Genomic DNA, 144179 nt, shown 5'->3' on the forward strand with positions numbered 1-144179 from the left:
CTGTTCCCTCAAGAAATGGAACTTGATAGGAATATGCTTAGTCTTTGAATGCATGACTGGATTTTTGGAGATGTTGATGGAACTTGTGTTGTCACACATTATTGGAATGGGATCAGTCAGCTCTACTTGAATATCTTTCAAAGTTTGCTTCATCCACAAAATCTGTGTACAATAGATAGCAACAGAAATATACTTTGCTTCAATAGTTGACAAAGAAATGGAGGCTTGTTTCTTGCTGACCCACGACACCAAGCATTTTCCCAGGAAGAAAGTTGCACCAGAAGTACTCTTCCTGTCATCAAGGCTTCTAGCCCAATCTGCATCTGTGTAGGCCTTCAACTTGAATTATTTGCTCTTAGCATACCACAGTCCATACTTTGTTGTTCCTTGAAGATATTTGAAAATCCTCTTGACAACAACAACATGACTCTCACGCGGGAAAGCCTGAAATATGGCCACAAGCCCCACTGCTTGCATGATGTCTAGCCTTGAAGTTGTCAGATAAAATAATCTTCCTATCATTGATCTGTATTCAGTTTGATTTACCAGTGGTGTTCCATCTTCCTTGCACAACTTGCAGCCTGTAGTCATAGGTGTGCTTACTGGTTTGTAATCTTCCAGCCCAAATTTCTTCAGAGTTTCCTTGAGATATTTGGATTGAGATATAAACACTCCTTGTGGAGATTGAGAAATTTGTAAACCCAGGAAGAAGGAAAAATCTCTAATCATGGACATTTCAAATTTTGTTTGCATACATTTTTCAAATTGATGCCCCAATTGTTCCATATCGTTGCCAAATATTATATCATCCACATACACAACTACTATCAGTAGATGGTCACCTTCAGACTTTACATATAGGTTACTATCAATTGTGCCTTTCTTAAACCCTTGTTGTTGAAGGTATTTATCCAACCTTTTGTACCAAGCTCTAGGAGTCTGTTTTATTCCATACATGGCCTTCTTCAATTTGCATATGAACCCTTCATTTGAGGTGAGTATAAATCCTTCTGGCTACTCAATGTAAACTTCTTCTTCTAAATATCCATTGAGAAATGCAGACTTCACATCCATCTAATATACCTTGATATTCTTATGGGTGGCAAGAGAAAGAAAGATCTTGATAGCTTCCAGTCGTGCTACTGGTGCAAAGGTTTCTTCGAAATCTACCCCTTTTATTTGGGCATACCCTTTGCAAACCAATCGAGCTTTGTTCCTGATTACTTGACCCTGTTCATTTAGTTTTTTTTGAAAACCCATTTGGTTCCAATAACATTTTTCTTTCTAGGCCTTGGAACAAGCTCCCAAGTGTCATTCTTTTCAATTTGATCAAGTTCTTCATTCATATATTTCACCCAGAACTTGTCTTCACTTGCTTGACAGAGGTTCTTGGGTTCTATCTATGATAATAGAGCCAGATTCGCATAACTTGTACTGCCAACAAGTTTCCTTCTGGTTTGGACACCATGTATTTGATCTCCAAGTATCTGAATCTCAGGATGTTCCTTTTGTACATACTTGGAGGGTGTCTTTGGCCTCGAATTTATGCTTGCTTCCTCACCTTCACTATCTAAATTTGTTTCCTCCAGATCCGCGGACCTCATATCTAAACTTTCTTCATCATCTAAGTTCATATTTCTTTTAGAGGACTCAGGTTGTGAACCTACTTCATCTACTATTACGTCAATGCAATCCTCAATATTATTTATCCGCTTGTTATAACACTTATATCCTTTTGTTCAACTAGAGTACCCGAGAAATATCCCTTCGTTAGCGCGTCAATCAAACTTTCTAGGATTCATATCATTCTTTTTGATGAAGCATTTGCTTCCAAACACCTTAAGGTGTTTAACTAATGTTTTTCTTCCCTTCCATAACTCATAGGGATTTTTATTACTATTAGGCCTGAGTTGAGTTCTGTATGATAGATACAGTGATGCCTGTGTTGCTTCTCCCTAGAAGTTGTGAGACACACCTGTCTCATCCAGCATTTTTCTATCCATTTCATGGATTGTTTTTTTTTCTTCCTTTCTACTACCATTTTGTTGTGGAATTCTAGCCACTCAGTACTGCCTCCTGATGTCGTGCTCTTCACATAATTCCTCAAATTCTCTTGAGCTGTACTCTCCTCCTCTGTCAGATCTTAAGAATTTTGTCTTTGAGTATTTCTCATTTTCTACTTGAGGTTTAAACTTCTTGAAATGCTTGCATGCTTCCGATTTTTATTTTAAGAGAACAATCTAAGTGGCCCTCATGAAATCACCAATGAGTAGCATGAAATACCTTTCTCCTTTTGAGGTTTTTTCTATAGTTGGGACAAAAATGTCTGTGTCAATGAGCTCCAAAGGTCTAGATCATGAGAAATATTTTGACTTTAAATGAGTCCTAGTTTGCTTGCCAAACTGACATGACTTGCAGATTGAATTATCGGGCCTTGACAGTCTTGGTAATCCTCTCATGGCTCCCATCTTACTAACCTTTATCACACTGTCAAAAATCATATTCCCAAGCCTCTTGTGCCACAACCATGTTTCATTCATTTTTCTTAAATAGTAGTTAACCTTAGAATCATCAAATACATATACATTATTGTGGGTTCTGATTACTTTTCCCACCAGCTTTTCATTCTTCATATCGCGGATCTCACAATCTTTAGATCGAAAGGTTACATCATAGCCATTATAACACATTTGACCAACACTAAGGAGATTGTGCTTCAAACCTTCCACATAAAATACATTTTGTTCTTCTGTTATTTTATCAAGACTAGCGATGCCTTTACCCTTGATTCTAGCTGGAGCATTGTTTCCGAAGGTGACATTGTTTCCTTTGTCCTTTTCTTTCAGCGACATCAATTTTCTTTTGTCCCTGGTCATATGTTTGGAACAACCACTATCCACATACCATTTTTTTCTTGATTATGAGTTGATAAGGCGAGTCCACACTACATGCTCTTTTTAATCTTTCATTTCCATCTCCCCTTATCCTTTTGGATAGCTGACTATCTAATATTTTGGGACTTAGAAAGGTATTCAAACCTACATCTACACTCATTGGCTTTGTGCCCAAAATTATTACATTTGAATCATTCTACTTCACTTATCAAGGGAGAGAATATATTTCAATTTCTAAGAGAAGTGTTTTGAGATCTAGAAATCCGATACGTATTATATATGGGATTTTCATCTCTTTCAATTTTCATCCTTCTACAATCAGAAAATTTATGTCCAACGATATGCAACTTATAACAGTGACCATAAAATAAATAGGCATGCCTATTGTTGGAATTATTATGAGATTGTGCAGGAAAATACCTTGGTGGTATGGGAGATTGATTCATTTTCCATTGACGATCTCCTCTTTGCCCTGCTGCTCTTTTGTTTTCATTAATTATTTCATGATGCTTCTTCCCATGGCTCTGTGGTTCTTCGAATCTTGCGGACCTGAAGTTTATCTTCCTCATAGACGATTCTTGTGCCTTTGAGTATCCCAAACCAATTTTGATTCCTGAGGGCCTTTGACTACTCAAGATTTGATCTAGTCTCCTTGTCACTTCAACAAATTTTTCATTTAAACCCTTCTCGGTCTTTGTTCTCTCAATATTTGTTCACAGAGAGACAACCTTTGCTTCAAGACTAAGACAATTCTCTTCCCATTCTTGGATCAAATATTGAAGAACCTCTTCTTTTCATTTAGCCTCCTCTAGTTTAACTTTCAAAGACAGAATATCATCTTTGCATGTATGTGAGATCGTTTCCCTTTTTAAGTTGAGAAACTCCTATTTTAAATTTGTTCTCCTCTTCTAGCCTCTCACAGGTTCCTTGTTTTTCTTCTACTAGAGGGACTAAACTATATTTTCTCTTGATATCTTCCTGATGATTTTATTTTTGATAAGAAAACTCCTCATTGTCAGAGTTATACATACCTTCCTCTGCACGCTGTAATTGTTCCTTTAGTTGCTTATTATTTTTCCTTGCTTTCTCTGACTCGTGAAGGGAACTAGTGAGTTCCCCTTCAAGGTCCACTACTTCTTCTTCTTCTTCAGATTCCATAATACCTTGTTTCTTAGAGTCTGTTTCGAAAGTCATAAGAAGATACTTATCTAAATCATTCTCCGATGAGTTTTCATTGTCTGACTCTGGTGCTGAGCTATCCTCTTTGGAGTAGAACCCTTTTTCCTTATAGAGATTTCTCTTCTGATATGTCTGAGATTTGTTTCAAAATTTCAGATCCTCTTCCTTTTCAGCCTTTTCTTCATAAGGGCGTTTGAATGAGAAATGTCCAACTCTTCCACAATCAAAAAACTTAAAGGGCAACCTCCCTTTATATTTTCCTGAGCCACGTTTCAGTTTCCTGGCTAGTTGAGCTAGATCCTAATCATATTCACAACCAAAGAAGTCTTGATGATATTTATGCTCCTTGGCCTTTTTTGATACTTTGAATGTTGCTTCCTTAGGTTCATAATTTTGTTATGAACTTTAAATTCATAACAATTAATTAAAATATCAAAATATTAAAATATTATTTAAATAAATACATTATTAGTTATAATCAATTAATTAACAGATAATTATCTGAATGAAGAGACATTAGTCCCCAAAGGACATGTCTCTCTGATTAGGCATGGCCAGTCAACTCCTATTTAAGGAGCATTGCCTCAACCTTGTAAAACATCATTCAATTTATAAACACACACACACACACACACACACATATATATATATAAATATTACATTCAAAATTTATCTGGTGTTTTATTATCAGTGGAACAACGATTTAGAATTTAATTCTAACAATGGTATTAGAGGTAGCTTTACACTGGTGACACCCACAACATCTTGTTGGTCGTTAGGCCCTACGGGCCTCCCATCCGTGGCCTGTTCTATGGTTTTGCTGCTGCATACATTGGAACAATAGTGCATTATGCTCTGTGGCGGCAAGGCGACTGCTCTCCAAACAGTCGTGTGGTTTCGTGTGGTCAGCGCATCGTGGAGGAGCAGTCTTGAAGACTGCAGTTCTGAATCAGCATGGACGTCTAAGTGGATGAATCAACGTTGGTGAATCAACAAGGATGTTTGCATGGGTGAATCATCATGGGTAAATTAGCAAGGACGTCTGCAAGTTGCCACCGTGGAAGACACTGCGATCAAGGTTCATTGTTAAACGAATCTCATGGCCACCGTATTTCTGTGCAGAGGATACGGGTCACATCAGGGTCAATAGACGTGATAGAGGGTGACATCCACTCATTTAAAAAAAAACAATTCGTATGACATTTAAAAACTTTATAATATAAGAAGTAAAGTTTAATTAATTAATTAATTAAAAAAATTATTATTATTAATATTTTAAAAAAACTATTATTATTTTAAAAAAAAAGGGAAAAAAAAAACTATTATTATTTAAAAAAAATTAAAAAATGGGTCTTCAAGAAAAAAACGAAATAAAATGGCAGCAAACAACAATGATGATATGAAAAAGGTTCAATAGGACATCAAAAAGCTGAATAAACGCCTAGATAATTTCGAGAAGTCAGTTAGTAAGCAGGACCAGATGGCCAACGATATCTCTTACTTAAAAAACTTGATGAGTCAGTGCTTCGAAGAGACCGATCCACCTTCAGCTACACAGAGTCCCAAGACTCCAGAAGCTGAGACTTCTCTAGAGCATGAGTTCTTGAGGTGTGAGAAGCAACAAATACCCCAAATTCACTTCGAAGGAAGCCAATATTATACTCAATCTTCCAGAAGGAACCATCTTAAAATCAAAAATGAATTACCTAAGTATGATGGTAAGAACTTTAAAGGCGCCGTCGTATGGGTAAATAAGATGGATGCAATTTTTTTAGCAAACCCTCCGCTCGACGAACAAGAAAAAGTCATGACTGCATCCAACTACTTAGAAGCAGAAGTGTACAATTGGTTTTTGTGGTGGTTGTCTAAATGCAAGGATTGCTCGTTCAATTGGCAAAACTTAAAAAATGCTCTGTTAAAAAGGCTTCATGACGAGGAGGAGGATGATGTCTACGAGAGATTTTTTCACCTGAAGCAAAATGGCTCAGTAGTGAATACACTCACGAATGGGAAGTATTAGCAATAAGGTAGAGAGGGTTTTCAGATGAGGAGCTGCTAAAAATGTATCATTGTGGCCTTAAAGATTACATTCGCGAAGAATTAAAATTAAATAAACCCAAAACTATTGAGGAGGCCAAACATGCAGCCATAATTATCGAGAGAAAATATAAACTTCACAAAGTACCATATCCTAATAAAGATAAGATTACCAAATATTCCAAGGGGAAGGCAAGTAAAACCTCGTCAAAAAATAAAAGTACATTCCACCACGATTACGAAGTGAAGGAAAAAAACAATCTAATGTTGAAAGGAAAAAGGATGGAAAATGTTGGAAGTGTGGAGACAAGTATTACGAAAGACACAAATGTGCAACACAAAATTGTACAACTGTGAAGTTGAACAAGAAGAGGAATTTTTAGAAGACAACTCTGACGAAGAGGACAATGAAGAAAATGCAAACCATAGTCTAGAGTCAGAAGACGATATGCCACGAATTTCCATAACGACCATCATAGGGATAGCTCAACCATAGACACTGAAGCTTAAAGGTCACATCAAGAAGCAAAGTGTTATTGTTCTGGTGGACTCAGGAAGTACGCACAACTTTGTAGATGTCAATGTTGCAAAAAGACTGAACATCTTTGCTTACCCGGTAGCAAACTTAAAAGTTATGGTAGCAGATGGAAAACGTATAGATGGAGTGGGCAAGTGACATAAAGTTAAGTTGCAATTAAGCGACTATGAAATGGAGTCAAGTTTTTATACGGTTCCCCTAGGAGGAGTAGATGTTGTTTTGGTTGTAAAATGGTTAAGAACACTAGGCACATATTCAGAAAATCACATAAAATAGTTCATTAGATTCAAATGGGATGGAAGGAAATATTTGTTGGAAATAATACTGAGAGGGGGGGGTGAATTAGTATTATCAAATCAAACACTTTTTCATTTTCATACTCAGATATATATATATATATATATATATATATATACGCTACTTCAGTTACGGAAACTTGCGTATACACGCAACTGTGTCTAAAGCAACTAGCATATATTCAGTAAACTTATGATTCAGTTAATCCATTAAATGATGATATTTAATCAGTGCATTAGAACTTCATTAACCATAAGAATAGTAATATATATACTCTACTTCAGTTATGGAAACTTGCGTATACACGCAACTGTGTCTAAAGCAACTAGCATATATTCAGTAAATTTATGATTCAGTTAATCCATTAAATGATGATATTTAATCAGTGCATTAGAACTTCATTAACCATAAGAACAGTAAACAGGTGCAGTAAAAAAGAACAGATCATCACACATATGAACACAAGATATAAGGTGGAAACCCAGTGTGGGTGAAAACCACCTGTTGCAATTCGTCTCTATCTTCTTTTAATAAGAATCTTCTTTTTACAATATTTCTGTACTGGTGCAGTCTTATGCCAGTATGCAGGCTTCTACCTGCAGAAGGCTACAACCTTCTCTCGTTCTCCAGCTTCTTCTGGAAGGGAGCTACAACCCCCTTAGCTCTTGCACTAGCTGATGTACTAGTACGTAGATGCTTACCTACAGAAGGCTACAACCTTCTCTTTTCTTCGAGGGACCACGTTCCATTAATTTTTAGACTAGATCCATCAATAGCATCAATCAAACATCAAATATATTTGCATTAACCAAACTCCTTTCAACCAAAACTGAATCACACAATCACTTTTCTGAATGTCGTAACCAGGATGCAATAACAGTACCAGAACCCAGAACACTACAATAGTAGACAGAAGTAGCTAAAACATATTTTATGAAATGTACGCTACTTCAATATGTAGAACCTGCATGCATACGCTGATATATTAAGGCAAACCTACATATACGCTATTTTGAATTATAGAACCAGCGTGTATACGCTCCTTTTCTATGCTGAACCTGTGTACAAATCTATAAAAGATAATTTACTCTTTTCAAATATTCAGACATCAGTGATACCCAGATTATCAGATTTTCAACTCAAGTCATGCGCCAAATAAAACAGATCAAAATCACACAAAGATACTTCTCTTCAAGCCTTAAGATCTTGACCCATCAATAGAACTTATCCTTCTTCTAGCGCTCACGTTCCTCCTTGATTCAAATCCAGCTATGCACCGTAACCCAATGACCATAATTCTAGATCTTCCTCTTCATAAGATATTCAATACTTGAGTGCATTTGCCTAATGATCTCCTTCCCCTTTTATAGTCTTATGCCTTACTCAATACCATGGTCCAAAACCACTTAGAACCAATACTTGGGACCCAATACCTGGGTTCAACACTTCGGACGAGATACCATGGTCCAAAACCATAGGTCCAAATAACAAGGACTAAATACCATGGATTAACAGCTTTTCCTTGCGTGAAAGTGCATGCATATGCATAAGCGCCTTTTGATTAGCTATCCCGCGTGTATACGCGGCTTGGTTAAGTGGAACCTGCGTATATCTTTTTTTCTTCATTCTGAGAGCCTAAATTGTGATTTTTCATCTGAGTGAGTTGCCATCAAGGACAACACCTGTGTCATAGTGCCAAACTTGTGACATAATGCCAACAATCTCCCCCTTTGGACTTGATGGCAACCCCAAGTCACTCAAAGTCATTCTCCCCCTTTTCATCAAGGGAAAAGGGTTATGCTCCCGCTGAGTACATGCTGAAATATCTGCTCTGCTGTGCTGTCCATGCCCCCCCTGATTGTAAAAAGAACATGACTCTATACATCATGAATGACCTTCCTATCACGAAAGAATCATACATCCATCTCCTAACCAAGTGGGGATGTACCAAGATTGACTCATCCACCCAACCAAGTGTGGATACATCAACAATTTACACATGATAAAACAAGAACATTACATCATCCATCCCAAGCATAGTGAGGAAACCAAAATTGGTCGTTACATGACCTTGATAATAAAAGAAATACATAGAGACTAAGATATCTAAGACAAGACTATGATAGTCATCAACAACTATCATCAGCAGCATCTGTCAATCGTCATCCAGACCAACAACCATGATCTCCCTCTGCAACTGTTCCACCAAGATCTTCTAAGATAATGCCAACAATGCATTATTAGAAGTATATGCTCCCCCTGAACCTGTTCCAGTGGGTCTCTGTCAGACCCATATCATACTCTTTTCATCCTGAGTCTGGCCCACTGATTGTCTTCAAACCAACATATACGCGACTGTATCCACAAAAACAGGCGTATGTATGCGGATGCTCTTCATGAAACTCGCGTACAACCACTTTTCTCTGACACAGATAAGTGTCAACAACAAGATGATGCATCAACTACTCCCAGCTTATGTTTGAGGTATTCAAATGTCTCCTTGGGCAGTGGTTTGGTGAATATATCAGCACCCTGTTCCTTGGAGGGAACATACTCCAATTTGACCTTTTGTTCAAGCACTTGTTCCAGGAGAAAATGATATTTGATGGGTATGTGCTTGGTCTTTGAATGCATGAATGGATTCTATGAAATACTGATTGCACTTGTATTATCACATAAAATGGAGATAGGTGGAGTACAAGTGATTTGAAAGCCTTGCAAAGTTTGCATCATCCAAAGGAGTTGTGTGCAACAAGATGCAACAGCCACATATTCTGCTTCAGCTATAGATAATGCAATTGAACTTTGTTTCTTGCTGAACCAAGATACTAATCTGGAACCCATAAAGAATGCACCACCACTAGTGCTTTTTCTGTCATCTACGCTTCTAGCCCAAGCTGCATCTGTATATGCATGAAGTGTGAGATCTGTATCTCTAAGATACCATAATCCATAGTTTTGTGTTCCTTGAAGATATTTGAAGATCCTTTTAACTTCTTGAAGGTGTGCTTCCTTTGGATTTGATTGGAATCTTCCAACTATTCCCACTGCATGCATGATGTATGGTCGGGTACCTGTAAGATAGAGCAGACTACCAATCATGGATCTATAGGTTGGTTGATGTACTACTGCTGATTCATCATTTGCGCTGAGGTTGCATCCTGTTACCATAGGGGTACATACTGGTTTTGAATCTTCCATGCCATATTTATTCAAAATTTGCTTGAGGTACTTGGTTTGTGATAGAAAGATACCGTCTTTGTTTTGTTGGACTTGTAAACCAAGAAAATATGTGAGCTCGCCAAGCAAGGACATTTCAAATTCTTTCTGCATCACCAAAGCAAAGTTTTGACTCATGGCTTCTTTGTTGCTACCAAAGATGATATCATCAACATACACAACAATTATTAGAAGGTTATCATTGTCAATTTTTATATATAGATTGCTATCTATTGATCCTTTTGAAAAACCTTGCTGATGGAGGTATTTGTCCAGACGATAATACCAAGCCCTTGGAGCCTGTTTAATACCATAGAGTGCCTTCCTAAGTCTGCACACAAGTTTTGGATCATTTCCAAGGATGAAGCCCTCTGGTTGCTCAATATACACTTCTTCTTCTAAGTCTCCATTTAGAAAGGAAGATTTCACATCCATTTGATATACTTTGAACTTCTAAAAGCTAGAAAGAGAAAGGAACATTCTTATTGCTTCAAGTCTAGCAACTGGTGCAAAAGTTTCTTCAAAGTCTATACCTTCTTGTTGAGCATACCCTTTACAAACAATTATGGCCTTTTTTCCACTGGAAAAATCAGTAACTTTCATTTATATTTGAAAATTACATAAGTAGATGCCGAGGCATTGCTGTATTGTTCATACAAAAATCCCTTTTTCAAGGTATAGTTCTGTAGGAGTATGCAAATTAAAAAAGTTTTGTGTTCTTCGTCAGGCTGTACAAACTGTCCAATGTCCATTAGAGGACTCTGTTATATAACATAGTATCCGTGTTCTAGATGTTTCTATTATCAAAAATAAAAAACAAAAATGCCCTTGTCAATCATCAATTGGGACTGTTGTCCCTTTGTTCCCTTTGTTCTATGAATGGCCTGTGGTAATATTGGTACTCCTCTGCTCCATTCTGTTCTGTTATAATCCCCTCGCCTCTGGGAAGTAGCGTGGCCTCTTTGGATAATTTGTCAGCATCGCTGTTATGTTCTCTGTAAATATGAAAACATGTGCAGATATTAAAAGCAGCTTTGAGGATGAGAGTATCGTGTAATAAATTGCTGAGAGTTTGTGAATGACATGTAGTAATGTTGTTAATCCAGTTAACAACCACCAATGAGTCCCCATATATATTGATGCTTGTATGATGATGCGATAATGCAAAATGCAATAGATTGTGGACAGCAGATAGCTCAGCAAAGTTATTCGATCCGATTCCAAAACCAATTTTGGCAAGGTAACGGTGATGTTCAGTTAAGTGCAGAATGAAACCCCCGCCACATCCTTCCTGGTTTGCTGCTCCGTCAAAAAAAGCCCACGGGACAGATCTGTCAATATCTGGCAAAGGTTGAATGGTTCGCGGTCTCGGGGGAGGGGGATCAGGTAATTCGTGATATGCTGCAATGATGGAGGCCTCAACCCGAGCCCAAATTATCACTCTGTCATCGAATATAGCCCGATTCCTCGCGAGCCATATGTGCCAGGTAGCTACAGGGGGGAGATTTTGTAGTTTTGTGCCCGGATGACGGTGTGTCCAGATATCCCATGCACTCACAATGTCATGCCCAATCCAGTCGACAGCGATACCCAGCAGATTGCAGATGTTATTCCATAGATTGATGATGACAGGGCAAATGAGAAATAGATGATCCAGTGTCTCTGTTGAATTTTTACAGAATACGCACCAAGAGGGACCAAATATGGCTCTGCGAGTGAGATATTCCCCAGTGGGAACAGTGCCTTTGAGAGCGCACCAAAAGAAAAGTTTAGACCGGGGAGAGGCCTTTAGTTTCCATATGGCTTGCCACCATGACTGCAACTGGTCTGGTATTCTGTGCGATATAAGAACAGTATATCCAAGTTTAGGAGCGTATACACCATGTTCAGCAGCGCACCATATGAGCTCATCCGGGCCTTGCTTGATACGGATATGTGAATCAGTTAATGCCTCAGTGTAACGATCCCACTCCTGATGCCAATGTAAAGGAAGGTTCAATTGCTGGGCGGATTTCCAAGCCTGTGAAAATATATCAGTGCGCTGCTGGTCTGCAATATGAGCAAAATGACGGATGTCCCGAGTCTGAAGGTGAAGGATAAGATCTGGAGTAAGGATGTGTCGCCCCCCACAGTTAATCCAGGGGTCTATGCCAATGCGACCTGTCAAGCCATCATTTATGCGCCAAGCAAGATTGTTCCGTATGAGTGGCAGAGATTGAATCAGAGCCTTCCAAACCGATGAGCATCCCGAAGTTGACCAAGTTGGTAGACGGGCCCAATCCAATAAATTTAGGGGCCAGATGTATTTATGATAAACTACCTGTGACCAGAGATTTTGTCCTGTAAGCAGAATCCACCCCATCTTGGCGGCAAGTGCTTTTGCAAATTCAGGTAGTTCCTTTAGACCCCAGCCACCCCATTTTTTTGGCAGAGAGATTTTCTTCCATCCAACCCAAGCAAAAATTCTTTTATCCTGTCTCCCATTCCATAGGTATCTATTGCAGAGCTGTTGTAGACGTCCCAGGATGTTCCTAGGAATCTAGGCTAATGCCATCCAGAATACAGGGGTAGCTTCTAATACAGACTTTATGAGCACAAGTCTCCCAGCCCTGGAGAGATATCTGAAGCTCCAACTAGTAAGTCTTTTCTCCAATTTGGCAACCAACCAGACCCAGTCAGCAATCCTTTGACAAGTCGGTTTAAGGTTGAATCCCAGATATTTGAGACCTCGATCCAGGGGGTGAATCGAGTATGGGAAAGCATGTAGGCCGATCTGGGTCTCCTGAGCAGATGTGCGAGCATATGTAATGGTAGATTTCAGCTGATTAGGTACCATTCCCGTGGCAGAGGAAAACAGTTGCAGGATCTTTAAGAAAGATCGAGAGTCACGCACACTGCCATTTAGAAGAATAAGAACATCATCTACAAAAAGTAGATGAGAGAGAAAACAGTGATCCGAGATGCGGAGTCCCCTAATGTCTCCAGAACGCATAGCAGATTCCAAGAGACGGCTGAGGCCTTCCATGACCAGTAAGAAGAGGAGAGGTGATAGAGGGCATCCCTGTCTTAGACCCCTTTCAGAGTGAAAGAAGTCAGAGGCCGAACCATTGATAAGAATGCTGAAAGATGGTGTGGTAATGCAGGCCATGATCCAGGTAATGTAGGCATGTGGGAAACCCAGATGAATGAGAATCATTTTGAGATATAACCAGCTGACACGGTCAAATGCTTTGGATAGGTCGATTTTGAGAAGGATGGCTTTTAAGTTCTTTGACCAGATGGAATGGAGGGCTTCTTGTGCTAGTCCAATGGCCTCATGGATCTGTCTAGATTCTAGAAAAGCAAATTGCTGCGGGCCAATGGAACGAGAGAGGATCGGTCTAAGACGATTTGCAATGGTCTTCGAAATAATTTTATAGAGGCAGTTACATAAATAAATGGGTCTGTAGTCATCAAAAGATGCAGGGGAGTCAGATTTGGGGATAAGAGCGATAAATGTAGAGTTGATGGCATGGTATATAGATCCAGATGTCCTACTTTCTTCAACCACCTGAAGCAAGTCCTGTCCCAGAATGTCGAAGAAGGCAATGAAGAATTCGATAGTCCATCCGTCCGGCCCTGGACTCTTGTCTTTCTTGAACCATTTTAGAACTCCTTCTAGCTCCTCAGCAGTGACCGGGTCAGTAAGGGTCTCCACATCTTCATCTTCCACAAATCTCGGGAAGTGATTAGCTATATTAATAATATCAAGCTTTCTTCACGCGGACGCCTGTAGAGGTTCCTGAAATGTGATATGCCCAGCTGTGCCAGTTTATTAAAATTGTCCGCGATGTCTCCATCCGGGGTGGGTAATTTCCAGATAGTATTAGATACCTTCCTGCATTTTGCATAGTTGTGGAAAAACTTTGAGTTGTCATCCCCAGCTTGAATCCATAAGGCTCGGCTCCTTAATCTAATGGATTCCTCTCTCTCATTGAGGATCTTGGCTTTTTGATTTTCTAGTTCAATAAGCCTAGATTTGTCCGTAGCAGTCAAGAAGCCCTGTCCTCTGTCATCTGTTAATGAACTTAAGTCCGCTTCAATCTGGGATAGCACAGCTGTTTCCCGAACAAATTTCTCCCTTGCCCACTTAATAGAACAATGCTTAATTTCTGATAGGTTCCTACAGAAACCTTTGGCAAGGGGAACAGATTCATTGATGGGATGAGAGGCCCAAAAATCTTTTATCATCTGAATGTATACTGGATCCTTCAGCCAAGTAGGATTGAATTTAAAGGGTGCCTTGGGTTTCTTAAAAGGTCCCAGAATCTCCAGGTATATCGAATTGTGATCCGATATCCCCCCCGAGCCAACCCATTGCCTGTATAGGTGCAGTTGTTGCAGAAGAGGACCTTTTAACAGAAATCTATCAAGTCTTCTTGCAAGCGCAGCATCCCCTACCCTTCGATTCCGCCAAGTAGGTAGCAGTCGCTACACAGGTATATCCGAGAAATCTGATTGTTCCAGGAGATTTGTCATATAATCAGTGATAGCGTCAATTTGAGCCTCAGTACCCCATGATTCCCTGTAACCCAGAGAAAAGTTGAGATCTCCTCCTATAATAACATGGTCCTCATTTAGTAAGGGCATCTGAAGTGTATTCTGCCAGAATGTTTCTCTCTGGGAGCATGGGGCATAAATATTGACAATTCTTAGATCCTTACCAAGTTCCGCCGAGAAGAAATCCAGGCCAATGAAACCAGCACCTCCCCAGGTTGAGATGGGCTTGATGGAACGAGGATTTATCCCGATGGCGATGCCTCTAGATCGACCCACAGCATCATTAGCAAAGAAGTTCCATCCAGGGACCAAAGATTGCATAACACCAATAATTTGATCTATGGAACAAAGTGTTTCTTGAAGCATGATAATGTCAATCGGCTCAGTGGCAATGAGCCTCTTCATGGCTAGTTTTTTGGAGGAACTAGCCATACCTCTGCAGTTATATGAAAGGCACTTCATGGGGGAACACCTCTCAGGGTGTGTCCTGCTCTAAGGACCCCGTCAATGGTTGCTTGCCGACCCGAGACCACCTCAGCCCCGGCTTGTTTGATGGCTTTAGAAAGGTGAGATTTTCGCCCTCTGGGATTCAATGATGTCCCCTCAGGAATGATAATGCCTAGCCCCGAGTGTCCGACAGCCTGATCCTTTGTTGTGTTCCGAGACCTAAGGAAATACGGATGGGGAGGGGAGGATGGGCTCGGGGAGGTAAAGGATCCAAGAGATGTAGAGATAATAGGGTCGGAGAAAGTGAGAGGTTGAGATAGAGAGCAGGGGATCATGGGGATATGTGCAGATGAACCCGAGTCATGAAATGCATTTGAAGCTGAATGCAAAGTAAAAGAAACAGAATTCATACCCGCTTCTGCCGCCGAGCGCGCCCTTGTTTTTGGTGTGGAGGATCTCCGGAGATCAGTGTCGCTCGCAGGTGGAGATGTCGATAGGGCCGGACCAGCAGACGACGGACGAGATATGATGGGGGAAGCAGTCCTCGTTGATGCCGGGGTGCCTTTCACTGATTCTGCAGCTTTCTTATTGAGGGGGCAATCCTTTGCGAGGTGCCCCACTTTGTGGCAACGCCTGCACCGATATGGTACGCCTTCATAATCCAACAGTTGAACACGAATACACCTGCCCCATTGAAGCGTGATCTGTTCCTCGAGTCCCTCTCGAGTGTCCAAATGAACCAAAATCCGAGCCAGTGTACGATGCCCAGATTCCACATAGGTGCGATCATAGTCCAAGTATGTCCCTAGGGCATTCCCAACCCTAATGAAAACTTCCTCGTCCCAGAATGGAATTGGAAGGCCAGGGAGTCTCACCCAGATTGGACCGGCACCTAGCTGTTCTCGATCTGGATCAAAGAGAGGGTTCCATCGCTTGAGAAGAACAGGGGCCATTTCGATGTGCCAATATCGACCCAGAACAAGTTCTGTTTGGCTGACCTTGGAGAATTTAAGAGAGAACCATCCTCTGGGGAGGACATGGACTTCTGGTAGATCAAAAAGTACTCCACCCCAGATCTCCTTAACCCAAAGATTAAGTCTCTGTCTCGAGTATGATCGACCCCTGACGTGCCCAACCAACACAGTGTTTGCAATATCCATATATTCTCCAAGCGGTTTTGCTTCGTCAAATTTGATGGAGATATCTCTTGCCGTCGATCTAATGCACTTAACCTTCTTAGATCCAGAGCGAGGGGCCGAAGGATGATCAACCAGAGGGTTTGTGATGCCCTCCCGGGGAGACGGGTTAGTGGGAATGGAGGATACCGCCGGCGTCTCAAAGCATCCCGATGGGCGAATACCAGAGGCCGATGCGAATGTAGCAGGTGTAGAGATCGGCGGAGGGGGGATCACCGATGGAATAGTGGACAGAGGATCAAATGAAGGTAATGGCGGAGTGTTTGAGGCCAGAAATTGTAGTGCCCCAGGCGAGAGCGGAGGGACCTCAAACGGCGGAGATACAGGAGGGTGAACGACAGTAGAGAGAGGTGCAGATGCAGGTGTAGATTGATGCGGCTGGGCAGATGAGGAAGCGGAATGGGGGTTTTGTGAGCGAGAGATAAAATGCGGAGTCCAAAATATGACGTTCTCTGGTGTGGGATCCGCCGAATAATCAACCTCTTCATACTCCCAACGATCCATAACTGAATAATGTCAGTGACAGAAAGGGACAGGCGAGAAATTCGATAGTGTAGCTGTAGCAATGGCGAAAGCTGAGTCCGTGACCGTAACCGTCCAGGAGCTATCGAGTAGCTGTCGGTGCTTCCGCCCTGTGGAACCGTCTGTGCAGATGCCCTACGAACCCTAGAATATGCCTGTAAACCCTAGCCTTGTCCCTTGCGCGTGCCCATCTTCTCTCTTTCCTCCACCTACTATGCTATGCTATGTTCTTTTCACAAACAATTATGGCCTTGTTTCTAATAACATCTCCATTTTCATTTAGCTTGTTTTTGAATATCCATTTGGTCCCTATGACATTCTTATCGTTAGGTCTAGGAACCAATTCCAAAGTGTTATTCTTTTCAATCTGCTCAAGTTCTTCATTCATGACCTTGACCCAGCATTCATCTTTACATGCTTCACTTACATTTCGTGGTTCGACAGAGGAGACAAATGCTAGATAGCTTGAAGCTTCTGTAATAGTTCTTCTTGTTTGAACACTTGCCTCTTTCTGCCCCAAAATTTGAGTCTCTAGATGATTCTTCTGTACGTACCTCGATGGAGTATTTTCTTCAACCCTTATCTGTTCTTCTGGTGCCTCATAGGTTTCTTCTTCATCATTAGTCTAATTTGAAGTTGAAGGATAGTCCTATTCATCTTCAAAATCTTCAGTTTTTATCTGCTTTGGATTGTCGCCTGCTTCATCAACCACCACATCAATACTTTCAACAATTTTCCCAAGTCTTTTATTGTAGCACTTATATCCTTTACTTCGGGAAGAGTAACCAAGGAGAATGCCTTCATCTGTTCTAGGTTCAAACTTGCCAAGATTTTCATCAGTCCTTTTGATGTAACATTTGCTTCCAAAAACTTTGAATTATTTTACCGTAGGAGTCTTACCATACCAAAGTTCATGAGGAGTTTGAGTGTTGTTTACCCGGATGTTTGTTTTGTTGAGAATAGTAATGACAGCAAATGCAGCTTCACCCCAGAAGGTTGCAGGAGTTCCAGACTCATCAAGCATAGCACGAGCCATTTGTTGAACCGTTTTGTTCATCCTTTCCACTACTCCATTTTGCTGAGGAGTCCTTGTAGTAGAGAATTCCCTTCTTATTCCATGTTCTTCACAAAAGTTGAAAAATTCATCCGAGGTAAATTCCCCTCCTCGATCAGACCTGAGGCATTTGATTCTGTGATCTGATTCATTTTCAACCAAGGCTTTGAATGCTTTGAACTTTTCGAAAGCTTCGTCTTTATGCTTCAGAAGTCCTATCCAACACATTCTGGAAAAGTCATCAATGAACAATATAAATTATTCTTCTCCTCGAGGTGACTTTTTCCTTGATGGACCACATAAATCAGTATGGACAAGTTCAAGTGGCTTAGTAGCTGATCCTTCCTTCTCAGGGAAATGAGTTCTGGTTTGCTTACCAAACTGACATGATTTTCATATTGTATTGTCTGGAATTCTGATGTCAGGGAGATCACGAACGCCTGATATTTTCATGCTTTCCTTATCTGAGGGAAGCTTAGATGCCCCAATCTTCTGTGCCATAGCCAATGTTCATCATTTTTGCTTAGATAGCATTGTTGTTGTCCTCCCTTGAGTATGTATAAATTATTTGGCGTTCTTATGCCTTTGATAAATGTTTCTCCTGTATCAAGCTCACGTACAATACATCCATTTGATCGAAATATTACCTCATTTCCTTGATCACACATTTGACTAACACTTAATAGATTATGCTTTAAGCCATCAACATACATAACATTTCCAGCTTTGACCTTTTCTTTCAAAAGAATAGAACCTTTACCTTTTATGAGTGCAGGGGTGTCATTTCCAAATGAGACCTTCCTTTCCTTTTCTAAAGCACTATATGACTAAAGTTTTTCTTTATCGCTTGTCATATGTTTCAAACATCCACTGTCGATGTACCACTCATTTTCCTATCCTTCCGCATATAAGGCTATACCACATCTTTCTGGTTTCGGTTCTTTCCTTCTCCATGTTTTGGGACCCAATGAAGGTTGCTCCTTCTGAGATGTTTGCCAAAACTTACTCCTGCATTCAGAATCTTCATGATCGAAGTTGTTATAAATAGAATTCTATTTCATTTTCAAGAGCAGAAAATTTATTGTAGGTCCTCTTCATGATCCCAATCACGCTCCTTTGATTTTGTGCTTCTCGAGTCATGATGGTCTTGTAGGCAACACATTGAGAAACTTTGTGTCCAAAGTTATGACATGAAAAATATTGGCCATTAAAAAAATTCCTGCGATTATCAAATCTACCGTCCAGGTGATTTTAGTTTCCATTGACATTCATTCTTGAGGCAAATTGAGAATGATTTACCTGCAGTTGGTTGTAGCTTCTGTTCATCCTTGAAGTAGATTGACCCCGATTTACTTGGTGATTCGCTTTAAGCCTTTGTTGACGATTGTCGACCTGTTCACTTCTCCTTGCTGCATCAAGATAACTTTTGGAGGTGGATGGCTTTTGTGCTTGAGATGCTTCTTCAGTATATCCAAGCCCTATCTTGATTAGAGGAGAACGCTGCACTTTGATAACCTCATCTAAAGTTTCTGATCCTTTAGCAAATCTAATATTAAGAGCTTTTGTTTTCTCAATATCTTTTCTAAGTCCCACAATTTCACATTCTAACTTTTCATTGTGTTTTTCCCTTTCAGCAAGTTGGAATGTCAGAGTATCTATGATCATGCTATTTTCTTCTAAACAAATTTTAAGTTTATAAATTTATTCATAGAGATCATCTTCATCTATAGCATCCAAGAAATCATCATCTTCAAAAGCCATCAAGAGTCTATAATCATTACCATGTTCATCTTCATCACTATTTGAAAGTCCATCGTTGTCTTCATGTGTATAATAGCTCTTCCTACTTACATTTTGTTTTCTGTTCCATTTAACTGGTTCCTTACCTTTATCAAGCTTATCTTTATGAGAACATTTGGCTACATAGTGACCAACTCTCCCACAAGCAAAGCATTTGAAAGGTAGCTTACCTCTGAATCTTCCTGAGCCCCGTTGAAGGTTCTTGACAAAGTTTGATTCTTCCTCTCCTTCTAACGTATGTCCTGACTCATTGTATTCTCCTTTTGAAGTTTTGAATGTGGCTTCTCTAATGTCTGATGGACCCCCTTTTCTCATTTCGAAAGCAGTTAGGATTCCGTGTAGCTGTGACATGGTAATACTCTGAAGATTCTACTTTTCTTCTATGGCAGAAACTTTTGATTCAAACTTAGAAGACAAAGATCTTAAAACCTTTTCAACTAAAGTAACTTCTTTTATCTCTTCACCCAAGTTTTTCATGCGATTAACAATCTCATCTATACGTAAGAAATAATTAGCCACACTTTCATCATTGTGCATTCTGAGAGTTTCATATTGAATTCTGAGAGATTGTAGTTTTGCACATTTTACCTTATCGTCTCCTTCATAGCTTAGAATGATCTTGTCCCATATTTCTTTGGCGGTTTTGAGTTGCATAACCTTGATGAATTCTGATTGAGATAGACTCCCCAATAAAGTATTGATAGCCTTTGCATTTGTTTCATAGTGCTTTTTACCGGTTGTATCTGTAGGAGTTGCTAATGGGAATGTGTATCCTCCTTCCACGATATCCCAAACTTCTGCACCAAGAGATTGAATATAGGCTGTGGTTCTTACCTTCCAATAGACGAAGTTACTCCCATCAAATATTGGTGGCCGGATGGATGCCTCCATTTCGTAGTTGCTCATGATGATAGATCTCCCTTCAAGCGATCAAGCTTCTTCTGAAGGACCTACTCTGATACCAATTGTTGGAAATAATACTGAGAGGGGGGGTGAATCAGTATTATCAAATCAAACACTTTTCATTTTCATACTCAGATATATATACATACATATATATATATATACATATATATATATATATATATATATATATATATATATATATATATATATCTATATATATATATATATATATATATATATATATATATATATGCGCTACTTCAGTTATGGAAACCCGCGTATACACGCAACTGTGTCTAAAGCAACTAGTGTATATTTAGTAAACTTATGATTTAATTAATCCATTAAATGATGATCTTTAATCAGTGCATCAGAACTTCATTAACCATAAGAACAGTAAACAGGTGCAGTAAAAAAGAACAGATCATCACACATATGAACACAAGATATAAGGTGGAAACCTAATGTGGGTGAAAACCACCTGCTGCAATTCGTCTCTATCTTCTTTTAATAAGAATCTTCTTTTTACAATATTTTTGTACTGGTGCAATCTTATACCAGTATGCAAGCTTCTACCTGCAGAAGGCTACAACCTTCTCTCGTTCTCCATCTTCTTCTGGAAGGGAGCTACAACCCCCTTAGCTCTTGCACTAGCTGATGTACTAGTACGTAGGTGCTGACCTACAGAAGGCTACAACCTTCTCTTTTCTTCCAGGGACCACGTTTCATAAATTTTCAAACTGGATCCATCAATAGCATCAATCAAACATCAAATATATCTGCATTAACCAAACTCCTTTCAACCAAAACTGAATCACACAATCACTTTTCTGAATGTTGTAACTAGGATGCAGTAATAATACCAGAACCCAACCAGAACCCAGAACACTGCAACAGTAGACAGAAGTAGCTAAAATATATTTTATGAAATGTATGCTACTTCAATATGTAGAACCTGTGTGCATACGCTGCTATATTAAGGCAAACCTGTGTATACACTATTTTGAATTACCGAACTAGCATGTATACGCACCTTTGCTATGCTGAACCTGCGTACAGATCTATAAAAGATAATTTACCCTTTTCAAATATTCAAATATCAGTCATACCCAGATTATCAGATTTTCAAATCAAGTCATGCGCCAAATAAAACAGATCAAAATCACACAAAGATACTTCTCTTCAAGCCTTAAGATCTTGACCCATCAATAGAACTTATCCTTCTTCTAGCGCTCAGGTTCCTCCTTGATTAAGATCCATCTATGCACCATAACCCAATGACCAGTATTCTATATCTTGCTCTTCATAAGATATTCAATACTTGAGTGCATTTGCCTAATGATCTCCTTCCCCTTTTATAGTCTTAGGCCTTACTCAATACCATGGTCCAAAACCACTTAGAACCAATACTTGGGAGCCAATACCTGGGTTCAACACTTCGGACGAGATACCATGGTCCAAAACCATAGGTCCAAATATCAAGGACTGAATACCATGGATGTAAAACAAGTTTTCCCACATGTACATGCTTTTCCTTGCATGAAAGTGTGTGCATACGCATACACGCCTTTTGATCAGCTATCCCACGTGTATACGCGACTTGGTTAAGTGGAACCTGCGTATATCTTTTTTTCTTCATTCTGAGAGCCTGAATTGTGATTTGTCATCTGAGTGAGTTGCCATCAAGGACAACACCTGTGTCATAGTGCCAAACCTGTGACATAATGCCAACGATATTAGTTGTTTGGGTTTCAGGCACCACCAACACAAGTCATCTCCGCTCAATAGATGAAGAAGCTTATTTGCAAGGGGGCACCAACATTTTTTCCACAATGTTAGCACTTGGAATTATTATCGACAGAAGGGACTCATCAATCATCAGAGATTTCATTCTTGATCCAGAGGTACGAGAAGGTTTTCCAAGATCTACCAATGAAGTTACCCCCGAAAAGGAAAATTGAGCACATTATCGAAGTAAAACCAGACTCAACACCAGTTAGTGTTAAGCCATATCATTATCCCCATCACCACAAGACGGAAATAGAACACTTAATACAAGACCTGTTGAAGCATGGAATCATTACGAAGAGTAGAAGTCCATACGCTGCACCCGTAGTATTAGTCAGAAAGAAGGACATATCTTTCTGATTATGTATAGATTACAGAGGCTTAAACAAAATCACTATTTAACATAAGTTTCTGATTTTGTTCATTGATGAAATGCTAGATCAATTACATGGTGCAGAATATTTTTCCAAGTTAGATCTAAGATCAGGCTACTACCAAATACGAGTAAGGTTAGATGACATCAAAAATACAACATTCAGGACTCATGAAGGACATTACGAGTTCAAGTTCATGCCATTTGGATTAACAAATGCACCAACCACCTTCCAAGCAACCATGAATGAGCTCTTTCACCCTTATCTTCAAAAGTTTGTATTAGTTTTCTTCGATGATATTCTAGTCTATAGTAAGAAGTGGAAAGAACATCTCAAACATCTGGAAAAAGTGTTATCCATTTTGTAAAAGGACCAGTTTCACGCTAAGCTATCAAAATGTACGTTGGGCAAAAGGAAGTTGAATACCTAGGACATATTATATCGAGGAAAGGAGTCCAAGTGGATCCCAACAAAATCAAGGCAATAAAATAATGGCCCAAACCCAAGAACATATCTAAGCTAAGGGGATTTTTAGGTTTAACAGGGTATTACAGAAGATTTATAAAAAACTATGCACATCTGACAACACCCCTGACCAATTTGTTAAAGAAAAATGCTTTTAAGTGGAATGACCAAGCAGACAGGTGTTTTGAGAAATTGAAGGAAGTAATGTCAACCACACCAGTACTAGCAACTCCTGACTTTTCAAAACCATTCATAGTAGAATGTGATGCTTCTGGTTTCGGAATTGGAGTTGTATTAATGCAGGACAACCACCCTATAACATTTGAGAGAAGGAATCTTAATAAACGAGAAGGCTTAAAATCAACATACCAAAAGGAGATGCTCGCCATCATACACGCTTTGACGAATTGGCGCCAATATTTTTCTTGGAAGTAAATTTTGAATCTGAACCAACCACAACAGTCTTCAGTTCTTACTTCAGCAAAATACATTATCAACAGAACAACAAAAGTGGATGGAGAATTTGTCAGCTTTCAATTTAGAAATATTACACAAGATGGGAAAGGAGAATGTCATAGATGATGCACTCTCATGTAAGGATGATGACCACACAACATGTGCTTCCATGGTAGTTGTTCCGGAATGGTTGGATGAAATACGAGCCGAATATGCCAAGGATAAGGATTGTGACTCCATGATTAACAATATCAGTCAGTGTACCAACTTTGAGTGGAAAAATGACATCTTATGGTACAAGGGTACAATTTACCTAACACCCCCATCTAAATTTAAGGTGAAAATACTAAAGGAGTCTCACAATTTGCCAGCAGCCGGATATGCTAGATTCTACAAGACTTACTACAACATCCAACGACCATTCTATTGGAAGGGTATGAGCAAGGAAATTCATAAATATGTTGCAGAATGTGATATTTTCTAAAGAAACAAGAGCAAAAGTGTTCCAACTCTAGGATTGCTACATCCACTACACATTCCAAATCAGAAGTGGGAGGAGATTTCGATGGATTTTGTTGAAGGACTACCTGCATCTGACAGAAAGGATAAAATATTTGTAGTAGTCGACATGCTTAATAAATATGCCCACTTTATGGCTATTAAAAAGACTAACAACTAAACAAATTGTTGATGCGTTTTGTAGAAATATTTACAAACTACATGGGTTTCCTAAGGTCATCATCAGTGATAGGGATGTAAGGTTTAAAGGGAAATTTTGGAAGGAATTCTGCCATCAAGCAGGAATATCCCTCAACATGATTTTGGCTTATCATCCCCAAACATATGGGCAAACCGAAATCATTAATAAATGCTTGGAAACATATCTTCGTTGTTTCGTTACAGACAAACAAAACAGATGGACACAGTGGCTACACCTAGCAGGATGATGGTATAATACCGTGTACCACACGTCAGCTAAGATGACACCCGTCCAAGACTTATATGGTTATGAGCCACCCAGGTGGAAGGACTTTGCACTCCTTGATTCTAGGGTACCCGCAATTAAAGACCACCTAGGAGAAAGTCAAAAGATCATCAACTTACTAAAGGAAAATCTAACCATGGCTCGTAATAGAATGAAACAACAAGTCAACCAACACCATTCTGAAAGAGAGTTCAAGGAGGGAGATTGGGTCTTTTTTAGACTCCAACCTTATAAGAAACTTTCACTAAAACAACAAGGGAAGAATAATTGGTCACCTAAATATTATGGACTGTAGAAGATAATAAAAAAGATAAGTAGTGTAGATTATGGGTTAAAGTTACCGGACAACTACCGAATCCATAATACCTTTCACATATCAATTCTCAAAAGAGTATTAGGGAAAAACCAAATAGCACAAACAGAAATACCAGAGGCCGATGAAGAAGGAAGAATAGTCCTTGAACCTGAAGGTATACTCGCTACCCGATAAATGGTTTTACGATCTAAGACAATTAAGGAATACCTCATCAAATGGAAGAGGTTACCAAAGGAAGATTCATCTTGAGAATCAGAACGTTTCTTGCATCAACACCCAAGCCTACCTATTCTTTGAGGACAAAGCATCTTAAGGGGAAGGAAATGTTATGAACTTTAAATTCATAACAATTAATTAAAATATTAAAATATTATTTAAATAAATTCATTATTAGTAATCAATTAATTAACATATAATTATTTGAATGAAGATACATTAGTCCCCAAAGGACATGTCTCTCTGATTAGGCATGGCCAGTCAACTCCTATTTAAGGAGCACCACCTCAGCCTTGTAAAACATCATTCAATATATATATATATATATATATATATATATATATATATATATATATAGATATATATATATATATATATATATATATATATATATATATATATATATATATATATATATATATATATATATTACATTCGGAATTTATCTGGTGTTTTATTATGAGTCAAACAACGATTTAGAATTTAATTCTAACAACTTTTCTATTCCTACTCTCATGTCATAGGTTGTGAAAGTACCATGCAGTTGGTCCATCTTGAGATCCTTCAAATTAGACCTTTCTTCAATAGATGAGACTTTGGCATTATATCTCATGGGCAGAGATTTTAATATTTTCTAAACAATCATCTCTTCCTTGACCTCTTCACCAAGTCCTCTAATCATATTAGCTACTTCATTAACTCTAAGTTATTTTTTATGCTTTCTTTTTCACTCATTATCAAACTCTTAACCTCATTCTAAAAATTTGAAGTTTCACCTGCTTGACTTTGTCATATCCTTCATGACTCTGATTAATCTTTACCCACACTTCCTTGGCAGACTTGCAGTGCATAAATTTTACAAGTTTTAATTGACTAAGGCCAAAGAGAATGGAATTCTTGGATTTAACGTTGTTCCCATATAATTTTTTACCATCTGCATCAGTGAGAGGAATATCATGGACATTGTAGTATACTAGTACTGAATTCCAAACATCTACTCCCAGGGACATAAGATACACTTCCATTCTTACTTTCCAAAAGGAATAGTTTGTCCCATCAAAGACTAGTATTATACTTGAGTAATCCTCTTAACTCTCTTTCCTAGACACAATTCCTTATATATCTACCTTCCATCGATTAGCCTATTGCTGAAGGAACCTTGGCTTTGATACCAATTGTTGTAATAAGGAATTGCTGGTGGCGGGGGGGGTGAATCAGTAATTATGAGATTCTTTTTCTTTTTTCTATTATGATTATAGTCCCTTCTTATATTTTTTTACTTGTGAGCGCATTCATTCACAAAATCAATGAACAATAATTTTACACATACATGTTCATACAAAAATCACATGAGAAACACACACATTTGACACAATGTTTTTCACGTGGAAACCCAGAAGGAAAAAAGCACAATTTTTTTTGTTTGTTTATGATGTAAATTAAGCACCCACTTAATTACATATGTTTGTTTGTGAGCACCCACTCACATGAGGCATCGACCCCCTTCGGTAAGCAAGCACCAGCTTTCGAAGAGGCACCAAACTCTTCAGAGTGCAGGCACCAACCTGCTCTTGCCACTATTCTACTATTTCATACAATTTCCAAACTCAAAACATAGGCATACAAATTACAAGTAAAATACCAAAATGGTTGGTTGTAGATTCAACTTCTGCACTTTGTGTTTCATTCTCTCATGCAACAGTTCTTTACTTGCTGCTCACAGCATCTCCTCAACACTCTTCCTTCTCTCTCAAGGGCTCTCTGCTACCTGCTCTTCATCACTACCCTCAATATACTAAACGCAACACACCCGCTATCTCCATGTGCTACTCGGTGCTTAGACCTCTCTATCTCCATGGACGCCTCTCACTTCTCAGCACTTCGGTAATATTCTCAATTCCCCATTTCGCTCAATTACAAACGATCGTTTTGTTTCTCAGAGGAACTTTGTGCAAGGTAAAATTTGATGATTGTACTCTAACTATCCAAATGTAGTTCGACATGGCTTTCTCTTCCGTTGTTGCGTCTCCTGGTAGTTTCCTGTCATAGTATTAAATCGGCAATGGACCATGGATCTTTTTATTGAACAACTATGTAAATATCCATGTTGAGAAATTAATTCTAAAATGACTTGCACACTCCTCGGAGAGTCCCATTATTAGTTATTTCTCAACAGAGATTGACAAAACTCAGGGATGACTACTTTGACTTCACTTATTTCTCCCAGTCGTGCACACGAAGCAGGTGCTTTCTTTCTTCATTCCACATAATCGTCTATACCAAATGATGTCCTTGATTCCATGTTAATGAGTCTTCTGCATGTTTATCCTATTTCAACGATTAACTCCCCTGATTATGTATTCAATTCTATTGCTTCTGACCCATACATCCTTTAACTCATTGTACTACATCATAACACGCCATATCGTAACTTACACCAACATAACGTTACGATACTGCACCTCTCTGATATCCTTGGCCACCTTTGCATTTAGCTCCTTTTGCAGCCATTTTCTCATAGAATTGTACCTATGACTGATGGCTTAGTAATATATCAGAGCCCCCCAATATCATAACTTACACTATTGAAATCTTACAATATTTTGTTGTCTAATATCCTTGGCTCCTTTTTCATTTAGCTCCCTGTGTGTTTCCTTCTCAAGGGACTGAGAGTTGTGACCAGGGCTTAGCTCTATATCGAAGCCCCTCAATATTGTAACTCTCTCAAAAATGTTATATTTCTATCCAATATCTTATTCTCTGGTATTCTTACATCACCATCCACTGTCCTTTCTCAGGCCCACTTACATGTTGGCATGTGTTCATCTGGAGGAGAGAGAAAGTGTTACAATCATTCTTGACTACGCATTAATTCCTTTGTTAACTCACTCGACAATCCTCGACACTTTTTAGCACTATCAGCCTAGCTGGATATTGTAACTTCTAAAAGTTCCTCTCTTAATAAGTTTCGATATTCTAATATCCGATATGCCACCTGCTCTGATATCCTAATATCTGATACTCTGATTTCCCGATGTTCCAATGCTCCGATGTGTTGATATCTAGGGTTTTGATATTGTGTCGCTATGGGCTCCTATCTTTGATATTTCATCCTTCTTTAGGCTTCAAGTCCCCAAACTTCGACAAACCATACATTTTGATCTAGGAGTCCACTTTTAGACTTCTGCATACTGTTGGAAATCTCTTCCAGATAAATTTTGAATGGAGAAGGTCTGATGTAGGCTTTGAGAACATCGTCTACCTCTGAAATGGATGCAAACTCTCTGCCAAATTTTTCTCCTTGACTCTTCTTCTTGTGCTTGGAATGTTGAGCTCCCAACCACCATAGTCATCATTTTATGGCTTTTCTAGTAAGCCTGCTAATATGATGATTCTATGTTATGAAACCAGCTCACAAAATAGAAGAAAAGATAGAGCAACAACTTCAAAATCAACCTATTCAAGGGGGAAACCTCCTTTACATTACACAAATGAACAAATCTTGGATGATAGAAATGACAAGACCTCCTTTCTACATATAGGAATCTAAGGGGTCACAATATAATCAAAGCCGACATAACAATAATAATGTAAGGGCACAATAATAACAATATGGAGACAACATGGGCACAAGAATAACAATAAGGGGCTACAATGACAATAATAATAAGGGAATACACTAGTATTATAGGGACCTAACATGCCCCTCTCCTTTAGAAAAGTGTTGTCCTCAACACTTGAATAGTTCTTGATGCTTTTGTATAAAATTCTCATCCTCCCATGTGGAATCTTCAGCAGGTAAGTTCTTCCACTTGATGAGATACTCTGAAATTGATCGATAGCTATCGATTTCTTGTTTCTGTGACTGCTTCATGTTCCAATATGATTTTTCCTTCCTCATCAAGTTCTGGCAATATTGTTTGAACTCGGAGCTTGTCTCCCATAACCTTCTTTAAGCATGAAACATGGAAAACTGGGTGCACTCGAGAAGCTGTAGGAAGCTCCAATTTGTATGCCATAGTACCAATATTTTGCAACACCTTGTACGGTCCATAATACTTTGGTGATAATTTATTATCCTTCTTATCTTGCTTGAGGGACATTTGTTTGTATGGTTGTAGATGTAGAAATACGCAGTCACCTACATCAAAACTACTTTCATTGTGATGTTGATCTGCCTGTTGTTTCATTATATTCTGTGCCAAAGTGAAGTTATCCTTTAAGAGTTGGAGAACTTGTTGTTGATGCTTGATGTGATCTTCCACTGCTTGAACCTTATAATTTTTTCTTAAATATGATGTGATGGACGGTGGATGATATCCATAAAGTGCCATTAATGGGGTCATTTTTGCTGCAGTATGGAAGGAAGTGTTATACCACCATTCATCCATAGGCAACCATTTGACCCATTGTGTTTATTTATCAGATACAAAGCAACGAAGATATCCTTCCAAACATTTGTTCACTATCTTAGTTTTCCCATCAGATTGAGGATGATAAGATGAGTTATGAGCTGACTGAGTACCCAAACAAGAAAATAATTTTGTCCAAAATTTCCAGTGAAAATGGGATCTCTGTCGCTTACAGTAATCTTTGGGTTTCCATGTACCTTTTGAATTGTTTCCATAAATGCAGTAGCAACTGTATTGGCTCTAAAGGTATGAGATAATGCACAAAAGTGTGCATACTTGGTAAGTCTATCAACTACCACCATGATGAAGCTCTTTCCTTCGTACTTGGGTAAACCTGTGATAAAATCCATTGAAACCTCCTCCCAACGTTGACTTGGAATGGATAAAGGTTGTAATAGACCTGGGATCTTAATTGTTTCAACTTTATTTTTTTGGAAAACCAAACATTCCGCCACAAACTTTTGAATATCATATTTAATGCCATCCTAAAAAAATTCCTTCTTAACCTGTGGTAAGTTTTTAAAAATCATGAGTTCCCTCCTAAGGGAGAGGTGTGCAATTCCATAAGAATATTTTGTTTGAGTTGGGAATTCTTACAGAGGTATAAGTGATCTTTGTACCATAATGAACCATTTTTCTAGCTAAATGTATCAGATGTACTGGGTATTGTTGTAACTTTTGAATGAGTGCCCGCACTTCTTCATTAGTCTTCCGTTCATCCCTTGCTTCGTTTATCCAATTTGGTTGGATAATAGAAATGGCGTTAAGAAATGCTTCCACATCCTCATCCTTTCTTGAGAGTGCATCTGCAACAACATTTTGCTTCCATTTTTTGTCGATGATTTCAAAGTCATAACCCAACATCTTTATGACCCATTTTTTCTGCTCTTCTGAAGATAATCTTTGTTCTAAAAATTATTAAAGACTATAATGATATGTTTTTACCTTGAAGTGTCTTCCCATTAGGCAAGGTCGCCATTTCTTAAGTGCATGCAGTATTGCCAACATTTCCTTCTCATAAATAACTTTATGTAAATACTTTCCTTTGATTGGATGACTTTCGAAAGAAATGGGTCTTTCTTCTTGCATTAAAACAACACCATTTCCATTTCTCGAGGCATCACATTCCACAATAAAGGTTTTTGTGAAGTTTGGCATAGCTAAGACTGATGCTTGGCACATTGCCTCCTTAAAATGTTCAAAGTCTTTCGTTGCTTCTGGAGTCCAAGAAAATGCATCTTTCTTTAGTAATATTGTTAGAGGTGCTTCTATTCTCCAATAATTCTTAACAAATTTGTGATAATACCCTGTCAACCTGAGAAATCATCGCATATGCTTTATGGATGTGTGGATTTTCCATTCCTTAATGGATTTAATTTTGCTAGGGTCTACCTTAACACCTTCATGAGATACAATATGACCCAAATATTACACTTCTTGTACTCCAAAGAAAAATCTGGAGGTCTTTTCATATAATTGTTTCTCCTCCAAGAGTTTGAGCACTCTATCAACAAGTTGAATATGATCCTTCCAGAACTTGTTGTAGATTAGTGTAGCATCAAAAAATACTAACACAAATTTTCTAAGGAAGGGTTTGAAAATGGAATTTCCTCAAACCTTGAAATGTAGAAGGTGCATTGGTAAGGCCAAAAGGCATGACCAAAAATTCATAATGACCCTCATGAGTTCTAAATGTTGTTTTCAGAATGTTTTCAGTCTTCATTCTAATTTGATGATATCCTAAACGAAGGTCCAACTTGGTGAAGTAAATTTCTCCATGTAGTTCATTCAATAATTCATCAATGACAGGAATGGGAAATTTATCTTTAATAGTGAGCTTGTTGATCTCCCTATAATCTGGACACATGCACCATGATCCATCCTTCTTGTGTGCCAAATCTACTAGAGCAGAGAACAAACTTTGACTAGGTTGAATTATACCAGCCTCTAGCATTTCTGCAACCATACATTCAATTTCACTCTTTTTGGCATAAATATATCTGTAAGGCCTGATGTTTGGAGGAACACTTCCTGGAATCAAATGAATAACATGATCATGATCACGAATAGGTGGGAGGCCTTTGGGAGTCTCAAATACCTTGGAATTATTGTCCAAGGCTTTTTGGAGATCTGGAGAAATAGATGATTTCGACGTGGGAACCTCTAACGAACATAATTGTGAAATTAAGCCACGTTGTTATTTCTTTAGAAGCTTCGTCATGCTATTAGAGTTGATTATCTTTCCTGGTTTCCTTGCAATACCACTTAATTCAACTTCCTTTCCTTTTAAATATATATATATATATATATATATATATATATATATATATATATATATATATATATATATAATAAAAAATAAAAATAAAAATAAAATAATATAAATAAAATAAATAAATAAATAAAAATAAAATAAAATAAAATAAAAATAAAAATAAAAGTAAATAAATAATAAATAAATAAATAAAATAAAAAAATAAAAATAAAAAATAAAAATAAAAATTCAAGAAAATTTCTTGAAAATTAAAAGCTATCATACCCAAAGATTGTAGCCATTGGACTCCTAGTACAACATCAGCACCACCCATTGGAATGGAAAGCATTGGAATATTCAACACATATTCTCCCATGGATAGCTTGATATTATGGCACTTTCTAAAGCAATTTATGGTTCTTCCATTTGCAACCATCACTTGACACTCAGGTGTTGGATATAGGAAGCAATTCAATTCCTTTGCTATCCTATAATGAATAAAATTATGGGTACTGCCCAAATCAATCAACACTATTACCTTTTTCTTCTTGATATGTCCTTCTATCTTGATAGTTTGAGGAGTGGTTATTTTGGCCAATGCATTACAAGATATGGTTAGATTTATTTCTTCTTTCTCTAGGCTTTGTTCCTGGTGTGTATCCTCTTCTTTTGATGTTTCTTGTTCCTTTTCTTCTTCCTCTTCATAATCTATGTAAAATAATTTCTTCTCAGCACACTTATGACCTTTAGTGTATTTCCTATCACAACTGTAACAAAGCCCTTTTGATATTTTTTCTTCCAATTGTTGTGGTGTCAACCTTGTATGTTGTGGAAGGCTAGGAGCAATAGCACTTCCATATTTATAGTTGTGATTGGTAGGCTTCCTTATTGCCATAATTTTGCTTTCAATTTTTCTTGCCAACCTAAATGCCTTCTCCAATGAATTAGGTTCCTAAAGGCGAACCTCATGTTGGATGTTATCCTTTAATGTACCTATGAACACATAAATCCTATGCTCCTCTGGAATATATTTTACCCTTATATTCAATTTTTGGAATTCCTCAATGTGCTCCACCATTGAACCTTTTGTTTGAGATTTATCAATTTGCTAAAAAGGTGTTGCTTTTTGTATACTCATAATGTGCTATCTTTTCTTCCATAAAAATTGCCCAAGTGACAATTTTTTTATGAGATAAAAGCCATAGATACCATACAAATTGATTGGGTTCCAAATATAAAGTCACAATGCATACCTTTTGTGTGTTTTGCACATTATGGAGATCAAAATATCGCTCCATCTATAGTATCCATGTTACGGGATCCTTGCCATCAAACTTCCTCATATCTATCTTTGGAACATGGTGGGTCTTCAATACAATGTTAGAGTCTATGAAATCATGACTAACATTTCTTTCTTTCTCATCATGAGTTTCCTCCACTATCTTTTCGCCATTAAGAAGCATTTCTTGTAGCAACTTTTCCAAACCTCCTTTCAAACCTTCCATGTCTTTCTTCAAATCTTCAATGTTTACTTCTAAACTATCCATCTTAGCTTCCACGCCATTATTTAAACCATCCATGTTAGCTTACATGCCTTTCTTTAAACCATCCATCTTAGCTTTTGTTACTTTTTGTGAGAGTGAAATTTGTTGCACTTGGTCTCATAATTTTGATATATCATGTTGCATTTCTTCCTCTTCTTCATGAGTCATGCTAGAACTTTCAGGTTTCTTACTAGGTGTTTCCATTTTATTTATTCGGGGCATCAATTAATGATAATTATGCTTCATTGTGCCCTTTTAATTCCTTCAAACTAATTTTTCAAGCCAAACTTATGCAAAATTTTAAAAAGACTACACACCTTTTTATGGCTTTATAGGAGCTCGATATTGAATCTGTTGTATCTCTGTAATTTCGGATCTCTAGGTCTAAATTTTTTTCTTGTGGTAGCCCTCTGCGTCCTCATTCTAACCCCACAAGTCGGATCACAATTGGATTCTCTAAGGAATATTTATTCCAAATCTCCCACGATGACCTGATTATAGATTTGTTCAGTAGATCGAACTTGTACGAAGTACCATGTGTCACTATTTCGACCTTCGGACCTGAAACTGATACACAAAAAACTAAAGTTCTTCCTTATTCTGTACCTTTTTACGAAATTTCAATCCGATGCTCAAAAAGAAAGTTATGGCGATTTTCCCCAGGTCACTTATTTCAGATATGATTCGGGAGCCTGCAAAAACCCTAACTTCCTTGGATCATATCTCCGAAAATATAGAGAGACAAGATTTGAAATTAAGATCTGAGGTTCACCAAGATTTCTTCTCAAATATTTTTTAATTTTACCTTCTAAAACGTCGTCGAAAAGAATTTATAGTGAAAATTCCACAATGACCTGTTTGAAGCAGTGAAAACCCTAGAATCCAAAGCTCTGATTCCAATTGTTATGCAACCAGCTCACAAAATAGAAGAAAAGATAAAGAAACGACTTCAAAATCAGCCTCTTCGAGGGGGAAACCTCCTTTACATTACAAAAATGAACAATTATTGGATGATACAACTGACAATACCTCCTTTCTATATATAAGAGTCTAAGGGGGCACAATATAGTCAAAGTAGACATAACAATAATAATATAAGGGCACAAAAATAATAATAGTGGGCTTCTATGGGGCACAATAATAACAATCTGGGGACAACATGGGCACAACAATAAAAATAACGGGCTACAATGATAATAATAATAAGGGAATACACTAGTATTGTAGGGACCTAACATTATCTACATGAAGCTTTCAGCTACCATGGGATTCCATCTGATCCATCACAATAGTCATCATTTTATAGATTTTCCAGTAAGCCTTCTACTATGATGATTTTCTACAAAGAACTTCATCAACCATGGCATTCCTCCTGAACAACATAGTAGTCATTATCTTATGGATTTTCCAACAAGCCCACTACTGTGATGATTCTCTACATAAAGCCTGCAGCTACCATAGGAGAGCTCTTGAGCCATTACAACATGCATCTAATGTGACAAGCATTCATGCCAGTCTAGTTGATATCAATGCTAATACGAACACAACCACCACAAATTGTCAAACAATCTTGGCAACAACAAGGTAAAAATACACCTCAGCGGCAACAAAAGAATAACTTGACTCGGAAACAATAACCTACTCCAAAATTAGACAAGAGAATTTTATAATCAAAGAATGAGTTACTAGAAGCTTTGTCTCTTCTAAAGGAAAAAATATTAGATGGAAATGAGACCATATTCACAAGAACCAACTGTCCCCATCCATGAAATTTCTTCTATGGATATTTTTATTTCTGTCAAAAAATTGGCCACAAGACTATGAACTACGGATCATATATCAAAAGGAATGAAATAAGAAGTCAAAAAAGAAATTAAATCAAAAACATATTTGTAAATGCAAGAACAAACATAAGCAATAACAACAATTCATTTGCCTTGCTTTATGATGTCAATGAATATTAATATTTCCACAACTTTGGACATAAATATTATGAATTTCAACTTAGAAACTTCATATCACAACCTCAAAGTAATCATAGGATAGAGAAACCCCATGTTGTGGAAAAGGAAAAAAGGAAGAGAAGAAAACCAATAAGTGTGGTTTTGTTCTTTATGCTCAAAACCAAAACCATTAGTGGTATGTTGACAATGGTTTCTCCAAGCATATGATCAGAGATAAGAGAAAGTTCATGTCTCTATATGAAGACAAATCTGAAAATGTTACCTTTGTAAATGATGCACTAGGGAAAATAATGGGAAAAGGTACAATAAGCTTGAATTATGGTAGAGGAAAGGCATGAGATGTATGGTTTGTGGATGGATTGAAACATAAATTATTGAGTATGAGTCAAATCTTCGATAAAGGATATGATGTCATCTTTAGGGCTTGGGAACGTGAAATACATTTAGCTACAATAGGAAGGATATTGGTCAAGTGAATTTGAGCAACAAACAATGAATATGTTCTAAAGGAAGACAATGAAGAATGGCATTTGATCAAACATGATTACTCATTGTGGCTTAGAAGGATAAGACATCAAAACTTTGATCATATCATAAGAATCAACAAAAAGGGAGCTATAAGGGATCTTCCCAAAAGTACCAAGCCACAAAATCCTATCTGGAAGTCATGTCAAATGGGGAAACAAGAATGTGTTCCTTTCAAGACTAAAGATCAGCTACCAACTAGTAAGCCACTTCAACTAGTACACATGGACTTATGTGGACCTTCTAGAACAAAAGCACCTAGAGGTGAGTGTTACTTCATGTTAGTGATTGATGATTTTTCCAGACAATATGGGTAGCCCTCTTAAGAGATAAATTAGATCCACTTAATAAATTCAAGGTCTTCGAAGTGCTAGCAGAGAACCAAATAGGCTACAAGATAAAGTGCATACAATCAGATAGAGGAGGAGAGTTTACATCAAATGAATTTGAATATTTTTGTGATGAATATGGAATAAAATGTTGAAGAAAGTGTAACTAGGTTTGGAATTTTCAAATGTAATTTTGATCTTTGTACTTGTTAAGAAAAAGAAATATTATTTTTTGTGAATTATAAGAATGAGTTTCTTGCTCATTTATTCGGAAAGTCAAAGAGTCAATGTCATTATCTTCTTGAGCCTAAATGTAATGTAAATGAGTCAACCTAGTGTCTAGATCAAAGACCTCCAAGACAAGCACCATCCCCTTGAAGAAGCAGCAAGAAAAATGAATTAATAAGAATATAAATGTCAACCTACAAATGAATTAACTAGAACAATCATGTCGGCTCAATAAAAGACAACTGTTCACACTATCATGTCAGCTCAAATGCATAAGTTGACCACTATATATATGTGGCTAGGGTCTATGCAAAAGAACAAGAACAGAACTCACATTCCTCTAAAGTTTCGGAAGGCAACTACAGTAAGGGTTTCGTATGACATAGGAAGGAAATTTCAAATTCTGTCCATAATGCAAATTGGGTATATTTCGGGTGGATACCACTGCCACGATACCCTAGTTGCAGTCGTTGTCTTGGCATACTTACACTCTCAGAATAGTATATTGGTACCATTACAATCTCGGCTTAGTTGAGATGAAGAGGACTTTGATGATCCTACAATAGCACTCTCTATCTCGCAGTGACATGTTTTGAGTATAATTCCACAGTGTCATGCATTAACTTGACATGTAATCTAGACGCAGTCATGAATTCAGTCTTTGTCATGCATATGTTGAAGACATAGTTACACAGTCTTGATCATGTAAAATTTCTCGGTGAAACTCTCATGAATACACACATATGGACCTCGTTGTTATGATGGTGATCATGATGAAGGTGCATAGATGATCTTTGTAAAGGCACAATTGCAATCTCAATGAACAGTCAAGGTGCAGCAATAATGATCTCGGTAAGCAGTAATGATGAAGATGATCTCAGCAGTAAGAAGAGGATTAGTGTCTTGGTCTTGAAGTGGCTTGATAGATCAAGGGTATGGTCTTGGTGTTTGTCAATGATAATCTCTATAAGAAGAATTATGTGCAAGTTTTCATCTCCAAGAGGGAGAGGTTTTGGCCTTGGCGGAATGCCACTTCTTGTGTTCCTGTCTCTTTATTTTGGTAGCAGTTTGATGAAGTAAATACACACACTCATAATAATAAGAAGATCAATATAAGATAAATAGTAAAAGCATTTCACAAATTGTTATTAAGTATAGAAGAATCTACCTAATGCTAATTGCCATAGATTCTTCAACATGGTATCAGAGGTATGGTTGCAGTCTAAGGAAGGGAATACAAGAGACACTTAAGGATCAACTTCAAGAAGGACATCAGAACAAGTTGAAGGAATTGAAAGATCAGTCTTCAACAAGAAGTATACAACATCAAGACAATTCAATATCAATCTCAATTAAAGTAAAGTCTCAATGAGCACAACGAAGTATGATATCTCAGCATTCTTGTGATTACAATACAATCATTGTCTCGACCTCCTCATAATCGCAGTCCTCAACATGCTCATGATGAAGAGATACTAACAAGTCTTGGTATCTTTGTCCCATTAATCTCTCGGCATAAGAATGATGGCTTCAAAGACCCTATAGCACCACTCAGTTTCAATGGAAAGAATCATGGTAATCCCACAGTAGGGAACAATCTCATACACATCTCAATAAAATCACAGTGATGAATTCGGTGACAAGTTCGGGCTCACAACACAATGCACAATTTGAATGAACAACACTCAAGACATCATTGTCTCGGTGCAGTGTTACAGCGATATACTTGTCACAACTCTGAATCTTGTAGCATGATGCTCATATCAGAGCATGAACTTGTTGATGCTAAAGTTTAATAAGGTCCACTTGTGTGATGGCAGTATCTCGAGCATTGCAACAATGTGTTCAGTATAGAAGGAGTCAAAATTCATGATGCCAAAAGGTCTCCAAAGAAGTTTTGGTAAAAGGATACTAATGGTTCATGATCCAAGTAAGTATCTTTCAGTTTTTTTTTGGTTTAATAAATTTGTTGTGCAAGGAAATGGAAATACTCCTCATTAAAAAGGTCCTTACATAAAATAAGGAGGATTGTAATAATCCTCATATAAAAAAGAAATCATTGATGCCTATGGAACGGTCTATGAACGTTAAGAATTGTTTGAATCCGTCAAGAGATTCATAGCATTCATATGATATCACTCAAAATTCCTCTCATACTTAAATAGCATAAGAGGAATCATAAAGAGAGATATATGAAATGCTAGATATACTCTCAGAAAGTAAAGTAAATAAGGTCACTTAGACCTACACAATAGTAAAGGTATCAAAGAATGGAGGAACAACTTCATAAGGATCTAGGAAAGATGATGAGAAGGTAGTCATCATTGATGAGCAAGGTAACAAATATCAATAAAAAAATAAGGTTACCTCACCCAACAATTTGTCGTCTCTATGCTAGATAGAGAAATACAAGTTGTAGTCTATGGTATTAAAGGATAAACCATGTGTAGAAAGGAAAAGCAAGGTTGGTCCTCAAGCAAAGGAAAAAAATAAGTATATTGAAGATTCTATGCTATAGAAATATTTTGGAAGCTCATATTGTTGAAAGATGTAGGAAGCTAAAGAAAATGGCCAAGGAAAGAGGGAGTATCAAATCTCTCCTATGAGTAAGATAGTATCCCTCACAAAAGGGTCCTATCATAAGCTCCTAAATCTTGTGTTATAAGATATGACAATGATAATAAGATGCATCATGGCATCATGGAAGAATTAGAAACAAGATATCATGACATCACCATGGGAATCATGAAGGACAAAATGCATGGCAGACAAACATGTAGGGTATATAGCTCTTGGGAACCTTAGTGGACATTGAAGAAAAGAAAGGAGTCATATAAGGCTCATCATACATCAAGTCAAAAAGGAAGCATTTGCCATTTCGGGATATACAAGATCCTCAAAAATTCTATGATGAAATCCTCATCGTAGGGTTCATTAATCTAGAGAGGAAGCAAGTGTTTCAACAAGAACTCCAACTTATGGAATCCATGAGATAATGGTGTGATGACATGAAGAAGATCAAGGGATTGAATATCTCTTGAATCAAGGAAGCTGTTGGAAGAAGCCTAGATGACCTAAAGGTAAAATGAGGTATGTATGTGTGTATTTAAATTTATAATGTCATGTCGTATGGTTGCAGGTAATATAGATCATCACTTCTATCTTAAGAAGCATGATCAAGAGAAAATAATATACTCCTCTGAAAAGATGCAGAAAGGCATAACTCACATTAGATGAAATAAACATAATATGTCCTTATATAAAGTATGAGGTGGTTGACTACAATTAAGAAACTTGGATCCTGGGAATGGAATGTGTGAGGAAATAAGAGATTGATATGAAACCCTGATGAAGGTGATCAATATCCAAAAAGACCAAGAAGACTTGACTAGGAAATCTCCTGGAGAGATATGAAGACTTTGATAATGAAGACCCTTGACAACGAATATCTTTGGGAGGTGTGTCAACATGTATGCAGGATATTGATACCTACAGGAAGATGCCATGATGAAGATCCATCTTGTAAGGTATGATTTGATTTAATATGATGTTTTGATTTCTTGAGTAATATCTTGTTGAGTTCATGTAGGGCTACTAGAAAAAGACTTGTAAGAATAAGTACAACCAACATTCATGCGATGCATGGAAACTCCTGAAAGAAGCATGGAGAGAAAATAAGTAGCCATATGAATAAAGTTCCAGATGTATGCCAAGAAGGCCACTTTCCATGAAGAAATGATTGATCGATGGTTGTTTCCCTACAAGGAACAAGCTCAACTAAATTTCATGACATCAAAGAGAGAAGTTAGTCAAGCAGTTGAAGAACCCATGAAGAAGAAGTTGTTGAGGTATAAAAGAGTCCCTAGCTAAGAGGGAGCTCTGATAGGTCCTTGATTAAGAGGGAGTTTTAATTAGATCACCCCTGATTACAAATGAGTGACAATTGTGTTTTTTCATGTCATGTGTCATGCTCTAGACCAGGACTAACAGTCGTAAGTCTAGATGAAGGCCATGAATGGAAATGTAGACACATGATAGACACATCATTCTTGTCTTCACCGGGGAAGAAACAATGGAGGGTTGGGCAATCATCTAGCATCTAATACTCTTTGAGGATGTGTAGGGAATCCAAGAAAAGATTAGGAAAGAGTTTCGATATTCTTTGAGGGTTGGGAACCCAAGATAAGAATAGTCCTAGAAGGTCAAACTCAGTGAAAACCCGGGTGGGTATGTACCTTGAGAGACAATGATGAAGGTGTCTATAAATCATTGGTCTCGCCAGCATTGTAGTTCATGGTCTCATAGAGAGATGGAGTTGTTAGTAAAGGCCTTGCACTATGACAATGTTGATTGATATGATGTTATATATATGGGATTACCAATCTAATTCTTCTTATGAGAAATTATTCATATTGAGAATAACCAAGTACCATTGTAAATACCTCCCTAGTTAAGAGGGAGTGTTGAAGAAAGTGTAACTAGGTTCGGAATTTACAAATGTAATTTTGATCTTTGTACTTGTCAAGAAAAAGAAATATTATTTTTTGTGAATTATAAGAATGAGTTTCTTGCTCATTTCTTAGGAAAGTCAAAGAGTCAATGTCATGCTCTTCTTGAGCCTATATGTAATGTAAATGAGTCAACCTAGTGTCTAGATCAAAGCCCTCCAAGACAAGCACCATCCCCTTGAAGAAGGCAGCAAGCAAAATGAATTAATAAGAACAATCATGTCGGCCTGCAAATGAATTAACTAGCACAGTCATGTCAGCTCAATAAAAGACACAACCGTTCACACTATCATGTCAGCTCAAATGCATAGGTTGACCACTATATATATGTGGCTAGGGTCTACACAAAAGGATAGGAACAGAACTTGCATTCCTCTGAAGTTTCGAATGGAAGCTACAGGAAGGGTTTCATATGCCACAGGAAGGTAATGTCGAAGTCTGTCCATAATACAGGTTGGGTATATTTCGGGTGAATACCACCGCCTCAGCACCCTAGTTGCAGTCACTATCTCGGCATACTTACACTCTCAGAATACTATCTCGGTACTATTACAGTCTCAGCTTAATTCGATGAAGAGGACTTCAATGATTCTACAGTAGCACTCTCTATCTCGTAGTGACATGTTTTGAGTATAATACCACAGTGTCATGCATTAACTTGATATTAATCTGGACGCAATCATGAATTTAGTCTCTGTCATGGATATGTTGAAGACATAGTTACAAAGTCTTGATCATGTAAAAGTTCTCAGTGCAACCCTCATGAATACACACATATGGACCTCGTTGTTATGATGGTGATCGTGATGAAGGTGCAGAGATGATCTTAAAAAGGCACAATGATGATCTCAATGAGCAGTGAAGGTGCAACAATAATGATCTTGGTAAAGCAGTAATGATGATGATGATATCAGCTGTAAGAAGAGGATTGGTGTCTTGGTCTTGGAGTGGCTTGATAGGTCAAGGGTCATGGTCTTGGTGTTCGTCAATGAGAATCTATATAAGAAGAATTTTGTGAGGGTTTTCCTCTCCAAGAGGAAGAGGTTTTGGCCCTGGCAGAATGCCACTTATTTTGTTCTTGTCTCTTTGTTTTGGTAGAAATTTGATGAAGAAAACACACACACTCATAATAAGAATAAGATTAATATAAGATAAATAGTAAAAGCATTTCACAAATTTTTATCAAGTATAGAAGAATCTACCTAATTCTAATTGCCCTAGATTCTTCAACATAAAGAGACAATATACCATTTCATACACCCCCCAGTAGAATGGATTAGTTGAAAGGTAGAACATATCAATGCAACAAATGGCTAGGGATATGATCCAAGAAAGAAATATACCACAAACCTATTGGGAAGAAGACATTCACACAATGGTCCACATACTAAATAAATCACATCTCAGGTTTAATTGTGACAAAACATCCTATGAGTTATGGCATGGAAATCCAACATCAATCAAAGACTTCAAAGTGTTTGGTAGTAAATATTAGATTAAAAACAATGATGAGAAATTGGGCAAGTTTGATTCTAGGGCATATAAAAGAATATTCTTAGGGTATTCAACTAAAAGAAAAGGGTACAGGTTCTATAAAAAATATTGCACAAGATAGATGTGAAATTTGATGAGAAACTATGTTCCAAAAGAAAAAAAACATGATTTATCACTCCCTCTGATCAACCAATCAGTGAAGAAGAGGAAGAACAATTTGAAGATGTTGAGGAAGTAAAAATCCCATTCGAAAGCACCTTTGAGGTTTGTACAAAATAACCATCCTAAAAATCAAATCATTGGTAACAATAATGCAAGGGTCCAAACAAGACGAAAACTTGTTGATACATTAGATCAAGCTTAGATTTCCATGTTATCCATTATTAAAACCAAGACTTAAATGGAAGAAAGCAAAGATGAACACTGGATAGATGCAATGAATGAAGAATTGGACCAAATAGAAAAGAATGAGACTTAGGAGTTGACACAAAGACCAGCAAAAAAAATATCATAGGCACAAAGTGGGGCTTCAAAAACAAACTAAATTAACAAGGGTGGATCATCATAAATCAAGCAAGGTTGGTATGCAAGGGCTATGCACAAGTAGAAGGAAAATAATTTGACGAAACCTTTACTCCAGTGGCAATATTAGAAGCAATCAAGATGTTTCTTACCTTTGTCTATCTCAAAGAATTCAAAGTATATCAAACTGATGTCAATTTTTCATTTCTTAATGGAGAGTTTGAAGAAGAAATATATATAAAACAACCCGAGGTATTCCAACCATTAGATAATCCTAATGATGTATGTAGATTAAAAAAATCACTCTATTGTCTCAAATAAGAACCATGAGCATGGTACTCTCATTTGGACAAATATCTTCAAAAATAAGGCTTCAAGAGAGGAACAACTAAAAACAACTTGTACATAAAATCAAATGATGAAGAACTCATGATTGTAGTTGTATATCTTGATGACATAATATTTAGAAGAAAAAAAAACTCCCTAGTCCAATGGTTTGCTAATGGAATGAAGTATGAGTTTGAAATGAAAATGGTTGGAGAACTTTCTTTCTTCCTTGGTCTGCAAATTATACAAAAATCAAAAGGTATGTGCATCTCTCAACGGAATACTTGAAATAACTATTGAAAAAATTTAGAATGGAGGATTGTACTCTTGTCACCACTCCCATGGTTGTTGGATGAAAGCTAAGAAAGGATGATGAATCATCATAAGTTGATCAAAAGTTGTATAGATATACGATTGGCAAACTATTATACCTAACAGCTTCAAGACTGGACATAATGCTAGCAGTTGGGTTAGTATCAAGATATCAATTAACTCCAAAACAAAGCCATCTCTTAGCCAAAAAAAGAATATTCAGATATATAAAAGGAACAATGGACTATAGACTATGGTATCCAAAAGGAACATACTTTTTACTGATAGATTATAGAGATGTAGATTGGGCTAGTTCCATATATCTTAGAAAAAGTACAAGTGATGAAGCATTTTTCTCAGGAGAATCATTGGTCACTTAGCTCAGAAAGAAGCAAACCTCAGTCTCGTTATCTACTACCAAAGTTGAATACATTATAGCAGCAATTTGTTGCACACAAGTACTATGGATGAAAAAAACTCTTCAAGACATGAAGGTAACATATATTGAACTAGTCCCTATCTAGTTTTATAATGCAAGTGCAATAAGCATATCAAGGAATATATTCCTTCACTCTAAAACTAATCAAATTCCCATCGAGTATCATTTCCTTAGAGAGAAGATTGTTGAGTAGATTGTAAAGATGGAGTATATACCAAATAAAGAATAAATAATTAATATATTCACCAATCCTTTGGCAAAGGAGGCCTTTGAATATCTAAGGAAAAAATTGGGAATAGTACCTTCTCATTCTCTTCACTAATTTAATGTCAAAAAATACATCTAAATATTGTTGAATGACTAGAAAAGTCAAGGATAATCTAAGGGGGAGCTTCTATAATCACATAAACAACAACATACTAAGATTGCATCTGAAAGGATTACACATCATTTCTTTGAGATTGCACTAGTTGATCTTCAGAATGATAATTAAGCTCGGGCTTATAGAAAGATTAAGCTTCATGTAGAGGATGTTCAGGGAAGGAATTTCCTTACTAATTTTTGGGGAATGGATTTCACCACTGATCAGCTTGGATCCTTGTCTGCAAGTGGAAGACTTTTATTGAATCTCACGTAAATTTTTAGACAACAGATAAATATGGTTTTCATTTGTTCTGCACTAGATTCACAAAGAGGACGCCTAATCAAGTTAATCAAACATGTTATGCCCAAAATCATCAACTAAGGTAGATTCATAAGAAAATGAGAGAGATCATGGTACCATCAAGCTACTTCATGTGATTTGAAAGAGCTAATGGTGAAATTTATGCTTGAGATGATTAGGAAAGGAGATTGAAAAATCTACTTCCTCAATTTATCCTCTGCAAAATGCAATCATTACGAAGTTAAGTAGTTGTAAGTTACAAGAAGAAAAAAAGGACAAGGGAACACACACACACACACACACACACACACATACGTAAATATATGAATATAAATGAATATTAGTGACTACAAAATACATTAAATATAGGGGGAACTACACCTATAATACTAAATTGAACCAAGGAAGCAACATGAATGAACATAAACAGGAGAGACGGTACCTCCACACAAAACAATAAAATAAAAAACAAAGACAGACATTATGGTGGTGAATCTAATGTGAAATAAATACATTACGATATTGAGCATACGAGACTGATACTAGCAAAAGAAACATGTGTGCACAATAATGAAAACTAATGATAAGAATGTTTCATGGAATAATTTGGCATTAACAATGTAACAACCCTGGTTAAAAAATCATGTAAAAATATATAAGACCATGGTTGATGGGACACATATTCCAAGTTGAATGGTGGGCAAGACATCCTAGTGGGTGTTCATTTCAGTTATTATGGCTAAAGGAAATTGGCAAAGGCAATGGAAAAGACTTTGGAAAGGAAAAATGGCATTTTTGGCACATTTATTTATGAAAATAATGGAAATTAGGAGAAAATGAAGGTGAAAGGTCACAGGTTGCATGTGAGGAGGAAATTGAAGGAAAATAATGGAAATTGAAGAAAATAGAGGCCTCATTGATAAAAGGCTTATGAGGATTAGTTCGAAATATTTTGCTCATTTTTGGATCTCTCTAATTATTCTCTCTCTCTCTCTCTCTCATATTCTTGGACACTTAGAGTTTTCTTGGAGCACTCTTGGAGGAGTGTGGCATACTTGGAATGAGCAAGCAAGGAAGAGCATGATCAAGTAGCTACAACAGGATTCTTGGCAGGTATCGATTTGCATGTGTGTTTTCTTTACTAGATTTGGCATGCATGGTATTTCATGTGGTTCTTTCTATTATGGAATGGGTTTTGCCAGGTGTGACAGTATTTTCAGCCTAGCCTTGACATTTCTGGATAGTCATAGTTTGATGGGGTTCTCATGTTTTGGTTAAGCTGGATTGTCAAATGGATTCGAAGCTGAGTGAGGTGGATCTCTGAATGATAGAACACATGGCCTAGTGGTCCCTAAACCAGATTGTGGATCACGGTAAAGCCACTCGTCTAGTAACCCCTGAGCCAAAGTGTGGGTTGCAGTAAATCCAAGATTATGTTGCCTCAGTGGGCCTAGGAATCCTTTCCAGTGAATGGCAGGATATATGGTAAATCCAAGAGGTGGATTGATCTCCGTTGGGCTTAGTAATCCCGAATTTGGATATGCAGTAAAGCCTGGAGAGTGGGTCTCGGTTTAGGGCATAGTGATCCAGTGTGGATTACAGTAAAGCCTGAGAGACTAGGAGACAAGAAAATTCCGCGCAATGTAGGTGGAGAAATCTGGTGGCATCCATGCTTATTTGTCTTAGTGATCAGGTGGATATAATGGTAAATCTTGTTATTACATGTTCATTGTGTTGGCCTAATGATCTGGGATGGATTATGGTAAAGATTGGTTTCTATTGATGAGGGTGAGGTGGTTTAGCCTCGGGATGCCCTGGTTGGTTCTTTTGGTTTGAGTCCCACATTCATGCTTGGAATATGGCAAGGGGTGAATGGAAAAAAAGATATTTGGCTCAGCCATTCTATGGTCGGGTGGAATGTGGTAGTCCCATCTTCGGTTGGATTATGCATTCATTAATAAAGAGGTTCTTTCCTTCATATCTTATGTATAAATGTATTGTTTTATATGTGGATTTTATGGCTGATGTATCCTTGATATTTCCATTGTTATTATGTTGGTTATAAGAATGTATTATGACAGTGATGATGTATGGATTTCCTTATGTTTTGATTGGAAAACGAATGAACAATGTATCTATGACCTAATAGATGATAATGCAATAAATGATGTAAGGGAACAATGCTTCATAGTGATTCTCATATAAGTATGAGACCCTATGCTTAAATATGTTGTTTACACTTGTAGATTACATATTTGGATATGTTTAACAAAACATCTGTCATGGCTATTAGGGGTCTAGTTAAGGGATTGTTCAAATATTTGCATTTTCCTCATTGTTTCCTTGTTATGTTTCTGTTTTGAAGGTGTCATTCAATTCTAGGTAGTGACCTGGGCTCTGGACTTGAAAAATTGGCTCAAATCTCGGGGACGTTAGCACAAAACTAAGCAAAATAGTCCCTTGACACTGGCATGCCTTTTCATGAGAGCTTCTAGAGCCTCCTCAATGCTGTCAAGCTCATAGCATGGGAGTGTCCAAAGGTTAAGAGGTCTAAAACCTGAGTAGGACTCAGGGGCTGGTTAGCAGAAAGGTTGGGATGGTTCTTAGGAGTCCTATTGTTGATATTGAAGGTCTGTATGGTGTGTTTCCATCGGTTCCACTTCCTTAGCGTGACTTAGGGGGTTGAATCATATCATAGTAACTTCTCGTCACATGTTTACCCTGGTTGGTCGGTTACTTGGGTAGATGTGAGAGGAGGGTGTTATAGAGTGGTATCAGAGCATGGTTCACCCCTCGAACTGGATGGGTAGTGTGTTGGTCATGCATTCATGTCAATTACATATGTCTTGCTTATGCTTGTAGTCCATGTGCTTGTTGCATTTGCATGGTGTTGATCATGGCGGTAGTGATGTTGCCATGTGAAGGTTGGTGGTGTTGTTGTGGAATGTGTCGTCATGAGTGTATGGTTGTATATGCATTTATTATGCATGTCAGTGTCTATATGTTGTTATGCATACATTTTCATGGTGAAGGTCGTTGTGCATGAGGTCATTGTATGCAATTAGGTCATCATGATGATATTGGTATGTTATGATGCTAATGTGTTGGTTGAGATAGAGCAAGAGATGCAGATTACCAAAGTGAAGTTGTAGCACTAAACTTTGGGGTAAGAAAAGATCATCATACAGGTTTGGATGTTGGGTATGCAAGTATGTTAGTTAATGGATTGTTATATGCATTAGGGGTGTATACATTAGGTTTATGTACATGTTTATTGATGTTATGGTTACATACATGATAGATGATAGTTGATTAGTGTAGTCATATGCTCATTTGTCGAATAGTCATTAAAGATAGTAATATGTGGTTGTATGCATTTCTCTTGTCGTTTTATGTTAGATAACTTGATGATTATCTTATATGTTGTTGAAGAGTATGTTATAGGTTAACTTCTTGTTGTTATATGATATTTAGATGATGATTGGGTGATATGTTGTTGATGAACATGATATATAACTTGTTGTTGTTATATGCTAGTGTTGGGCCACTAATTTGTCATTATTAATATCACTTTTTAACGTCTATTTCATCCATTTCTACCATTATTTATCACGTCATTTATCATAATTTATCATATAATTCCATTTTATAATTATTTATGCCCTTATGGATAAATAATATTTTTCTCTTTTATTTTTAATAAATTGATGATTATTATGCATGATTTTACCAATGATGGTTTATTAATAGATTTGTTATAACATCACTCACGATTTTAGCCTCCAAGATCTTTTCAAGATTGCAAATTTGATCTCCAACTCATCATTAAATATTCCAACTCAGAAATTCAATGGAATAAGAAGTAATAGTTTTGCACTAGACGTTTCAGACAAATGAAGGAGAATCTAGAAAATCCGAAACATGGGTTTTGTCCATAACGAACCGGAATAGTTTTTTCATGACCAGTTTTCCAAAATTCGGTTTGTATTGAGAGAAACAGAAGATTCTTCAAAGATTATTTTCTCAGATTTACTATTGCAACCGTTTTCCAAATTCTTCCAATTGTAATACCAGATTCGACTTGTTCCAACTGAATCATGATGGGAAGATATTTCAGATCTGATCTTGTTTATTAATATTATGTAATCAATCCAAAATTGTAAAGGAAATAATTTTGTAATCAACTTTGTTGTAATTTACCTTTGCTCTCTATGTATTTTAATGAAAAAAGAGATCAAAGAGAGGGGGAGAATAGGAGGGGAATTAGAGGATAATTAGGGGGATAATGGAAGGATAATTAGGAGATAGGAGATGGATAATTGTTAGATAGCATGTAGGAGAAGATATAAGAGATGAGAGATGAGAGGATGAACAATTGTTGAATTTGAGGCAAATCTAAGAGCTTCATTATGCTGTAATTATTTCTCTCGTATGTTTTAATGAAGGAAGTTATCCATTGAGTTCTACATCTATTATTTGTAATCTGATCTGAGTTACTTCTCAAGGTGGAACTGAGTCTTAGGCAGCTGGGCCCACTAGCTTGGACGAGATGCTTCCTTGAACATGTAAATTAATATAGTTTAGTTGTGTGCTTGTTTCTTTGAATTTCAATCATTGTTCTTTAAAGTAAATTTCCATCTTAATCAAGTAATTTGTTAAGTTGCTGCATTTTCTAGATTTGTTATTTCCTGCAACTTCTAGATTTAATTTGATTTGTTACTCTAGATTAACATTTGAATTTTGTTGAGTGCAATAGCTTAAATTTCCATTTCAGCAATGTGTGGTTTAATTTAGTATTGATTCAAGTCGTGTGATTAGAATAATTTTTTTTCCTGCCATTTACTTTCTTCTTTTTCATTTTAGTTTTATTATTCAAGTCTTACATTTTATTTCTTATTGAATGAGCTTGATAGTATAAAACACAATCATATAGAACCAGTGTTAGCTATTGGTATTGTTATGCATATATTTTTTCAATTTCCTTGAAATAAAAATACGCTCTTCGGGTTGATAATTAATGTCTAGGTGATTAGTTGCTTTATTTATTTATTAAGCAATTAAATTTACCCAACATTTTGCCATCGTTGCCGGGGAGGCAGCCAAATTTCACTACCACACTAATATCTAGTTGTAGATGCATACCTGACTTCGTGAGAGTTGGATATTGAAGACGGAAGGTAAGAACCTACATGTGCATCCTGGGGAACCGGCGATGGGTCTACCCTTAGTAGTCAGGCTTAGGTCATATAGCATGCACTGATAGAAGTAGGAATTTTAGAGGTAGAATTTTGAAAACAAATCTCATAATTCCATTCAAGTGGTGATGTAAGCACCACCCATTTCACTACCACACTAATATCTAGTTGTAGATGCATACCTGACTTTGTGAGAGTTGGATATTGAAGACGGAAGGTAAGAACCTACATGTGCATCCTGGGGAACCGGTGATGGGTCTACCCTTAGTAGTCAGGCTTAGGTCATATAGCATGCACTGATAGAAGTAGGAATTTTAGAGGTAGAATTTTGAAAACAAATCTCATAATTCCATTCAAGTGGTGATGTAAGCACCACCCATTTCACTAACCAATTGACAGGAACATTTGAAGAGGAGCCTCAAAGCAACACATGAAGAACATCTTCTATTTTGGTAACAAATGGCTCACATTACTACTTTTGAATTCCCTATCGAAGATCTAGGAGTGACACAAATGCACATCATTCCCCCATCTACTCTATCAAATTTTCATGGTTTGGCAAAAGAAGATCCAGACACACTCTTATTTAAGTTTGAAATACTTTGTAGAGGATATGATTATTGTATGAATGATCAAAGGTTGAAAGTGTTTCCTCTTACTCTAAAAGGAGTAGCTCTTCGTTGGTTCATGAGCCTTGGTGGGAACTACATCCAAACATGGGAGGACATGAAGAATGTATTCTTGAAGAAGTACCAAGACTATTGCAAGGCTAGTGAAAATATTTTCAGTATGATACAAGGGGAAGATGAAAGCTTGGAGGACTATGTAGAGCAATTTCAATGCAACCTTAAAAAATCAAAACATAAGCATTTGGAAAAAGAGATCTTAAAAACACTCCTACTCAATGGAATCGAAGATGAATTTTTAGAACTCTTAAATCTAATGGGAAAAGATGATGTTTTTAAGTTATCATATGATGATGTTTGTAAATTATGCATAAGGTATTCAAGAGGAATCTCCAAGGCTGGTAAGAATTCTAGAGAAGTTTCTTCTTTCTTTTCCAAATCTACTACAAGAACAGGAGACATAAGAGCTGAAATCAATGTTTTATTTGAAAATTTTAAATATGATTTTATTAGCTCTCTAAATTCACAATTGCATGTTTTGCAGGTTGAGAAAAATCAGGTAGAATTTGATGAAGTTTTTTGCCCTCATTGCCAAAAGGAGCATCCCATAGATAGTTGTTCTTTCTTATCTAGGATGGAAGCATCATATCAAATAGATGGAGAAGCTGCTACAATTTCACAACCATGGAAATCGTGGCCTACATGTATGGTTCAAAACACTTCCTCTCCATTTTCTTACTTGCATAATCCATTATGGAATACTCCTGTGTTAGGGCAGCCATGTCAATCTCAATATAACCCCCTCCTCCCCCCCCCCCCCCCCCACCCCAATCTTGTCTACAAGTTTGGCATGATTCATCTTATGATTGCATGACTACTATCCCTCATCTTGTAGCACAAACAAATCTTCCATATTCTTCACCAGCTCTTCCACAACATCTTGCTTGCCTATCAAAATCATCCACACAACCCAATCAACTACATCATCAAAATTCTCCATGCCCTACACAATTTCCTGCTCAACTCATTCCACACCCTCACAGTAATAAACTAGTACAACATGCTTACAGTGTTGAACTGCAAAATTTACCTACCCTTCACACCCATTCTATCTCACATGCACCGTTGCAGAAAACTTATATTGAGATTGAGAATGTTTCAAATCCAAAAGTTGTAGAAGTTATAGAAGAAAATGAGGTTTCTTCTAATCTGCATCAACAAACTGTTTAAAAAACTCAAGAACTTCATGATATGACAGCTATGGGAAATCAATAAAGTAAACGATATATTGAAGATTGGTTTTACTCCATCATTTGTTTGCAGCATCACTCCATTCTTCAATAATTTTTGACACCATCTTTCAAGGGAAGTTGGATGCTCATACCCTATTATTTATCAACATGCATTTTTCAAATTTGGGTATGCACATACTTGAAGCCTTATTTCGAAAATGGCTCCACTAGAAGTACTCTTATATGTAAGCATATTCATTTTTCAAATCAGAGTAGGTTAGTGTAGAAAATAAAATAAATAAGAACATAAATAAATACATTTTTTATTATTATGTAAAAATAGTTGTTTTTGTTGCAACATGTTGTGGAAATCAACATCGGTGATAAATATTTTAATTTATTTGTGTATTTAGATGTATTATATTGAAAATAAAATTTCTACAAACACTCATATTCATTTTTATCACCAATTTGGAAAAATTGTTTGAATATCATATTTTTTTGCTTGCGGGCTTGATGAAAGTTCTGAAAACACAGTCGGGACAGTCATGTTTTGAGGGACCAAAAGGGAATATTTTTAAAACCTGTTTCTATAATAAGTAGCCCTTTATGTCTACTTTCCAACCCAATTCGAATCACTCCATTTGGATTTGAAACGAAGAATTTATAACCAAAACATTGACAGGGTGTCTAGTAGGCAGCTCAGGAACAGAGTTGGGACAGTCAGTTTTTGGAGGCCTAAATGACTATATTTTTAAAACCCGTTTCTATGGTATATTCCTCTATGACTCTAGTTTACAAATAAATTTTAATCACTTGATTCCGATATCGTATGAGAAAGTTATGACTCAAATATTGACTGTCTATCATAAATCAGCACTCTTAAAACTTTGTTTTTCGAGCTGTTCATTAAAGTATTTGACCCATCAATTCTTCTTGTCTTCAAAACTTGTTTCTATTGGAGATAAATAAATGAATCTACTTTCATTTCCAATTTGAATCAGCTCAATCTGTCATCAAACGAAAAAGGTATGCTTAAAATATCCACTGTTGGTCTAAGCTGGGAAATCGAAAATGACTTTGTTATGCAGGTCATCCTAAGTAAATTTGACAGATCATCTCATGAAATTTTAAAAATCTATTTCTATTGGTGATATACCTTTGAAGTAGCTCTCATTTGGCTTTGGAATCACTCAAATCGGACGAAAAACAAAGGAGTTATGATTAAAACATTGCTGGTTAATATGGTCGACCACTGCTCTCCCATAGGTGACAAATAAATGTTGGGTAAAATTAATTGCTTGATAAATAAACAAAACAACTAATCACCTAGACATTAATTATCAACCTGAGCAGTGCCTTTTTATTTCAAGGCAATCGGAAAAATATATGCATAACAATACCAATAGCTAACACTGGTTCTATATGATTGTGTTCTATACTATCAAGCTCATTCAACAAGAAATAAAATGTAAGACTTGAATAAAAAAACTAAAATGAAAAATAAGAAAGTAAATGACAGGAAAAACAATTATGCTAATCACACGATTTGAATCAATACTAAATTAAACCACACATTGTTGAAATGGAAATTTAAGCTATTGCACTCAACATAATTCAAATGCTAATCTAGAGAAACAAATCAAATGAAATCTAGAAGTTGCAGGAAATAAAAAATATGGAAAATGCAGCAACTTAACAAATTACTTGATTAAGATGGAAATTTACTTTAAAGAACAATGATTGAAATTTAAAGAAACAAGAACACAACTAAACTACATTAATTTACATGTTCAAGGCAACACCTCGTCCAAGGTAGTGGGCCCAGCTGCCCAAGACTCAGTTCCACCTTGAGAAGTAACTTAGATCAGATTACAAATAATAGATGTAGAACTCAATGGATAATTTCCTTCATTAAAACATATGAGAGAAATAATTACAGCATAATGAAGCTCTTATCTTTGCCTCAAATTCAACAATTGTTCATCCTCTCATCTCTCATCTCTTATCTCTTCTCCTACATCCTATCTAACAATTGTCCATCTCCTATCTCCTAATTATCCTTCCATTATCCCCCCAATTATCCTCTACTTCTCCTCCTATTCCCCCCCTCTCTTTGATCTCTATTTTCATTTAAATACACAGAGAGCAAAGGTAAGTTACAACAAAGCTGATTACAAAATCATTTCCATTACAATTTTGGATTGATTACATAATACTAATAAACAAGATCAGATTTGAAATATCTTCCCATCATGATTCAATTGGAACAAGTCAAATCTGGTATTGCAATTGGAAGAATTTGGAAAACAACTGCAACAGCAAATCTGAGAAAATCGTCTTCGAAGAACCTTCCATTTCTCTTAATACAGACCGAATTTTGGAAAACTACTCATGAAAAAACTAATTCGGTCTGTTCTGGACAAAACCCATGTTTTGGATTTTCTAGATTCTCCTTCATTTATCTGAAACGTCCAATGCAAAACTATCACTTCTTATTTGAGTGAATTTCTGAGTTGGAATATTTAATTATGAGTTGGAGATCAAATTTGCAATCTGGAAAAGATCTTGGAGGCTAAAATCGTGAGTGATGTTCCAACAAATCTATTAATAAACCATCATTGGTAAAATCATGCATAATAATCATCAATTTATTAAAAATAAAAGAGAAAATTAGTATTTATCCATAAAAGCATAAATAATTATAAAATAGAATTATATGATAAATTATGATAAATGACGTGATAAAGAATGGTAGAAATGGATGAAATGGACGTTAAAAAATGATATTAATAATGGCAAATTAGTGGCCCAACAACTAGTAACTTGATGATTAGGGTTATTACATTAAGATATTGATGTTCTATGTATCATACTAATTTGGATTAGTCTATGAAAATGGTTAGGGTTATGAAATTCAGGTATGAGTTACTATGTTGTGATATTACGTCATATTAATCTAGACTGACTGTCCAAATGTGGTTGTTATTATGTATGAATGATAATTGTTATGAGTTTATGATGTGAACATGTTAGTTAATTATTGTTATGGATATCATGATCTTATTTGTGCTTGAGTTGATGTGTTATACAGTTATATCATGCTAACTAGATTGATTGTGCAAAAAAGATAGCTTCTCTTGGGATACATTAAGGTATGAGTTTGCTTATGTCATATATTTGGTGCTTGACTGTTTGATTTTGTCGTCTAGTTCATTAATTTAACATGGTATGTTTGTAAGTTGGTTGGATGTTTGATGGATTTCATAATATGAGTATGTATTCAAATGATCTCGTTTTAATATGATTGTACTAACACATATGTGTTGAGATAGTTGATATGTACTTGAGTGTCGTAGGTGACATTTGTAGCATTGTGTCTAATTACTATGAGTTGATTATGGATTATTACATGATAGTTAGTCTTGGTAAAGGTTGATTTCAAATTAATAGATATTTTGTCTTGATATTTGGAACATGTGTAAACAATGCAAGAAACATGCTTGGTATTAGCATGAAAAGGTAATAGTTGATGTGTTTATATAACTAACAGTTGGGTGATGTGATAGTGCATAGTAAGACTTCATTGTAGCAAAGTAAAAAGGTAAAAGAAAGGAATTGGGCAAGAATTTCTTTGGTTGTGTTTGGAAACCCTACTTCCAAACGAATGAGTGTTATGCACACATGAAGTCTTATTAACCCTAATTTGTCTGAAATTATGTGGATATGTGTTATATTCATGAACATGTATTTGATAGGTATAAAAACTAGTTTCCAATTATGGATGAATTCGTCAATGGAATTGGAGTCCCTTGAGAGATGGAATAGATGTATTCAGCTACAAGGCAATGTGCTTGGCATAACAAGGTAAGCTAACTGGTATATTGTCATATTTATTTATGCATTGACAATTATGTGTTTATGGTAGTGCGATGCAGGGAGTTGCATGGCAAGAGAGATTGTCATGAAATACTTAAGAAGGCTCAGATCGAGATTTCCTTTGGAATCACTAGGAACCATGGGGATTAAGTCATGGTGTATGTTGTTAGTCTTGTGCATTTTGTCTCTTGTGATTTGTTGCATTTGATTACAACTTGTTTATTTCTGGTGCATAGCTATGCCACTTTGGTTTTGGTGTCGTTTTGTTGTTTCTTTTCCATGGTTTTCTTCTTGTTTGCTTCTCGATCTTGCCTTTATTGTTTTGAGAGTCTTGGGAATTGGTTGGGGAAGGAGGAATTTAATGGGGCTCGGAGAGAGCTGTGTGGTACCCAACAGGTGATGTAAGACATGGATGAAGCTCGGTGCATGTATCATGGAAGTTGAAGGCAAAAGTATGACAACTAGTTGGATTGGTCGAGTCCATTGGTGTAAATGGACGACAGTAGGACACTGATGGGAAAGGTAATCAAGAAAGGTAAGTTGAATGGATTTGAGGTGTCATATGCCTTGTCTATGTTGGGAGTTGTTGTTCTCGATGTTGCACATGTGTTGCATTAATAAAGGAAGTTCTCTTAACCTTGACCTTGATATCTAGTAATTATGTTGTGATCATGATTGCTTTATGCTAATGTTTATATGCATATAAATATGTATGTACTTTGTTATCTGACATGGTCATTAGGGATCATGATTGTTTTATGTTGATGTTTATATGTATATATTTCATGATCTGATAAGGTCATCATGGATCATGATTATTTTTATGCTAATGTTTATGTATATGTATCTATCTATCTATGTATATATGTCACTGTCCGACAGGGTTGTCAGGGATCATTCTGGTGGAGGAATGATTGCTTATGCAGATGAATGGCATGAAGAGGTTCCTGGTTTATGATAAATCAAGTGGGAAGAGTAGTCAACAAATATATGAGGTCGGTATCACATGGATATGAATTGATATTGTATGATTGTATTATGCCTATGTTTGTGTTATGATAGGTAATGCTAAAGGATACATCAGTGGAATGAAAACCATGTTCTTTGCAGCATGCTAGGATAAGCATGGATGGCAGAGAGACACTGGAAGAAAGGTTTTTTGGTAGAGACAGTATGGTTTTGGATGTGTGGTACTACTTTTGTGCATATGTTGTATATGTTGTAAATGTTGCATCTATGATTATGTGTGCATGCAGTGTTGTGTATATATAGTGTGTGTACATGTTTATGCAATGTTATGTACAGGATGGTATAGATAGTGTTGCATATGCAGTGTTGGGCATAAATGGTGTTATGTACATGTTGTATATGTAGTGTTGTGTACAGATGATGCTATGTACATGTTGGATATGCAATGCTATGTACATGTGGTGTTGCGAGTATGTTGGACATGTGGTGCTATGTACATATGGTGTTGTGTGCATGATTGTACAAGTGGTGTTGTGAGCATGTGGCGTTATGTACATGTTATACATATGTTGTTGTGTGCAGGTGGTGTTGTGCACATGTCGTGCATATGGTATTGTATACTTGTTGTGTCATGTACATGTCGTGCATGTGGTGTTGTGTACATCTAGCATTGTATAGACATTGTAGGTGGTACAATGTACATGCGGTGTCATGTACATGTTGAACATGTGGTGTCGTGTACATGTGATGTTGTGTACACATTATGCAGGTGGTGTTGTGTATAGGTGGTACTGTGTACATGTATGTCGTGTGTGGTTGTATGTTGTGTGTGGTTGTATGTGTGTGATGAACACTATGTGTATGTGCACATGGTTGAGGAGAAGGAACTAGGTGTTTGTCGAGTGTGGAAATTGATCTAGGTGTGTACGGATTAAGGACAAAGGTAGAAGCTAAGGGTTGATTAAAGGATAAGTATCGATATTTTATTTCAGTTTTATTATGAATGTGATTTATGATGATTACATGTGATCTATGATTCTTTTTTATGATGGTTACATGTGACTTATGATTTTGATTTATGATGGTTGTGTTTCAAGCTAACCTGATGTGATGTGTTTATACATGATGATTTGGTCAATTATGCTAGTTTGACTTGTTGTGACAAGAATTAAATAGGATTTCAAGTGTACCTTATTGACGAGCTACCAATGAGGTATGAATTGAAGTTATTTTAATTTATTTTAATCTAATGGAATTTATGTGCTTGGTACAGGAAGCATGGAAATGTGCATTTGGGTTGTTGAAATCAACTGCAAACATTAGCAACAACAACAAAAGGAATTGGAACATGCATCAGTATGTTGGTAAAGCACTTCAAGAATAGGGCCATTGTGGGACACTTGTACCCAATAGTGTCCACTGATTTCCATGAGCATGCTATGACCGGTATGATGGTTTGAGGTAGGTATATGCCTTGGTTGTTTGACTTTATGATGCGAGGAAGCCTTGCCAAGGGATGGATCTCCCGAGATATGGGATGCTGGGGAACTTGGAAGGTGAGTGACTGTACGGAAGGGTGACCGGATTGTCGGAGGGACTATGTATCAGAGAAGAGAAGGTCAGAGATATATTTGTTTTGGTCATTAGCATTATCAGATGGAATCAAATGCACATTGGGAGTTTGCCCTGGAACAATGAGTTGGTAATTGTTCACTGAAAGGAAAAGTGGCACGAGATTATAACGCTAGACATTCGATGCAGGGTTCACTTTGACAGTAGATTCCAGACTTCCTGGAAAGGAGGTGAATCATGGTATTACTTTGAGGGTGGAGGTTTAAGCCTCTGGATTCCCTTGTTATGAATGCAGGCATCGTGTCCTTTTATTTGCTAGTTGAGCAAATGTGCATATGTCTGTATGTGTATATCATTGTAAATATTGTATCGAGTTGGATTTATAAAGCTCCATAGACAGTATGATTATTTGTTGGGTGAAGCAAATGTGTATGTGTGTATATGTGGTTGTTATTGTAAATAACGTAATGAGTTGTGTTATAAAGCTCCAGTAAATGGTATGTTTGTCATGTTTTAGCATATGGTCATTATAAATACTACAACGAGTTGTGTTATAAAGCTCCATGGGCAGTATATTTGTTTTCAACAGCCTTGTTGGTTATAGGTGTCATTGAACACTAAGGAGAGTGTTCCCCCAAGGGGAAGGGTTCCATAACATCCCTGGTTAAAAACTCATGTAAAAATATATAAGACCACAGTTGATGGGACACATGTTCCAAGATGAATGGTGGGCAAGACATCCTAGTGGGTGTTCATTTCAGTTTTTATCGCTAAAGGAAATGGCAAAGGCTTTGGAAAGGCAAAATGACATTTTTGGCACATTTATTTATGAAAATAATGGAAATTAAGAGAAAATGAAGGTGAAAGGTCACAGGTTTCATGTGAATATGAAATTGAAGGAAAATAATGGAAATTGAAGAAAATAGAGGCCTCATTGATAAAAAGGGTCATGAGGATCAGTAGGCAAGTTTTTGCTTAGTTTTGGAACTCTCTCGTTATTCTCTTTCTCTCTCTCATATTCTTGGACTCTTAGAGTTTTCTTGGAGCACTTTTAAAGGAGTGTGGCATACATGGAAGGAGAAAGCAAGGAAGAGCAGGATCAAGTAGCTACAGTAGTATTTTTTGTAGGTATCGATTTTCATGTGTGTTAACCTTGCAATATTTGGCATGCATGGTATTGCATGTGGTTCTTGTTGTTATGGCACGGGTTTTTCCAGGTGTGATAGTGTTTTCAGCCTAACCTTGTCATTTTGGATAGCCATGGTGTGATGGGGCTCTCATGTTTTGGTTGAGATGGATTTGAAGATGAGTGAGGTGGATCTCTAAACAATAGAACACATGGCCTAGTGGTCCCTGAACCAAACTATGGATCATGGTAAAGCCACTACTCTACTGACCGCTGAGCCAGACTGTGGGTTATGGTAAAGCCAGGATTGTGTTGCTTTGGTGGGCCTAAGAAACATTCTCGATGAATGGCAGGATATACAGTAAAGCCAAGAGGTGGATTGGTCTCTGTTGGTCCTAGTAATCCTGGGTTGGGATATGCGTAAATCCTGGAGAGTGGGTCTCAGTTTAGGGCCTAGCGATCATGCGTGGATTGTGGTAATCCTGAGAGACTAGGAGAAAGGAAAATTCCTCACGGTGTAGGTGGAGAAATATAGTGGCATCCATGCTTGTTTGGCCAAGTGATCAGGTGGAGATCATGGCAAATCCTATTATTACATGTTCATTATGTTGGCCTAGTGATCTAGGATGGATTACAGTAAAGCTTGGTTTCTATTGATGAGGGTGAGGTGGTTTAGCCTCGGGATTCCTGGTTGGTTCTTTTGGTTTGAGTCCCACATTCATGCTTGGAATATGGCATGGGGGTGAATGGCTGAAGAGAGATTTGGCTCAACCATTCTATGGTTAGGTGGAACGTGGTAGTCCCATCTTAGGTTGGATTATGCATTCATTAATAAAGAGGTTCTTTCCTTGATATCTTACGTATAAATGTACTAGTTTATATGTGGATTTTATGGTTGATGTAACCTTGATATTTATGTGGTTATTATGCTAGTTATAAGCATGTATTATGACAGTGATGATGTATGTCTTTCCTCATGTTTTGATTGGTAAATGAATGAACAATGTATATATGACCTAATAGATGATAATGCATCAAATGATGTAACTGAATAATGCTTCATAGCGATTATCAGATAAGTATGATACCCCTATGCTTAAATCTGTTGTTTACACATGTAGATTACATATTTGTGATATGTTTGACAAAATGTTTGCCATGGCTAGTAGGGTTCCAATTAAGGGCTTGTTCAAGTATTGACATTTGCATCATTTTTTCATTTTTATCTTTTTGTTCTAAAGGTGTCATTCAATTCTAGGTAGTGACCTAGGCTCTGGGCCTGAAAAAGTGGCTCAAGTCCTGAGGACACTGGCACAGCACTCAGAAAAATAATCCTTAGACGTTGGCATGCATTGTCATGAGAGAGTCAAGAGCCACCTGGATGTTGTCAGGCCCATAGCATGGGAGTTTCCGGAGTTCAAGAGGTCTAAAACCTTAGTAAGACTCAGGGGCTCATTAGCATAATGGTTGGGATGGTTCCTAGCAGTCATATTGTTGATGTTGAAGGTCTGTATGGTGTTTTTCCATCGGTTCATGTTCCTTAACATGACTTAGGAGGTTGAATCATATCATAGTAACTTCTTGTCACATGTTTACCCTGGTTGGCTGGTTACTTGGGTAGATGTGGAAGGAGGGTGTTACAGAGTGGTATCAGAACATGGTTCACCCGTCGGACTAGATGGGTGGTGTGTTGGTCATGCATTCATGTCGGCTTCATATGTGTTTCTTATGGTTTTATTCCATGTTCTTGTTTCATTTGCATGATGTTAATCATGGCAGTAGTGATGTCGCCATGTGAAGGTTGGTGGTGTTGTTGTGGAATGTGTCGTCATGAGTGTATGGTTATCTATGCCTTTGTTATGCATGTTAGTGTCTATATGTTGTTATGCATACATTATCATGGTGAAGGTTGTTGTGCATGAGGTCATTGTATGTAATTAGGTCATCGTGATGATATTGGTATGTTATGATGCTAATGTGTTGGCTTGGATAGAGCAAGAGATGCAGATCATCAAAGTGAAGTTGCAGCACTAGACTTTGGGGTAAGAGAAGATCATCATACAGGTTTGTATGTTGAACATGCAAGTATGTTAGTCAATAGATTGTTATATTCATTAGGGTTATATACATTAGGTTTATGTACATGTCTATTGATTTTATTGTTACATACATGATAGATGCTAGTTGATTACTGTAATCATATGTTCATATATCAAATAGTCATAAATGATAGTAGTTTGTGGTTGTATGCATTCATCTTGTTGTTTTGTGTTAGATAACTTGATGATTATGTTATATGTTGTTGAAGAGTATTTTATAGTTTAACTTGTTGTTGTTATATGATAGTTAGCTGATGATTAGGTTATATGTTGTTGATGGTCATAATATATAACTTGTTGTTGTTATATGCTAGTAACTTGATGATTAGGGTTATTACATTAATATATTGATGTTATATGTATCATACTAATTTGGATTGGTCTCTGCAAATGTTTAGGGTTGTGACATTCATGTATGAGTTCATTATTATGTCATACTAATCTAGACTAACTATGCAGATGTGATTATTATGTATGAATGATAATTGTTATGAGTTTATGATGTGAACATGTTAGTTATTGTCATGGATATCATGATTTTATTTTTGCTTGAGGTTACGTGTTTTACAGTTATATCTTGCTATCTAGATTGATTGTGTAGAAAAGATAGCCTCCCCTGAGATACATTAAGGTATGATTCTGCTTATGTTGTATATTTGGTGCTTGACTGTTTTATTATGTCATCTAGTTGATTAATTTAACATGGTATGTTTGTAAGTTGGTTGGATGTTTGATGAATTGCATAAGATGAGTATGTGTTCAAATGATCTTGTTTTAAGATGATTGTACTAACACATATGTATTGAGATAGTTGATATGTACTTAAGTGTAGTAGGTGACATTTGTAGCATTCTGTTTAATGAAAATGAGTTTGTTAGCACCTAAATTTGCCTTAGGCTGAGGGAAGGAAAAATTCAGGGTAACCACAAACCACGCTCAGTCTGGTAGCTAGCTCTACCAGAACAGGAGAGGGCTCTCTCTGGGTCACACTCAGGAAAATAAACAATAGGGTCTGAGATGACTCAGAAATGAATATTGATTCTAGGCTAGGTAAATAAATATGACAGAGGTATTTTGAAAAATGACTGAGTTTTCTGAGATGTGTGGGGGCCAAGGAACAGCATGAGCAAAGAATTTAACTCAAAGACGCAGATTATTTCGTGAGGCAAGACAAGCGGAAAGTCTAGCAATTAGATTCGAAATAGTATGGAGTGGAGAGATTGTTTAAGAGTGTGAAAAGGGCATAAATACATGAATCCTTTTCAACAGAAGAAAACATAGAACGTGAAAACTATCCCAAGGCAGAGCAGTACACTGAATTCTACCTTTTTACTTAGAAATCTTTCACTGGAAATGAATATGAATGAAAATATGAAACATAATGAAATACATATGAAACATAAAGAAGATACATTTGCTAAACTCACGCCATAGGAATCTCATGAACCAGAGCTGCAATCTTTCATTAATTCTCTGTCAAAATATACAGTGAGTGACTGGGTGTCTCTCCCACAGTTTCCCAGAAATTCCAACCCTTTGCAAATAGTGTTGCATACAATAAATAGACTATGCCATTGGGAAATAGAACGAACCATAGTTGGGGAGTTTTTCAAATGATTACAAACTGGAAATGGAAAGCCAACCATTAGTTACAGATGCAGTGTTACAGAAATGACAAATGGCTTGGGTGACTGCTCGCCTTCCTTTGCCACTTGGATAGGAGCCCACCTTTAGTGAAAATACTTTTTAAACATTTCCTTAGTTGCCGAGAAAAATATAGTGTAAATAAGCGGGCCCACTTGGAGAAAGTCGCGAATCGAAATGTCGCGGAGCGGAAGTGATTTTGGCCTTCTGGGTCCTTGTGCGCCGCGCCCAAATCTATATGCGTCACGCCACTTTGGAGGCGATTTTGAGGTACCTATAGGAGTCCAAATTGTGCCCAAGTGTGCTTGTTGGAAACCCATGCCTGTCTACTTTCTAGCTCAAGTGGAATTTCTGAATTTGGTTCTCATTTGCCCCTCCAAAACTTCATTCTCCCAAGACTGCTTCCTGTGTGTCAAATAGGGGCAGAGAGGTCATTTCTTTTAGTGTTTTTGACCTCCTGGGGACTCAAAACTTGCCCAAACTTCTTGTCCATGCACAAAAAGTCATTATTTTTCATGCTGAATCCAAAATGCAAACCATTTATGATTTGGAGCTCCCAATCCTAAGCGATGTGCCAGTGGCGTAGCGCACAGGGAGAAAAACCCTGTTTTTTGCACAAAAATTTCCAAAAACACCAAAAATGCCCCGAATTTCTTGAAATTTGGGTTGGAGCTTCCTTATCAAGTGTTATGCTGGGCCAAAGAGGCTTCATCCAATATCTAAAGTCGATCGAGCTCCCTTTTCCTCTTTTGCTTCTTGATTGCCTTCCTTAATTTCGCCTTCAAATTCCTGATTCGGACCTTGCACACTTTGTTTCGTGCCATGTAGTGGAAAGCCATGTGTCTCAGCAATGCATGGTCCTTGTCGGCCTTGTCTAGTAGCCTCTCCAAGTGCATGTTAACTCTCTCGAGATTGGCCTCCCGATCCTCATTAATCTCTTGCTCCAATGACGTGAGCTCAACTCTTCTCCTTTGTGCAGCTTGGCGATGATCACGAATGTTTTGTAGCTTCATGATCGCTTGCTGATCCTCCAGATGTTTGTTCCTCTGCTCCAGATATTTCATGTTCCATTTGGCTCTTTCCAAATCAAGGGACAATGCTTGAATATCTGCTTTCTGCTCCTGGATGATCTCTTTAAGCTGTGCACTTGTCGGTTCTGTGTCTGTATCATCATCATGAAGGAGAACGAATTTGGTCTCTCGTTCACCTGATGGCTCACCTGAAGGCCTCTCATCCTGCATTGGCTCCTTGCCTTTGTCCTGTTCCTGTGATGCTGATGGAGGAAGTGAGGCCCCTTCCACCCGGGTGGAGATAACACTCGCTTTGCCGCTGCAAACAAACGTCTGGTGCCTTTCTGATATGTGATGAATACTGGCATAGTAGTGGTCTTATGGTGCTCATACTAATGAGAAGGACCACCTATCTCATGTTCAACCTCTGATAATACCTGTGAAGTGCTGAAGAGGTCACGGGAGATGAAGTCCTCCCAAGCAATGCCCTGCAATCCCAGCTGATGATCCACCAAAATCTTAATAAGAGCAAAATGATAAACATTGTTAAGTTGCTGCTGATGGGTCTTGTGCTGCATGAAGGTGTTCATCCTCTCTATGTTCCTGCAAATGAAATATGGGATGTTCATCATCCTTACCCTGGTAAAATGCATGAGTAACCTGATGTGATAGGCATATAGACGAGAGAACCTCCCCTCACAGCTGAAGTACTTCATGATCAACTTCATGAGTGGAGCATATTCATCTTTCAAATATCGGAATGGAAAGACTCTTGTGAGTTTCCTCAAGAAAGTGGCCTTAATGTAAGGCTCATAATGCTGCCAATCAACCTTCTGTTTCTTGTGCCATGGTTCTCCAACATTCGGTATGTCCCTTGCTAATGAGACAGTTTCAGGTGTCAGTGTGAAGGTGACACCGGCCAAGATAGAGTGAACTCCATGTAGGTGAAGCACAAAAATACGGGCAAACTCATGATGAACTCGAACATTAGCCACTCTTTGACAAAACTCAAAACATGATAGATGCTGGAAACATGACATAGCAAGAGGGCATGCCTGCAATTCTGTGAGGGTGGTTGGCTCATCCCTAACATGTTTTCCAGTTTTATGATGTCTCCGGGGAGCCTGTTCTTCTGAGGATGAATCACTTTGAGTTTCCACCTCATACTCCGATGAATGCTCAGATGCCATGACTACTGTATATGGATTGTGCTTGGACTGCCCTTTGATGATGGTAGTGAAACTATGTGTTGTTATGAACTCTGCCACCAAGGGGAACAATTCAAAAAGGGAGTGTTAGGAAGGGGAATAATATGATGGGAATAGGGGTTATGGGGGGGAATTTTGTTTAGGGATATGTAGGAGGGTTTGGGGATTTTATAGGGTATGGTTTTGGGGTTTACATTGACCAATGAGTAGAGGGATAGGGAATATGGGTTTAGTAATGTTTTAGGGTAGGGAAAATAGGGAAAAATGGGATGGGGGGAAGGGACCAATGGAAAGGAGTGAAAAAATGAGAGGTGAGAGAGGAGCCTTGGCATCAATACCACAAGTTTGCAACCCTAGCAACAATGGATTTGATGTTTTCTAGTGGTAGGTTTTAGGCGTTTTTATTGCAACTCTAAACGACCATGAACCATCACTACATTCCATAAAATTTGATGAGAAAGCCAAGATATAGAGCCTACCTGTCAATTTGAAGGGTTTCAAAATGATTGGTTGCAAGTTTGGCACAAATTCGGGCCTCTGTGGGTGTGCGTCGCGCAACAAACCCAGTGCGCCGCGCTCGGTATATGTGTCGCGCTCGTGTTAACTTTACACTGCGGGGTCACGCTCTGTATGCCGCACTCCCTATGTGCGCCTCGCTCCTCTGTGTGTGCGTTGCGCTCCTGAAAATGACTCCAAACTCACTCCAAACACGTGCTTGCACTCTCACACTCACTTTTCAATGTTTCTCTCTTCCTTGGTGTTCACAATGACTTTGTTTCTTGTGGAAACTTGTATATAAAGGCTTTGAAGTCATGGGTTTGATTTTTGCTTCTCCAAAACCCATTTTGCTAATGTTTTGTTTTGACACTTTTCACTGATTTAATGCAACACTGAATTTCACTTTTCCCTTTGAATTTTTAGCTAAAATGATGAAATTTTTTGGCACTTTTGCAAGGGTCGCACGACATGGCATTTGGCCAAGGAAACCATGACTGCACCTGAAGAAATCAACTGGAGACTTTTTTGAAAATTATCACAAATGACACACTGTTTGACTTTTCTTCAAAACAGAGTTTTGAAGAACAGTCGTAATCTGTCAACATGACGATGAAAATCTCTGAATCATAACTTTGTAAGGGCCTCCCTCTGGCCTGCATGGCTTTATTGGACATGTTTGAAGACCAATTTATCTAATCCCTAGACCTAATGAGTGAAAATGACTCTCGTCCATTAAAAGATCAAACATTGACTGTCATGGACTTTAGTGAACATTGATGAAAAGACCTAAGCCAGCAGGTGCCAGACATGAGGGGAAATGACTGACATGACCTTTCCGATAGATTATGGCTTGCCCCTAGCGGAATGCAGCTGAGTGAATGGAGCGAGACACCTAAAAATGAAATGCAGAAAGAGTTTTGATCTCTAACGGAGGACTGACAAGACTGACTCTAACATTGGCTCCAATGGGGATGGTAGCTCCTTGGAGGTGCCAAGAACGGCAGATCCTTGGGAGAGCAAATAGTGCCTTCATCCATTGGGCTATGGAGTCATCATTACGACAAACGACATGCAACTCTTGACTCATTTATTGACTGAAACTTGACTCAAACTGACTCAATGCAAACTGACATGACTAAAAAAACTTGACTCTAACAAGTTAACTCAAAATACTAAGAACTGAACTTAAAACTTAAAGCTTGGTGGTAGTACATGACCACCTGCATTTCTTACAAGACTATATATCATCAAACTATATCAAATTGCCAATGTAACCAATCAAGAAGATGGCTTCTTGACTGATTCTTCTGATCAGATCTTCTAGTCAACAATTGATACTGGTAACTGGGCATCCAAAAACACAGTTGACCATGATCTCCTTCATCACTGAATACTGCAAAATACTCACCTTCACTGCTGACTGCAACAGATTTTCCATTGGATCCTGAAAAAAATGAAGATTGACCTCCTGCTGGAAAAACAAGGTATCTTTCTCTCTTGCTTCTGATCTTTCTTCGTAATGTACTTCAGTAAAAGTATGTTCCTGGTCTTCAAAAACTTCTGAAAAAGTAGATGAGCAGATTTCCTCTTCAAACAACACTTCAAAACATGAGACATATGAGGAAGAATCTGAAAGAGAATCCCGAATGATCTGATCTTCTGAAGTCTGAATATATGGTAGGTCATCTTCATGTGATATGACAGCCAGATTCTCATTACATTCATCAATCATGAGAAAAGAAACTTCAGATGTTTCGTGAAACTCAAGCATGACATTTCTATCATCTACCAACGATTCATCCAGAGAAACATTTTCAATTACTTGAACAAAGCTCTCACCTTGTTTTTCATGAGAGGACTGGATTACCTCTTTATGAAGACTGTGTTTTGATGACATGAGAACATTTGGATTCATAACTCTTTTTTCTTCATTCCAGGTGATTTTAATAGCAGAATTCTCTTTCATGGGAATTAGTACAAGGTTTTCTTGGTCATCACAATCTAAATTTGAAACTTGACCCCTGCATGTTGTCTTCTTCTATGGACAGATCTGAAACAACACTTTTTCTTTCATCATTTTCAGCCATATAGACCTCTTCAACCTGCTGATCTATGAAGCTGCTTACAGGATTGTCATCCTTTTTAGAAGAGGAAGAAGTTCTGCCCTCACATTCTTGACCATGTGCACACTGCAGATCTGTGTTAACTTGAGCTGTAACATGACCGTGCAAGAGTTGATCTCTCTCGTCTTTTGATAGAGGAGATAAAACTGTTTGTTTTCTCTTGCTCAAGTAGCGATTGTCTTCATTAATTTCCAGTGAAGTGTTGTGGCCACCAACAACCCCCCTCCTTATATAGTATTACAATAAGACTATGTAAGTGGGAACCCTTAGTCAAAAAATTCAAAAAATCAACTCATATATGTTACTCCTTAAGAAACATCGCATGGCGCAAAGAATGATAGGGTAGTTTCTTATGAGTCAAAATGGTAAAATGTGAGATCACGATAGGAACTCCATCACATCGCATGCATTAAGAAAAGCTCACATTAGAAAACCTTAAAAAACACCGATATGCAAAAACGCTGATTATGCGAGATCGCATATCGCATCTCGCAAAATTGCATGAAAGGCACACAACGATGTAATGATTAAAGCGATCTGTGATCTTGCGATACTGCGATCCGCGATCTTGCGATAGCGCGATCAAGCAACCTTGCGATAGCACAGCATGACGAAATTGCGGTAATGCGATACAGCGAAATGCGATACTGCGATGCAGATCGCAGAAACATTCCATCGCAGATTTTCCTGGCTCAGTATTCAAGAAAACGTTTTCCATAAACTAAGAACTGGTTACGCGCTTTAATGATAATTAATGTATTATATGCCAATTGTTAATAAAATATGGTTTTGTGTTGTTCGAAGAGCCAGTTCATGTCAGGTGGCGTGTTTTTGCATATCCGTATCATTTAAAGCTTTCTTGTCGTTATTTATTATCATTACTCTCCCCTCACTTGTGAACTGCAGGAACGAAAAACAAAAGTTACACAAAGCAATGTGCAGGAAGCTATGAGGAAAAAGGGTAAAGCTCCAAGGTTCAAAGACAGAGAAAAGACGCCCTCATAAACAGATACCGTATGCAACAGAGCCACAGATTCATAGAATGTTGCTGAGCCATTCGTTACAGATCTGTCATATACAGCCATGGTTGAATGAGTACTGAAGGATGCTGATATCAACAGGCAGTTTAATGCTCAGGGTCAAGAGCTCACAAGGACATTATTTTTACAAATTTTGAAGCTTTATACCCGATAAAGATGAAGAGGCGCAAAAGGAGAAAAACGCATCAGAGAAGCCCGGATCAAAGAACAGAGGCAGTTTCTGATGTGCGATTAGAGCCTAGCACTAATCACGCATCACTGAGAAAATTGTTCGAGAAGGAAAGCCTCTAACTGCTCAGTCACCTATAAGCCCGAGAAGTGCAAGAAAGCAATGGTAAAAAACAAACTGGAAATAGAAAGCTAAAGAAAAGGCAGAAGCAATCCAAAGGGTTAACCAAGTGAACTGAGATTATTACTGGGCATACGCAGTAAATCCACATAGTCAGAGGATGACTCTCGAGTATATCATCGACTTTGCTGAGAAGATGGTGCCAGCTCTTACCAATTCTATTTGCTTAGCTCAACCAAAAGCGGAAGACAGTCAGCCGACTCTGCGTAGGCAAATACTGAATGCTTGCAACATTAAGGAGCAAATACACAAATAGTTAGATATTAGATTTAATTTTTAGAAATATTTTTGTTTTATTTTTGCTTAGAAAAAGGGTGGTCATTTAAACCCTATCCTGAATCTGTGTAATTAAGTTATTTAGTTAGTAGTATTTAAACCCTTCTCATGCATTTAGAGAAGGGTCCAGAAATTTATCAAAAACTTGTCCTCAGAAGAGGTTTTGGTGAATGAATGGATCAAGATTTGTTGATGTTTGCATTTGATGTCTACTACTGATGTTGCACTTCTATACTCTTAGAGGATGTTAGAGCAAGGAGAGATAAATCATTGTCGCTTGAAGCTTATGAATAGGACTAGTCATAAATGGTACTTTTATCTCTTGACCATTTCTGCTTATATGTTAAACTGATATACAATTTTTAGTTGTTTATGTATTATTGCATGAATGCCTGAGTTATCATTTGGCACTTTTTTACGGTGATAGCTATTTATTTATGCTTAATGTATGAATAGCTCATTATGCGATATGTTTTTCACAACTGTTTCGTCTAACTTTTTATGTGAAGTGGTTCATCTTTATTAATTTCCTTTCTTATAATAGCTGAATGATCTTTATTACCAGTTGTTATTTGAAATATTTTTAGATCGCATAACAGAAGAATTGCATCCCGGATTAGTATAGACTTATATGTTTCTACTTATTAGATTACAATAGCATAGAATTAGATTACAAATAGTATTAGAATATCTTAATTAGGAACTGTTAGATCAGGAACATCAAATTCTACACACACACACACTCATAGATTGGGAAACTGGTCCCATATCCCCAGTCGGACCCGCTATACCAAACGGATAAGGAGCTGCCAACCAAGGTCCGGACCGGGTGGGTATCCCCCTTGTTGTAGACCTGATTTTCGGGGCTTCAACATATTTGGCGCTAGAAGGAGGGCCTGAACTATGAATGGCAAGTAAATCTAAATCTGAATACCATTCTGAGAGTAAATCGCCCTCACCATCTCCCCCGACTTCTCCATTACACTTAAATCCAGAGTTAGAAGTCGCTCGAGTATCAACCGCTGCTACAAACCCTGACATTTCAGAACAATCTACAGTTGAACTTCCTGAAGTTGAATCTCTGATTCACAAACTTCAGCGATTTTCCATTTCTCCTCAAAGGTCTGATAAATCTCAAGGCAGCGTGACTTCGCATTATAACCCTGCTCATCCCCTGACCAGGCTAAAGAGTGAAAAGTTTGGCGTTCAGCCAACCGAATTACCTCTTCCCACCAGGAAAAGAGCAAGGAAATCACCTAAAGAGTCCGACAGCGAGACTCTTTCGTCAGCATCATCCATCTCAACTTCTTCACCGCGAAGTCAACCATCCACTCCACCACTTCAGATCATCGTCCATCCATCCACTGGAACCCCCACAACTCTTCCTCAATCATCTACAATCGTAGTATCCTCATCTTCCCAACCACAGGGATCATCTTCTGCACTTTCCACTGTTAGTAGCACAACAATGGCCCAGTCTCCATGGAATAACCCTGGGGCAGTCTTAATGCATGCACCCTTGAGTCAAATACCCGCCCATCCTGAGAAATGGCTACCTAAACTTAATCCCGAGGCAGGCATGCTAGCAGAAGAGCACATAAACAACTTTATGCTATCCATTAATCTCAATGGGGTTACTAATGAAGATGTTGTTGTTCGACTCTTTCCTTATACTCTGCAAGGAACAGCCGGATCATGGTATTTTTCATTACCCTCCGGATCTATCACTAGTTGGGATATCTTCCAGGAGCAATTCCTGACCAAGTTTGGTGATGACAGGTCTACGGCTACATTAATCAACGACCTATCCAACCTTAGAGCCGAAACTAGAGAGCCTATCAAAGATTTCAATTTACATTTCAACAAAATTCTAAACAAAATTCCTACTGCTTCCCAACCCAGCGAAGAAGTACGATGTGAATGGTATATCACCGCTCTACCATCAAACATAGCAATCTTCATGGACAGGGCTAATAAAACAACCTTAGCCGATAACATGAAAGAAGCAATAGCAGTAGAGAAACGTATAATAGCCCTGGAAAAGAAATCCGTGATAGAGGAACGTAAATCCAAGAAAGTCACCTTCAAGGAAGACTCCAAGAAGAAATAAGCAAAAGATTCATTCGATTTGGAAGGATTGCAGAAAGTTCTAAAGACCATGTCCAATGAAATGGTCGACATCAAAAAGCAAGTAGCAGAAACTTCTTCAAAAAAGCCCTACAGAGCTTTTAAAAGAGGCCCTTCAACGGATTCAAAGCCACCCAATGTTATTTCAAATGCTGAATCCGAAGAAGAGGAAGAGGAAATTGCCACTGAAGGGCAAACTGATGAAGAAGAGGTTGTGGAATTACAAGGAATGTGGGATTTCATCCTCCCACAAGAAGAAGATCAAGAAGTATTCCCAGTTAGCACACGAAGTAAAAATCATCTTGATCCTCCCCAAACTATCCCTAAGCCAAAGAGCGCAAGCTCTGCAATAAAGGATAAAGTCGCAACAAAGAAAACGACATCTAAAGCGACTCAAACCAGCCCAGTCCAAACAGATGAATCAACTCCATCTAAAACACTGATCGTGTCGGATGAAATGGAGTACAATATTATAGAAGATATGAAAAAGACTAGGGCCAACATCACCCTTTACGAACTGAGCAAGTTAAAGCATCAACAGAAGATAATGATGAAAGAATTACATGTCGTGCCAATTGCACCTTTGCCTGTCGTTGTACTTTCTCAAGCTTCTCATAACATGGGAAGACCTCCAACTAACGCGATCAATAAGATTGATCCAAATGACATCACTCTAATTGGAGGAAGATTGAGATCTCATACTCCCCCGTTTCTCCTTACTTATGAAATTTTCAATAAAAATGTGCATAATTGTTTGGTAGATTCTGGTGCTTCATCCAATATTTTGCCAAAGTCCACATGTGCCAAGTTAAAGGTTCAGCCGCAGAAATCTGCTGCGCGCATAGTTCAGCTAGATCGATCTCAAGTTGAAGTGATTGGCGAACTAAATCAAGTAAACATAAGGCTGTCATCCAACCCAAAGGTATGTCAAGTTATTGACAGTCTAGTTGTTGATATTCCAAAATTCTATGGCTTAATTCTTAGCAGGGATTGGTCAGAAAAACGTCATGGGTACTTCGCAACTGACTGGTTGCACATGTGGCTGCCCTACAATGGTAAACCGAATCAAATAAAAGTTGAACGAGAACTACACCAGAAATATATAGTAACGGAGTTAGAAGGGGAAAATTAACCAGTAGCGTATAACAACAGCATTATTGGCAATTACTCGGTAGATTCTTTCCTCGGGAATTTCAATTCTCATGCGTCACCCTATTTAGAACACTCTGTTTTGTCCCAAGTCGAAAATTTTTCTCGAACTGATAGTTCGAAATGTATCAATTTTTTAGATAAACCTGTAAATAAATCTTTGTTTTGGAAATTATTTTTTGATGGTTCTAGATCTAATGAAGGAGTAGGGGCAAGATGTGTTCTGATTAGTCCAGAAGGAGATAAAATCATGCTCACATGCAGACTCGAATTTGATTGCACCAACAATACAGCAGAATATGAGGCTTTGGTCCAATGGTTGTACAAAGCAATCGGGTTAGATGTCAAGTATCTTCAAGTTTTCGGAGACTCTGAGATTGTGGTTAAATAGGTACGTAACACTATACATTGCTTATCAGGTCATTTAAAACATTATCAATCCTTAGTTCAAGATCTGACTGAGCATTTCATAGCGTTTAATATCTCTTCAATCCCCAGGCTCCAAAACACAAGTGCAGACCTTTTGGCTAACGTAGCTTCTAAGCTTATTCCTTCAGAAGATTTTAGTCCAGATAGATTCTCAATAGAATTAATCTTTAGACCATCCATTCCTGATAACATCACAAATTGGAGAGTATTCAATGACGATCCTGATATTGTAAATTTCCTCACATCTGAAGGATCCTACTCCAATCAAATAATTGACGAAGACCAACATGATCAACAATTGCAACAAGATAGCACTAAAAATGTTATACCTAAGTCGGTGGTCAAGTTAGAAGACTTGTACGATTTGAAGGATCAGTTTAAAAGGTCTACCAATTCAAAACTCCAAAGTTCAACCTTGAACTACGAATTAGTAAACCTAGGAACCGATGCTAAACCACAAAACATTAATCTAGGTCTCGGCCTAGCCCCTGAAGAAAAACTAGCGTATATTCGTCTTTTGAGACAATATAAAAATGTTTTTGCCTGGAATTATGATGAACTGAAAACATACGACACTTCCATCATCCAACATACTATTCCCATGATCGATAATGAAAAACCTATCCAACAAAAGCTGAGAAAGATCCATCCCAATTTAGAAAATCAGATAAAAACTGAGCTTAATAAGTTATTGAAAGCCAGAATAATCTTTCCCGTCAGACATTCCAAATGGGTCTCCAATATGGTACCTGTTAGAAAGAAAAATGGAGATATTAGGATCTGCATTGACTTTCGAAACCTTAACAAGGCCTGCCAAAAAGATAATTTTCCTTTACCACCTATGGAACAGATATTGCAGGCAGTGGCGGGCTCAGAATTAATGTCTTTCTTGGATGGATTTTCAGGATACAATCAAGTGTTGGTACATCCTGATGATCAATTGAAAACCACATTCAGAACTAAATGGGGCACATACGCATATCGAAAGATGCCATTTGATTTGATTAATGCTGGTGCCACATTTCAGAGAGCCATGGACATCGCATTCAAAGGTTTAGTCAATAAATCTGTAGTAATTTATTTGAATGATATAACAGTATATTCAAAGAAACAAAGCGACCATCTTAAAGACTTGAAACAAATCTTCCAACTGTTTTTAAGGTATGGAATTTCACTTAATCCAAAGAAATCTTTTTTTGCATTAAGTGAAGGGAAACTTCTAGGATTCATAGTGTCAAAATCCGGTATTCACATCGATTCCGACAAAATCAAAGAGATTTCTGAAATATCCTTACCTCATAACAAAAAAGCCATGCAATTTTTACTTGGTCAGATCAACTTTGTAAAGAGATTCGTTCTAGATTTTTCACGAATCGTCTCTCCTTTGCAAGCCATGATTAAAAAGAACTCTAATTTTAAATGGGGCCAAGATGAACATGAAGCATTCAACCTGATCAAACAAGCTATTATTAATGCTCCATCGTTAGCAACTCCGAATTTTTCAGAGCCTTTTATTTTATACACATTTGCCTTAGATAGGTCATATGCTGCGATACTCACTCAAGCAAATCAAGAAAAAGTGGAAGCCCCAATTGCATTTTTCAGTTCAAATTTACAGGGTGCTGAATTAAATTATTCAGACGTGGAGAAACAGGCTTATGCTGTTTTCAAAGCGGTCAAATACTTCAGACCTTTCTTACTCAAAACCCATACTAAAATTATAGTACCGTTTCCAACGGTAAGGAACCTTCTAGTACAGAAGGATGTGGGTGAGAAAAGGGCCAATTGGGTTACTGCCTTACAGGAATATGACATTGAGATTAAACCAGCAAACATTGTAAGAGGTCAAGGCTTCTGCAAAATGCTGGCTGGAGCATCGCAAATTTCTGAAATTCCATTTGCAGAGGTACAAATATGCGAGGTAAGCCTAAACGATGCAGAGTCATTATACGCTGATATCATTTATTATCTTAAGAATGGGTATGCTCCTTCACACCTCGATCATACTAAGAAAAGAGCTCTAAGGTTGAAAGCCAAACAATATAAGCTCATAAATGGTATTCTTTTTAGAATAAATTATGATTCTGTTCTTCTTAGGTGTCTTGAGAAATCTGAAGCTGAAAAAGCTTTGCAAGAACTCCACGATGGGCCAGCAGGCGGACACTATGTTGGAGATGCTACTGCACATAAAATCTTGCACGCAGGATATTACTGGCCCATGTTATTTAAAGACTCGCACAGTTACGTGAAGAAATTTCAAGTCTGCCAAACTACTGCTGGAAGAAAAAAGAAGCCATCCTTGCCACTACAGCCGGTTAACATTGACCAACCTTTTAGTCATTGGGGATTGGACATAATAGGTGAGATCGTTCCTCACTCTTCTAAGCAGCATAGATACATCCTCACAGCAATAGATTATTTTACTAAGTGGGTAGAAGCAGTTCCACTCAAGACGGCTAATGCTGAAAATATCATTGAGTTCATAGATCAATTTATAATCACCAGGTTTGGTTGCCTTCCGCTTTAATGTTTGATAATGCATCATACTTTTTCGGAAATGCAATGACTGAATTTGCACCTAAAAGAGGATTCAAACTTAAATATTCGGCCAATTATTACCCACAAGGCAATGGGTTAGCTGAGTCCACAAATAAAAACCTAATCAAGATTATCAAAAGAAAAGTTGACCAAAATCATAAAAATTGGCATAAGGCTTTGATATATGCTTTATGGGCAGACCAAATAAGGCAAAAAGCTTCTATCAGCACTTCTCCCTTTAATTTAGTTTATGGGAAAGAAGTGGTTCTTCCGACTCATTTAGCGATTCCCTCTTTGTCTCTAGTTCAATACATTGACGAAGTACCCACTTCCTCCTTACAGCTAAGACAAATGGAAATAATCAAATTAGAAGAACAACGAGAACAGGCTAAGAAAACGCATGCTCATCGTCAAGCACTAGTAAAATCCTCTTTTGATTCAAACATAATGACCAGAAAAGATTTTCAGATGGGAGATTTAGTTTTAAAGTGGGACAAATCTCATGAAGAAAAAGGCAAACATACAAAATTTCAAAGAATGTGGCTTGGTCCTTTTCAAATTGTAGAAGTCATAGGTCCATCAACGTTTGTGTTACAGGATTTAGCAGGTAAGAGAGATCCTTTGCCTGTTAATGGACAAATTCTCAAGAAATATTTTCCATAGAAGATTATTCTTCTATTTTTGTAGAATAGTTGTTTTTCTTTTTCATAATAAAACCAGTTGTGAGTGGTTACATTAGGCATTTACGAAAAAGACACCAATTCTCTTTCAGATTTTGAACTTTTCGCTTGTATAAATAGCAAATCTTTTGGAAAACTAATCTTTATTATTGATAGATACAGTTAAAAACTCTAGCCTAGATATGATACTAGTTTCAACTTCAAAAAAGTTTGATGAAAACAACCTTTAGTGAAGAAATTGTTTTATCTCAGTACAATGAAAGGTATCAATAACAAAATAAAGATTCTCTATAGAACAATTGTTTCCAAAAACTCTATTATTGTCATCCAGAGCTATCTTAAGGAAACAATGACTTCCTCCCTGCTAAGGAAATCACAACTTTCAGAGGAACAACCCAAGGATACACTTTATCTTGAAGAATAAGAGGTCTCATCACGAGCCGGCTTATCATAATCACAGATATTATAACTTGCTGACTTTGCCAATACTGTACACCACAACAGGGAAATGACTCAAGATTGTTGCAATCAAAAGACAAGGGGTCTCATCACGAGCTAGCTTGTTCAGCAAATTTATAAATCAAGTGAATGACTGTGTCATAATTTGGCTACCAAACCAAGACATTGTTCTTTAAGAATAAAAAAGAAAATCAAAGCAATAAGTGTGGATATGGAGTTTTCTTTGAAAAGTTGTAGGCTGCCTTAAGTAGGATACAGGATCATTGCTGGGTAACAGGTAACCCTGTCGAGGCTATAAATTCTTGCTGGCAGCAGAGACTCTACCTACGACAAATGAGCATATTTAAAATTGGTTTACATAGAAGACTTTGTTTTATCTTTACAAGACCAAGTAATGACTGATTTAAATACAAGGACTAGCTTGAGGAAGCAAATAATCAAAGTGGAAAATAGTTGAAACAAAATATCATTGACAGGTTAAAGCATAATGTACTTTATCTTTCCATAATAAAGTTTAATTTTCTGAAAAATTTTCTGTTTTGGAAGTTTAGAAAATTCAATAGAAAAAACAGAGATAATTGGTTCTTCCAAGTGACTCGCCAATTGTTGTGGCCACCAACAATCCCCTCCTTATATAGTATTACAATAAGACTATGTAAGTGGGGACCCTTAGTCAAAAAATTCAAAAAATAAACTCATATATGTTACTCCTTAAGAAACATCGCATCGCGCAAAGAATGATAGGGTAGTTTCTTATGAGTCAAAATGGTAAAATGCGAGATCGCGATACGAACTCCATCGCATCACATGCATTAAGAAAAGCTCACATTAGAAAACCTTAAAAACCACCGATATGCAAAAACACCGATTATGCGAGATCGCATCTCGCAAAATTGCATGAAAGACACACAACGATGTAACGATTAAAGCGATCTGTGATCTTGCGATACTGCGATCCGTGATCTTGCGATAGCGCAATCAAGCAACCTTGTGATAGCACAGCACGACGAAATTGCGGTAATGCGATACAGCGAAATGCGATACTGCGATGCAGATCGCAGAAACATTCCATCGCAGATTTTCCTGGCTCAATATTCAAGAAAAAGTTTTCCATAAACTAAGAACTGGTTACGTGTTTTAATGATAATTAATGTATTATATGCCATTTGTTAATAAAATATGGTTTTGTGTTGTTCGAAGAGCCAGTTCACGTCAGGTGGCGTGTTTTTTCATATCCGTATCATTTAAAGCTTTCCTGTCGTTATTTATTATCATTACTCTCCCCTCACTTGTGAACTGCGGGAACGAAAAACAAAATTTACACAAAGCAATGTGCAGGAAGCTATGAGGAAAAAGGGTAAAGCTCCAAGGTTCAAAGACAGAGAAAAGATGCCCTCATAAACAGATACCGTATGCAACAGAGCCGCAGATTCACAAAATGCTGCTGAGCCATCCGTTACAGATCTGTCATATACAACCATGGTTGAATGAGTACTGAAGGATGTTGATATCAACAGGCAGTTTAATGCTCAGGGTCAAGAGCTCACAACGACACTATTTTTACAAATTTTGAAGCTTTATACTCGATAAAGATGAAGAGGCACAAAAGGAGAAAAACGCATCAGAGAATCCCAGATCAAAGAACGGAGGCAGTTTCCGATGCGCGATTAGCGCCTAGTGAAAATCACGCATTGCTGAGAAAATTGTTCGAGAAGGAAAGCCTCTAACTTCTCAGTCACCTGTAAGCCCGAGAAGTGCAAGAAAGAAATGGTAAAAAGCAAACTGGAAATAGAAAGCTAAAGAAAAGTCAGAAGCAATCCAAAGGGTTAACCAAGTGAACTGAGATTATTACTGGGCATACGCAGTAAATCCACATAGTCAGAGGATGACTCTCGAATATATCATCGACTTTGTTGAGAAGATGGTGCCAGCTCTTACCAATTCTATTTTCTTAGCTCAACCAAAAGCGGAAGACAGTCAGCCGACTCTGCCCAGGCAAATACTGAATGCTTGCAACATTAAGGAGCAAATACAGAAATAGTTAGATATTAGATTTAATTTTTAGAAATAGTTTTGTTTTATTTTTGCTTAGAAAAAGGGCAGTCATTTAAACCCTATCCTAAATCTGTGTAATTAATTTATTTAGTTAGTAGTATTTAAACCCTTCTCATGCATTTAGAGAAGGGTCCAACAATTTATTAAAAACTTGTCCTTAGAACATGCACTTTTGCACCCTCAGAGGAGGTTTTGGTGAATGAATGGATCAAGATTTGTTGATGTTTGCATTTGATGTCTGCTACTGATGTTGCACTTCTATACTCTTAGTGGATGTTAGAGCAAGGAGAGATAAATCATTGTCGCTTGAAGCTTATGAATAGGACTAGTCATAAATGGTACTTTTATCTCTTGACCATTTCTGCTTATATGTTAAAGTGATATACAGTTTTTAGTTGTTTATGTATTATTGCATGAATGTCTGAGTTATCATTTGGCACTTTTGTACGGTGATAGCTATTTATTTATGCTTAATGTATGAATAGCTCATTATGCGATATGTTTTTCACAACTGTTTCGTCTAAATTTTTATGCGAAGTGGTTCATCTTTATTAATTTCCTTTCTTATAATAGTTGAATGATCTTTATTACTAGTTGTTATTTGAAATATTTTTAGATTGCATAACAGAAGAATTGCATCCCAGGTTAGTATAGACTTAGATGTTGCTGCTTATTAGATTACAATAGCATAGAATTAGATTACAATTAGTATTAGAATATCTTAATTAGGAACTGTTAGATCAGGAAAATCAAATTCTACACACACACACACTCATAGATTGTAAAATTGGTCCCATATCCCCAGTCGGACCCGCTACACCAAACGGATAAGGAGTTGCCAACCAAGGTCCGGACCGGGCGGGTATCCCCCTTGTTGTAGACCCGATTTTCGGGGCTTCAACATGAAGGAGTGTACAAAGTTTCCTCATACTGCTGATCCATTTCATGTAATTCTTGTTGACTGTCAAGATGCAAAATTCCTTCATCTTCCACTGTACTAAAATCTTGATTCTGCTGCAAATTTTCATGATCGTCTTTATGCTGCTGAAGTGGTTTTTCATACAATGCTTCCATGATTTCTCCGTCCATTAAGTCATCACACCCATAAAAATTCTCAAGATCTTCAATAAAACTATGAACATGGCTACAACAGTCCTGAACTAAAGCCAAGGATGGATACGATTCTTTATACCTTTCAAAGAATATTGTATAAAAATCTTTTAAACAATGAATAGAAGCACGTGGCAAAATTTCATACCAAGATCGGGCTTCATCTTCCAGAGTAGCCATAAACATTTTCATCAAACAGTCTTCAGGAAAATTGATCTTTAATTTATTCACATGAATGTGAAATTTCACCATATGAAGAGCAGTGTTATTACCTTCCACATTTTTGAACATAGGCAAATTCTGAAGCCAATCTACCTTGGGCATTTTATTTGGGAAACCTGGGATGTGATCTCGGCTCATGGGAGCATATCTTCTTGAAGTCCGTTCCATCTTGAAAATCTCAAAGCTACTGATCTCTCTGCAGTGGAGTCACCATGAAGGATTGATTGTTGGATTCTTCAATGAATGGAGTCGCCAGGTGAATGATTTCAGCCTTCTTATGTTTGATTATTGTTCACCATCAACCATCAGATCTGAACTTGATAGATGTACTGGGGCAAGACAATCTTCAAGCAAACCATGTTCATCCCCAGTATGGTTGCCACTATGTTAGCACCTAAATTTGCCTTAGGCTGAAGGAAGGCAAAATTCAGGGTAACCACAAACCACTCTTAGTCTGGTAGCTAGCCCTACCAGAACAGGAGAGGGCTCTCTGTAGGTCACACTCAGGAAAATAAACAATAGGGTCTGAGATGACTCAAAAATGAATACTGATTTTAGGCTAGGTAAATAAATATGACAGAGGTATTTTGAAAAATGACTGAGTTTTCTGGGATGTGTGGGGGTCAAGGAACAGCATGAGCAGAGAATTTAACTCAAAAACGTAGATTATTTCGTGAGGCAAGACAGACGGAAAGTCTAGCAATTATATTTGAAATAGTATGGAGTGGAGAGATTGTTTAAGAGTGTGAAAAGGGCATAAATACATTAATCCTTTTCAACAGAAGAAAACATAGAATGTGAAAACTATCCCAAGGCAGAGCAGTACACTAAATTCTACCTTTTTACTTAGAAAGCTTTCACTAGAAATGAATATGAATGAAAATATGAAACATAACGAAATACATATGAAACATAAAGAAGATACATTTGCTAAACTCACGCCACAGGAATCTCATGAACCAAAGCTGCAATCTTTCATTAATTCTCTATCAAAATATACAGTGAGTGACTGGGTGTCTCTCCCACAGTTTCCCAGAAATTCCAACCCTTTGCAAATAGTGTTGCATACAATAAATAGATTATGCCATTGGGAAATAGAACGACCCACAGTTGGGGAGTTTTTCAAATGATTACAAACTGGAAATGGAAAGCCAACCATTAGTTACAGATGCAGTGTTATAGAAATGACAAATGGCTTGGGTGACTTCTCGCCTTCCTTTTCCACTTGGATAGGAGCCCACCTTTAGTGAAAATACTTTTTAAAAATTGTCTTAGTTGCCGAGAAAAATATTGTGTAAATGAGCGGGCCCACTTGGATAAAATCACGAATCGAAATGTCGCGGAGCGGAAGTGATTTTGGCCTTCTAGGTCCCTGTGCGCCGCGCCCAAATCTATATGCTTAGCACCACTTTGGAGGAAATTTTGAGGTAGCTGCAAGAGTCCAAATTGTGCCCAAGTGTGCTTTTTGGAAATCCCTACCTATCTACTTTCCAACCCAAGTGGAATTTCTAAATTTGGTGCTCATTTGCCCCTCCAAAACTTCATTCTCCCAAGACTGCTTCCTGTGTGTCAAAATAGGGGCAGAGAGGTCATTTTTTGAGTGTTTTTGACCTCTTGGGGACTCAAAACTTGCCCAAACTTCTTGTCCATGCACCAGAAGTCATGATTTTTCATGCTGAATCCAAAAATGTAAACCATTTGTGATTTGGAGCTCCCAATCCTAAGCGCGGGAGAAAAACCCTGTTTTTTGCACAAAAATTTCCAAAAACACCAAAAATGCCCCAAATTTCTTGAAATTTGGGCTGGAGCTTCCTTATCAAGTGTTATGCTGGGCCAAAGAGGCTTTGGCCAATATCTGAAGTTGATCAAGCTCCCTTTTCCTCTTTTGCTTCTTGATTGCCTTCCTCAATTTCGCCTTCAAATTCCTGATTCGGGCCTTGCACACTTTGTTTCGCGCCATGTAGTGGAAAGCCATGTGTCTTAGCAATGCATGGTCCTTGTCGGCCTTGTCCAGTAGCCTCTCCAAGTGCATGTTAACTCTCTCGAGATTGGCCTCCCGATCCTAATTAATCTCTTGCTCCAATGACGTGAGCTAAACGCTTCTCCTTTGTGCAGCTTGGCGATGCTCACGAATGTTTTGTAGCTCCATGATCGCTTGCTGATCCTCCAGCTGTTTGTTCCTCTACTCCAGATATTTCATGTTCCATTTGGCTCTTTCTAAATCAAGGGACAAGGCTTAAATCTTTGCTTGCTGCTCCTGGATGATCTCTTTAAGCTATGCACTTGTCGATTCTGTATCTGTATCATCATCATGAAGGAGAACGAATTCGGTCTCTCGTTAACCTGATGGATCACTTGAAGGCCCCTCATCATGCATTAGCTCCTTTCCTTTGTCCTTTTCCTGTGATGCTGATGGAGGAAGCGAGGCTCCTTCCACCCCAGGTAGAGATAACACTCGCTTTTCCGCTACAAACAAACGTCTGGTGCCTTTCTGATATGTGATGAATACTGGCATAGTAGTGGTCTTATGGCGCTCATACTGATGAGAAGGACCACCTATCTCATGTTCAACCTCTGATAATACCTATGAGTGTTGAAGAGGTCACGGGAGATGAAGTCCTCCCAAGAAATGCCCTGCAATCCCAGCTGATGATCCACCAAAATCTTAATAAGAGCAAAATGATAAACACTGTTAAGTTGTTGCTGAGGGGTCTTGTGCTGCATGAAGGTGTTCATCCTCTCTATGTTCCTGCAAATGAAATATGGGATGTTCATCATCCGCACCCTGGTAAAGTGCATGAGTAACCTGATGTGATAGGCATATAGACGAGAGAACCTCCCTTCACACCTGAAGTACTTCATGATCAACTTCATGAGTGGAGCATATTCATCTTTCATATATCGGAATGGAAAGACTCTTGTGAGCTGCCTCAAGAAAGTGGCCTTAATGTAAGCCTCATAATGTTGTCGATCAACCTTCTATTTCTTGTGCCATGGTTCTCCAACATTCGGTATGCCGGTTGCTAATGAGACAGTTTCAGGTGTCAGTGTGAAGGTGACACTGGCCAAGATAGAGTGTAGGTGAAGCACAAAAAGACGGGCCAACTCATGATGAACTCGAACATTAGCCACTCTCTGACAAAACTCAAAACATGATAGATACTGGAAACATGACATAGCAAGAGGGCATGCCTGCAATTCTGTGAGGGTGGTTGGCTCATCCCTAACATGTTTTCCACTTTTACGATGTCTCCGAGGAGCCTGTTCTTCTGAGGATGAATCACTTTGAGTTTCCACCTCGTACTCCGATGAATGCTCAGATGCCATGACTGTTGTATATGGATTGTGCTTGGACTGCCCTTTGATGATGGTAGTGAAACTATGTGTTGTTATGAACTCTGCCACCAAGGGGAACAATGCAAAAAGGGAGTGTTAGGAAGGGGAATAATATGATGGGAATAGGGGTTATGGGGGGAAATTTTGTTTAGGGATATGTAGGAGGGTTTGGGGATTTTATAGGGTAGGGTTTTGGGGTTTACATTGACCAATGAGTGGAGGGATAGGGAATATGGGTTTAGTAATGTTTTAGGGTAGGGAAAATAGGGAAAAATGGGATAGGGGGGAAGGGAACAATGGAAAGGAGTGAAAAAATGAGAGGTGAAAGAGGAGCCTTGGCATCAATACCACAAGTTTGCAACCCTAGCAACAATGGCTTTGATGTTTTCTAGTGGTAGGTTTTAGGCGTTTTTATTGCAACTCTAAACGGCCATGAACCATCACTACATTCCATAAAATTTGATGAGCAAGCCAAGATATAGAGCCTACCTGTCAATTTGAAGGGTTTCAAAATGATTGGTTGCAAGTTTGGCACAAATTCGGGCCTCTGTGGGTGTGTGCTGCACAACAAACCCAGTGCGCCGTGCTCGGTATATGTGTCGCGCCCGTGTTAACTTTACACTACGGGGTTGTGCTCTGTGCGCCGCGCCCCTCTGTGTGTGCGCCGCGCTCCTGAAAACGACTCCAAACTCACTCCAAACGTGTGCTTGCACTCTCACACTCACTTTGCAATGTTTCTCTCTTCCTTGGTGTTCACAATGACTTTGTTTCTTGTGGAAACTTGTATATAAAGGCTTTGAAGTCATGGGTTTGATTTTTGCTTATCCAAAACCCATTTTGCTAATGTTTTGTTTTGACACTTTTCACTGATTTAATGCAACACTGAATTTCACTTTTCCCTTTGAATTTTTAGCTAAAATGATGAAATTTTTTGGCACTTTTGTAGGGGTCGCACAACATGGCATTTGGCCAAGGAAACCATGACTGCACCTGAAGAAATCAACTGGAGAATTTTTTGAAATTTATCACAAATGACACACTGTTTGACTTTTCTTCAAAACAGAGTTTTGAAGAACAGTCGTAATCTGTCAACATGACGATGAAAATCTCTGAATCATAACTTTGTAAAGGCCTCCCTCTAGCCTGCATGGCTTTATTGGACATGTTTGAAGACCAATTTATCTGATCCCTAGACCTAATGAGTGAAAATGACTCCCGTCCATTAAAAGATCAAGCATTGACTGTCATGGACTTTAGTGAACATTGATGAAAAGACCTAAGCCAGCAGGTGCCAGACATGAGGGGAAATGACTGACATGACCTTTCCGACAGATTATGGCTTGCCCCTAGTGGAATGCAGCTGAGTGAATGGAGCGAGACACCTAAAAATAAAATGCAGAAAGAGTTTTGATCTCTGACGGAGGACAGACAAGACCGACTCTAACAGAGTTGACTATGGATTATGACATGATTGTTAGTCTTGGTAAGGGTTGATTTCAAATTAATAGATATGTTGTCTTGATATTTGGAGTTTGAAATGTGTAAAAAGTGTAGGAAACATGCTTGGTATTAGCATAACAAGGTAATAGTTGATGTGTTTATATAACTAGCAGTTGGATGATGTGACAGTGCATAGTAAGACTCCATTGCAGCAAAGTAAAAAGGCAAAAGAAAGGAATTAGAAAATAATTCTTTTGGATATTTTTTGAAACCCTACTTCCAAAGGAATTAGTGTTATGCATTCCTTATTACCCCTAATTTGTCTGAAATTATGTGGATATGTGTTATATTCTTCAACATGTATTTGACAGGTATAACAACTAGTTTCCAGTTATGGATGGATTCGTCAAGGGAATTGGAGTCCCTTGAGAGATGGAATGGATGTATTCATCTACAAGGAAACATGCTTGGCATAACAAGGTAAGCTAACTGGTATATTGTCATATTTATTTATGCATTGACAATTATGTGTTTATGGTAGTGTGATGTAGGGAGTTGCATGGCAAGAGATATTTCCATGAAATTCTGAAGAAGGCTCAGATTGGGATTTCCTTTGGAAGCATTGGGAACCATGGGGATTGAGTCATGGTGTCTTTTTTTAGCCTTGTGATTTTTGCCTCTTGTGATTTGTTTTGTTTGATTACTTGTTTATTTCTCGTGAATAGCTATGCCACTTTGGTTGTGGTGTCGTATTGTTCTTGGTTTTCCATGGTTTTCTTCTTGTATTCTTCTCAGCCTTGCCTTTATTGTTTTGAGAGTCTTGGGAATTGGTTGGGGAAGGAGGAAGTTAATGGATCTCGGGGAGAGTTGTGTGGTACCCAACAGGTAATGTAAGGCCCAAATGAAGCTTGGTGCATGTACAAGGTCAGTTGAAGGCAAGAGTATGACAACCACTTGGACTGGTTGGGTCCATTGGTGTAAATGGACGACGACAGGACAGTCATGGGGAAGGTAATTAAGAAAGATAAGGTGAATGGATTTGAGGCATCATAAGCCTTGGCTATGGTAGGAACTATTGTTCTCGATGTTTCACATTTGTTGCATGAATAAAGCAAGTTCTCTTAACCTTGACCTTGATATCTAGTAATTATTTTTTGATCATGATTTCTTTATGCTAATGTTTATATGCATATATGTATGTATGTACGTTGTTTTTTGACAGGGTCATCAAGGATCATGATTGTTTTATGTTGATGTTTATATGTATACATGTATGTTGTATATATGTCATGTCTGACAGGGTCATCATGGATCATGATTGTTTTTATGCTAATGTTTATGTATATGTGTCTATCTATCTATGTATATATGTCACTGTCTGACAAGGTTGTCAGGGATCATTTTGGTGGAGGAATGATTGCTTATGCAGATGAATGGCATGAAGAGGTTCCTGGTTTATGAGGAATCAAGTGGGAAGAGTATTCATGACAAATATATGAGGTCAATATCGTGTGGATACGAATTGATATTGTATGTTTGTATTATGCCTATGTTTATGTTATGGCAGGTAACGTTAAAGGATACATCAACGAAATGAAAAGAATGTGCTTTGCAGCATGCTAGGATAAGCATGGATAGCATAGCGACATTGGAAGCAAGGTTTCTTGGTAGAGATAGTATGGTTTTGGATGTGTGGTACTACTATTGTTCATATGTTTCATATGTTGTACATGTTGCATCTATGATGTTGTGCGCATGCGGTGTTGTGTATATATAGTGTATGTACATGTTGTTTATGTGATGTTATGTACAGTATGGTACATATAGTGTTGTGTGAATGTTGCATATGCAGTGTTGGTCATAGATGGTGCTATGTACATGTTGCATATGCAGTGTTGTGTACAGATGACGCTATGTACATGTTGGATATGTAGTGCTATATACATGTGGTGTTGCGAGCATGTTGGACATGTGGTGTTATGTACATATGGTGTTGTGAGCATGATTGTACAAGTGGTGTTGTGAGCATGTGGTGTTGTGTACATGTTGTACATATGTTGTTGTGTGTAGGTGGTGTTGTGTACATGTTGTGCATATGGTACTATGTACATGTGATGTCGTGTACATGTCGTGCATGTGGTCTTGTGTACGTCTAGTGTTGTGTACACGTTGTATAGGTGGTACAATGTACATGTGGTGTTGTGTACACGTTGTACAGGTGGTTTCGTGTACATGTGATGTTGTGTACACGTTATGCAGGTGGTGCTATGTATATGTGGTACTGTGTACATGTTGTACATGTGGTACTATTGTACATGCGGTATTATGTGCATGTCGTACATGTTGTGTTGTGTACATGTGGTATTATGTATGTGCATGGTGTATTCATGGTATCATGACATGTGTATTCATTGTGTTGTACTATGTGTACGTATATGTATTGTGTTGTACGTCGGGTGTAGATGTATTTATTGTATTGTGGTGTACACTAGACGTAGGTGTATGTATTGTGTTGTGTTGTGTTTTGTTGTTCACTGGGTGTAGGTGTATGCATTGTATGTTAGGTATAGGTGCATCTATTGCATGGCGGTGTATGTCGTGTGTGTTTGCATGTGTGTGATGCACACTATGTGTATATGCACATGGTTGAGGAGAATGAACTGGGTGTTTGTCAGGTGTGGAAACCAATCCAAGTGTGTACAGAATAAGGACAAATGTATAAGCTAAGGATTGATTGAAGGATAAGTATCACTATTTTTTTTCATTTTTATTATGCATTTGATTTATGATGATTACATGTGATCTATGATTCTAGTTTATGATGGTTACATGTGACTTATGCTTTTGATCTATGATGGTTGTGTTTCAAACTAACCTGATGTGATGTGTTTATACATGATGATTTGGTCAAAGATGCTAGTTTTACTTGTTGTGACAGGAAGTAAACAAGATTGTAAGTGTACCTTATTGACAAGCTACAAATGAAGTATGATTTGAAGTTATTTCAATTTATTTTAATCTAATGGAATTTATGTGCTTGGCATAGGAAGCACAAAAATGCCCGGTTGGGTGGTTGAAATTGACTGCAAACATTAGCATCAACGATAAAAGGAATTGGAAAATGCAGCAGTATGCCGGTAAATCACTTTAGGAGCAAGGCCATTATGGGACACTGGTACCTAATAGTTTCCATTTATTTCCATGAGCATGTTATGACCCGAATGATGGTTTGAGTTAGGTATATGCCTTGGTTGTTTGAATTTCCAATGTGAGAAATCCTTGCCAAGGGATGGATCTCTTGGGATAGGGGATGCCAAGGAACTCAAAAGGCGAGTGACTGCACGAAAGGGGTGACTCGATTGCCCAAGGGACTATGTAGCAAAGAAGGGAAGGTCAAGGATATATTTTTTTTTGTCATTAGCATTGCCAGATAGAATCAAATGCACATTGGGAGTGTGCCTTGAAACAATGAGCATTGGACATTGGATGAAGCTTTGACTTTGACAGTGGATTCTAGACTTCCTGTGAAGGAGGTGAATCATGTTATTACTTTGAGTGTGAAGGTATGAGCCTATAGATTCCCTTGTTGTGGATGGAGGCATCGTATCCTCTTATTTGTTGGTTGAGAAAATGTGCATATGTCTGTATGACTATATCATTGTAAATATTGTATCGAGTTGGATTTATATATCTCCATAAATAGTATGATTATTTGTTGGGTGAAGCAAATGTGTATGTGTGTATATGTGGTTGTTATTGTAAATAAAATAATGAGTTGCATTATAAAGCTCCATTAAATGGTATGTTTGTCATGTTTTAGCAGATGGTCATTATAAATATTGCAACGAGATATGTTATAAAACTCCATAGGTAGCATGTTTTGTTACCAGCAGTCTTGTTAGTTATAGGTGTCATTGAACACTGAGGATGGTGTTCCCCCAAGGAGGAGGGTTCTGTAATAGCCCTAGTTAAAAATTCATGTAAAAATATATAAGACCATGGTTGATGGGACACGTATTCCAAGCTGAATGCTAGGAAAGATGTCTTAGTGGGTGTTCATTTTGGTTATTATGGCTAAAGGCAATGGAAAAGGCTTTGGAAAGGAAAAATGGCATTTTTGGCACATTTATTTATGAAAATAATGGAAATTAGGAGAAAAGGAAGGTGAAAAGTCACAGGTTGCATGTGAGGAGGAAATTGAAGGAAAATAATGGAAATTGAAGAAAATAGAGACCTCATTGATACAAAGAATTCTAAGGATCTGTTGGCAAGATTTTGGTAAGTTTTGGAGCTCTCCCATTATTCTCTATCTCTCTCTTATACTCTTGGACACAGCACTTTCTTGGAGCACTCTTGCAGGAGTGTGGCTGTTAGGACTCAGAATTGACCTATTTTGACCTTATATTTTTGCCATAATATTATCCTTTTCAGTCATAAGTTGTAAGCTTTGATTACATAATAACTTAATCACCCCAAGGTACGAAGTAACTTTCCGCATATCTATATGTTTAATTGTTCATTGCATATTCGTGAGTATCTTTATATTTATCTTTGAAAAGCTGACTAAGTTGCCAAGTAATTGTCTTAAGCCTGCGGGAATTATAATTTATAGTTGCTGTAACACCAGAAACAGCAACTACGCAGTTGCTGCAACACCAGAAACAGCAACTACGCAGTTGCTGCAACACCAGAAGCAGCAACTACGCAGTTGCTACAGTCAGCAACAGCAACTATCTAAAGCAGGCTATTTTGCAACAGCTGGGAATAACAACCGGCAACTATCTGAAGAACGCTGACGCGGCACGATCTGCAGCTATCTAAAGCGGGTAGAACACAGTTACCATTGCTTAAATCAGGAACAGCATGGGGAAACGGCAAAGGAATGCGAAGATCCCAAGAAGACGGTCGAAGACAGTTACCAGCTGTGTAACAGCCAGAACCTAAGAAAGAATATGTTGTTATACTGTTGTAACAGCGGTCTGTAATTCTTATTTTTGATAGAATGGGTTAACTGAATGAACTGTAATAATCTATTGTAATAGATGTCTCCTCTATAAAGAGGAGACATCTACATTAGAAGGGGGGTTAATGTGTGATCTGTAAAGGAGATTTTGAAAGACATCAGCAAGTCTGAACTTTATTGTACTTGAATCTTTTGGCAGATGAATAGAAGATTGTTCTGAGCACTTAATCTAGCCTTTGTGTTCTGGGGAATCTTGTGAGAGGGACTGGGCCCACCTTCCTCACAAGATTCACCCATTTACTTTCCTGTTAAGTGTGTAAGTGTGTGATAGTTTCTTTCTGCTGGTACTCTGTTTGGATTCTGTAGCATTACCTCTGGTATTTCCACTTTGCTAGTACTCTGTTTCATTCATTGCTTGAAGTTGTGCAAGGATATTTCACCGGTGAATTCGAGTGTAGTGTGTGTTAGCAATCTGGTTACAGGGGCAGGTGCTGAACGTCCTCACCTGGAGGATAGGGTCCTGATCCTCTGCCAACAGAGCATCCATCATTTTACTTTTCAGATTTGTAATCTTAATTAATTAATTGTACTGTGATAACTTAGTGTAAGAATTACGTATACTACAACTTTTTAATGCTTTTAGGATTAAGTACATACAGTACGCGGTAGCCTTTGGAATAAAAAGACTTTCCCAGGTTGACAATTAATGTGGTACTTGATTGTTTAATCAATAAACAATTCAACTAGCCAACAGTGGCATACTTGGAAGGAGGAAGCAAGGAAGAGCATGATCAAACAGCTACAACAATATCTATTTTCATGTGTGTTTTCTTTGATATATTTGGTATGCATGGTATTTCATGTTGTTCTTGCTATTATGGCATGGGTTTTTCCAGGTGTGACAATTTTTTCAGCCTAGCCTTTCCATTTTTGGATAGCCATGTTGTGATGGGGTTCTCATGTTTTGGTTGAGATGGATTTTCGGATGGATTCAAATCTGAGTGAGGTGGATCTCCGAATGATAGAACACATGGCCTAGTGGTCCGTGAACCATACTATGGATCACAGTAAAGCCACTCACCTAGTAACCCCTGAGCCAGACTATGGATTGCAATAAATCCAAGATTGTGTTGCCTCGGTGGGCCTAGGAATCCTTGTCAGCGAATGGCAGGATATATGTTAAAGCCAAGAGGTGGCTTTCTCTCTGTTGGTCCAAGTAATCTCGGGTTGGGATATGCATAAATCCTAGAGAGTGGGTCTCGGTTTAGGGCCTAGTGTACCGATGTGGATTGCAGTAAAGCCTGAGAGACTAGGAGACATGAAAATTCCTCACGGTGTAGGTGGAGAAATTTGGTGGCATTCATGCTTGTTTGGCCTAGTGATTGGGTGGAGATCATGGTAAAGCCTGTTATTACATGTGCATTGTGTTGGCCTAGTGATCCGAGATGGATTAAGGTAAAGTCCGGTTTCTATTGATGAAGGTGAGGTGGTTTAGCCTTGGGATGCCCTGGTTGGTTCTGTTAGTGTCAGTCTTTCCAACCTTCCTCTAGTGATCAAATATTCTCTTAAAAAGTGGTCTCAGAGTGTCAAGGTCAAATTTTGTCATTTCAGTGAGTCTTCAAGCAAAATTTGGTCACTAGGCATTAGGTCTAGGGTTTGATTTCACTCCTTTCAAAGTTGCCCAAATGTCAGTCTATGTCACTATTCAGCTGAGTCTATCATCATTCAGAGGGTTTTCATCATCATGTCAGGTTCCATTGGGTCATTTTACACCTTGTTCATGCTTCAGTTGCGCCTAGGCAAGGTTCATTTCCCTCTCCTAGGGTTTTGAAGGCAATTTCTCTTGAATGGTCAAATCATTAGAAAAACTTGTATCCAGATGTTCATACACCTTCCCCTATCCTTCATGTACCTTCTTAAACACTTCCCATCCCTTAGATCCCCCAAATTCCTCCTTTTCGCACAAACCCTAGTTTCTTGCTACAACTTGGCAATTTTCTAGGTTGGGCCTGTGTTTTGCCCTTTTGGACCCCTTCCCCTCACTCAATCTCTGAGATTCCACTTTCCCCTACTTCCTAACATCCCTCCCTACTTCCCAAAATTTTCTCAAGAATTTAGAAGCTCCCTATCCCCTTCATTTCGCTTCATTTCGACAAATCTCTTGTTCCACACATCGGGGTAGGTTTTACTCAAATGATGTTTCTGAGCAATCAAAGATGAATTTGGGAAAATTGAGAGAGGTTTTTGTCCAAAACATGCCAAGGAAGAAAAACCTCCTTCACTTTTTACACAGGTGTCATGGTTTTAGAGAAATGTCAAAAATACAATCGCCTCAGGAGAATTGATGCACCTTTGAAGTGACCTTGGGAAAATCAAGTTTTCTCCTAGCTTGGTTGGAAAAATAACTTTCTTGATAAGCCAAAGGATAACTAGACAAAAATATCTTTCCAATGAGCTATCATGAGCTCAATTTGTAGTTGCGTAAGGCATTAAAACGTTGACTGCAACAGCACTCTGCCTTGAGGCAGCCTCATTTGGCACATTTTGACCAGTTTTGGGAGATTTGATTTTTTACAAGGAAAATGAACTCCAAATTGAAAAATTCTAGTTTGGTTGGAAAATAGACTCAAAGAACTTTCCAACAAGCTATTCTGTACCCAATTTAGACACCGGGAAGGCCTCCAAAAGTCTCCTGGAAAAAGGCGCGGCGCATATAAAGAGCGCGGCGCACTGGGAGAAAATTTCCAGTGTAAATTTACACTGGCGCGGCGCATATAGAGTGCGCGGCGCATATAGCCTCAAGCCCAAAAATTGCTGGAAACTTCACCAATTCACCCATACTTTGCATGAATTTTCCAGGTAGGCTTGCTATCTTGCTATTGCATCAAGTTTTATGATAAGAGACCGTGGTTGATGGGTGATAGTGGTTGCAACAAAAAGTCTCAAAACCTACTTCTAAAGATCCTCAAGATAATTGCTGCCAGGGTTTTTGAAAAATAGTTTGTCACTAAATATATCATTTTCCCATCATTTTCTCCTCCCCTTGACTCCATTTGTCCCCAAATCCTATTGCTCCCTACCCCCTAAAAATCATTACATCCCTATTCCCAAATCCCTGCTACCCATTGTCAAATCTAAAAACCCCACACCTTTCCTCATATATATTTCCCAAAACCCTAGCCCTTATAACAATCTCCCAACCCTATACAACAATCCCAAACCCTAAACCCTATTCCTATACATAAATCCCCAAACCTCACACTCCTAAAACACAATCAAGTGATTGTCCTCACATTGCAGGCTTCAATTGATTGAACCATATCCTTACCCTCACTCCATTATACCTACTGTTTCATATTCCTCACAGCTCTTCATTTCCCTTGGCATATTTGGCACTTGGAGACAAAGACATCAAGCCTTCATTTCTCATTTTCAACAAATCAAACATACACTTTGCATAGACTTTCAACATCATGGAGGCGGGCACCGATACATCATATGACCAAGGCAATGACTCTACAACTGAAAATGCATACACCAGGAGGGTACTGAAGAGGCACAAAACACATGATCGGCTCCAAGTCTTGACCGAAGTTTCAATGGCTGGGCATGATACATGATGGAGGGTCTTCGCTCCGAATTTGAGCAAATTCGGAGAAATTTTTGTCATTTTGGAAATTTTTCGCTTGCAAAACAGATTTTTCAGCCCAACGCGTAGCGCGTCGACGCGCGCGCTTATGATTGGGACACTTTTTGGAGGAAAAATTTATATTTTTGGATTTTTCATGGTAAGTTATGCATGCTATAGTATGGCCAAGGAATTTCATCAAGTTCTGGATGATCAAAAGGATCAAAAACACCATGAAAATCACCTTTCTGCCACCTTTTGCACCAGCAGGAAGTACTTGTAGGAGAATAAAATTTTGAAGGGGAAAATGAGCTCCAAATTGGGAAATTCCACTTGGGCTGGATAGAAAACATCCAGGGCTTTCCAACAAGCTAACATGAGCTTGATTTTGATGTCGGGAAGTGCCCCAAAAGTAGGCTGAAAGGCGCGCGATGCATAGAGCTCAGGCGCGCGGCGCATAGAGATTTTTGGTCAAATTTTCATCTTCCAGCTCAGAAATTCGGCCAGTTTTCACTAGTTTCACCTTCTGATGTAATATTTGACTTATCTTGATGTAATTTGATGTATATTATGTAACTTTGGCACTTATTTACCTATTCTAGATGATTCATTCACAAAATAGCAAAAATTTAATGTAATGAATCAGTTTCCCTTCTTTTAGAGGCAGGTTGTTTGGATGCCTAGTTTTCAGCTCTATGTTTGGAATTAGTTCAAACTGCTCCTAGAAGGAGGAGCTCGACCCCTAGAGGCTAGGAGATAGGTTGGCATGGTCTATATTATGTAGATTTTTAGTCAGTAGCAAGGGTTGGACTATTGGGAAAGTTTTGGCACACTATTGTACATATCTTCTGCATTTTGGCTAAGGAAAGATCAGAGGTTTTGCAGCACCTATTGGGATTCTTGTGGTTTTCAATTTTGATGGTGTGTTCTCTCAGTTATTTTTAAGTTCTTTAATGTTTTAATGTATGCCATTCCCTTCTTTTGCTTCTGAAACTAAATGAATGAGTAAGTGAGGTAGAATCCATTGATTTCAGTGCTCTGCCTTTAAATTTGTTTAGTTTTATATGTTTTCACCAGTCTGGAGAGGATCCCTGTTTCCCCTTGCCCTTTTCAGCTCCTTTTCATTCTGATCCATCCATACATATGATCAAAAAACATCAAAGCTACTACCTACCTTGCCCCAACTTGAATTCTGCAAAGATCTGGTCTCATCCCCGAGCCCAAATTTGTTTTTTCCCTTTTCTCCAACAAAACCCCAAAAAATTTAAATCAAACCTACCTATCCATTTACTAGCCTAAAATCAATATCCATTATAAGTCATCTCAGCTCCTTTGAAGACCTTTTGCCGAGATAGACCCGGAGAGAGCCCTCTCCTGTCCTCGTAGGGCTAGCTACGAGGCTGAGCTTGGTTTGATGTGGCCTTGAATCTCGCCTTCCCTCAGCCTAAGGCAGATTTCAGTGCTAACAGGTTCTTTTGTTTTGTGTCCCACATTCATACTTGAAATATGGCATGAGGGTGAATGGATGAAGCGATATTTTTTCAACTATTCTATGGTCGGGTGGAACGTGGTAGTCCCATCCCAGGTTGGATTTTGGATTCATTAATAAAGAGGTTCTTTCCTTGATATCTTATGTATAAATGTATTGGTTTATATGTGGATTTTATGGCTGATGTATCCTTGATATTTTTGTGGTTATTATGTTGGTTATAAGAATATATTACGACAGTGATGATGTATGGCTTTCCTCATGTTTTGATAGCTAAATGAATGAACAATGTATCTATGACCGAATAGATGATAATGAAGCAAATGATGTAAGGGAACAATGCTTCATAGTGATTCTCGGATAAGTATGAGACCCCTATGCTTAAATCTATTGTTTACACCTGTAGATTACATATTTGTGATATGTTTGACGAAATGTCTATCATGGCTAGTAGGGGTTTGGTTAAGGGCTTGTTCAAGTATTTACATTTGCATCATTATTTCATTGTTATCTTTCTGTTATGGAGGTGTCATTCAATTCTGGGTAGTGACCTAGCCTCTGGGCCTGAAAAAAGTGGTTCAAATCCCGAGGACACTGGCACAAAACTGAGCAAAATAGTCCCTAGACGTTGACATGCCTTGTCATGAGAGCTTCCGAAGCCTCCTGGGCATTGTCAAACCCACAGCATGGGAGAGTCCAAAGGTCAAGAGGTCTAAAACCTCAGTAAGACTAAGGGGATAGTTAGCAGAAAGGTTGGGATGGTTCTTAGGAGTCCTATTGCTAATGTTGAAGGTATGTATGGTGTGTTTCCATCGGTTCCACTTCCTTAATGTGACTTAGGAGGTTGAATAATATCATACTAACTTCTCGTCACATGTTTACCCCAGTTGGTTGGTTAATTGGGTAGATGTGGGAGGAGGGTATACGAGCAGGATATGGTTTGAAGTGTTACATAGTATGCAGAATTGAGTTATGCTTTACATAGTCTAAATCATTACACAGTATGCACATGAGGTGTGTGTTACATTGACTATGGACCTGTGGTATGCATTACATAGTTGGTAGGCCTCTAATATATGTTAGCAGTATATACATAGACTTTCTTCCAAGTTCAGAAATATGAGTAGTTACAATTTACAAGGTATGGATGCCAAAGAAGTTTCAAGTTAGAGGAAATCCAAAGAAATTAGAAACTAACCCCTTTCCATTTATTTCAAAGGGGGAGGTAATAAAAAAACATTGCAAATGGAGCTCCTATCCAGACATTACAAACCATAAGAAAGCATTGAAATTGGACACATATCCAGCATTATAAGGAGAAATAATTCTTAGGACCAAAGGGGGAGGAAAAAATCACAAAACTAATAAATGAAGAAGTAATTTTCAGTGTTGCCATCAATGTCGAAGCAAGTGATTGTTACTAGTATTGGAATTGATGTCAAAGGTGTTTTCATTGGAGAAATTTTATCCACCACCTAGTTAAGGAGAGTAGTGTTCCTATGTTAGTTGAATGTTTCCTTCTCACATGGTTGGATTCCTATTACTCAAGTCCAGTTCTAAATCAGGTGTTTAAATGTTATCATACTTCTAGGTGTCTTGGCACATATCAATCACATGGGTTTTTAGGATCAAAAGCTTGAGATGGTTGTATGTTCCTCCATTCATGCTTAGGTTGTTATGAAGTATCATGAATCATCAGTCAAAGGTATGGTCAAACAAGCTTGGTTCCAACCTTGAAATTCTAGTTTTGTGAGGGGTTATTCAATATGAATTTTGCTCAACATTAATAAATCTTAAAAATACCTTCCCAAAAAAAAACAATCAGTGAGGATACCATTGTTCATCATCTTCCTTTATATGAAGAATATGGAAGTTCCATGGCATTAAAATTGAAAGTTGGAAGAAGTATTGTCTGTTTAAGAAGCTCAATTAACTACTTTGTTCTTAGAAAAGAAACCATGCAGGGTGTAAAGATTAGGTCAGTCTCTCTAAAATTTTTGGAAAACGATGTTTATAATTATAAAGTTATGGAGCACAAGGTGGTGTTTGAAACTATAATTCTTGCAAAATTTTGTCAAAGTATCCATAAGTACAGTCTTATCATGATAAATAAAGATATCATCCTCCTCAAAGGCATATAAGATTGGATTATAAGCTTTTCTCTGATCAGTGTCTAAGCCCTTTGACTCTAAATTGAGATCTATCCAAGGAAATATTTCTATCAAATGTTCCTTCATATTTATCAGTGAATGCACAATAGACTCTAAATACTAACCCTATATTTAATATTTGATGATTAGCATTAGTACAAATTCTAGATATGTTATAGAATCAAAATATGAAGTTGGAAATTCCATCCTAAAATAGAACATGTTGGTAGATAATGAGCATATTTATATTTGTTGAAATGGATGCTATATAACTTAGTGTTTCTTGCTTGAGTAAACAAGGTGGAAAATCTTGTGAGATGAAAGAATATATAGATAGTTTACATAAGGTGTTTGACAATAAGAATAGAAGTTCTTACCTCATGCTCCACTGCATGTGTAATTTTCTTCCTAAGTCAGGCAAGGCAATAGCTTTAGATATTAGTTTTCATATAAAGAATGCATTCCATGTACTTTATGAATAGGGTATTTATGTGGCTCCTTTATAGGATTTCAACAAGGGAGAGTTTGTAGGTATGCTCAGTGTTGCAGACTTCATCACAATCCTAAGAGAGATTGGAAATTATGGAGAAATTCTCTTAGAGGAAGGGCTTGAGACACATACTACTAGTGCTTGGAAAGATCAAAATATGTTTATTAAAAATTGATCATATACCACCAATTCAGAGACCTCTTGTGTATGTAATTCCTTATGATTCTCTGAAGGATATACCACATAAAATTTAAAAAAATGAAGTTGCTACAGTACCTATCATATATTCTTCAACACGATATGTCTCATGTCCACAATTATTCCACCTTGCATCTCTTTCAAAAATACAAACATATATATATGTGCATAGATTTCAAACATGTTGTTAGTTCTATGTCACTTCTGTAACATCCCATTTATGTGTTTCCCATAGGTAAATGGATACCATAAATTGGAAATGGAGGTGGTTCTTGTGGTGGATTGAGATGCCACATGTGCTTATGATATAACACCCTTCAAGAAGTGATGGAATGTTTAGCTAAACCTGGTGTCCTCTTTTATGAGAGCATTTTGATCCTGCCATGTACCATATTTCTTTATTCTAGTGGAAATTTTGGTAATGACTATAGCTTCCAATTTTACATTGGAGGAGGAGTTTTGAAATTAAATTTGAAACAACTGGCATGATTTTGTGTATAAGTGATTTGAATTCCTACATCGAATAAGAGGTGATGAATTACACAACATCAAATTCTACAATGTCATATTAGGGTCACTATAGGTGTGACTTGCCAAGTGTCTTATCTCCATTCATGAAGACTATTCATTTCCTTGCTAGGAATTTGTTTATGCAAATGTTGATTCCATATATGAGTGGAAGACAACTATTTGGTATTAAAGAGAATTTGAAATGAATGGGTGTGAAGAATGAAAGAGAAATTGAATCACTTAAAATCCTTGCATTGGAATACAAACAAACAATGAGTTATATAAAGATATATTTTTGGAATTCTTTACTTCTAGTTAGTTTATTGAATTGTTGAGAGACCTGATTCAACATTTGCTTGACAAAAGAGAGAATGAGAAGCTGAAGTGAAAAATAGAATTGAGATAGAGGAGTAGAGGAGATAAACATTTGTAAAGGAGTAGAGACAAAGTACATGACGGAGTCAAAGAGAAGGAATAATTCATAATTTAAAGACCAAGTAAGCTAGCAAAATAAAGTTTTAATGTATCAGTGGATTAGTGTCTCCTTTCAGGTAGTAACCTAAAATAAACAAGTTGGAGCCTATACGAAGTGGGAGTAGGTGCTTACAGCAAGTTGTGGCTTGCAAATAAACGAGTGGTTGAAGCCTCTTGTAGGTATGAGCCTACAAAAATTGATGTAAAAAGGAAGAGGGTGCTTGAATTTAAATCACAACAACAAAATTTTTGGGTTTCTCCCTTTATGATTTTTTATATTTGGTGTCTACATGCATTACATGTGTTGCATGTGCATTTTACTTTGAATTCATGCTTAATTATTGAACACCTATATAACCTTTCTCATTGTTAAAGAAATAATTAAAAGTTTGTTTAAATAATTTAAAATTGGTCATTGCTAAAAGACATGACAATTACTGATTCACCCCCCCCAAGTAATTTCCTAGTTTCCCACAATTTATGGTTGTGATGATATAACACACATATAAGTACTTTGTTAATGGAGTGACAAGTTCAATAAAATATACTAGTTAATGTTATAATGTCTCCTCAAGCATAATGGGTTGTAGTGACATTTGATCCCACAAAAATGGTTGTCCCACACGTTGGTAGATATTGATTGCTTGAAATATATAAAGAATTTGTAAGTAAACCCATTGGCCACATTCCTATGCACAAAACCTTATACATATTAGCATTTTCTTTGTAGTGTTAATATTGTTGGCCATCATGGGATTCCTATCAAATGACCTACCACTCATGATCCATCATCCATCTTTATAAAATCCCATATGCCACTAATCTATATAACTATCCTACAATTAACTAGAAACGTACCATATGTACCATTAATTATATGCGCTACCATTGATCATAATGATCAAGCATTGAACCTAAGTTAAGGATTTAAAAAATCTTCATGAATAATTCCAAATGAATTCCATGCGAGAAAGATCAACATGGATTGGTACATAAAATATCCTCATGATTTTCCCACGTTGTAAATAGGAATGAAAATCAAGTCCTACATTCTACTTCCCCATATTCACAATCACTTCAAATTCAAATTCTTGTAACAATAATAACCAATGACACTTCATATTTTGAGTACTAACTCATGGACTAGATACTTTTGATTTCAAGTGATCTGTGAAAATATTAAATATGCAACCAAGGATATAATGTTAGAACTTCTGGAGCACACGTGTTATGTGCAACCCTTCTTAGTCTATGGTAGTGTAATGATGTTCATCTCTTCATAGTTTCCTATTTGCAAGGTACATTGGGTGGTCAAGTGTTCCTTCTTTTAGTCATGTGAAATCATTTCCTAGTTTGATGCCAAAGGGTTAACATGTACATCAATGATATTACTTTAAATTGGGAAAATGAGGATAATTGTAGCTACTAAATGCTACTTCAACTCTATGAACCTTTCCTCACGGAATGTTATCCAAACAAATGGTACCCTCTTAATCACCATGTCTTCCATTAATGTTGTTGATTCTATGTAACCTCTAATAAACTATCAATAGTATCCTATATTTCCCAAGGTAGACCATAGTGTCAATATAGTTCTAGGTGTAGGAAAGTTGACAATTATTGAAATATTGGTTGAAGAAATTAACAATCCTTCTTGGTTGCTTTATACCCTAGCAAAATGTCAAAAAAGGTATAGAAGATGCAATTATTAATATTCAGTGATAGTTATATCTATTGACACCTATATAGCATTAGCCCAAGCTTCACACCATGATATTTTATCAAGTTGTATACTATCCAACCATCAAAATATCCTCCACATACTTGTGAATATAGTCCTTAAATGTAGCAAACACAACCATAGAAAACACCACAAAGGAATTCTTCTATCTAAAGTGAATTATGTTATAAGAATTTGAGCCCCACTCATTGGAAAAAGTAGTTTTCTTATTATGCTCCTCATCTACATGGATTTGATCATAACTTGGGAAGCCATATCTAAAAGTATATGCTTCATTTATTGTCACATTTTCCAATATTTAATCACTAAGTGGAGTTGGTATGCATTCTTGCATGTAGGCCTCATGGAGTCTATGAAGACATGCATGTTGATTCCACCTATCTTTTTTCATTGTATCATTATTAGACCATTCTAATCAAATTCTTTCATCGGAATGATAAAATTGACATCCAACACCTTATGAATCTCCTATTTAACTTGTAGTGATGGTCCATCATGCATGACTTTTTTTGAATAGGTCATGCATCTCGTTTCAATTTAATCTTCATTTCACCAAGTTCAGTAACCATGGCTTTGTTTCTATAAAACTTCATAATACATCCATATATTCATACAATAGACCTACATTTCTATCATTATACTCATCCTAATAATCCCCCATCTCCTAAGTTTTGGCTCATCCTTGGTGCTAATATTAACTTGCTTCATTTGTAGGGGTTCATCATAATACATTGGATTGTATCCCTTGTATCCTGCACTATTCAAAGACCTTCGATTTCCTCAAATTATAGATTTCAAAGCTCCTATGAAAGGTTGACATCATGGGATTTTCCTCTATGGGGTTAGCTTCTACAAGGTTCCCCTTGATAGTGTAAACCACTATGTTGTCGCCCTCCATGGAACCTATGGTTAAAAATTGTAGAAAATCTATATGTAGGAAACATTGAATACATCAAAGTGCCTCTTGTATTGTGTATCCTTCCCACATAGTTGGAATGTAGTGCATAACTTTCATTTAGTTTGACCATTAACGTATCCATTACTATATTTCCATTTGAAAATGTTGGTAATCTGAAAATTGCTTTAAGGTGTGCACAAATTTATGCACCCAATCTTATAATGGAATTTCTTACGACATCTAATGCTTCCTACAAATATCCACATAACTAAGTGGGTCAAAAATTCCATTGAATTGTAGAGTTAGGTCAACGAGGATTGATTTTTTGTTTGTTAAAAAGGACCTTAAGGTCGATGGGAAGTGATTTTACAATCCTTTCGATATAACTTCTTAATAAGAATTAAAAATAGTTATGTGTCATGTTGATCCAAGTGGATAATGGTGGCCACTAGTGTATTCCACTTGGACCCCCAACATTGTTTTCTATCAGTTTACTGTTTTTCAACACAGTTTCCTATTTCGACAATTTTTGTGTCTTAAACTTTCAAAGTTGTTTTTAGGCCCTAAAAAGCATTTTTTTAGGGGGAAAAACAAACATGGATCAAAGATCCATGTTTGCAATCAAAATTTATTTTCCTCAAATAGAAATTTCTAATGGGCTATTGTGTGCCCCAAACATAGACCATAAGCCAAAGTTACAACCCCGAGAAGTTGACATTCCAGCTAACCCCATTGGGGCCCAAATATTTTGGGGTTTCATCTCCTGGGGTTAAGTGTTTGGATTTTAATGGTTTCTCATTGTTTCTTAATGATAAAAAGGCCTTTCAGCCTCATTGTAACACAGTTCAGAAAGCATGTAGCCATCATATCTCTTCTCAGAGATAAGTTACCTTCGTCAGAGCTAGTTTTCTTTCATTCTTGATGTAAACAGTTTTCAACATTTGCTTTTTATTAATTGAAGTTTTGTTTCACTCTATCTCTCTATTTTTGTTTTGTATATGTATTTCATTTCGTTCCTTCATAAATTCATATTAGTGGTATCAGAGCCATCTACTCTTTCTCTGTTTCTTTATGCATGCCCCCAACAACCTCCCATGGCGGAACAAAAAAAGGACAAGGGAGTAGGATATCCTATCAAAATGTTGCTCGAAGAAGCCCTTGAGCAACAAAGGAATGAGATGATATATAATTTTTCCCAAATCCTTCAGTAGATACCTATGGGCAAAGCATCTTCATCTAGCAGTCACTTTAGAGGTGCCACCCCCTTCAAGGTACATGTTAATTTTGACATTCCTACATTTGAAGTCTAGATAGACACAAATGCTCTAGATAAATGGTTAAATTTGTTGGAAGGATATTTCTCGGTCCATAAATTTTCTGACAGAGAAAATAGTACTTTTTCACTCCTCAAGATCGCCTCCTATGTTAAGGATTGTTGGGAAACTTATTGCGAGAAAAGGTTGAGGAGGAATCCTCACTATTTTTAGTCACACCCTCTTGGGAATCCTTTGGAGATGCTGTTAAGGAACATTATTACACTATTGGGAGCTATGAAGACAAGTACATAAAATGGACCATGCTATAGCAAGACAAGGACCAAGAAGTGCCATAGTTCGTGAATATATTTCATACCCTATGCACGAAACTAGGTATCAAGGACTATGAGAGACATTTGGTGCTCAAGTACCATGGTTTTCTACACAAATACATATAGTCAAAAATGGAGTTCCTAGACATCTCCTCACTTGGTGCAGCATACTGATATGTTTTCAAGATCGAACAGAAATTTAAATAGAAGAAGCGAGACTTTGGATCGGTAAATATGAAGCAAGGAAATGACACCCCCAAACTATAGAACAAAGGACAAAGTCAAGGTAGAATTACCTAGTACAAGCTATCAAATGCACAAGAAATGAATAGCAATGCAAAAATGAAGAAAGATACAGTGAAGTGGTGTGAGTTCCACAAGAGCTCCACTCACAAGAAAAATGAATGTCTCATAAAGAAGTCACTAGTGGTAGAGGTGAAAGCTTCAAAGTCATATGCATGTTTAGACTCTGAACTAGAACTTGACAAGGGGAAAAAAATCATTGATGCAAAAACCAACTTTATCATTTTCATCACCAAGGTCAAGAAAAGTGAGCATGAAGACTCAGAGGAGGGTGAACGTCTCTTCCACTCAAAGATGTGTGGGAAGGGTGCTCCATTGTGGTTCATTATTGATAGTGGGAGTCAAAAGAACCTCATCTCAGCAAATATCATTAATTGGATGGGCCTGCGGACAACACCACAGCCACAACCATACATCATTGAGTGGCTCCACCAAGGGCAATATCTTTGTGTCAGCCAATAGTGTCGATTTCCCTACAACATCAAGCCTTTCACAGATGTGGTATTATGTGATATTTATCTCCTTGAAGTTTGTGATGTTTTATTAGACCAACCATACTTACAAAAATTTCATGTTGTGTATGAGTCCAAACCTCATATTATTATTATTACTTTGGGCACAAAACTATACAAGATACCAGAGGTATCCCTGCCTTCAATCATTTCTTTTATGTTTGTTATGCAATGCAATAAGATCATCTCCCAGATTGGGAAAAAAAAAATCTTCCTGATCCGGTCTCAAAGTAAGGGGAATATTGTGGCCACATCCATGGCCTCCAGAAAGGTCTCCTCTGTGTAGCATAAGCAAGTGGATAAGGTCATGGAAGAGTACAAGGACATATTCTCCTCAACCATGGGAGTACATATTTTTTTTCAGGTTAAGCATTCAATCTATATGACCCCCAATACAACACTATCTAATGGGCAAATCTATCGTTGCTCTCTTCTCGCAAGGAAATCAAGTAGTAGATCCAAGAGTTACTAAAAAAGGGCACATCTGACCAAGTTCCTCACCTTGTGGTGGCCCAATTGTACTCGTAAAGAAATATAGGACATGGAGACTTTAAATTGATTATCAAGCACTGAATAAGATCACAGTTAGGAATTGTTGGGCATGGAATCCCCCCACAGCATGTTTTGGGGCTCAAAGCCCAAGCTTTGGTCAAATATGTTGTAAGACTCTGCGAATTGTGGGCACGGAGTGTGAAATGTATATTAAGTCATAGGGTTGTCTGCATGATCCAGGAGGATCCATCGATCCAATTGTACAGATGTTCAAAGTGTCGTCATCAGAGTTCATGGGTGTCGTTGCTTCAGTTCAGATCGACAGTGTTGGTAATGATCAGGTTGTTCAGGTAATGTTCGTAGTTATGGTTTTATGGAATTCAATAGAGATGTGGTTTAGTGCCTGGTTGTCGACTTGAGTTCGTCGACAATTCCCCAGGGTTTGGTCGACGACATGTGTTTTGTCATTCGACTCTACAGGTTTGATGTGTCGACATCAGTGTCGTCAGTGGTATAGATTCATCGTCCGAGTTGTCATTGCAAAGGCAACTGGAGTCGACGATCGGCATGGGTTTATTGTCATCATGTGACGAAGTCGCGAATGTCGCATTGTGACAATGTTTTACACATGGGTTTTTAAAATAAATCCTAAATTTGTGTATTAATCCTAAAACTCTAAACCTAACCTAAAGTTTTGCAACCTATCATCAAATGCATTCAAATCCTAAGCTAAACCTATCGCATACAAATCCTAATGCCAAAACCTAGTCCTAAAACTATGTGTTATAGCTCTCGACCTTTTACATACAAATACATTGTTAAAACATTATAAAACAAAACATACACAGACCTCTGACCACGCGGTCAGCCTAACCGCGTCGGAGGTCATGTGTACAAAGTTTGCTAAACCATCAGAGTTCACCGCAGTCCCTAACCGCTATCCTAAACCGTATCGGGACCACGTTTACATGTGAACAGAATTGGGGTTAACCGTTAGGGTCTCGTAACTGTAACCATGTCGGAGGATTAGCCGCTGGACAGATGTCACATGCCAACAATCAACGAACCGCCACCAGAACCGCCGGGAGAAGACCGCTAGGTGGCACCTGGTGGTTAGACTGCCAGCGTTCACATGCAACAGTCAGCGCCCTCCGCCTGGTTAGCTGCCAGCTAACGGTTTCGGGCCAAAAACTATGTATTTTTGGGTTTTGTTTGGGTTTTTATGGTTTTAATTGATTTTAATTAATTAAAAGACCATGACTAGGCCTAAAGGTGGCAAACAAACCCTAATTCGACCCTTCAAGTCAGCTGATTCATTCCAAAGATGGACAGAGGTGGTTTTTATGCATGTACAGGCCTTTTTAAGGCGAATTGTCCTTTGAAGACAGGGAGGAGTACTTTCAACTTTTGTATGCAGGTTCTGGAGGGATAGAGGCGATTTTGTTTTCTGAGTTTCGGGAGCATCGGGAGTCGGATTTGGAAACCGTAAGTGGCGTTGGAAAGCTGGTTTAGAGAGCTATCTGATGACAGTGACCAAAAGTGCCTTTGTGCACATTCAGTCTAGTATTTTCACTGTGTAATCCACTTCTTCTTCTCATTCCTAATAAAACGGCCACCCATCTTGAAAGGGGACCCAGAGACGTATTCCCTCAGGGACGAACTCCGTAATCAATATCGTTGTCTAGTATATCTGTGTTTTCATTGTTTTCATTTCAGTTTTGCATCTTTCTTATGGTTTATCAGCTGTTGTAAAGTGTTCTGCTTCAGCAATCTTCCTCCTTTTCTGTGTTTTCGGCTATCATCTAATTCACTAATGGCTAATCAACTCTACATCAGTATTTAATATATGATCGTATCAGATCATCGCCCTAGAGTGTTGTAATGTAATTTCATGTCATGTCAGCCTACCCATGGTCCACGGACCATGGGATTGTATAAATAGAGTGAGGCTCTAAGTTGTAAAGAGAATAATTAACAAGAGATGGATTAATGTAATGATCTAGTAGCGGATAGAGAAGAAGTCTAAGTGTATTGGGTTGTAGTAGTAGGAAGAGGCTTTGCAGCTGAGTGCACAGAGGCCTAGTAGAGTCCGCAGCTGAGTGCGCGGACCCCTGCAGCTGAGTGCGCAGGGCGAAGTTGAGTCTGTAACCCAAGAAGAAGAATAATAAAGAGAAGTTTGATTCTAAATACTGTGTATCTGTTTCTGTATGATTTTCTATGCATTTATACTGTTTTGATTATCGTGCACACTTATATGAATACAGAACACTATTAAGGATAATTGGGCTCATACAGATAAGTTAAGTAATCGGATAATATCAGGTTAATCGTAAGGAACTTGGGTAATAACATGGGTCGTGCCTCGAACAAAGTTGCGCGAAGGAAACATTGCAAGCTACAAGGTACTGATAGGTGCGCGTAGCGACATGCACGCGGGGCCAAAACCGTGCACCACCCAAAAACCATCAGACATATCTAGGGTGCAGAAACCTGGTTCTAGCACCCTCCCATACTACTTCAGGTGAGACCTCGGTCCGCGCTCCATGCACTGTTTCCGAAAGGGCCAGTGGTACCGGGATTTGTTTGGCTAAATCATCTCTGAACCTCGGTCAGACCCCTATAAGCCAACAAATGGTTATGTTGTCGAGACCGGGATCTGCATAGGGGATGTATAATGTTGTGTCACTGGAATCCAACAAAGAAAGAAATTGAAGGGTGGTTAGACAATAAGATTCACGAGTTCGTGGCGCAGGAAAACAGGAATCTGTGAGTATCTAAGGAATAGTGGTTGGAGCACTACTTATATACAGAAATCCACGAAATTTTCTTTGCATCCTTTCCTTCTGAGCTTTATGAGTGGATCGAGAAGCTAGCAGACAACTAGGGAAGTTGTAAGCTTGACACGTAGAAATTCCCACTGTAGATCACTTGATAATGCAATATACTAAAGCAAAATACAAGATCTACTTCTACAACAAACTTGTGAAAGCTTAATCGAATATGAGCAAGATCAAATAGAACACATATCACTGAGAAGAATATTCAATCACATAAAACATAGAAGAATACTCTGGGGAAAGCCTTAGCTAAAAACCTCGATCTTTGTATTATCATACAAGTGGAAATTTGTCTGGATTACACAAAGCTTTAGCTCACAAGCTATCCAGCTCTTAGTACAATCCCTCTGCTGCTCATAGACAGTTAAAGGCTTCTCACTAACCTTCTCCTCTGCCCTCGAAGCCTCCTATTTCCTTGCACGGTTTCTCATGGGTTCCAATGATGCCACCTGTGTGAATTGGCCTCTCACACTGCTCACTAAACTCAGAAGTAGCTACACAATCCTGAAGGAGATAATTCCTTCTGTATGGATGAGTTTCCTATATAGGAAAATTCCTCCAACTGGTAGTACATTGTCCCTTCCTTTGATCTCAATTGGGTCTCTGACTGAACTGACATGCATGAGTTATTTATGAGATAATATTCAGTAATCTGAAGTGCAACAGTTACATGCATGCAAGCATTAACTAACTGAACTCACAATTTGTTCAACAAACTATTTGAACTAATCTAACTAGAGTTAACTCAGATAACTGAGCTAACTAATTACAACTCAAATTACAACTTATCCTTATCTCTTTAACTAAGGGATAAATTCATCAATCAACGGAATAATTGTTGCATGTCCTCACATAGAATTCATGTTTGATTTTCTACAACTAGTTAACTCAAGATGAATTAATTAATTATTTTACAAATAGCTTCTAAGATCAAATTTGAATTTTACTTCTCAATTTTAGTTCAGGGACTAACTAAATTAGAATCCATCCCAAAATGCTATTTATAGCAATGATATTTCTAGCACTTCCATTTTTCATTCCTTGTTTCTATGTCCAACACTGGTACCCGAACTGCTATTTATAGTAATGTTATTTTTAGCATTTCTTGTTGCCATTTTCAACATGACAAACTAGTTGTGTGGACTCTGGAATTAGTGCACAGATTAGAAGCGTCAGGAGATAAGATCACACAAGCTGTGGACCATTGGCTCGACACCGAATTATAGGAGGATTTATCACCGAGTTCGCGGTAGATACAACCGTCAGCTACAGTGAGGCAGAGCGACGCTTCCTCAAAGGACTACGAGGTAAGTATATTAAATCTTTGAACACTTGGATTAAGATGCTATTGTGTGAAAAGCGGGTTATGTGAATAAATTAATGTTTGGGACTACGCAAAGTGGGAAGATCTACAGAAGCGGAGGTAGTGAAGAATTAGAAACCAGTCCCTTAATTTCACCCTCGCGGGAAAGCGAGGAAGAGCTCACGAAGGTTTCTTCGAGAAGCACGGTCAGTCTGATAAGGTAGCGGATTCCGCGCTTACCACCTCCACCTACACTGCCACCCGTCTCACCCTCCACACCTCCATCTCCACCCACCCCACCTCTGCCACCACCGCAGTACAGTATGGCAAGTGCGATTAAACTACTGGTATTCAGAGGAGTAGGGAATGAAGATCCGGACCAATTCTGGTTCGTGGTTAGGGTGGTATGGGAAGCATAAGGCGTCGTGGATGAAAATATCAAGAAGGATACGCTGGTAAGTACGTTATAGGATCGCATGTTAACATGGTACATCAAGCATTCTAATGACCATCCAAACGTAGGAATCGCAGAAATCCAGACCGCGCTGAACAGGGAATTTAGCAGACCAAAGTCGGAGACACAATCAATTATTAGGTTTAAGGAGATCGCAATGCTCCCAGGCGAGACCCCCTGGGATCTGGACCAAAGGCTGAAGGGTATGATTCGCAAAGCCAACATGACTTTGACAGATGGACAACACCGCGCATGGTTTGTAGTGTCACTAACACCGCACTTAAGGACGGCACTGTCACAGCAAAAACTTTCCACCCAGGCCGAAGCTTTGGAGATGGCAATGAGATTGCATGAGACCCCTATACAAGACCCTAGTTTGGGAGTCCAACAAATCCACGCGCAACTGCAAAATCTATGTCTGGAGATGCAGAGTTTGAAACAGGACAGGACACCTCGGCTAGAGGTGCGCGAGGAGGTATGGTGCATAAAATGCAAAGGCCAGGGGCATGACAAGGACCATTGTCCAGTGTTCGCGAATTACTTGGTAGGAGGAGGGTCGATGTCGTTAAGACCTGAGGCATAGGCAGGACCGAGCGCGGCGCCTTCATTATGATGCATGATCTGTTAGATAGGAGGAAAAAACACTACGGATAATTGTCATCTATTGCATAAGTATACGCAAACAACCCAGCAATTGTTTTGTAATTTCTGTAGGTCGGTAGGCCACGATGAACACACCTGCAAAAGCTACGAACTAATGATGGATCGGACTCCTACCTATAGGGTGCAGACCAAAACACAAGCCCTCGACCCAAATATAGGAATGGCGTGCACTAGATTCTAGGGGCGCGGACGAGGTTGAGGTGGAATGGGACCAAGAAGGGGTCATGAACAACTAATATGTTACAATTGCGAAGGGCTAGGGCACTATGCTTGCGATTGTACAAACCCGGCAAGGACATCATGTCTGTACTGTACTTAGTTTGATCATGAGGCAAAAGACTGCCCTACCTTGATAGTGAGGTTGCGCGAAAAAGGGGTATTCCAACCTCCTCCAACTCAGAATTTGCAAATGATGAGGTCTGAGCCGCGCGAAGAAGACCTAAATGTAAACATGATGCTCAGGAGTGGTATGACCACTAGCAATGATAAAGGTAAACAGTCAGAAGAAAGTGCGTGGGTTCGCAAGGCTCCTACAAAGGAACCTGAATTTGATTTAGAACGCGCGAAGGAGACATTCATGGAAGCTAAGAAGAGCTTCATGGAGGCCTCCACTTCAGGTAGTAAGGATCTATTAGAACTAGAGATGGATCCTTCAATGCTCACTACCTTTTTGGAGACATGCATGAAATTGCTACGCAACAGCAAGGCAGTAAAAGGACTACAGGAACTTATCACTAGGTGCGTGGGGTTAGGAGAACCGCGCGTGGTCCAGAAACTTGGAAAGCATGCATTGCACATAGGAAGGGAAATGAGGTTGACTGCACAAATCGGCGAGTATGAAATGGATCAGGTAATCTTGGATCTCGGATCGGACGCAAATGTACTGCCGAAACAAACATGGGAACGCATGGGTAGACCCGCGCTACAGTGGTCTCCTATTTAGTTACGAATGGCGAACCAATAGAAGATCTTGCCCATGGGAAGATTGCAAGGGGTAACAGTAGATATTGAAGGTGCGAGCGCACACATAGATTTTGAAGTGATAGAGATTGTCGATGACAGTAATCCTTATCCCGTGCTACTAGGAATAGATTGGGCCACTGATATGAATGGAGTCACAAATATGAAGAAGCGCAAAATGATCTTTGAGAAAAAGTCACTATGCATAGTAGTACCACTAGATCCAGCCGAGGGAGCGTGATACACTAAACTGATGTGTGACGATGATAGTGATGACGATCTCAATTTCATCTACAAGATAACTACGTGAGAATAGGATTGGGTGAATCTGATTGCATATTGAAGGATTTCGTGGGAGCACGAAAGTTCTTGCACTTCGGATTCAGACGAAGAAGTAGAGCACTGGCAGAATCAGCTACACGAAGTAACAATGCTTAATTGCAACATGATGGTTAGATCACTGCGTTGCGTGACTACAGAGGTCAGGGATCTACCTACATATGATGGGTTTACAGTAGTGGATGAATTCCTGAACAAATTTGAAAGCGCAGTACTAGAACAGCATCGGTTCGCTACTCTGAAATGGTCACTGCGCATGACGCCCGCAAGATGGTGGGGTACACATCAAAGAAGTTTTGAGGACTAGTGCGGATGCAAGAGGATGATGCACCTACAATTTGGAAAACCCCAGCTAAGGATGAGAGCCAATCACCAGGGACAGAACAACTTGCGCGCCCACTTTTTCCGATGGGTATGAACATATGCCATGCAGCACGCACAAGTGCACAGCACTCCCCGAATAGAGAATCGAAACAAAACGAAGCAGAAGGAAAGGTGAAGTGCGCCAAGGACTATTCACGGAGAAGCATTTGATAGGGTGTGTGAAGTGCTGAACAGGGTTCACCAGGGGAGACGCACTGACTGGGACCTGCGCGTACCAGCGGTTCGATGGGCCTATAGGACCATGTGCAAAACCTTGATTGCGGAAACGATTTCGAGGGTGTGTAATAGAGTAGGAACCGTAATTTCTGAAGAGAATGCAAAAAGGAATCCACACATAATAGCACCCGTAGGTGTGATAGTGTGTGAAGCCTAGGACGAAGAAATCACACAGCTACGCGAGGTAGAACACATAAGGCTTCAGGAAGCCATTCAGCGAGGGAACCTTAGACTTCATGAACTTGAAAAGGACCGGGTACGACTGAGGAAGAAAAGCATTTTGATGGATGCAGAGGTCAAGAGGCTGGAAAACGAGATCAAGCAAGCATGTCTCGTCGATAAACCAAGGATGGCAAGGCAAGGTGCAGATGATCATACCGATGAATTAGAAGACTATTGCCAAGAATTTATGACTCTGTTGCCATGGCTACAACCACATCTCACCAAATGCAGTAACCAGGGGAGTGCAAAACATACGATAGAGCGTGCAGCGTAAATGTCGTGTGGGCAATTGAGGGTTTTCCGTGGACTATACTGAGGGGCGAAATGGAGCCCCGCACGGGTGGTGCGACCACCTGACTAGCCATAGGAAGAACAGTCTCAATGCTCTAAGCAGTTGAAAGGGAGAGTCAGACTATAAAAGAATCTGCTTGGGAGCTGTGCGATAAGGGAGGTGCGCGCAGAGTCAGTATGTCACAAGGTTCTCTCCCACGCACGAAGGGCTGCGCTACCACGTGGGTAGGCTGGGAGGTGACCGTTGTTGTTACTGTTCATGACGAGATGTTTGGTTTGAGGCCAAATGGAGTGGGCGGCAGACATTTAAGACAACAGTTATGGGCAAGATTTTGGAAAATCTGCCGCCAAGAAAGCATTAATGGCCCAGAATTGGGGGAACGGTCGAATTTGAATTCAAAAGGTGCTATAAAACTCCAGGGGCTAGCCATGAGACAACACTTGTTCACTTGAGACTTGAGCGGTTGAATAGAGCATAGAGTGTTGAGCGCCGAGTGATATTCGAGCCCCTAGGTTCACAAAAGACCGCATATAGTATAGACAAGATGACGGATACCAGGGCAGGTTTGGGCTTTGAAGAAGGAACCGCTGGCAAGGCCACGTCGACCCACATGGTACACGATGTTCTCAAAATCCCCTCAGACACTGAGACCGAGAAAAGATAAGCAAACAATGGGACCAATCCGTATGTCCCCGAGGAATCCGCAGTTCGGTAAGCTATCAATGGAGGAAAAGAGAAAGGTTGTCACCATTGAGTCAGATCAAGAGGAGGAGGACTTACAGACTCTGATTGCCAAGGTAGAGAAAGAAGAAGACATGGAGGTAAACATACAACCGATGCGCTTTGCAGCAAAATTGCCCAAGTATGTCCCTCCGTGAAAGAGGAAAGCTAAGGTACCAAAGGATCTGGATGCAACGAAGAGTGCACTCCAGACTCCGCTCCTCCCCGATGGAATTACCTTTGAGGGTCCGCTCCTAGGATGTGTGCCTACCCTAAAATTTGAAGACTAGGACCTCATGGACAGCGAGAAGTTCCCACACTTAGAGACGGAGAGCCTAATGAAATAGAATACGGAGGGGCTGGTGATCACATTACAGCCGCGAAAATGGCTGCGCGGTGTGGAGAAGGCCGAGTTGCTTCATCTACTATGGATACCACACTTTCACCGCGTACCCATCACCATTTTCATCATCAGGCAGCTGCTTTTCCTGGTGCATGATGGGTACTTATGGCTGGAGGAGCCTATTCCCATCACGGTGGATCTCATCCACAGAATTTCTTGGCTTCCCTATAAGGGAAAGGACCCTGCGACGATAGCAGGAAAAAGTGGCGATTTGGCTCTCGCGGAAGCCATGAAGAAAAAATATAAGCTCGAGAAGAAAAAGAGGGGTTATGTCATTAGTAGTATCAAGGATAAAGGGGTGCGTGTAGCCACTCAACTCCTGGCTAGCAAGGTAATGAGAAAATGTCACGGTGATGAAGTATCAGCACCAGTAGTTGCGTTGGCCGAACAATGCGTGGAGGGGGTCTAGTTCAACTGGGTTGAGTTCCTTTGCAAAGAATTTTTGCTCAACTGCAAGGAGGCCCAGGAGCAAGGTAAGACCTTCCACTACACGTGGTTGCTCTTGTCCATCTTGCTAGTAGCGGGAGAACTGCCGGAGGACAGTTAGTTCCTGAGAATTGAGCATGACTTACCAAAGGCCGTGAAGTACGCGTCGCTCTGGGCTACCAAGGACTCAAAGTGGATTCGTGATACAAAGATCTTCTGGGTGCTCATGGAGGCAAGCATCCAGATGTGGATTAATAGGATGTCGCACCTATCCCCCACAGTACACAACAATTTGCGGAGCTTTGCAAACTTCAAGGTGGACATGCACAATATTTACATCAAGGCGCGAAAGGATCTAGCGTAGCAGTGGACAAAGCTCCCATTCATAGCCATTGACGATGTGATCTTTACAGTGTTAGAGTCATGGCCTCTTAAGTGGTGTGCCTCGGATTTGGCGGAGTTGGATAAGACAGCAGCGTAGAAAAGGAAGGAAGATGCCAAGTAGCACATCACCCAACTGGCCAAGAAAAGGCACAACGAAAAAGCAGCAGACGAGGTCAGGGCAACCCACGAAGCGGCACAAGTAGCCACAAAGCAAAAGAAAGTAGCTAAAGCAGCAGTAGCAGAGGACGAAACAGCGTAGGTAGAGGAGGTCCAGGCAATGTCTGTAGGACAGGAGGTAGAGGACACGGACCTTGCAGAAGAGAGCGCAAACCCAGGAACCACCTCAACCCAACTCAAACGGCCGCGTGTAATAGAAATATCGAGTCCAAGAAAAAGGTCAAGGCCTCAAAGCTAGCCATCGACCCGATCACCTTAACTGAAGGTTACCTCCATGACATCGACGAGACGGTTCGCGATGTCACTAATTAATCACTCCAAGACTTCATGACGGAGCAGCAGAATGTGTTGGGGGCCCTCAAGATGCAGCTACAGGAGTTAAAGGTGCAGCCCCCTCAGGAAGGTATCCTGTCTACCCATGTCACAACAGGCACTTCAACAGCAGAACAAATGCTGTACAAGAGGATGGCCAACACAATAGTGTTGCCAAAAGGAGCATTGGTATCAGTAGATGCGATGGACTGAATGACGATTAGCATGATGAAAGGCCTTGGCCTTAATCTAGCTGCCCTTCCCCGAGAAACGCTCTATCAACTACAGGATGGAATAACAGCAGAGATGCACACCAGGGAGAGCCGCGCGATCCAGGTTCTGAGCAAGCAAAAGATTAATATAGAATAGCTTAGCTTGCAGTGCGATGAGCTGGTGTTGCAGAACAAACAGTTGGTGCAGACGGTAGATGACACTTGCCGACGCATCCCAGAGCTGGCTATTGCAGTAGATCTACCGGTAGAAGTGTGGATTCACAGTCTAGCAAGTGGAGTCCGCGATGCTAGAGAAGAGACAACAAAGGTGCAGCTGGAGCTGAATCTCCAGATTGTCGAACTATGGTTGAAGGCACAGCCTTCCACTCCCCCAGAGGTCAGAGAGCAACGTGCCAGCACTATTGCAGTAGGGATGGAAGAGATTGGAGGTGCAATGCGCGACTGTACCACCATGTTGGAGCAGACGCTTGAGGTCCTCACGACGTTGCAGGAGGACCCCAACATTCAATGGCTGGAGATAGAGGCATGCGAACTCCAGAAATAATATGACAACATTAGAGGGACTGCGCAGACAGTATTCCTTACTCAACGGCTTGCAAAGATGCAGCAAGCCAAGGCATTAAAAGAGCAGGTGGACATGGCACGCCATAAGGAAGTCATTCTCAAAGTGTGCATCCAACCATGGATTAACAAAGCCTTCACAACCATAGCAGATATCGAAGGAAAGCTCGCGCAGATTCAGGGATGAAGGTATAGGTGCAGCGCAGCACCGAAAACAGAGGGCTCAAAAGACATAATGCAGTAGGTACAGCAGGCAGTAGCTTAGTGTGCTGCCGACATTCAGGTCGTTCGGGACCAGTTGGAAGGACTCCGCGCCAAGATCGCCGCACCAATAGAGTGACTCGAGGGCGAGTCATGATGTTTGTGTTGGTGGCCTATTGGGCATGGAATCTCCCCACAGCATGTTTTGGGGCTCAAAGCCTAAGTTTTGCTCAAATATGTTGTAAGACTTCGCGAATTACAGACGCGGAGTGCGAAATGTATATTGAGTCATAGGGTTGTCTGCCCTAGAGTGTTGTAATTTAATGTAATGACATGTCAGCCTACGCATGGTCCGCGGATCATGGGATTGTATAAAGAGAGTGAGGCTCTAAGTGTAAAGAGAATAATTAACAAGAGATGGATTAATGTAATGATCTAGTAGCAGATAGCGAAGAGGTCTAAGTGTATTGGGTCGTAGTAGTAGGAAGAGGCTCTACAGCTGAGTGTGCAGAGGCTTAGTAGAGTCCGCAGCTGAGTGCGCGGACCCCTGCAGCTGAGTGTGCAAGGAAAAGTTGAGTTTGTAACCCAAGAAGAAGAATAATAAAGAGAAGTTTGATTCTAAATATTGTGTATCTGTTTCTGTATGATTTTCTATGCATTTATACTGTTTTGATTATCGTGCGCACTTATATGAATACAGAACACTGTTAAGGATAATTGGGCTCATACAGATAAGTTAAGTAATCAGATAATATCAGGTTAATAGTAAGGAACTTGGGTAATAACACGGATCACACCTCGAACAGAGTTGCGCGAAGGCAGCATTGCAGGCTGCAAGGTACTGATAGGTGTGCGTAGCAACGTGCACGCAGGGTCAAACCACGAACCACCCAAAAACCATCAAACATCTCTAGGGTGCGGAAACCTGGTTCTAGCACCCTCCCATACTACTTCGGGTGAGACCTCAATCCGCGCTCCGCAGACTGTTGCTGAAAGGGCCAGTAGTACTGGGATTTGTTTGGCTAAATCATCTCTGAACCTGGGTCAGGACCCTATAAGCCAACAAGAATAGATACCCAAGCCCACAGATTGATGGCCTGCTTGACTAGCTCAAGGGGGGGTATGTACTTCAGCAACATTGATGTGAATTTCGGTTATCACCAAGTTCCAATCAAACCCAGGGATGTATGGAATACTACCTTCAAGTCCAAGGAGGGTCTCTTTGAGTGGTTGGCCATGCTCTTCAGGTTAAAAAATTACCCCATAACTTTTAGGTTGATGAATGACATCTTGCAGTGTTTCACCAACTTTTTTGTGGTTTTATATCTCAATGATATTCTTAGCTTTAGCAAGATTTGGGCAGAGCACTTGCAACATATTTGACAGGTCCTTCAAACCTTGTGGCAACATAAGATATGTGCCAACCTAGAGAAATTCTCCTTTGGCATCGACCAGGTCCAATACTTAGGCTACATAATTGATGATAAAGGCATGTATGTGGATCCAACTAAGATCCAATTCATTCGAGATTAGTCAGCCCCAATGACTCTAACAAAGCTTCATAGGTTCTTGGGCCTTACTAATTTCTATCTAACATTCATGTTCGGATTCTCTCATATCATTTGGCCCTTAAGTTGAGTTACCAAGGGCAAAGAAAAAGAAAAGTTTTTTTGGTTTGAAACACAACAGAAGAGATTCATTGAACTGAAACACCACCTTTGGTATGCACCAGTCCTCACCTTGCCAGACTTCCAATAACCATTTGATATTGAGAAAAATGCCTCTGATTAAGCTATTGGTGTAGTCATCACTCAGCAAGCGCATCCAATGACCTTTCATAGTGAGACACTCTCTGATACTTTTCAAAGGTAACCCACTTATGATAAGGAAATGTATTCTATCATGCAGGCCTATCAGCAATGGAAACATTATATTTTGGGGAAGGAGATGATTATCTACATAGATCATAGGCCTCTTAAATTTATGCATACAATCACCATCATAAATTGTCCACATATCTACAAGAATTTTATTTGAACATTAAATACAAGAATGACAACACCAATCACGTCGCAGACTCCCTCAACTAGCCCCTGATTATGGTACTGAGCACATTTCTTAAATCTTGTGGGAACGAGACCTTTGGATGGATGCAACTATACAAAAATTATCTAGAACTCACCACCACATTCCAGATGATGATGGACAACAATAAAGTTCCAGACTTCCACCTCTATGATGCATTGTTGTGCTACCTAGGACACCTTTGTATTCCTTCAAGTGAGTATGCCAAGCTAATTTGGGAGGCACATTACAGTTGGGTAGCACATAAATTTAGTGTGGAAAGGATAGTGGTAATACTACAAAAGTATTTTTATTAGCCAAAACTTTGACAGGATGTTGGCAAATAAATCAAATCACGCACTGCATGTGCCATCACCAAGCCAACCATTATGAAGCAATGTATGTACACCCCTCTGCCTACTCCCAGTCGTCCCTAGGAACCCATCTCCATGGACTATATGTATTGCCTTCCTTATACCAAGCATGGTAATGACTATGCATTCATGGTCATTCATAGATTTTCTAAGATGGCCATATTGGCTGCCTGCAAGAAGAGTATCACAACAAAAGCCACTACCAAGTCCTTCTTCAAACAAGTGTGGGATTCCAGATACCATTATATCAGATCAGGATAACAATCCCGTAAGTGCAATTTTTTTGATCCTCTTCTCATTGTTGGACACCAAACTCACCAAGTTGACTACATTCCACCCCCAAATTGATGGCTATACATAGGTCGTTAACTAGATGATAATGCACATGCTACACATGTACAACTCTAAGCATCCACAAACATGGGATGAGATTCTCCCCTATGTGTAGCACAACTACAACAGATCTCTCCATAGCTCAACTGGCCACAACCCCTTTTAGGTGGGCTTGGGATTTCAACCATTGTGCACCATTGATGTTGCAATACCTCTTGCAACTACACAAACAAAATATGTACATGTTCAATCTGAAGTTGATAAATCCATCAAGTTTATTGCACAAATTCAAACAACTGCCAGCAAGTTCATGATATCCTAGATAAATTCAATCCCAAGTACAAACAACATCATGATCAACATCGAGTGCCACATAAGTTTTAAGTGGGTGACAAGGCTTGGTTACATTTGTACAAGGAACACCTTACTAGAGCCCACCAGAAGCTTCAACCACTCCAATACAATCCTTACACCACCGCCAAGGTTGTGGGTGATAACTCTTTCAAGCCAAGTATCCCCCCATTTCTTGACCTACTCCAAGTATTCAATGTGGATTGCCTTCGACCATACTATCCACTATTATCGGATACATCAAACATTGTCGAGTAGCTGATGCTAATAGATCTCAACCCAAATTGCATTGAACAAGCCACAACTAATCATATCATGGACACAAAAATTAAGAACACTCACCAACAGAGTATCCAAATTTATCGAGTTATCAAATCCATCCAACTCCTACACCAAGGTAAGTGGCTCACCAAGGACCAAGTTCAACAAAAGTTTCCTCACCTCATGGAGGCAGTCAACGCAATGGAGACCATTGTTGGCATTTTGGTGTTTCCATTGATGTCACCTGATGAATATCATGACTCGTATGTTTCTATTGATGCATTCCTGATGTATGTCATGTTGCCATGGTGTTGTAAAAGTTTACCATGGTGTTAAAGGGTCTAAAGATAACTGCCATGTTATCCCATGTTCACTCTTGAATTTGACCTACTATATGGAGGTCACCTGATACTTGCATAGGAAGACTGCATATATTTGGATGTCCTTTCATGTTTATCGGTGACTTAGTATAGGTTGCAGAGGTAGTACAAATGCTAGAGAAGTTGATCAAATAGTTTGGCAGAAGTCTAGGCTGAAAGGAGTTGAATTTTCCTTATGCTCTACCACAGCAGCCAGGAGAGAGTGTCCTCAATCATGGTTGTAGCCTTTCAGCCACTAGGATGCATTGTAAAGAGCTTGATGTAGCCAAGAATTGATATTTTTTCCCTACATATGTGACCCAACACGGTAATTTCTCCACATTCCTCGTGCATCTTAGGTATTTTATTGGTTTTTTTAATTGCTTATTCGGTACTTTCCATTAGAAGGTCGGAGAAAGGTTAACTAACTTCTAGAAGATGGTTAAAGTGAAGAATATCTCTCATTAAGTGAAGTTAGTGGCAAGATCAAGTCAAGTAGATGAATCCAAATCAATTCAAGTGCATGAAAAAAGTTGCTAAGTGCTCCATCACCTGTATCATTTATTGATTTAATCATCTCATAAAATTATAAATAGGAGGATGCTAAGAGGTTATTTGGTTGGTTATTTTGTGAGTGTGAGAGCATGCCATTGAGAGGGCATTGAGATAGAAATGATAAAGTTGTAGCTACTCACACAGAATTTTGAAAATATATCAGCGTGTTATATGTAGGAACCAAGAGATTATATTTGATGAGAAAATGTAGAGGTTGAAGTCCATCATAGTAGGTGTTATGTATTGATTTGATTCTCACTAGAATTGATGGTTGGATGGATTGAGAAAAGTACTTGGTGGTTGTAGATGCATATTGTATCATATTTTGTTATGTATGACTCAGATTTTTTTATGTAGATAGCAGTGTTTAGAGAGGAGAAGAAGTGGTAGAAGCTAGTGTGCTAGAGTGTGAAAATTTGATATGTATATTTGTTGTTGTTGATCTATTGTGTTTGTGTTGTAGTGATTGTTTCTTTGATGATGTTGGAGTCTAGTTTGAAAATGAATGAAAGTGTGTCTCTGATAGTTTGAGGAGGTGGATGTTGAATAAGATAGGGGTGGTGGCTCCTTGCTAGTGGTAGCCAGAAAAATAGTATATTATGAGTAAAATCTCCATCTGTGGTGGTGGATAGTCTAGTGTTAGTTGGGAGAGGCTCGATGGGAGTGGTTTCTTCCATCAAGTGGTAGCTTGTAGAGGCATGTGAGTAGAGACTTCCTAGCTAGTGGGTGCCAGCAATACTAATCACAAGGGTGGATCCTTGATAGTGGAGGCTAGCTAAATTGATGTAAAAGAATATTTGATTAATAAATATTTAGAGCAACGCAATAGTGGCAGGGTGGTTTTTCTCCACTTGAGGGTTTCCACCAGAAATATTTGTGTCTTGTTATGCATGCTTGTGTTTATGCTTTTCGTGGTTTTTATGTGTAGAGTTTACATTGTTATTTTTTTCAAATATGATTATATTTTTCATGTGTGTGGCTATTTGGTAATCCAACAAAAACATTTTAAAAAGTAATATTAAGGTTATCACTATTGATTCACACCCCCCCAGTAGTGCTCTACATTTCTAACAATTAGTATCAGAGTGGGGATATTGGTTGCAAATTGATCGTTGGAGAGTAGATCTGGAGAGAGTTGACAAAAAGTTGCAATTTTTTTTTTCAAGATGAATCTTACAGGAATGTATGTCCTCATTGTTGCAAATTTTAAGGTATGGCATGAGAATTTTAAATCTCAAATATTATATTGTGGATATAACATTTGGAGATTGGTATGTGAAGGATGTGGCGAGGATCCACTTGCACCTAAAGTTTTGTAATAGGATACATAAGCTAGATGCATAATTTATCAAAATATTCATAATACATATTTGAAGAAGTTAGCATATCTAAAATATGCTAAAGAGATGTGGGACATACTAGAGACCATGTTTGGAGATGGTAGTAGCAACAATATATAGAACAAGAAGAAAAAGAAGGAGGACCATAAAAAAAAAGAAGTTCAACCACAAGAGTCTCATCCTTCTAGTGTAAATGTTTCAACTGATAATGTGAAGAAATCATAAAATTAAGAACTAAAGATATTGTAGCAGAATTAACCCAAATATATAGATACTAATTATTTGGTTTTGTGTTACACTTTAGATGGTTTAGATTCTAGTCATGCTAAATTGGCTAGTGAAGATGAAGATAACATTAAGCCACTCAGAACTAAGTATGACTCAGCCATGGAAGTTGAGAAATTATCTATTGAGATTAGTAGACTAATAACTGCATGAGAGATTAGAAAAATTTATTGCATATATGTGATGATAAGGAGGCCAAACCCAAGGAGGAAAGTATTAGCTTGAGGACTCAATTAGCGTAATCAGAAAGAGTTGAAGAAGGAATGAGGAAACAGTAAAGAAAAAAGGAAGAAAAGTATGAGAAATTGGAAGTTGAAATGATATCTATGAGGAAGTAGTTGAAGATGGAGAGCACCGTAGCCTTGGACAATTCGCTTGGAAACCAAAGATCCACATTCATTAGATCTACTCTTGGTTTTAAAAGGGCAGAGTCCAACTCATATGTAGGAAAGAATAACATTGAAGAACCAAAAAGGCTTATAGAAAAAAATAGCAGCAACAAGTGTAGCAGTAATCAAGTAAATAAGGAGCAAATCCTACAGTAGAAAAAAGGAAGACCTCAAGGAGCACCTACATTCAAAATATATTTTTCTCCAAGATAGGATCGTGGAAGATCTATAAAATTTCAAAGTAATCAAAGCCCCTTCATTCCTTTCATGGGCAAGGTAGAGTGTTCAATATGTGAATTTTGAGGTCTAAAATGGGCCTCTTGAGGAAATTATAAAATAATAGTGGAAATAATAAAATAAAATTAGATTACATCATCAAAATTTGGAGGGAAAAGAAAACTACTTTTTTCAACTCGTATTTCAACTTATCTCCCTATGGGTTTACTCAAATTTCGAGTGGCAACACTTGTTGGATGGAAAATTTGATTCCTCATCCAAGGAGTACCCATGTTGCATACTTTCGATGGACCCTGCAACACGAAAAATGAGAAATACATGAAAAACGTGATTTCAATCACGTTTTTTCATGTAGCAGGGTCCATCGAAAGTATGCAACATGGGTACTACTTGGATGAGGGATTAAATTTTTCATCTTATGAGTGCTCCTGCTCGAAATTTGAGTAAAACATTTGGGAGATAAGTTGAAAATATGAGTTGGAAAAGTAATTTTATTATTTTTTAATTTTTTTACTTTCTTACTCTGAAAATGGTGAATCATCCCCCATGGTTGACATCATCAGCTTGAATCCTATTGGTTCTTATAAAGTTTAATTTGGTTGTACATTTTTCTTAGGAGGCCCATTTTAGACCTCAAAATTCCCCTAATGACAGTTGTCACAAGTTTGGACATGTTGCGGAAAATTGCAGAAACATGTAGCAGAAGAAGTAGTTGTATAGAAGGCCCTATAAAGAAAAAACCAAAGAGGACAACCCCCTTCACAAATTTCAGCCAAAAACAAGTATAATGATCATTTTTATGGTTATTGTTACTCATGCAATGGTCTTGGCCATAAGTCTATTGAATGCAGGTTTCATGCAAAGAGAAACAAAAAGAAAATCAAGAGATTTGAGCCCTTTCCTTCATTCCTTGGTTATATCAAGAGCTACATATGTGACAATATTGGTCATATGGCCAAAGATTGCAAGATGCCAAGGTTGTTAAGGCAATCCAATCAAAGAATAAAGAACATGCAAAGCATGCCAAACAAGAGGACAGGAAGAGATTTGCATACAAGAGATCATCCCCTCAAAGTTTGGAGGAAGAAGGAGTAGCAAGATTCTGCAAATATAAATTGAGGCTCGCATGGCCTCAGGGGGAGCATATGGAACATTTTTCTTTTGCATGTAGAATCATTGAAAGTGTTTCCATAGCAAGAGAAGTGTGTGTGAATAGACCTGCTTGTTGAGGAGTTGTTTTGCAGTATGCAACTAGGGTTTGATGATGCTTATCCTTTTTATGATGATTTCATGATGATAGATTTGGGCTACTAATGTCGTATCTGTAAAGGTTGTTGTGATTAGGTTCTAATAGAGGATTTGTGATGTGAGAATGAGCATAAATCTCTCTAGGAAGAATATTTCCAAATTGTGATGGCACATGTTCAAGGGGAGCATCTCATATGCTTATAATATTTCAGTGGATTGATGGCATCATGGTTCCTTGCTAATTGAAGACATCGATTGGAAGAGTTGGATTTGTATTCCATGTTATGTGCTTATCTAACATTGATCCATTTCAAGAGTATGTGTTTTAGTTGTGCATGTATTGTATGTTGCCTAATAGTATTATATGAGTTAATATGCAGTTGCCTTGTATTAGCTTGAAGAAAAAATTGTTTTTGGATTGATGATGTCATGCATGTGTTGGTGCCATGGAGTTTAGTATGATGGTTGTGTATGGTTATAGTTTCTTGCATTATTCCTATGTTAGAGATTCACAACCTATATTCAAAATATTTAAGAGCTTATTATGATGGATATAATTCATGTTATTGATGTTGTTTCACATGGTGGTTGTTTGCAATCCCTTCTTCATGATATCTGCTAGGCCACTTACCCATGCTATTGATGATTAAGATCTATGTAACTTTTTTATGATGGTGTTATTTTTGGAGTTTTTTCATGGAGAATATTGAGATGTATTGACACATTTTATGCTAGAGATATCCTCACTGGTCCTTGATCTACTATCTAGTGTTGTAGTTTATGCTTTTGCAGGAGTATGGCTTCATGATGTTGATAAATGTGGTGTATTATGCTTATACTTATGAGTAAGGTTGTTGTTGTGACATGTATTGCTACTACCATTACATCATTATATGTATGTTGTTGTTTCCAGTTTAGATTTTCTTGCAGAGGCTCATGCTCCACATGATGGTTATTTTTGTTGTCATGTTTAGCTTTGAAGGGCTGATATATATAGTGCGTGATTATTGTTGATGCTTCTATGAAGGTTCTCATGTTGAAAAGAGCCTTCATGATGCGACTAATATATGTTGTTGTTGGGAAACTAAGCATTGTTATGTATTGTTGATTGTTGCTAATGAGAACTTGATCTATGGCTAGTGATTTGGAGAGGTTGACACATGTGTAGCTTGTGATATGTATTGTAATTATCTTGTTTTTATGTAGGGGACATATTGTTGATCATATATGCCATGTACTTGTTTATGTCGTGCTTAATTATGAGCCATGATAGGCATGTGTTGTATAGTGAATCAAGTGAGTTAGTGTAGCTATGTATGGGTTGTGGTGTTGTTGTGTAATTCATGTATTATTCATGTATACTCTCGTACTTACCATGTTGGAACATTCTAGAGTAATGCATGCATTTAGAGATAGGTATGTGATTCATGGTTCAGCCATATATGGGCTTAGTGATGTCATTGTACAAACATGTATTATCATTCTTGTAGCCATGTAATAGGCTTATGAAGCCCTGTACTTTCATTGCATATCATTGGTTTATAGTCCTTGGTCCATGTGGACTAGCCTCTTGCATGTGGAAAGGAGGTAATGATAGTGATATATATCATTTCATAATCAGCCATGGATATGTTTGCATTTAGGGGATTTATGGTTTGTTGTTACTACTAGAGATGAATTGAGAGAGGTTGTTTTTGTTTATGTATACGTTTTATGTTGTTATGATCTAGATAATACAACGTGGAGGTGAAAATATAAGATAGACAAGATGTATATGTTGTTTTTGCTTTAGAGTTGATCAAAATTTGTTTCTACTACTATAGAGTTGATCAAAGTTTCTTGTTGTTGCTTATAGGACAAGTGTATTGTTGCACTAGTGTGTTGTTGATCAGAACTAGCTCGTTTCTAGGGAGATTTTATTGCATATCTTCTTCAGTTATGATATTATTGGAGGAGTGTTGTTATTTCTCTCATCTTTTAGTCGTGTATCCCATTGTTTATCATTTGCATATGATGTTGAGTGGAGTTTATATTTTGGTTAATGGATCCCATTGCATGAAGAGGAGGATCATGTTTAGTTGGAAAAGGCATAATGTTTTATCATGATATGTTTCACCCCTTTCCATTGATTTCAAAGGGGGAGAGAGCTTTATGTGTGGTCAGCTTTAGAAGTTCATTTCAAAGAGGGAATTTCAGACTGATATCACTGGCAAAGGGGGAGCTTGTTAGCATGTTGGTGTTGCCATTGATGTTACCTAATGAATATCATGACTCACCTATTTGTATTGATGCATTCCTAATGTATGTCATGTTGTCATGGTGTTGCAGAAGTTTATCATGGTGTTAATGGAGTTGAAGATAGTTTCCATGTTGTCTCATGTTCACTCCTGAAGTTGATCTACTAGACGGAGGTGACCTAATACTTGAATATGAATATTGCACATCTTAAGAGGTATTTTAATGTTTATCAGTGAATTGGTATGGGTTTTAGGGGTCCTACAGATGTTGGAGAAGTTGATCAAACAGTTTGGCAGAAGTCTAGGCTAAAATGAGTTGAATTTTCCTTATGCTCTGCCACAGCTGCTGGGAGAGAATATCCTCATTGCGGTTGTAGCCTTTCATCCACTGGGATGTAGTGTAAAGAGTTCGACTATAGCTTAGAATTTCTAGTTTTGTCCCTATGATTGTGGCCTAACATGATCATTTCTTTGTATTCCTTGTGCATATCAGGTATTTTATTAGTTTTTCCAGTTGTCTTATTCAAGAATTTTATTAGAAGATCAAAAAAAGGTTAATTAACTTCTAGAATATGGTTAAAGTGAATAATATCTATCATTAAGTGAAGTTAGTGGGAAGAAAAAGTCAAGGATATGATTCCAGATCAAGTCAAGTGTATGAATAGAGTTGTTGAGTGCTCCATCACTTGTAGCATTTATCGATTTAATCATCTCAAAAAATTATAAAAAGGACGATGTTATGAGGTTATTTGGTTGGTTATTTTGTGATTGTGAGAGCATGCCATTGAGAGGTAATTGAGAGAGAAATGATATAGTTGTAGCTGTTCACATAAAATTTTATAAATATATCAGAGTGTTGTATACAGGAACTAGAGATCAAATTTCATGAGAAGATGCAAAGGTTGAAGTCCATGATAGTAGGTATTGTATATTAATTTTCTTCTCACTATAGTTGATGGTTGGATGGATTGAGAGAAGTGAATGGTGGTTGTAGATGTGTATTGTATATCAAATTTTTTTGTGTGAGACTTAGATTTTATTATGCAGATAGCAGTGCTCAGAGAGGAGAAGAAGTGGAAAAATATAGTCTGCTAAAGTGTGAGGATTTTATATGCATATTTGTTGTTGTTAATCTATTGCTAAAGTGTGAGGATTTTATATGCATATTTGTTGTTGTTAATCTATTGTGTTTGTGTTGTAGATATTTTTTCTTTCATGATCTTGGAGTCCAGTTTGAAAATGAAAGAAAGTGTGGCTCCAAGAGTTTGAGGAGGTGGGTGCCTTCGTTCAATGGGTGCTAAACAAGATAGGGGTGATTTGTCCTTGTTGGTGGTACATGACAAAATAATATCTTGGAAGTAAAATATCCATCTTTTATAGTGGATAATATAGTGGTAGTTGTGCAAGGCTCGATGGGAGTGGCTGCTTCTGGTAGGTGGTGGCTTGCAGATTCGTGTGAGTAGAGACTTCCTAGCTGGTGGGTGTCATCAATACTAATCACAGGGGTGGTGTCTCCTTGTTAGTGGAGGCTAGCTAAATTGATGTAAAAGAAGATTTGATTAATGAATATTCAGAGCAACACCACATAAGTAGGGTGGTTTTTATCCCTGTTAGGCAGACTAATCCCTATTGCGGACAATATGGATCTCCCTAGATCTCAAACAAAATATAGTAATAAACAAGAAAATAATTGCTACCTCTCCTTAGATTATGATTGATTGAAATAAGTAATATGAAAGAGATCACTTACTGGTTTAACGAAGTTCCTGTTGAATTCCTTTTAATGCCTTCCACAGTTGGCTTCTCTTTGATGCTTTAAAGACCGTTCTAGCGCTTTCCACAACTTCTCCGGGATATTTCGAAGGAGATATTTCATAGATAGAAACGCACAAAGGATCAAAGCATCTAGTGTATAGAATGAAATATAAATGAAACATTTAACTCAGCATATATCATAAATTAAATCAATAACCAATCATAACCTATGTGAGGGATCAAGGAATCTCACAAATGATATCAGAATATACATGATTAGGAAAGAACAGTTGCTTTTTATTAAATGAAAGGGAGAACAAACTTACAACCTGAATGCCTTGATGTTACAAACCTCTTCCCACAATCTCCAACCTTCTCCTTGGATGAAAAGCCTTCTAGCCTTATTTTTGTAGCATAAGCCTACCTTTAATAGTCCTCCCCAATCATCTGGCCTATGTTTGATTTATAGGCCAAGAGGAGGAGGTTTGGGATCCTCTTCCTAAGGGATGAGATCCATAAATGGTGGGATAAGGGATCCACAAAGAGAGGGAAGTAGCTCCATGATGGGAGGGATCAGGCTTGAGTAAGCATCTATTTGAAGTTGTTAGGTGGGAAATATTTGACTAACAAAGCTTATAGACTTTACTTTTTATTTTTACTTGCATTGAGTCATGTGCGCATGTCACAGTGTAAGAGAGAGCGCACTTTTGTGCAAATTATAATTTTCTCTTCTGTGTATGCACAAAAATTGTCTAGGGAACTACACAGGAAGTCAAAAATAGGTTTTTGGGCCTTGAGATCCAAGAATATCATTATCTTTGGGATTGTTTGGGTTCTATCCTTGTAGGGGGATGCTTTGGAACACTTTGATGGATAGTGAAAGATCCAGACTAATGGTAATTTTCCTAATGCAATAAAATGACGTGTAACAGATTGCCCCTAAAGTGAGAAGTTAGAAAATATGTTTGATGACTGAAGCGCTTTATCATGCCAAGGTTCAGGTTAGAGACTACAGTTAGAGACCTAAAATAATCAATCAAATGTTATTATGCAATATAAAATCATCGTTGAGGTAGGCATTCCCATACTCAAAGCATAAATGTCTCAAAGAACCAGTACGGAAATAAATCTGAAGATCCATGTCAATAAATGACATAGTAAGGACACAACCATCAATAGATCCATGTCTACAATCATGAATATTTAATAACTCCATGTAGCCTGGATGGATGAAACTAGATGCAAGGTCTTGATCTCCATCTCTCAATCCATAGTACAAATCTATCCATGTGAGTGAATGTCTCATGGTCGAACATGGTAGAAACCACTTAATTATCATTCAATGATGTGAACCGTTAACAAGCGCACGAAAAACCACCAATAATGAAAATGGATCTCAAGATAGTTCCAGTGCAATCTATGAAGTGTGAATAGATGTGTTGAAGTAAAACACTCATAGAATCATTTGATTGAAGGTCAACGATGAGAAGTTGTCATCGAAGGCGAGAAACATGTCATTAAAGCATGCAGGATCCAAGGTAGTGAAGAAGGATTCTAGATCAACTTCCTATATAGTCAGTTGAAGTCGATAGGAAGTGACCTATCGCAAGAGGGCCTATGACATGAAACTCATGTCAAGCTTTGAAGAACAACAGTTTGGAGTAATCTAGGACTGACTCAGGGATGGCCAACGCAATTGAAGGCTATGAGTTGCAAGGTATTTTTTACTAAGGTTGGACTTCTCTTAAACATATCGACAACACGACATTTTGTCTTGACAACAATTGACTAAAAAATAATACCCAAAACCAACAAAAGAATTTCAATGAGGTATGGTCAACTGAGAAACAAATGGATTTCCAAACCCGGACACAAAAGTGACGGAGTGTCATGTTCAAGAGCGACATACTGCCTTTTGTAATAAAAAAAATGTTCTTTCCCAATTTTCCCCACCATTATTGGCAAGTACCTCTTTATTTTTGTGCAAGCTTGAGGATGATAACATATGCTTGTCCTTTAATCTTGTCCTTCGGATGACTCCTTAGGATTATTTTTAGCAAACCCTAGGAATGTGTGGTTCTATCTCATCATGCTTGACGAGTTTTGCACTATTTAATTTTTACGAGTCCATTGAAGGGGTAACTCAATGTCATTTCCATGTTTAAAGGAATTTGAAAATACACGAAAAGAAAACTCGTTCAGTTCTTTCAATGTAAAATTTTAACGAGCCTAGAGAAAGTAAAGCTCGGGTTTTTCATTTTTAGGGAGTCGGGAGAAAAACATAAGTAAACTCCATAGTGTCCTTTTTTGTAAATTTAGTCTCTCAAGCCCAGAAAAGGGTAAAATAATGTAGTAGAGAACTCTATTGACCATGATTAGTCAACATATACCTTTTTCGTAAATAGTATAGTTCATTCCGTAAAAGGGTTAAACTTATACTAAATAGAAGACTGTTCATTTACTTTTATGTTTTCATGTTTAAGGAGTCTGAAAGGGTTAAAGATAACTCCAATGTTTTTCTTTTTTGTAATTTTAATGAGTCTAAAAAAAAAAGGTGATAAAAGTGTACTCATATCACCAACTTTCAATTTAATTAATGAGCTAGAAAATATGGAAAGAACTCAACATTTTCATGAGTTTAACGAGTCTTGAAAATAATAACCAAAATGGACTTGAGATAGGTTTCATTTTTATATAAGCTTGAAACAGAGAAAAATTATGCTTAAGTGTTTTCATTTTTACACAATCTTGAAACAGAGTGGAAACTATGCTTGAGATAAGTTTTAATGCCTCCCAGGCATAACTTGCAGAGGTACATTCCCCCCAAGCTTCGTTTGATCCGCCTCAGTAGACTACTAGTTACTAATAGAAAGATGGAATGAAGGTTCATTTATGAGATCAGATGAAATACTCGAATCAAAATTTACGAGATCTAATCAAAGACTCAACTCAATTAGAGGAGGATTTGTTTCATTTTTTAATGAGCTTGACACATGAAAATAACTATGCTCATGGAACCTTGTTTCATTTTATAACGAGCTTGACACAAGAAAAAGAACTATGTTCATGGAACCTTGTTTCATTTTTTAACAAGCTTCACACAAGAAGACGAATTATGCTCATAAGGACTTGTTTCATTTTTTAACGAGGTTTACATAGTAAAAGAACTATCCTCATAGTGACATGTTTCATTTTTTAACGAGGTTGACACAGTAAAAGAACGATCCTCATGAACCTTGCTTCATTTTTACGATATTGACACAAGAAAAGTAACTATCCTCTCAGGGATTTGTTTCATTTTTTAACGAGGTTAACACATTAAAAGAACTATCCTCACAAGTCTTTCTTTCATTTTTTAATGACGTTGACTCGGTAAAAGAACCATCCTTAGGGGTCATTTCATGTTTATGCGAGCTTGAAACAAAAAATAACTACGCTCGTAAGAACCTGTTTCATTTTTTAACGAGGTTTACACAGTAAAAGAACCATCCTCTCAGTGACTTGGATCATGGCTTCCATTTGGAAGAATCACACGCCAAGGGATACTTCTCGACCATGGCTTCCAAGAGATCTTCATCAGAATGAAGAATATCTCTCTAGAAAGAAGACATGTGAAGAGAATCAAAAGGGGTAATAAAATCTATTTCAAATTCCCTCTTAAGGTTCCCTATGTCAATTATCAGATCTAAGTCATAAGAATTCGAGCAAACAGTGAGAGGCTCGCTTGCATCAGTAACCCGTGGGATTGGTTGCCACATAATTAACCTGTGGTGGGGTGGATACCACTTGCATATAAGGAACGTTAAGGGATGTCGAATGGCTAGAAGTCGAATCAAAACCAACAAAATAAAGTTGGTCAATCTTCACAATGTTTCCATTGTGAAGGAAAGACATCATTCAAAAGTGTGTGGACACGACATCTTTCATGGCATAGATATAGTCTCGCCCAACAAGAAAATTGAAATCCAAGGGACTTGGACTACCATGAGATCAATATAGACAATCTTTCCTTCTAGAGTAATAGGTAACTTAGGAAGGATACCTAAAAGTTCATTGATGGTTCTATTAAAAGCCAAAAGATTCTTTGTAATAGGCACAAGCTGAGGGGAACCCACAGCTTTCCAAGCGGATGAGGATAAAATATTGACAGAGGCACCTTCATCTACATTTTTGCACCGCAAATTCTTACCATATTCTTTCACAATGATTTGGAAAGGGGTAGAAGAAGGAAGATGAGGTTCTGTCAGTCTACTCTGATCAAAGGAAATGGCCTCATTACTTGGAGGGGGATCACTGGAAACAAGTGAAATTCCCCCATGTGTAGACGAATCTAAAGTAACAAGAAGAACTTGAGCAGTATTAATTTTACTCTCTAAAGGGAGAGTGGGATCTATTAGTTCCAGTCTTCGCAGCCTATCACCAGGGATCAACATGACCTCTAACTATGTCTGGTTTGATTAGATGTTTTGCACATGATATTCAGCACAAAACATGTCACAAATGTGTCCATCAGAAGAATCTCATAAAAATATTTCCAACGGTATATCACACTCCCGTAACTAGTTTCTAGATTAGAAGATATGATCGAAATGAATGAGTGATTCTTGGTTATGCATGTTTTGAGGTCAGTTGCTGCACATAACAATAAGTTTAGTAAAAAATCATTTTATGAAATAATGGTAAGGAATTTTTCAAAAGTGAAAGAGGTTTTTGTTCATAACATACCAAATAACAAAAACCTCCTTCATTTTATGCACAGGTGCTACTATGTGGGAGATATATAGTGATATTTGGAGCCTACATTAAAACAAAGCAAATTTTTCATATTTTTTATTGTTTTAGTCATTTTAGTGCGGTGCCATTTTACAACATATGGAAAGTAATTTTGCAAAACCCAAGGATTTTTTTGTTAACCACGAGCCATATAACAAAAACCTCTTTCAGTTTATTCACAGGTGTCATGAATTGGGATATGTGACTAGATCTTTACAGCTCATTTTCACAGATTTAAATTTTTAATGATTTTCTGTTTTAGAGATGATTTTGTGGCACAGATTACGAGCAACTAGAAACAAATTTCCAAAATCCGAGAGATTTTTTTCTTTAGCATGACCTTATCTATAAAAACCTTTTTCAGTTTTGTAACAGGTGCTATGGTTTAGGAGATACAAGTTCATCTTCAACACCTATTTTCAGAAATTTGGTCCAAGTTTTATGTAACTGATTCTATTTTGAAGAAAATGGTTGAGCTCAATTCCCTTAGTACAAGGATGAGAAAATGTATATATTTTATGAATTTCATAGTGTAGGGGTTGGACTTTGGCAGAAGGTTGGACTCTTGTGAATGCTTTGAGCATTATTGTACACTCATTTCAGCAGTTTGGCAAAGGAAGAGACCAGGGTTTGCAGCACTTTATGGAATTCTTGTGGCAACTTGATTTGGTATTATGTTTCCTTCTGTAATTGCAAGTTTACATGTGTTTTATGTATGCCATTATCTCTCTCTGTTCTTCTTAACTAAATGAAGCAAGGATAAAGGTAGAATTCATTGATTTGCAGTGCTCTACCTAGGGTTTTGTTTAGTTATTTATGTTTTCAACTGTTTGAAGAGGATCCCTGAGACTTTCACGCCCTCTCCAACTCCTCACTAGTCTAAAATCTCTCCATATCACTCAATTTGAAGTACCAAATCATTTGCCTACCTCGCCCCATAGAGATCTCTGCAAAACTGAGCCCACTCCCCGGACCCAAAATTTGCCTTTCACATTTGAGCCAACAAAACATCATCAAACTCAATCAAACTTTTCTGAGCATATATCTAGCCTAAAATTAGTCTTTACATCAGTCATCTCAAGCGTTATTGACCATATTTTCCTGAGATTGACAAGGAGAGAGCCCTCTCCCGACCTGGTAGGGCTAGCTACCAGGTTAAGCGTGGTTTGATGTTACCCTAGACCTGCCTTTCTCAGCCTGAGGTAGATTTAGGTCCTAACAAGATCAACCAAAGATGGAATCAATTTGACCACTTGATCAACCAATGGCTCATAAATCTGAGTGATATGTGTTTCACTTTCAAATGGAATCATGATATTGACTGTACTTGGAATTAGATCAATCACTTTGTTAATTGATGGTAGGTTGGGATAAAGTTTATGATAACTAGATGGAAGTTGGAAGTTGTGGAATAGTAATTTTTTCCAACAATTTTTAGGCTTTGTCCATATGAGGGCAAAGATGACTATGATGAATCCCTTTGGATAACTGACATGGAAACCTAACTTTACACTTTTTCCAAGGAACCTCACAATCACTAGTTGATAGATTAACAATAAGTTTATAATAATTTTTAGACCATACTTCCAAGACCTTAGGAATACCAAGATAATTAATAAGGAAGTGGTCACCCTTACAAAGCTTGCAAGTGTATATGGGCTTGCGATACATGTTGGAAGTTTCCTCAACACTAAAAATACCTACATCCATGGTTGGTTGGTTTAATTCTTTCTTATCTTACTTCTTCTTCTTCCCTTTCTTCTTCTTCTTAGTCACCTAGTTACTAGAATCAAGGCTTTTACCAAGCGAAGAAGAAGAAAAGGAGGAGGACATGTTGGGTGAAGAAGGTAAAGGGTCAACATGAGGTTGGTGATGTTGAGATGGTGAACTCGGTTGAGGTGGAATAGTTTAGGTATTTGGGATCAAAGAAGTTGAAAACAACCACATCGGTAAACCTATCGTGAATTCGGGAAGTGACAACGTAGCCATATAAGGAGGACCGACATTTGCAAAGTCAGGAAAAGGACTAGGATTCTCGTTAAAAGGGGGTTATTTATCGGTAAATTCTGGCATTGTTGCCATTATATTAAACTTAGATAAATTTATTACCAATTTTAACAATTCAAAATCACAATCCACACCTAAGGTTTGTAAAAATTTAAAAACAAGCAAATAACATGTGCTAGTAAATCTGAGTCAAACCATGCAAACAAACTTTTCACAGTGAAATCACTAGTTGGTGATGAAATCCAACATCACAGAGATCAATGTGAAAAGTGACTAAAGATAGAGCGAGTGGAACCAGGTACGTTGACAACCTGCTTAATGTACATGATCTAGTGCAAGTAATCTTCATTTATGCCATCTCAAATGAAGGATACCCTCCAAAAAGTTCCAAGTGATTCTAGCCAACGCCTGTTCCAGGTACGTCAGAGACTTCCCCTTCATTGTCATGTTAGGTAATATCCCTAATATTATGGTCTCTCAGGTTACAACTAAAAATGATTTAACTTGGGGGGGTAGTCACAGATCAGACATACACGCAAGGGTAGAGTAACAAAACTCCGTCCCCTTGAAAGTTACTCAACATGGTTAATCTGAGGTTTACTTCCATGTGACTCCCAAGTACCTTTCAGCACCATTTTTAATACATGTAAATCACTCTACCGTAACCAATGAAGTAGGGTCGATTAGTCCACTAGGTCTAACATGATCTCGTGCTTAACTCCTTTTGTAAGGGGAGCTTCCTAGAGCCAAATTGTCGTAAATGGATTTAATCCTTATCGCAAGATTCTAATGTTTGTTTGAAAAACTGGAAAGTTATCTCACTTCCCTATTCCAAATCCCTACAACCTAATCTACTGTAGGTGGAAAAGAGCCCTAAAATAATAAAAATTTATAAATTGATTTTATTAGTGTTGTTTTTTAAAGTTGTTACTTAAAAGATAAATGGACATGGAACAGATGGTGTTATGACTTGAATCAAAACTTTAATGCAATCAAATATGATATTGTAATATTTTCATTTGGATGAATTTTAACTAAAATAAGGGAAGAGGTTTCATTAAATTTTCAAAAATACAAGAATCAATGAGTCATTTTCAAGATACAAATCAAATAGAATGTAGAATACACGATTCTTGGGTCTTCTTCAATAAATACAACCTGAACTCCTCAAAATCTAATCTATAAGAAGTAAAATTTTATCTTAACAACTTCTTACATACACAAAAACAAACAATTAATTTTTCCTTCAACAAACACAAGCCATAATTTCAATTTGGCGTAATGAGTTACAAATCATTGTAAGCAGAAGATTGTGTTGTCTTATAGGGAGAAATAATCAGTATCCACTTTGACAAATCAACAAAGTCCTAATCACAAGTGCAACCTTGAAAAAGCCTAAATTTTCCTAATACCAATGACACTTTTCAATTGAGAAAACAAAGTACTTAATCTGGTCTTTTGACATAAAAAGGATAGACTCAAACTATCTCAGCACTGACTAATCCTTCTCTTGATTAACCAGCAAATCACCAGATCAAACCTTGAACCCTAAATTGCAAAAACAAAAAATTATTCAAAAAGGCAACCCAAAACATCAAATCAAAATAAGGAGGACATTTCCAGAAGGTAAATAGGTCTAATTAAACATAGAAATCAAAAGTTCATGGACTCAGCAATGAGAAAGCTTAAATTTAAAAAAAAAAATCGTATGTGTGCAAGAAATCAGTATAGTTTAGTGTGTATACTCACTATTACTAAAATATAAGTGCACAAAAGTATGCTCTGTGAGCAAATATAAAGTGCATACAATGGGAAAATTTAAGAAAAAATAAAAAAACAAGTAAAACAAATCATAAAATCCTGACTTTCAATATTTTCCAAACACTCAGAGAGGGCTATGACAAAAGAATCAAAAGACAAAACAAAGAGAATGATGGAGAATGAGATGTTCCCTAGTATGGTCACCAATTTGTTAGGCAGACTAATCCCTCTTGCAAACAAGATGGATCTCCCTAGATCTCAAACGAAATCTAGTAACAAACAAGAAAATAAGTGCTACCTTTCATTAGCTTATTATTAATTGAAACAAGTAATATGCAAGAGATTACTTACCAGTTTAATGAAGTGCATGCTGAAGTCATTTTAATGCCTTCCACAGTTAGCGTCTCTTTGATGCTTTAGAGATTGTTCCAATCCTTTCCACAGCTTCTCCATGATGTTTTGAAGGAGATATGCATAGACAAAAACACACAAAGGATCAAAGCATATAGTGTATAGAATGAAAGATAAATGAAACACTTAACTCAACATATATCATAAATTGAATCAATAACCTATGTGAGTGATCAAGGAATCTCACGAATGATATCAGAATAGAAATTAGGAAAGAATAGTTGTTTTTTATTAAATAAAAGGTAAAACAAACTTACAACCTCAATGCCTTGATGTTACAAGCCTCTTCCCACAATCTCCAACCTTCTCCTTGGATGAAAAGCCTTCTAGCCTTATTTCTACAGCATAAGCCTACCTTCAATAGTCATCCCCAATCCTCTGGCATGTTTTTGATTTATAGGCCAAGGGGAGGAGGTTTGGGATCCTCTTCCTAATGGATGATATCCACAAATTGTGGAAGAGGGGATCCCTGAAGAGAGGGAAGTAGCTCCATGATGGGAGGGATCAGGCTTGAGTAAGCACCCATTCGAAGTTGTTAGTTGGGAAACATTCGACTAACAAACCTTCTAGACTTTAATTTATATTTCTACTTGCCTTGAGTCATGTGCACAGGTCAGAGTGTAAGACAGAGCACACTTTTGTGCAGACTCTAATAGTCTCTTCTGCATATGCTCAAAAACTGACTTGGGAACTGAGCAGGAAGTCAAAACTAATTTTTTGGGCCTTGAGATCCAGGAATTTCATTCTCTTTGGGATTGTTTAGGTTCTATCCTTGTAGGGGGATGCTTTGGAACACTTTGATGGATAGAAAAATATCCAGACTAATGGTCATTTGCCTAATGCGACAAAATGACATGTAACACTCCCCTTGAGGGTTTCCACCAGAGATATTTGTGTCTTATTGTGCACGTTTGTGTTGATTTTTTCATGGTTTTTATGTGTTGAGTTTATGTTGCTATTTTATTTATATATGCTTCCATTGTTCATGTGTGTGGCTATTTGGTAATCCAACAAAAATATTTTAAAAAGTAATATTAAGGTTATCATTGTTGATTCACCCCCCCACGGCCAACAGTGCTCTACATTTCTAACAACCATTACTTCCTAAGGGCGCAGGACTGATCCAGATGGATATTGGTGGCAACACACCTATTCCACTAGGACCCCCAGTATAGTTTTCTATCAGTTTCCTATTTTTCATCATAGTTTCATGTTTCAACAATTTTCTATTTTTGGCAGTTTTCATATCCTGAACTTCTGAAGCTGTTTTTTGGCCAAAAACAACATTTTTTGGGGGAAATGGGAAAAAATTAATCAAATATCATGTTTTTGGTTTAAATTTTTTGTCCTTAGAATGGGCTATCATGCTCACCAAATAGGGATCGCATGCCAAAGTTACAACTACATGAAGTTGACATTCCAACTAACCCCCTCCCATAGCTTTTGGTGCTTCATCTCCTAGAGTTAAGTTTTTGGATGTTTATGGTTTCTCATTGTTTCTTCATGATGAAAAGGCCTAAAAGCCTCATTATAGCATAGTTCAGAAGGAATGTAGCTTGAACATCTCTTCTCAGAGATAATATACCTTCACTCGAGCTAATTTGTTTTCATTTTACATATAAAAAACTTTCAACATTTGTTATTTATTAATTGAAGTTTATTTTCACTGTATCTCTATGTTTTTGTGTTAAATATGTATTTTCATTTTGTTCCTTCATAAATCTATATCACATGTACCATTGCATGGAGGTCTCTATCAAAGAAATATTTAGCACTACAACCCTCTCCATGGGCATGATTTATTCATTTACTTAGGCCACAAAGTATAATGTGGATATAATGTTGTTGAAATTTGGTTGTTCCTTCAACTCTATGCCAATCCATTTTCATATTCATAGTATCCCACACCATCATGTGTATTGTTCATAGTCTCCACTCTACCATCGATTACTTGTGGCTTCAAAATCCACTAAGAAATGAATACATTGCACAAAATTAAATCATCATTTGTTTTAAGGTTTATGCAATTATCTCAATACTTGATTTTTGAGGTTAGACAAATGATATAGGGTTCTTTCATACAAATATTCCTCTACAAGTTCCATAAAATGCTTACCTAATGTTAATTCTAATGGTTTAATGATCTATGACATTTCTCAAACAACATTCCCCTTTGCTTCAAGTTTAGGATAACATCATATCTAAAATCCCAATCAATCACTAGTAACTTCGAGTAGGGATCCTTATAGTCCATTATCTCAATGACTTCAAAGTTGACGTAGGTTTTCTTGCCATCAAGCCTAAACTCTATCTTTTCCAACCTACTGATTAAAAATATCCTTAACTATTTATCCAACCACATTTGTATCTCTAAGTACACAGAATTGAGTCATTCCATGAGTTCCCAAGAATTTTTAGGTAATATATTCACTTAAGATCCCTAATTTAGCATGATTTCCTACACCTCGTTTCCTCTAATCAAGGCATTGAGTTAGAATTGTTTATTTCATCTTATCCTTTGTACCTGGTGATGAGGATCATCAATAGGTACATTATAAGGGTCATGATGCCATCCTCTAGCTCTAGAACTACCCCTTTCTCACATTTATTTACATTTTTTGTTATATTATGCTTAGTGAGAAGGATAAAAGATGTTTGTTAAGTCATGTGGCCTAATATGGCTTAATTGTAGGAAATGGAGCAATTTTTTAGATGATTTATATGCAGGGGCTTGGAGTAGATAACAAGGAGAGAATTTGGGGGGTTTTCCACCTCTTCAACTCCCTCAATTAGCCCAAGATCACAACACTCTCTTTCTCATCAGCTCGAGGTCATTGGCAGCCAAGCAAGTGAAAGTAATGAGGTCATTGGAAACCACGCAAGTGAAAGCAATGAGGAACAAGATCCACCGTTCTTGATTTGTGGGAGGAAAATATTCCTATTTTCTAGGGAGTTTCTAGTAGCTATCCTCTTGTATAAATAATCATGTAAAAGAGATCATTAGGTTTCGAGTTTTATTTTCATCTAGGTCATTATTGAGCTCAAGAAATTGGCACTATTATGTGATGTATTAGACATTGATTAAATGATAATGAGAAGTTTCTTATTGATTCATCACTGAGTTAGTTCCAAAGGGCTGAGGCTATTGGATTTGGGCCCAACCCCAATGGCTTAGGTCCATCTTGTGTATTTGTAACTCTTTTAGTTTCGGAGTACTTCTTAGTTTCTTGCATTTCACTAGGGAATAATCTATCAAAATCTGTGATTACAGCCTCTACCTCATCTCTCTCATGGGAGCATGAATGGAAGGATTTACAACCACTGTCAAAAAGTATTATGTTTATGATTTCTTGGAAGGATATTTGTGTTAGTAATCTTATTTTTCATGTTCTTGTTGTAGCTTAGGATTTGGTGTATTGATTAGATCATAGTTTTTGCATAGATTAGATAGCATTTAAATTCAACTCATCTTTTCCAATACTAGTTGTTTCATTTTTCCAATGAAAAATGAGTATATTCATGTGATGATTACAGGGTTGTTTGGATCTGCGGGCAAGGGAAATTTCACCACCTCCATCTTAGACTTCCCCACCTTCTCTTGTGAACCCCAAATTTTGTCCTAAAAATTTTGTTCATGAGATCATTTTCCTAGGGTCAACAAGAGCATCCCTCCTAGTGCAAAACAGGAATTCAAAAGGTTCTGAGATTGGCTAGGGGATTTGGCCACCCTTCACTCATTTAACTCAACCTCCATCCACCTTTCCATACCTATAAATATTAATTTCCGCCACTTGAACCTTCTCGGCAGCCCTCTTGTAGCATTACAGGCCTTCTTGTAGCATTACAGGCCTTCCTGTAGCAATGCAGGGCACCTGTAGCACACATGTAGCAACTTGTTTCCTCACCATTTTTTATCCTTGCTACAATTTGGACTTATTTTAGAAGGATGTTGACCCCCAGTTGTGACTTCACGATCAAGGGAAGCTACTAGGCCACTCCAAACCCTCCTTTTCCTTCATTGAAAAAACAAAATTGTGTTAGTTTCCTTATCACAGATTTGGCACAAATAGAACATCAATTTACATGCAAGTGTGAGCTAGTTAGATGGTACATAGAATTTTAATTATGGTTTGGTAGGTTAGCTTCTTTTCTGCAAGTAGATCTGATAACTAGAGGGATGATTGCAAGATAATGTAGTTTCCTTTCTGCAAGTAGTTTAGCTCTTTTATTTTCATGAATTAGTTCTATGGCATTTGCAACTTGAGTTTAATAGAATTTTCCTTTTCAAAGTTAGAGGTAGCTTCTAAATTTCACCTTCATTAGCTAGCTTTCATTCTAATTCAGTAGGAGGAATGGCCTTGGAACACTATTGATCATGTGTCCTAGTTGAGGGTGCCATATGTAGAATCCCATCTATTGTGCATATAGTGTTCACCTCGAAGTTTGTACAAACCTCAGGTTGATACATAGATTTGAGGAGCCCTTGGGAGTTGCATCACTCTTGGTGCAATACCAGGGCTCACCACTTTTTGGTGTTGTTGTCGGGGAGGTGTCTAGGTAGATGTTATTTATGCTTGAGCATTTTTTTCTATTTTGCATATAATTTTGAAGAAGTAACATAAAAGAAAAAGAGAAAAAAATTATTTCATGCCTCATAGGAGTAGAGATACTCAAGGAAAATTCTTACCAAAAACCCCCACACCCTCAAGTAGTAAACCTTCACTCTTCTTCGGTGACTGTCAGCTTCCCTCTCTGACTACAGGGGAGTTAGAAGACCCTCTAGGTGAGCAACCTAAAATCTTTGAAGAACCTATTGGGGAATAAGAAGAACCCACTTCACCTGCACAACCTATGGCTAGAAACAGGAACAATGAGTTTTTCCCTATCAACGAGACTAATGGAGAGGCTAGAATAAAGAGTATAAGCCCTACTTCCCTTCCACACTTCCATGTCTTAACCTCTGAGGATATGGATACCTTCATGTTTGAATTTTTTGTTGTATGTAGGACCTATGACTATGCCTCTAATGACCAGAATCTGAATTTATTCCCCTCTACCCTTAAGGATGCAGCCTTACACTAATTTATGGGTATGCCTAGGGGTAGCATCACTACCTGGCCTCAAATGCCACAAGCCTTTAATGACAAGTACAGGGACTACTGTAGGTCCAAAGAAACCAAAGAAGAAATATTTGGAATGACTCTTGGACTTGATGAATCCCTAGAAGACTATGAGGAGATATTTTTATTTTTTTTGAGTTAGTTACCAGAGAATCCATAGTATGAACATTTTTATGCCAACTTTTCAAATCCCAACTGGGATCCATAGGAGGGTCAAGTGCACCCTTGATCCTAAATCACTCAAACTAGTTCTTCTCCGAGGAATTAGGGAGGATATGTTAGAGACCCTCAACATGTTGTCTGGGGGATATATCTATAAGTTATCCTATGATGACATTAAAACTGTGTTCAATAATCACTCTAGGGATGTTATAAATAAGGTTACAGCTAGTCAAGGCTTGGTCAGTGCCTCTCCTTCCACAACTTCCATCAAGAATGAGATTGGGAACATGTTGGAGGGCTTTAAAAGTGAAATGTTGCATACATTTTCTTTGCAAATGGATACCATGCAAATCAATAGGAAATAATATTCTTGGCTATTTTTTTCCCTAAATGCACTAAAAGTCACCCCAGGAATGAGTGCCCATTAAATGTCATAGAGGTATGCTCAGTCTGTGAGGAAAACCATGCCACAGATAAATTCCCTTCTTTGCCTGGTTTAAAAGCGGTATACCAAGGGGAAAAATGTGGGGTTGAGTAACTCTACTTTATAAATCAAAGGATGCCTCAAGGACCTCATCCATACCAATAGGGCATGCAAGGTGTATCTTACTCTTATTACCATCCAAACCAGAATGCACCCTTTCCACCCTGGTACTCTTCCACTCATCCATCATGGTCAACACCTCCTTCTTGGCCCTATTCTCCTCCATATCATCCTCAAATTGTCAATCAACAGTTTCTTCCATGTGCTCCCCAACCTCCTCAATGGAACAACCCATCACAAGGGTAGAGGTCTCAACTTAACTAGCCTCCTACTTTACTAACTCCACCCAACCTCAACCACAACTCACTCATCTTGCTCCACCCAAGCAACCTCAGATGCCTGCTCAGCCCAATCTGAACCCGAATAACAAGCAAGCACATTAGGTCTACAGTGGAAAGACATCTTACCCTACCTATGTTGTCGAGATCCAAGAGATCAACCTTAGGTCCGGAAGAGTGCTTCTAGATTAACATCCACCATCTCCACCTGAAGAGATTGAAGAGTAAAAGGAAGAGAGTACCCCTCAAGTAAATCCACCTCCTTTTCCTCAGAGATTGATCCACCCTAGCCAGCACACCCCAGAAGAGATTGAACTTCTGGGAGAATTGAATAATCTACGTGTTAAAATACCTCGTATCCAGGCTATTAAGGATGTTCCTATCTATAATAAGTTGTTGTAGCGGCTACAACCACCATCCAAAAAATTTCCTATGCTTCATTTAGGAGCCTCCCTTCTAAATCACAACAGCTCATCTTGCACTAATCCAGGTACTTGTGCTTTGATTAAGCCTCATTTTTTCAATTTTTTCTTGTGTTTGCTTAGTTAGCTCTTTCTCTAACCCACAAGCCAATATATTGACTTGGTCTTTCGACAGTTTTGGGCTTGCCTTAGAGAAATGCACAATCCTTGAGGGAAATTGGCCTTTCTCTTGGGAATTGCACAGTCTTGACTGACAATGGGCCTTCAGCTTAAGAATTTCATAGATCTGGATGGCATCTAGCCTTGAGATAGGAAATTACATAGAACATGAGAGGTAGCACATAGCCACTGAGCTGAGAAATTACGTTGAACCAACTGTAATAAAAAAATTGCACAATGCATGAGCCAAAGAGTTTCCTGGTGCTTCCCATAACTATGTAATCTCTTTGCAAAATGCATGGAAAATTTCCCAAAAAAGCAAAAAGAAAAAAGAATCCCTAAAAAAGGATATATTTTTAGCAGCCTAAAGGAGGCACTTGAGTTATTTTGGAAACTTTCGCCAAGGGTCGATTTTTCCTTTATTTGTGGCAAGCACGTCATAAACCCTAATTCGAACAAAAATATTTAATCGATGCTACTAGAGCTCATTTTCACATTCGGTCTTGGAACCTTCGAAGCGATCATCATCGCTTTTCCGGGTGAGTTTTTCTTTTCTAGTCTTTTACTGCTTTTTATGTTGCTTTTTGTTGTTTAGCTTGTGATAGTGTTGTTTCACTTGTTTCTTTGAACAACTACTCAAATTTTAACTTGTTTTAGCTTGTAGAAGTGTTGTTTCAAGTTTTTGATTTCCTGTCCCATGTGTCGCATGCGTTACCCTGTTTTTGCACTAACAGTCGTTGTTGCGGAAACCATCTCCACATGCTTTATTTTCCTTCAGTTTGATTGATTCCTACACTTGTTTCATTTTCATGCATCATCACTTAGTCATATATTCACTCAAAATCACACCATCCTTCAGATCTGCTCGATTTCACACTCCCCTTGGGCAGATCTAGGCTCCCCTTGCCCAGACCTCATTTTTCACTGCATGCACGGTGCAATTTGGGAGCTCAAGGCCTCTTCCTTGGCTTCTAAAATTGCGCAGAAGTTGTCTTGGCATGGCTCCAACTTCTCACTGTGCAGTTATAGAATCTATCCTCCCATCTTGGCCGCTGATACTTCGCAATGCGAAGTATCTCCCGAACTTGGC

General features: G+C 38.1%; 1 pseudogene; it reads left to right on the top strand.

Moving 5' to 3' along the window:
* Positions 1-16911: 16911 nt before the first annotated feature.
* On the top strand, positions 16912-106904 carry LOC149201907 (small ribosomal subunit protein eS1-like; annotated as a pseudogene).
* Positions 106905-144179: the final 37275 nt, after the last annotated feature.

This window comes from Pinus tabuliformis, chromosome 2_1, assembly GCF_031772625.1.
Source record: "Pinus tabuliformis cultivar Carrire ecotype Pingquan chromosome 2_1, CPIR1, whole genome shotgun sequence".
Classification (NCBI taxonomy): domain Eukaryota; kingdom Viridiplantae; phylum Streptophyta; class Pinopsida; order Pinales; family Pinaceae; genus Pinus; species Pinus tabuliformis.